We start from the raw sequence: 140,418 nt of genomic DNA on the forward strand, positions 1-140,418 counted from the left end.
AAGAAACCATTTAGGAGGAACTTTACTCCTATTGGCATGAGTTATGACACCACATTTGATCAATTAAATGCAAAAGGTCTTATAACTCCTATCGGACCATTTGGAGACCCACCAGACGAGAAGAGGTTGGCTAATTGGAACCCCAATGCACACTGCAAGTATCACCAAGGTAGGGGCCATCTCACCGAAAACTGTTGGAAGCTTAAGGAAGCTATCCAAGACTTAATTGACAACAACAAGTTGTCGTTGCCCCCTGCCAGTAAGAAGCCAAGCATTGATAATGCACCTCTTGCTCATGCCTTGGCTATCTCTGACGAAGAAAACGAGGTTGACCCCTCGTCTCTCATTAGACTTGTCGAAGAAATCTATGCCACAGAAAAAGAGGAGGAAACCTTCTTTGATGTCAAGGATAATCTTCCAGAACCGGCAAGTAAAGAAGATATACAATTGCTCACACTGTCTATGATGGAGGTATCGCATTTACTACGTGAAGCTCTCAAAGATATAAAAAAACCCCAAGAGAAACATGACGAGGTTCCACTTCTGAAAGATAAACCTAAAAGAGAGTTCACGCCAGTGAAAACGACTTATGAGGCGAAGCGTTTTCCTTTACAGGTCACTAAAAAACCCAAGAAGAGTAATAGAATCTACACTCCAATTGGGATTCCATATGCACAAATAATGTTCGAAATGCTCTCCGAGAGTGGCGAGGTCAAACCTCTCGAACCGAGACCATTCGAATCATTGAAAAGGACGGATAGATATTACTGTCAGTATCATCAATCAGGGGGTCACACTATCCAAAACTGTTTCAAATTCAAGGATTTGGTTCAGAAAATGATTGATGAAAAGAAACTAGTCCAAGTGCTACAAGAAGACGATGCAACCATCAATGGAGTTTGGGACAGTGATGAAGAAGATGTCTACTTAAAAGACATAATAGGATCTCCACCTTCTATATCATACACCACAGATGACGTTTGGGCTAAAGAAGACTCATCGATAGACGTCCTCACAAGATCCGGGAGAATGCAACCTCCCATTTCAACACAACCTATGCCCACCACACAACAAGTTCCCATACCTATCATTGAAGACAATGATATTGTTAAGCTGTTTAAGAAGACAAAAGTCAATATGAATGTATGGAAACTCTTGGCAACATCTCGAGAACATAGGTTGGCTGTAATGAATGCCTTGGACAAAATTGGGATAGATTCTGACACTACCCCTGAGGGATTAGCCAACTTCCTCACAAGTGATCTTCCTAGTCCAATTAATTTGATCACCTTTTCTGACAAGGATTTACCCTCATAAGGTGACAAACATTACAAGGCATTAAACCTCACAGTAGTTTGCAAGAGGATGAATGTTCCTATGACTCTTGTAGACAACGGGTCGGCCATCAACGTCTGTCCACTTAGAACTGCGAGGATGCTAGGCATAAGGGACTAAGATTTAACTCTGTCTACACAAGGAATAAGAGCCTATGAAAACACTCGTCGTCAAGCTCTTAGCAAAATTACCCTGAATGTAACGGCAGGAGCAATAGAACATGCTACTACTTTCCAAGTAGTAGACATTAAAGCTTCCACCCTTGGCTTCATGACCTAAAGGTTGTCCCCCTATCTCTCCACCAACAAGTAAAAGCTATAGTTGGGGGAGTTCCTATCACCATAGATGCTTCGCCTATGAGGATCAAGTCTATAGAGAATCCAATTATTAATGTGGAGCACGACGAGGATGATGAAGACTTATGGGGCTTTAACGAAGAAGTCTCCATAATCTAGGATGATGAAAGGACCCCTCTTTTCCACGACCCCCATTCCAACATGATTATAAATGCCATGCTGAAGAAACAAGGACATTTTCCTGGGATGACCCTAGGAAAGAAGAAAGGAATGGCAAAACCGCTGGAGTCACCTGGCCTCCCTAAGTTAGACACTTTCGGCTTGGTTTCGAACCAACTCGGAAAAATCTCAAGCGAGCCCAGGAAAAGTCAAAAGCACATAGGGACGCTCGCATTCAAAAGAAAGCAATCCCAATGGATAAGTACCCTCTTACACTTAATGGTCAGTTTATAAAAGGATGGGACTATCCATGCCATGAATTTCCCGAGCCATTTGTTGTAAATGGCATAAGACAACCGGGATTTGAGATTTTCTTAGATTGCTATTTCACTGATGAAATCCCAACTCCTGTCCACAAAGAGAAAGCATCCTTATGCTTTGACTTTAACGTCATGGGATTACTGTTTGGGCAAGAAAAGAATGAGCCAACTTACAGAGAAGACAATTCTTCGCTCATTCAAACAGTCCTACAAAGCGAAAGCTTCTATCCCTCGAAGCTAATCACTCCAGCCGAAGGATCACTACAAGGGTGGCGCAAGACTATCAAAGTGACTACTCCAAGCGGAAGGAAGATATCCATTACAACAGGGCAAGGACCGATGTTTGAAAAGTCGTCTGAGTCGGAGTCTTTCCCCCTAGAGTCTTCTAAGTCTTTAGTAGTAGCACCTCCCCCTCCTATTTCTTCTCCTAGAATAGTTAGTGATCAAGTCCCTGAGGACATATCACTCTTTGATGTAATGATCTCAGAGTATAATAATGTTTCTCCATCTCCTTATTTCTCGTGTTCTTCTCTAACGCAAGATGACGAGCATTGCTTAATTAACAATGAAAAAGACAAAGAAATTATTAAAGCAATGGAAACACTCGAAAAGAAAACACCGGTAATTGAAGAAACAGAAACGGTTGATATCTCAAACGATTCAACCCATAAAAGAGAAGTTAAAATCGGATTAACACTGAATAAACAAGAAAGAACCGATTTAATTAACTTACTTAAAGAATTTATCGATGTATTTGCTTGGTCATATGAAGATATGCCAGGCATTAATAGAGAAATAGCTCGACACACTTTACCACTAATTCCAGGAATGAAACCCGTAAAACAAAAGTTACGTCGAATGAAACCCAACGTAGCTCTTAAAATAAAAGAAGAAGTTCAAAAATAAATAACTGCAGGTTTCATCAAGGTATCCAAATACCCCGAATGGGTCGCCAACGTCATCCCAGTTCCGAAGAAAGACGGAAGGGTAAGAATGTGTGTCGACTATCGAGATCTAAATAAGGCAAGCCCAAAGGATGACTTCCCTTTGCCACACATCGATATTCTGGTGGACAACACGACAAATTCGCGCTCCTCTCATTCATGGATGGGTACGCAGGTTACAACCAGATTCTCATGGCAGAAGAAGACATGGAGAAAACAACTTTTATAACACCATGGGGCACTTACTGCTACACGGTAATGTCATTCGGGTTGAAAAACGCGGGTGCTACTTACCAACGTGCAGCAACTGCCTTACTCCATGACATGATGCATAAAGAAGTCGAAGTATATGTCGACGACATGATTGTAAAATCAAAAGACCGTCCAGGCCATCAAGTAGCCTTAAGGAAATTTTTCGAAAGGCTAAGAAAATATAATATGAGGTTGAATCCAGCTAAGTGTGCTTTTGGAGTCACCTCAGGCAAGCTTTTAGGATATGTCATAAGCTCTAGAGGAATAGAGGTAGACCCAACCAAGATCAAAGCAATCATGTCAATGCCACCGCCCAAGACTGAGAAACAGATTCGAGGATTTATTGGCCGGTTGCAATACATAAGTAGGTTCATATCAAAATTGACGACAATATGTGAACCAATCTTTAAAAAGCTCAAGAAGAATGTATCGGTGATATGGGATGACGAGTATCAAAAAGCCTTTGAAAAGATCAAAGCCTATCTCGCAAATCCTCCCGTATTAGCACCAGCACTTCCCGGAATACCTCTTAGGTTATATTTGACGGTTACCAAAGAGACAATGGGAGCTATGCTAGCACAAGAAGTAGAAGGCAAAGAAAATGCAATTTACTATCTAAGCAAGAAGATGCTCGAATACGAAGCACGCTATACACCTCTCGAGATGTTATGCCTCGCCTTGGTGTGGGCCACAACCAAATTAAGACATTACATGCTAGTGCATACCGTCTTCGTAGTCTCCCGATTAGATCCACTCAAGTATCTATTTGAGAAATCTACACTCAATGGACGCATATCGAGATGGATAGTCAATCTAGCCCATTTTGATGTAAGGTTCATGCCAGAAAAAGCTATCAAAGGATCCGTGGTGTCAGACTTTCTAGCAGACTTCCCAATAGAAGACTCGACGCCAATACAAGACAATGAATTTTCAGACGAAGACTTAATGGTCACTGATGATGATACTTGGACCTTATACTTTGACGGAGCCTCAAACCAAAAGGGATGTGGCGTTGGAGTATTACTAGTATCACCTAAAGAAGAGCATGTTCCAATCTCCATAAAGCTTGATTTCGACGTTACCAACAATGCTGTCGAAATGAAGCATGTGTGGTAGGCCTTGAAACGGCTTTGGCATTGGGAGTAAAAAAGTTAAGGATTTTCGGAGACTCTTCTTTGATTATCAATCAGATATCTAAAAGATGGAAAGTAAGGAGCGAAAGTCTAGCCCCTTACCAAACCTATCTGGAAACTCTTACCGATCAGTTAGAGAAGGTAGAATACACATATCTGCCTAGGGAAGAAAATCAATTTGCTGACGCCTTGGCAAGACTAGCTTCAATGGTTAGGATTCCCACGGAAATCGAGCAAATGCCTCTAACTATAGAAAAAAGGCACAAACCAGCATACATCCAGGCTATAGAAGACGACGAGGAAGTCCAAGACGAAGGAGAGGAAGAAGAAGAACCATGGTACACGGACATACTCAATTATGTTACCAAAGGAGAATACCCTCCCCATGCTGATAAAAGAGCAAAACGAGCATTAAGGCTTTTGGCTTCCCAATATGTACTCATAGGAAAAGAGCTACATAAAAGGGTACCTAAGGGGCGAGCTCTCTTATGTGTAGGAAAAAAGAATACACAAAGAGCAATGAGAATAGTCCACGAAGGAATTTCTGGCACTCATATAAATGGCAAAATGTTAGTCCAAAAAATAATGCGAGAAGGATATTATTGGACCACAATAAATAGGGATTGCCATCAATATGTAAAAATATGCCCTAAGTGCCAAATGTATGCCAATTTACAACATGTTCCCCCATCCTTGCTCTACACCTATACATCGGCATGGCCATTCTCTACTTGGGGAATCGACATCATCGGCAAAATCACTCCCCCAGGAACAGGAGGCCACGAATATATCTTAGTAGCGATTGATTACTTCACAAAGTGGGTCGAAGCGCAATCATACGCTAAACTCACTACAAAACATGTAGCACTCTTTATCGAGAGAAATATTATTTGTCGATATGGAGTCCCACATGAAATGATAAGTGAAAATGGAACTCACTTTCAAGTCGAATGTGAAGAATTAATACAAAAATACGGCATTCAACATCATCATTCTTCCCCTTACAGACCTCAAGCAAATGGAGCAGTCGAGGCAGCTAATAAAAACCTAAAGACTATCATCGAAAAAATGACGGAAAATTATAAGGATTGGCCTGACAAACTTCACTTCGCATTGTGGGGTTACCGCACGTCAATTCGTACATCAACAGGAAATACGCCATTTTCCTTAGTATATGGAATGGATGTCGTACAACCTGTCGAACTAGAAATACCGTCCCTACGCATTGCGTTAGAAAGTAAACTCAATGAAGTTGAATGGACTAGGGCAAGATATGAAGAAATAATTCTACTCGACGAGAAACGACTAGAAGCTCTACATTACACTCAGTGTTATCAAACTCGCATGGCTAGGCATTTTAATAAGAAGGTCAAGACAAGAAACATCAAAGTAGGAGACTTGGTGTTAAAAGCACTAAGAAAAAATGTTTTAGATCCAAGGGGAAAATTTAGACCTAATTGGTCTGGACCCTACATTGTCAAAACAATCCTGTCAGGAGGTGCAGCAAAACTAACTGATATGGATGGCAATGAGTTCTCAAACATGACAAATCTTGACCAACTTAAGAAATACTACCCATAATTACTTGAGTAGGATACTCAAGAGAGCTACGTTTGGCCTGATTCCTTAGAAAGGATACATAGGCAACCCTTTACGGATGCAGCCACTTTATTTTTTGACACTCTCGCGTCCCAGAGTTAATTAAAAATTCGACAGAAGAGCGGCGAAATATCGGTGTCGCAGTGAAAGCTCTAGCGCCAGCCAACGACCATCAGCGCCAGCCGATAGAATTGGCGCCTGGCGCCAGACTTCCATGACAGGCGCCAGTTTGCAAATAAACGGCGCCAATTCACAGATAAATTCCGGGCAAATTTCGGTGTTTTTCGGAAAATTTTCTACTTCCGTACTCGAAGAATTTCTGGAAAATTAATTTTTTCGGTTTTCATTGCTTTAATAAAATACATTTAAAGTAAATAATTTAATTAAAAGCTGAAATTTCATTGATAAAATAAAATTACATTATTGATGAAATTTTAATAAAGCTGAAATAAATTAACTTTAAATGAAAAATATAAACTAAGTCTAATAATTTGAAATTAAGCAATGCTCCTAATCTTTCTTTTCTTTCCTAGCCCTTATCCAATTTTTGTGTGCTTCCTCCTCGTCATCCATAACCTTAGCTAGTAGGCATCCTTTAGAAGACCTACATTCAATCTTAGAGTGGATGGTTTCCCCTTCAGCTAGGACTCCATGCTTCTTTACTACCCAAGCTTTTTTCTCTGTGGTGTCAGCTTTCCTTTTTCCCTTATCTTTGGTAGTACTTTTCTTCCTAGGCATTGCATGTGTTTTGAATTCAACTCTTGCACCTAAGCGCTCCTTGGCAGGAATCACCCTGTCACCTAGACGACTCTTCACATCAGTTTTACCCTGGTCTTTCTTCGAATCCTTCGAAGGTTTCTTCAGCAACCACTTCTTCACATCATTGGTTAAAAAAGGAGGAACCTTTTGGGTAATTACTTCCCATAAAGGTTTGGCACTCCAATAAGCATCAAATCTGTCTACTTCCTGAGAGACAGGGTACTCATAGGGAGGACGAAGATCCCAGGCAGGAATATTCTGAAGCAAGCCGTATTGTCTTTTTACCCTACATGGATAATAATAAGTCATACGAGACAAACTTGGAAGACGGCAGAAAGGTTGTTTGTTTACACCAACCATCCTTTCTATTTTCCACCATGGGACGACCCACTTGATAGCAAAATTGCGAGATTCAAAGACCTTTCTCCACCCATGGCGCCCAATTTTAGGGAAGCGTTTCTTCCTTCTCACGAAGCAATTGGGAGTGTACTTCTCAATATTGTCCGGAGGGATAATTAATTCTAGCCTTTCCATTAGCCATATCTGTAAAAAAAAATTGCAATGCAAATAAATTATTATTACAATACAAAAATATATTTTTTGATTTCTGTAATTAAAAGTATTATTTTTCTACCTATAATAAAATTGGAGAGCCGCGAAAAGGTGCTTTTGGGTTCCTTTTCAATTCATCAAGACTAATCATAGTCTCTCCAACTATCAATGGCATTGGATTTCTCCCTGACTCAATTTGTTCTAGTACGGTGGTTATAATCGATTGGCCTTCATTATTTTTACCACTACTAAGAAAAAGTTGATTAAGCATGCAAAATAAGAAAGCCCTTCTTCTATATATATGAAAAGATTCAGAAAGAGGTTTATCAAAATAATTGCGTGCAAATTCTTTCAAATTAACTATGTTGCCATCTACTATTTTTGATAAATCCCTTTCTTTTAAATTGAAGAAGCGCTCAAAATCCTTGTAATATTATGCATCTACTCTAAGGATTACTATGAGGTCTATTGCAGGGAAGCCTAAAATAGCACCAAATTCTTCTGGAAAAGGGCTAAACTCATCATACCCTATTCTAAAGCAATGAGTATCAACATTCCAAAATTCTAGAGCGGTATGAATGAAATCGAAGTCAAGTTCTACCCCTTTTATGCCATAAATTCCCCCCAAGTGAAACAAATCTAATTTTTTTCTGTCTCTAGCATTAAAAGATCGACACCATTCATGAGTGTATTGGGTGAAAGTTTTGGTGACTAGAGACATGATATTATTTTTTCTAAAGCCAAGAATTATTTTATTCGCTGGAATTATGAAAAGAATTGGCTGGGCAGGGGGCTATTTATGCACGATTTACGAGCAGTTTTAATCAGGATAAAATACGGAGACAACGCCAATTACCGTCAGACTCCGCAATTGGCGCCAGACGCCAAGGCTTGGCGCCACACGCCAAGTGTAGCGCCTTAAAAAACATCTTTTTATTCTTTTAATTAATATAGCTATTATATTATTATTATATTATTCTTTTTGGATTTTATTTAGATTAATTTCCAAAATTTGTTATAAACACAAGCATTTTATTTGATTTTTCCTTTTTTCATTTTTCTTTTTTGGGGGAGAGAGTCGGATACCCTCCATCAATAATAAAAATGACGGATTTTTTGCGCAAAATTGTTTGTCACACTTTTCTTGCACACACAAACATGCACATAATAATAGCAAACATAAATAAATTCATAATAATTATGTATATAAAAAATATGTCTAAAAATAGTGAGTCTAAGGCAAAGTTCTATAAAAAGTCAAAATAAAAAATCACAGGAACAAACTACGGCGCCGGAGGACGTATACCCATCATATCGTAAAATTGCGCCGTACGTGGAGTCACCTCTCCCCCAGCTCCAGCTCCAGTCTCCGCAGGAAGAGGAAAACTCAATGTAGGTCCACTCCACCCAAGATCAACCAGAGGCTGAGGCTACGGAGGCTGTTGCGATGACGAGCCTACCTCGTACATCCCACCACCTCTAAAAGCCATGGTAGCTTCTCCCTGACCTACCGGTGCAGCATGAGCGCCCTCAGAAGAAGATCTCGAGCCCTCCGCAACATCAGCACGAGCAGCCTCAGAGCGACCGCCTCTACCCCCTGATGTAGTACGGCTTGAGCTAGACCTCGTCGGATCCCTCCACACCTCAGGTCTCGTGCGGGTGTGAGAAGTAATAGGCTGGCCCTGCAAAGAGAATTAAATCAAAAACAAGGCAAAATCAAAGCGGTAATGCAAAAATATATAAAGAAAGACCACCTCTCGGACGACGTCGTCCTGACGTCAGGTAGCCGCATTCCTCATCCGGACGAGCTGGCTCCGGAAGGCATCTATACATCGTGCCATCGCCGAAACCACCTCACGCGAGAACTGTCAAAGAAATAAGTCAGTAAATATGAATAATATATGGACAAAATTGCAAATAACTAAGCTTACTCGAGTCTAGTGGCGAGGAATCGACCGCTCTACGAAGCGCTCGTCCTCGGGAGCCGGAGGAATCATCTCCTCGATCGGCCCATATGTCCCTTGGTAATGGATGGACATACGGGGTGGCACGAACTCAGCAGCACCATCCTGATAAAGCAAAAACCAAGTCAGTAAAAGCATTACTTGGGGGCTACTTAGTGGAAAGTAAAAGCTGAAAAATCTTACCCTCACATCCTCAGCCGGTACAGGGGCTGGAGCTAACGACGGCAGTAGCTCCTCAGCATAGCACCGCCCGGGGATCGCGTAAGACCGCCAAGGGGTATCAGCTCCCTCGGACATGCTCAACAACCGTGTGTCGTCGAACATGTGATGTGGTAGAGGAGCAGGAACGACGAAAACATCAGAGGAATGCTGTCTAGCAACCCTCTCTCCTAAGTACGTGATCGCTCCATAAGTCCCCAGGAAATAGTGACGCTCGGCAGAGTACTGTGCGGCTAACCCAGGGACTGTCCAGCCGCCCCACGGCCGATACACCACCTCAAGCCCCTGCAAAGAACATCAATCAGGCAAGAGTCTACCTAAAGCGTCGTAAAAAGGCAAATAAATAAGAAGAAATCATACCGCGATGATCCAGTCTCGGACATATGTAGTGAACATATCCACACGGCGGCCGCCCCAAGAAGCGCTCACTGGAAATCCACGCGGCGATGGTCTTGCCGGTGCAGTAGAGGGGAAGTGCTCGTAGAACCAGATCTACAAGGAGTTAAAATTGTAAGTAAATGCTAGCTAAAATGTAGAGCTAAACTTTATAGGGAATAATGTTTACCACTACGACTTCCAAAGGCGGACAAAGCAACATTCGTCCCAAAGGACCGGTGTCGACACGAGTCCCTCAGTGCACGAATGAAGTCAGCGTAGGCCAAGCTGGCCCAGTCATAAGTCCCGATTCGGTGTAGATCGCGGACAGAAGGAAGGTAGTAAAGCAATGCCCTACTACCCTTGTCAGGGGAGAACGTCCCTGACAACAACATCAGTGCAAAGATGCGCACCCGCTGCTCTCGGGTGGTCGCATCGTCATCAAAAGCTGCTGCCTGCGTCGAGCAGTGAATCCCCCTGGCACTAAACTGAGACGTCTCGACCTCAGCTCGGGCCCGAATAGTGATCGGCCCCAAAAGCTCCTCGACCTTGGCAGAAAAGACGTCGATTCCACTGTCGAACGACAGTGGCACAGAGTTGAACTCCAGTCTTGTAATGAGGCTGAAGTCCGTGGGGGTGACCATCATCTCGCCTCAGGGGAAGTGGAAAGTGTTGGTGGTGTCCCAGAAGAACTCCACCAAAGCACGCACTATATGGTGACCCCTACTGGAGGCAACCATCACCTCGGAGGTCTCAAACAAGGTAGCCAGTCCGCAAGACTCCCATAGGAGTCTCGTCTCAAGATCCCTGGCGATGTACATCTTGTACAAATCGCCCAAGCCATCACAGCCATCACAAATCCCTGGCGATGTACCCTCTCAGAAATGTGGTGGACGGGGGCAAAGAACAGGGTCCGCTCATCCCACTCGGGGAGTCGACCAAGCGAAGTAGATGGTGTAGGGTCGTCCTCTATGGGCTCATGCTCCCGTCGAGTGTTTCGGGACCGTGAACCCGAACCTCGCTGTCTAGCCATACTACATTGTGCAAAATCATCATAAATTAAGATCCTATAGTATCTAAGGTTCGCCTAGCTGCATGATACTATGTTCGCAAAAAAACAGAGTACGTAGTACTAAAACAGAGCACAAATTCAAGTTGAGCATAATGGCATTTTTCAAGCAATCACACAATTTCTTGCGATACTATAGTAATTATTGTGACAAATTGGACAAGAATTGCTAGCAAAAACATCAAGAACGGGGCACATCGTTCTTCACGACCTTAAGGGGTCCAACAATGGCAAATTGCTCATTTCTTCACCAAATTGAGTCAAACAAGTCTCAAATTACTCCCAAGGCAATATATAAACATAATCAAGCAATTTCATGGCAGAAAATTTGATAAACAAAGCGAATTAAGCATTTTAAATTTCAAATTTACATAAAATTCGTGAATAAACATGTCAAAAATTCATAAAAACTGATGTGAGTTTGAAAAAAACTTACATAGATCGGGAAAATAGATGAAAAGAGCTTTAATTTGCAATGAATTTGAGTGAATTCGGTTGAGAAACGAGCAAGAACCAAGCAATTGAAGTTCTGCGGTTTTTCGAGCAACTTACGCGACAAGCAAACAGCAAAATGAAGAGGAAAGGGGTATTTAAGGAAAACCCCGTGCTGGCGCCAAGCTCTAGGAATTGGCGTAAAAAATTAGGCTTGGTGCCTGGCGCCAATCCTAGCTCCTGGCGCTAAGGCTTCTAGTGTGGCACTGATGGCTTTTCAGCGGCGCCAGAACACTCAGCCACTCGTTGGGGTTGTTCCATCTTCTTGCAATATATTTTGGGTTCCTTGGTAGGCCAGTTATCCCCTCTAAGCAATTTGACATGATTTTTAGTAATCAGCTTGATTGCATAAAGTGATCGACCTAATGAAAGATCATCTCACTTAGCTTAAAGCGCCTAAGCATTGGCTCATTGACAAAAGGCACCGACATACTGGTTTATTCGCAAAAGGTCACCGACATACAGGTTCAAAAGTAGAAAAAGCACCGACGTATAGGTTTGAAGCAACGGCAGCGCCGACGTAGAGGCATAGCAGAAGCAAAGTTCAAGCAAGCTTTTAAAGATCAACAAGTGGAGGTCTTCGGTGATTTCCTTTGGAAAATTATCGCATCAAATGAGGATGGCTTCAAGCGAGGATATCTTCAACGGCATTCCCTAGCTTGCGGAGAGTTGTCACAAACAACTGAAGGTAATTTCAGGCGAAGTTGTCTTCGACCGTGTTCCCTTAGACGTGGAAAATGGTCATAATGCGGAAGGAGATTGTTTCAAGAGAAGAAATCTTCGATAGTATTCCCATATACATGGAATATTATCAATGTGGATGAGGATTGTTTCAAGAGAAGCAATCTTCGATGGTATTCCCTTAGACGCGGAATATTATCAAAGCGGAGGAGGATCGTTTCAGGCAAAGCAATCTTCCAAATTTGGAAGCAGTTATGGGCGTAGCGGTTTTCAAGCGGGATGGCATTCTTTAGCTTGTAGGAGGTCATCAAAACAACAGTGAAGCGGCAACAATCGGTTACTTTTAGAGACGTGTGCTCGACGGTGCAAGATACGCGTTTCTTAACTTTTTTATCTGTTTAACTAACGCTAGTTTGCAGGTATCGGCGTTACAAGAATGATTTAGGATCGCAGAACGTTCTCAATCATTCTCCGTCCCTATCGATACTTTGACTTTTGTTTTCGAAACTCGCGTTTCTCCAAACTCAGTCAAAGTGGGGGCTTCTGTAGACACCCATTTGTGTCTCCCCAAAACCAAACCCAGTGATGAGTACCTTTCGCGTCGAATCATAATCGAATGAAGCGAAAGTGTGGAAAGTTTAGTGTTGCGGATAATTTTAATTTCTTTTCTCTTCTCTCTCTTTTTGAAAACTTATTTTAAGAAAGCAGCCAATCCAGTTTGGTTGGTCTATGATATGGGTCCAATAGTAGTGTAGTTGGATGGGGCTTTCCAAGAGCTTTCCAACGATATATTATAAGCCCAATTCCGATGAATATTGAGGAAGTTATGGCCAATTTACCAAACTGGGCCCGGTTTGAGCCTTATATGCGACCCAATGATCTAGGGGAGGGCCTAGTATGATTTATCATTCCTAATGCAATTAGGAATGGTTTTAGTCTTCTAGATTCTTCTAGAAGGTTCTTTTCATTCCTAATTCAATTAGCATTGATAAATTGACTTTTGTTGACTTTTCAAAGTTTTAATTAAAATCAAAGAGCATTTTTGAGGAAAATATACGATTTTATCCACCTGTACGGTAGAATTTATCTAATTTGAGAAAGTGCGTCAAAAACAGTGTTGGCGCCAAACGCCAGGCATTGGCGCCTGGCGCTAAGCATTGGCGCCTGGCGCCAATAGCCTAATGTTGGCGCCAGCTCTGTTTCAGTTGCGCCAGACTCTGTTTTGTTAATTTTATCTTTTTGGCTGATTTTCTTTATAAATAACGTATTAAAAACTCCGTTTTCATTCACCTACAATCAGTTTTCAATTCTCATTCTCTTCTAATTCATTCATCCATCTCTCTCTTTCTCTTTTCTAAACTAGTCTTTTGCATGCAAAATTCCGCATTCACAAGATCTAGAAACACCTAGCCATATTCGAAGTTGCCTTCGCCCTAGACGTGAAAGGTTTAACTTCTGAGGGTTTGGTCCCAAATCTCTTTTTCAATTATTTAATTTAATTGTTTGTTTATTATTTTCCTTGAAGTTACTAACGTGTGTATTTTATTATTAGAAAGAGGTACGAGGCATCAAAGTAAGTACTTTATGGTTTTTGTTGATGTTATGATATAGAAATCATGTTTATATTGTTATTATGATATTCCTAGTATCATGTCTAGGGTAATTTTAATATTAAATATGATTGTTACGATGCTTCCTATTCTCTTCCTAATACTTATGATTGTTAGTATCATGTTAGGGTTAAAGATTTGATTTTTATTTCTTAGTGACATGCTAGGGTTTGTTATTAATCTTGTTAGTATCATGCCTAGGATCTTGCTATTATTATTATGCTTTAATATTAACCTGAACATGATTATAATTGTTATAATTTATGATGATTATGAATATTATGAATATTATTATTATTTTTATGATGATTATTTATGATTATTAATATTATTATTATTTTGATGATGATTATAATTTATTGTCATGATTATTATAATTATTATTTATTATGTTGCTTGATGTTTATTGTTATTGCTTGATCACGCCTTTTATGCATATTTAAAGAGAATTGGTACTTGTAATCACGCTTAATAAGATATTTAATAATCTTGTTTAGGGTTAATGTGATTATAATTCGAGTGATCGCAAATAATAGTTTATTTGTGCATTAATATTTAACCAACATAGATAAACAGGTTTAGGGTTAATCCTATTGATTGCATGTTAATTAAAAAGCGCACATGAATACGATCAGAATAAAGTAGAGGCCTATTATTAGAGCAGGTTCAATCTCTTTTAGGTTGGATTTGTACCTTCATCCCCGAACCCTTATTTGGTTCTAGACCTTATGGAGTTGACGATCTCTTGGATCGTGAAGGGGTGTAACCTTCACCCTGTGAACGGTTTACAAGTTCCTAAAACTTGTTGGCGACTCTTTTGCTCTATCTTCTTCCCTTTTGGACGCTACCGTACTTTAGTGTATGATCACAGTGGGGTTCAAGCTAGGGGGTTAACGCTTGAAATATTCCCTACACTAATATCATGTATGATGCTTCCTATTCTTTCTAATATGTCAGTATCATGTTAGGGATAAAGCTTTGGTCTTTAATGTTTAGTGACATGCTAGGGTTTGTTATTAATCTTGTTAGTATCATTCCTAGGATCTTGCTAATATTGTTATGCTTTGATATTATGATTATTATTATTATTTTGATGATTGTTATGTTGCTTGATATATATTATTATTGCTATTTCTTGATCACACCTTTTATGCATGCTTAAATGGAATTTGTACTTGTAATCACGCTTAATAAGATAAATAATAATCTTTTTTATGCTAATATGATTATAATTCAAGTGATCGCCAAAAATAGTTTTGTTTGTGCATTTATATTCAACCAACATAGATTAAACAGGTTTATGGTTAATCTATTGATTGCATATTAGTCAGAAAGCGCACATGAATACGAGAAGAATAAAGTAGATGCCTATTTTTAGGGCAAGTTCAATCTCTTTTAGGTTGTATATGTACCTTCATCCCCGAACTTCCAGTCATGGTTCTAGACCTATTAGAGTTAACGATCTCATGGATCGTTAAGGGGTGTAACCTTCACCCTGTGAACGGTTTACAAGTTCACAAAACTTGTTGGCGACTCTTTTATTCTAGCTTCCTTCCTTTTGAACGCCACCATGCTTAAGTGTATGATCACAGTGGGGCTCAAGTGTGGGATGCTTGAAATATTCCCTACAATACCATTAAAATTTATTATCCTATATGGCGCTTTAACCAAATTAAATCCTACGTGGCTCTCTAAATACTTGGGAAAAAACTCCCCTTTATTTATATACATTACTAACACCTCACTAATTAATAATAGATAAATCATTACTAACACCTCACTAATTAATGTATATATATATACATTACTAACACCTCACTAATTAATAATAGATAAATCATTTCAACTAATTTATTGGAATAAGCAATAGACAAGGTTGTCCTCCCATGCTCCATTTGGAACATCAATAAAAGAAAAACCTCATGCCTCCTTTCAGAAACATCAATAAACATCCAATAGTCATAGGCGTGACTCCGTGACCATATCTAGTATGAGATCTCATCTAAATCCTTATAGTTTTAAAAAGTATTTGTAAACAAAAGACTCATAGGTCAGACGACCTCTAAAAAGCACACGTCTAATACCCCGTGAACCCCAACCCCTGATTGTCAATACTCTAGATGTGCACAAATCCAGAGTTTTATTGCTCATCTATCTTGCACTTTACGTGATTTACAAGTTTAGAATTAGTGATGATTGTAGACACCCATTTGTGTCTCCCCAAAACCAAACCCAGTGATGAGTACCTTTCACGTCGAATCATGATCAAATGAAACGAAAGTGTGGAAAGTCTAGTGTCGCGGAAAGTTTTAATTTCTTTTCTCTTCTCTCTGTTTTTGAAAACTTTATTTTAAGAAAACAGCCAATCCAGTTTGGTTGGTCCATGATATGGGTCCAATAATAGTGTAGTTGTATGGGGCTTGCAAAGACCTTTCCAACGATATATTATAAGCCCAATTCCGATGAATATTGAGGAAGTTATGGCCTATTTACCAAACCGGGCCCGGTTTGAGCTTTGTGTACGGCCCAATGATCTAGGGGAGGGCCTAATATGATTTATCATTCCTAATGCAATTAGGAATGGTTTTAGTCTTCTAGAATCTTCTAGAAGGTTCTTTTCATTCCTAATTCAATTAGCATTGATAAGTTGACTTTGTTGACTTTTCAGAGTTTTAATCAAAATCAAATAGCATTTTTGAAGAAATTATATTATTTTATCCTCCAGTACGGTAAACTTATCAGATTTTCAAAAACGCGTTAAAATCAAGACTGGCGTCCAACCCCAGGCATTGGCGCCTGGAACCAGGCTTGGCGCCAGACGCTAGCCATTAGCGTCTGGCGCTAGCCATTGGTACCTGGCGCCAGCTAGCCAGGGTTGGCGCCAACCTCATTTTGCGTGCGTCAGACTCTGTTTTGTTAAATTATCTTTTTTGGCTGATTTTCTCTATAAATATCGTATCAAAAATTCCGTTTTGATTCACCTACAATCATTCATCATCTACATCTATCATTCACCAATTCTCCTCATTCACAAGTATTAGCATTCTTTCATACATTCAATTCTTTCTTACCTTGTTTTCATACAAAATTCCGCATTCACAAGATTTAGAAACACCTAGCCGTATTCGAAGTTGCCTTCGCCCTAGACGTGAAAGGTTTAATTTCTGAGGGTTTGGTCCCAAATCTCTATTTCAATTATTTAATTTAATTGTTGTTTATTATTTTCCTAGAAGTTACTAACGTGTGTATTTTGTTATTAGAAAGAGATACGAGGCATCAAAGTAAGTACTTTATTGATCAATTAATGTTATGATGTAGAAATCATGTTTATATTGTTATTATGATATTCCTAGTATCATGTCTAGGGTAATTTTAATATTAAATATGATTGTTACGATGCTTCCTATTCTCTTCCTAATGTTTATGATTGTTAGTATCATGTTAGGGCTAAAGCTTTGATTTTTATTGCTTAGTGACATGCTAGGGTTTGTTATTAATCTTGTTAGTATCATGCCTAGGATCTTGCTATTTCTATTATGCTTTAACATTAACATGAACATGATTATGATTATAATTGTTACCATTTATGATGATTATGAATATTAATATTATTATTATTATTTTGATAATGATTATTTTATTTATGAATATTATTGTTTTTATTATGATTATAATTTTATGATGGTTATAATTATTATTTATGATTAATTTGTTATGTTGCTTGATATTTATTCTTTGTTGCTTGATCACACCTTTTATGCATGTTTTAAAAGGAATTGGTACTAGTAATCACGCTTAATAATATAATTAATAATTTTGTTAGGGTTAATTTTGATTATAATTCAAGTGATCACCAATAATAGTTTATTTGTGCATTAATATTCAAACAACATAGATAAACAGGTTTAGGGTTAACCTATTGATTGCATGTTAATTAAAAAACGCACATGAATACGATCAGAATAAAGTAGAGGCCTATTATTAGGGCAGATTCAATCTCTTTTAGGTTGGATTTGTACCTTCATCCCCGAACCCTTATTTGGTTCATGACCTTATGGAGTTGACGATCTCTTGGATCGTTAAGGGGTGTAACCTTCACCTCGTGAACGGTTTACAAGTTCCTTAAAAAACTTGTTGGCGACTCTTTTGCTCTATCTTCTTCCCTTTTGGACGACACCGTACTTTAGTGTATGATCACAATGGGGTTCAAGCTAGTGGGATTAAAGCTTGAAATTATTCCCTACAGTTTTTGGCGATTCCACTGGGGAGGATTTCTATTTTAATTCCTGAATTTGTTTCGGCAATGATTTAGAATGAGTGGATGAGACTCGAAAAGTTCTAAGTATTTCATGTGCGTAATTTTGATTAACATTATTGTCATATGCATAAAAAAGATCTCATTGGAAAGACCATCCGTAATGAGTTAAAAACATAGGATTTTACACGTAGGAAATTTGAGAAATATCTTTCACAACTAGGACCGAAATAACACCGCGCGAAACTGGAAAATTTTATCGAGCACAGAAAGCTGCTGAGGCATGTGGGAAGTAGCGTCAGGGGCCAGAGCTTGGCGCCAGAATTTTAACCGTAGCGCCAGACGCCAGTATTGGCGCCAGGCGCTACAATTAAAAGCTGGCGCCAGTCTCTGTTTGCTGGCGCCAATTTCCCCCAATACCGAGCCAGAAATATGCGTTCTAATTTCGACCAGTTTTTCATATTGTTTGCTCGATTATACTTCCTGATTGAATTTTTTCTCACTTTTCTGAAACCCATATGTGTTCTACATATGGACATAACCCTCTGGGAATTCATGCTCCATCTACCCGATTGAACGCTCCGTGCAACAAAGAGTACATCCGAGAATGTTGAATTCACCAAACCATGGAAGCGAGTTTTTTTCTAAAACTCGCGGTGTCTCATCCACTCGCGCCAACCCTTCACGGTTAGGATTCCGCGCGGTGCACCCAGACAATTAACCATGGACCCTCTATTTACTAAACCATATCCCTAACTTTAGAGAACTAGAGCCATGGTTAGGTTGCAAACTCATTGCATCATATTGTGCCTACTTGACTAATTGTGCATTATTTGTTGTGCATACTCTATGTGATTTTTCCTAACCATTTGTTTGACTTGTGTTAAGACTAAATAAACTGATTAATGACTAAAAGACTTTGTTTAATTAATTAATTAATTAATTTGAGCTAATAAATAAACATAAAATTGAGTCATAGTTCCTTTAAGTCAACCCGGATTTTTATTCCCGTATACTGCACAAGCGTCAACTTGTTTTGGTCATTGACGGAGTTCTAGGAAGAGTTACGAGTCGTAAAACCTATGGATCTGTAGCCCCGAGTTTTCTCTTTAATTTGGCGTTGGTTTCATCCCAATCAAAGTCCCAGATCAAAAGTTATGACTAAAATACCACAATCTGTCCAGTTTAATGCATATACGTGGAGTCTTAACTTAGTCTTTGCTTGAGTCTAGTCACATAGTCTAGCCACATGGTCATGACACGAGTCTTAACGTACCATATACACTCACTAGTCTTAGCAAACACTTTAAGTATATGTCACCATGACCATGTCTTAGGTTCATGCATGAGTCGGTTTTTTCCGTCATTCGAGTTGGGGGGTACATTCTACTCCTAATTCTCCATATCCCTCCATCTAAATCTTCTTTCACATTCTCTTCCAATCCTTCTTCACTTCCTCCATCCATCGCATGTTGAATAAAGTTTGAGTCAAATAATTAACAATGAGTATCCCTAAATTCCTTTTCCACAGTACTTGGTCGAGGAGAGAAGGGCGATTAATCAAAGACAACCTCTTTATTCAAGTCTCACTTTTTGATAAACCAATTCGTCAAAAGAGGAAGGCTAAAAAGATAATGGCAACTCAAGAAGAAGTCAATGATCTTAAGAACCAATTGGCTACAGTGACTGAGATGTTGAAGCTTCTCACACTTAGCATCGATGATCCCGTGAAGCAACAACAGATGGACCTCATGCAAGAGAGCCTAAGCAAGTTGTCTAGCGATTACAAGTTTCAAGAGCTTACATCACAAGGGGTCTTGGTAGACAAAGATCTTCTTCCGCAGAAGTTCAATGCCAACGACATCCCAAAATTCAAGGCAACAGATAATCCTTACTTTCATCTAAGAGCTTTTGAAACTATAATGAACATTAAGGGTATCGATAAGAAGGTTTTCCCCTCTCTGTTCCCATTATCTCTTGAAACTGTTTGCCAACAATGGTACTTCTCCCTTGACAAGGAGAAAACTTCTATCTGGGAATCGATAGTAAACACTTTCATTGATAGGTACAAGTGCAATATTCAAGTTGAAACCGATCATAGGCAACTTGAGATGCTAAGACAAAAAGAGAATGAAGGTTTTACTTCTTTCTTTAATAAATGGAGGGAAACTTCCGCTAAGATGATTGAGGTCCCCATCGTAAAGGAGTCTGTGAGGATGTTTATCAAGAATCTCCAAGAAAAGTATTCAAAGCACTTAAAATATCAACACAATCTGAATACTTTCAAGGCCGTTTATGACATCGGAATTGAAATCGAAGATGACCTCGCAAAGCAAAAAGCTACTAACAATAGTAACCACGGTGGCTGGAAAGGAAAGAAGAGCGACAATCCTTCTTCTTCTTCCGAAAACGCCCACTCTAGTAATAATGTTAGTACCTTTGACCATAATGGTGTCTTAGCCATGGAAAATCAAGGATCTAAAAGGAAACCCAGGCGAGAGTTCACACCCACTGGAATGACCTACGATGCTGCTTTCGATCGTCTCTATGATCGAGGATTAATCAAACCTATTGGCCCTACCGAGGATCCAACACCAAAAAATCGATCTTCGAGATGGAATACAAACTCTTATTGCAAGTACCATTGAGGAAACGGTCATACTACTGAAGAATGCTGCAGGTTTCAAAACCTCATTCAAGATCTCATAGAGGCAAATAAGATCCCATTGCCTCTAACTAGCAAGAAGACTGGGTGATGATGAAGCGAACGACACAAGACAGAGGCGAGCTTCAACGACAGGATTTCATGACCTCTTTTTCTATTTCTTTTTCATTTTTTCCTTTCCCAATAAGTCTAGAATAGGCACCTTTCTTTCCCCTTAGATTAATTTTGTAGATTCTTTATTTTCTTTTAATAAAATGAGCATTTATTTCCTTGCATATGATCATCACATTGCAAAAAAAAAAATAAAAAAATAAAAAATAAAATAAAATAAAAAATCCATGTCAAATTAAGCACAAGGTATACCAATGATTTGAGGCACCCCTTATAGCCACATCATATCTCCTTTCACCTTTCGAATATGCAATCCTTTCTTCATAAACCACTTTGAGCCTCGTCTAACGATAGACCCTTCTTTTTTCAACCTACATCTACCTAACCTTGAGATGGGATGGTGTGCACCTTTTGCAATTCTAAAGAAAGCTTGAGTGATTCAAAAAGATTAAAATAGTAAAAATAAGCATAAGCAAAAAATAAATAAAAGTGTACAAAAGGGCAAGTGTTCCAATGTCTTTGATATGAAAATATCTTCGATAAGAACACGTCTCAGATTGCGTCTCTTATCGAGTGCTCGGTACCGTGCCTGAGAAACATGAATGTCAAGTGAGTGATAGACCGCATGATCGAGATTGCTCACACTTATTAAAATAAAATAAATGCTAAAGCAAAAAGAGCTAAAAAAGAGTAGGAACTCAAGCATAAAAATACAAATATTCAAAAGCAAGATTGCACACCTTGGGGGCTTATCTAGGGTCTTGAGCCTTTATCCCTTTTTTCTATAACCTTTAGCCTAACCACGTTACAACCCTTAAAAAGACCTTTTTGAGGTATACACACACTTGTGCGAGGTTCGGCTAGAGCTACGTTCGGCCTGATTCCTAACGGATACGTAGGCAACCTCACATCGAGGTGCGGCCGTAATAAAAATGCATTCATATTCACATTCACACACTTACACCATGATCATATCAAGGGATCCCCTATGCTCATCCCTATTCATTTAGAGCTAGACTTGGGGGCTTGATCCCTACATCATTAGCTTACCTAGCCTAAGAGTCACCACCATTTGACTCTTTTCAATAATATATTTTTCCACACACTTAGCTCTTGCGGCCTAACTTTAGTGTCACTATCACACACATCAGAGATACATGACCAAATATATTTCCCTTAGGAACTCTTTGTCATGAAATCTTAACATAACGATGAAGCATGCCTTGTCACATCACTCATCACTTATAATTGTCATTACATAGAAGTATGAAGTGCTTAGCCTCCGTGCCTAAGTTACCCAAATACTTTCATCATGGAGTCAACAGTTGAGATAGCCTAGGATGAATTAATCCTTTAACCTTGAGAGATAGTATCAAATGACATTTGACTAAGCTCATTCAACATGCATTCGAAAACTTCGATTCTTTTTTTGCGTCTTTCTTTTTCGGGAGAAAGTCTGTACCCTCCACAAAAATGACAAAATTTTTGCTTTTTTTGCATTTTTCAAGTCGCACGATCACATTACAATGCACACACGAGTCATGTACACATTGAGTCATGTCGTGCCATATCACTTTGATTTGAGTCTAACACATGTGTCATTTCACTTTGAGTCGAGTCAACCTCGAGTAAGTTAATCACAGCGAGTCAAGTTTATACCTTGAGTCGTGTCAAGTTATTGAGTCAAGCAACGCTAAACCTTAGGTCAACCCTAAGATAATTAAAGATTGGCAAAGTTCTATAGTCAAATTAAATACAGGTGTAATAGAATAGGGAGGATCCTACTCCAATTCTTGGCGCTAGAGATATTTCAGAAACGACAGAGCTCGAAGCCTCCCAGAAAGGTGATTTCGACCTCATGAAGCAATTTTAGGTTCCTTGGTACGGCAGTTAGCCTCTATAAGCAATTTGACATGATTAGTAGTCGGCTCGATTACAATCGGAGTAAGTGATTGACCTGACAAAAAATCGTCTCACTTAGCTTAAAGCGCCTAAAACACTGGCTCATTACAATCGGTTCAAAAGCAAGCACTTAAACGACAATATTTCCAAATATGGATTGTCGCGCATTCTTATTAAACGACAAAGTTTTCCAAAAATTGGATTGTCATCCCCAACTGACAATATTTCCAAAAATGGATTGTCGTGCATCTTCTTCAACGACAATTTTTCCAAGATTGGATTGTCATCTCTGGCAAAGTTTCCAAGCGTGGATTGTCGTGCTCCTTCTTTGTTTGGCAATTTTTTCCAAGTTCGGATTGTCATCGCTGGCAAGTTTTCCGAAATTGGATTGTCATACACCCAGTTCCCTATAGCAAAATTTCTCAAAGGATTGTTGTAGGTTTCTATTCATCATAAATATCGGCAAAAGTTCCTCAACGTGGTTTGTCATTCATTTCAGTAAGTGGCAAATTTTCCCGAAGTGGATTGTCGGTCGACTCTTTTTGCAAATGTTCCAAGACGCGGATCGTCAATAGTGGCAATATTTTCCCAAAAGGATTGTCGCATAGTGTTGGCAAGTTTCCAAGGTGGATTGCTTTCAAGAGTTATATTCTAAGATGTTGATTGTCGATCGTAGCAAAGTTCTTATGAAAGATTTTACGAAGCATTGGCAACTTTTCCAAAAAATGGATTTTGGCAAATTTTCCGAGGTACGGATTGTCGCTTCATCGTGATAACATTTCCAAGGATGGATTGTTACGTGGCATTGACAACTTTCCCTAAATCGGATTGTCATACATCATACAAGAGTTGTGTTGGCAACTATTCCCAAAGAAAAGAGGATTGTCATCACAGCAAAAGCACCGACATACTGGTTCACAAGCAGCAAAGTACCGACGTACTGGCATAGTAAACATTAAGAAGCAGTGATCTTTTCGAAGACTATCACAGCGGAAATTAGAGTCATATCAAAAAGAAGCTCTTTGTTCAGAGACGAGTGAACATCGAAACAGCAAGGTGACGTTCCCTGGATTATGGAGAGTTGTCACAAATAACTAAGGATTGTTTCAAGAGAAGCAGTCTTCGATAGTATTCCCTTGGACGTGGAATATTATCAATGCGGATGAGGATTTTTTCAAGAGAAATAATCTTCGATGGTATTCCCTTGGACGTGGAATATTATCAATGCGGATGAGGATTTTTTTTCAAGAGAAATAATCTTCGATAGTATTCCCTTGGACGTGGAATATTATCAATGCGGATGAGGATTGTTTCGAGAGAAATAATCTTCGATAGTATTCCCTTGGACGTGGAATATTATCAATGCGGAGGAGGATCGTTTTAGGCGAATCAATCTTCCATATTGGAAGCAGTTACGGGCGTAGCGGTTTTCAAGCGGGATGGCATCCTCTAGCTTGCAGAAGGTCATCAAAATAGCAAAAACAACAGTAAAGCGGCAGCAAATCGGTTACTTTTAGAGACGTGTGCTCGACGGTGCAAGATACGCGTTTCTTAACTCTTCTATCTATTTAACTAACGCTAGTTTTGCAGGTATCGGCGTTGCAAGAGTGATTTAGGATCGCAGAACGTTCTGAATCATTCTCCGTCCCTATCGCTACTTTGACTTTTGTTTTTGAAACTCGCGTTTCTCCAAACTCAGTCAAAGTGGGGGCTTCTGTAGACACCCATTTTTGTCTCCCCAAAACCAAACCCAGTGATGAGTACCTTTCACGTCGAATCATAATCGAATGAAACGAAAGTGTGGAAAGTCTAGTGTTGCGGAAAGTTTTAATTTCTTTTCTCTTCTCTCTGTTTTTGAAAACTTTATTTTAAGAAAACAGCCAATCCAGTTTGGTTGGTCCATGATATGGGTCCAATAATAGTGTAGTTGGATGGGGCTTTCAAAGACCTTTCCAACGATATATTATAAGCCCAATTCCGATGAATATTGAGGAAGTTATGGCCAATTTACCAAACCGGGCCCGGCTTGAGCTTTATGTATGGCCCAATGATCTAGGGGAGGGCCTAATATGATTTATCATTCCTAATGAAATTAGGAATCGTTTTAGTCTTCTAGAATCTTCTAGAAGGTTCTTTTCATTCCTAATTCAATTAGCATTGATAAGTTGACTTTGTTGACTTTTTAGAGTTTTAATCAAAATCAAATAGCATTTTCGAAGAAATTATATTATTTTATCCTCCAGTACGGTAAACTTATCAGATTTTCAAAAACGCGTTAAAATCAAGACTGGCGTCCAATCCCATGCCTTGGCGCCTAGAACCAGGCTTGGCGCCAGACGCTAGCCATTAGCGCCTGGCGCCAGCTAGCCAGGGTTGGCGCCAACCTCGCTTTGCGTGCGTCAGACTCTGTTTTGTTAAATTATCTTTTTTGGCTGATTTTCTCTATAAATATCGTATCAAAAATTCCGTTTTGATTCACCTATAATCATTCATCATCTACATCTATCATTCACCAATTCTCCTCATTCACAAGTATTAGCATTCTTTCATACATTCAATTCTTTCTTACCTTGTTTTCATACAAAATTCTGCATTCACAAGATCTAGAAACACCTAGCCATATTCAAAGTTGCCTTCGCCCCAGACGTGAAAGGTTTAATTTCTGAGGGTTTGGTCCCAAATCTCTATTTCAATTATTTAATTTAATTGTTGTTTATTATTTTTCTTGAAGTTACTAACGTGTGTATTTTGTTATTAGAAAGAGATACGAGGCATCAAAGTAAGTACTTTATTGATCAATTAATGTTATGATGTAGAAATCATGTTTATATTGTTATTATGATATTCCTAGTATCATGTCTAGGGTAATTTTAATATTAAATATGATTGTTACGATGCTTCCTATTCTCTTCCTAATGTTTATGATTGTTAGTATCATGTTAGGGCTAAAGCTTTGATTTTTATTGCTTAGTGACATGTTAGGGTTTGTTATTAATCTTGTTAGTATCATGCCTAGGATCTTGCTATTTCTATTATGCTTTAACATTAACATGAACATGATTATGATTATAATTGTTACTATTTATGATGATTATGAATATTAATAATATTATTATTATTTTGATAATGATTATTTTATTTATGAATATTATTGTTTTTATTATGATTATAATTTTATGATGGTTATAATTATTATTTATGATTAATTTGTTATGTTGCTTGATATTTATTCTTTGTTGCTTGATCACACCTTTTATGCATGTTTTAAAGGGAATTGGTACTTGTAATCACGCTTAATAATATAATTAATAATTTTGTTAGGGTTAATTTTGATTATAATTCAAGTGATCGCCAATAATAGTTTATCTGTGCATTAATATTCAACCAACATAGATAAATAGGTTTAGGGTTAACCTATTGATTGCATGTTAATTAAAAAACGCACATGAATACGATCAGAATAAAGTAGAGGCCTATTATTACGGCAGATTCAATCTCTTTTAGGTTGGATTTGTACCTTCATCCCCGAACCCTTATTTGGTTCATGACCTTATGGAGTTGACGATCTCTTGGATCGTTAAGGGGTGTAACCTTCACCTCGTGAACGGTTTACAAGTTCCTTAAAAAACTTGTTGGCGACTCTTTTGCTCTATCTTCTTCCCTTTTGGACGCCACCGTACTTTAGTGTATGATCACAATGGGGTTCAAGCTAGTGGGATTAAAGCTTGAAATTATTCCCTACAATGACTCATATGCAAAACAATATAACAATCAAATATCACATCCCAGCAATCCAAATTTCCAATTCAATTTAAGGATGGAATGTGCAGAGAAAAAAATCCAAATAATGATACGTAAGCAGATGTTATCAAGAGGTGTTATGAATTTAAAAATCCTAAAATCAAGGGAAATCAATGAAAAAAAAAACTAGACTGGTACAGAGTATTAATTATAGAGAAAATTTACGAGGAAAAAAATAACTAAGTGGTACGTTATTGATTTAGTATTAGATATAGATAAAAAATATTAGATGGTCGTAGAACAATAAAAAAAAAAAAAAAAAAAAAAAAAACTTAAATTATGAAGTTTTTAGCTAAAACTAACATTTCACATATTATTACTCCAAATGACCAAAGCTCAAAAAAAAATAGTTGAAGAAAAACACACTAGGGTATTATTGAATCATGTGAGTTCTAAACTAATAGTAGTTTAAGATATGAAGGGCTGCAAATCAATTAAATATTAATTAATAATAATTTTGAAATAATAGTGTCAAAAGTTTTGAGGGGTTCAAATAATAATTGTCATAAAAGATTTTAATGTCTTTTTTATACTTCTACAAAGTCACCACATAGGCACACAAACTAAATAGTACGTATTAAAACTAACAGGTCTACCATTCAAACCAAAGGTGTAAATACACGCCAATACAACTTCTCCACAAGAGCTAACTCCTTCGCGCACATCGCGCGCGTAGGCCACCCTAGTACAATGTACTTCCAAAAATTAAGCTAAGTAAAATATATATATATATAAAAAAAAACAAAAAAAAAAAACTTAAAGCTAACATCATATTATATTGATGGGAATTTTTTTAATGATAGCAACATATGTCCAAAATGATCGATGTAAGCATGATCTTTTTAGTAATATTTAATAGATTTTTGAAGGAAAAAAATTTTATAAGTTGGTAAAATTGTTACAAAAATATTTATATTACTGATTCAATTATTATTATTTCATAAGATTTCAAAAATCAACACCATGAATAGAATTTTTTTTTTCCCCATTGAAACCCACTATTGTACAACTATATAATGGTAATTTAAATGTTAATATTGTATTTTTGGCTCAGTTATTTTATACTCTCCATGATATATTAAGTTATTAACCTTCTTAATTATACTTTATTCTCCCTTAATTTAAAAGGTCTCAAAATCTTGTGTAACCATTTTAAATAAATAGAACACAAAAATACAATTATTATAAAGATACTATAAAGATTAGAAATACTATATTATAATAGTTGTAGACTTGTAGTATACAAATATTCCAAAAATAAAATACTTTTGCTAAAAGAGAATGGGGGTTTTGGAGGGAAAAAACAACACCATGAAGTGACACATATCATTCATGGTGTTTGTTTTAGTATTATGTTATTGATTGATTGATAGTGAAATAAAAAGAACTAGGGTTTTTCTAAACTATGCCCCCCGTAGTTGTTGGGTTTATAAGGTATGCCCATGCTTTTTCAAAATTACAAGATGTGTCCTCCAACTTAAGATATTTATTTAATCATACCCTTTGATGTTAACCCATTGTGAGTAATTGTGTTAACTGTTAAATCACCCCACTTTGGAGAGAAATTATTTCACGCCTAAATTGGGTTACATTTTATATAAGGGGATTAAAATTAAGCATTTTTTCCACATTTTCTAATCTATCTTTTCTTCTTTCTTCTAAAAGCAATCATTGATATTTCAAGCGCGCTCTCGATGTAATTTATCTTCTTCTTTCTCATCCGCTTTTTATTACATCCTATGTTTTTGAAATTGCTAACGCCGAGTTAACGTTATAAGGTAAGGTTGATTAGAAAAATTAAGTTGGAGGGAACAACTTGTAATTTTGAAATAAAATGGGCACACCTTAGAAACTCAAGAACCGTGAGGGCACAACTTAGAATAAACCCAAAGAAATATGTTTGAATATGTATGGAATCTTTGTTTCCTTAATTACAATATGATGCTATTAATAGATATTAGGACAAATTTAAAAATAAATATTACTACAATAATTAGCTATGGGAATTCTTCCCTTGAAAATCTAAGATAATTAGGGATTATTTAGGGGAATTCTTTCCGTTGAAAATCTAAGTAATTAAAATTGGCGAGAATTTAGGAATCTAATTGAGCAAGATGATTAATTCCATTAACCTTTATGTTGGTACTAAGACCTCATTATAGCTACATTATGTCCCGTGCCATGTACGGTAATTTTTTTTTTTTTTTTTTTTAAAAAAAGAAATGTCTAAGTTATTACTTTGTAAAATGAATTTATTATGAAAAAGTCTATTATTAGCAAAATAGATATTTTTAAATACTCATATATGTATATTTATATATTTCACTAATCTAATATATATGTATATATAAAGGGGAGTTTTTAGAGAGTCACGTAGGATTTTTCTTAACACACCACGTAGGATTATAAATTTTAGATATAGCCAATAAAATAAGAGATAAGAGATTATTAATTTCTTTGAAAATTAAATAATTTAAATGCCACGTAAGCAAAATTGGCGAATGAGATTTTAAAGTTTAAATTAATTAAATATAAAATATTATCTTTTGATATTATGAATTTTATTTAAATATATAACAAATTTTAGCACATACATACAAAAAAATAAAAATAAAAAAATCAAACAAACAGTGCATCGCACGGGTTTCATCTAGTATATTTATATCATTTTTTTCTTGTTAATCAAATGCATATCTTAAAAATACTGAATAACCTGTAAATAGTTTTCCTTTTTACACACTATTATTAATTCTCTCTTATGCATTTTTTTTTACAATAATTAATTGACTTAAATATTTTTTCATATATTTCCCGGTAAGTTTTTCGTATATACACAATAAAATACAAAAGTCTTTAATTGAAAAAAAAAAAAAAACATTCCTTGTTGTAATAATGGTACAGTAGTACATAATACTATGCATGTCACAAATTATATTAAGAATTTGTTTTTTTTTTTTAGTTTTTTTACTTAAGTTTATTATTTATGGTATCAATATATATTGTGGAAGAAGACATTAATTTTTTTTTGTATTATTCTTTTATTTGTGTACGTATAAGATCATATTTGTTATAAATAGAATAATTTGTTTTGTTTTGTTTTGTTTTGTTTATTTTTTATTTTTATAAAAAAAACTATAGACACACTAGAAAATGACACGTGTCATTGCTGCCGTATCTTTTAATATATTGTAGTTGATTTATTTTTTTCAGTTGATTTTTTCTATTAATAATTTCAAATTTAGCTTAGTGGTAGGAATGCTAGTTATTTATGAGTAGATTACTATATTAGGGATTTGAAAATTACTATAGATATATTTTTTTTTTTTTTCAATGTGAGGTAATGTATCTCTCCATATAAATTTCATGACGTAATATAAGATGTCGTATCAAATGTAATGATGAAGTTTTAGTCTAACATTTTATGACGTGACCTCGAGTTAGTCTCAAAGAGGTGACGCATGGCGAGATAACAATATTGCCCTTGACTATAATCTATTAACTATTACTAAAAGCCCGTTGCTGGCGATATCACTGTCCACATATCACTTTCATAATATTAAAAAGGGTTTTTCTACATAGTACCCTTAAGGTATTCACTTTTCTAAGTTGTGCCCACCCATTTTCAAAATTTCACGCTGTAACCCCAAGGTACGTTTAGTGTGTACGATGTAATCATGCCGTTAAGTTGCCGTTAGCTATTGCCGTTTTAATTTTATGTTGCCTCACTACCAAAACCCAACCCTCATGACCCAACCCTAACCACCCTAACTAACGCACCCAGCAACCGCCACACACCAACAACCACCACACCTAGCACAACCGCGCCACACACCAACCACCATGAAGAAAATTGAACCCAGCCCTAACTAGCCCCACCACCACCACTACCACTGCTGGCAATAGCTACCGACACTCCCATCCCCACCTACCCTAGCCGATGCACCACCTTAGCCCAACCCTAAACTCCGCAGCTGACGCACCACCTAACCCAACCCAACCTCAGGCCTGACCACTACTGCGCAAAACCACCCCCTTTTCCCTCACCCTTTAAATGGCCAAATCGACCATTCGGGGTTTCAATGGTCGATTCCGTTCAATTTGAGGGTGAAAGGGTAAAGGATTGGAGTTTTTCGTCCTTAAGGGTTCAAGAATCAGATTTTTGGTGGTCGAATTGGCGGCAAATTGTTGTTGTTGTTTCGGCGGTGCGTTGTGCTGGTTGCGATTTGCAGGGTGGGTGTGGTTCATAGGGTAGGTGCGGTGGCTTGGGTGAAGTCTGGTGGCTTGGGTGAAGTCCGGTGGGTGGTTCGTTAAGTGGGTGAGTTTGGAGGAAGGAAGGGTTGGTGGTGAGTGGGTGGTTTTGCAGGAGGGAGGGTTTTTTATTGTTCAATAAGCACAAGTCAAATATTATTAAATGCTAGGTTGAAAATAAATTAGATAAAACTAGTTATACTTGTGTGTAGCAAAAAAGGTCGAGTAAAACAAATTATAGGTTGAAACATGTTACGAGGTGATTTACCTATATTTTTCTTGGTCAAATTGATTATGGGTTAAAATGGTTGGGTCAACAACGAGTTGAGTCATCTTTAGGTTGGTTTGATTTTGGGTAATGGCGCCTTTGAGTCGGATCGGTTGGGTTCACTTCAAATCATATTACCTCTATTGAATCCAAGGCGAGTTATAATGTTAATGAATCAACTACTTATGTTTCAAAATAAATGCCCATTTTGACCATCATATTTGACCATGCGAAAATTTAACCATTACTATCTTTAATTATCAATAGTTATAAGCTATAAGAAGATGATATTTAGAAAATATATTAATAGAGACGATTAAAGCAAGTACTGATATGACTATATTTAGCATAAATATAAAGTACAAGGTCAAAATAGTGTAAAAGTTAGCATGAGACATTTAGTTCAGTTCAGTTCTGCTCAGTTCAGCTCAGCTCAGTTCAGTTCAGTTCAGCTCATCTCATCTCCTAATTTCCTTCTCTTATAAAATATTCATTTAAGTTCAGCTCAACTGAGTTAAGTTAATGAGAACAGACCCTAAGTCTTATATAAAAAGTGATTATGTTATTTTACTTGTAAGATCGGTAATTTAGGTGATTTTAATAATTTTAATAATAATTTTAAATATATTTTGAAATGGAAAATGTTAATTAGATAGGAGTAGAATGTTATAGTGCTCTCACATTATCACATAAAAATCTTGTGGTGGTGCTACAAAGTCAAGGATTAAGTAAAAGTTGGGTGGGTGAGAGAGAGTATCAAACTTGCTCAAACAGTGATACTTCCGACTTCTCAAGTATGCTCTCAATTATATAATCGATATTACGAAGTTTCATTCTACTTTCTCACATTTTAGGATGCTCAAAGCTTCAATTTTTCGTTGCAAATACACTTTCCTCTTTCTAAGTTACTGTACTATTATCATCCAACTTTGGAATGCTTATTGATTGAGATCGATCCTCAAAGGTTTGGTTCTGAAGAAATTCTCCAATCGATAAGGTTTGATTGAAAATTTTATGCTACTTTTGCTCTCAATTATTCAAATTTTGAACTAAATCTGGCATTTTTGCTGAATTTGGATGTGTTTTGGTTCAGGTATACTATTCATTTTTGCATTTTAGGGTTTGGGTTTATGCTGAACTAGCTTTAAGATATTGGGATTTTTGGTGGTTGTTGATGCAATTAGTAGTTGATTATACTTGAAAAGTTCTATAATTTGGTGATTTACTAGGGTTTGGAACCCGAATTTGCTATAAGGTAGTACTGTTGTTGCTAAGCTGAATTTGAATATGTCTAGAAGACATGAAGATACGAGGTTGAAGCCCTCTGTTGTTCCGACGAGAGATCGTCGGGATGAGTTGGAGCAGGAAGCTTATTTTGCACCACGCCGTGGTGGTCCTGTACGCTCGAGGCGGAGCTTGAGTCCTCAAGAGATGGTGGAGAGAAATCGGCAGAGTATGAATCAAGATCGAAGGAGCAGCTCACTTGAAAGGAGAGAGTACGAGCAGCACATTGATCGTGTTCGCGGTGGTAGTGGTAGTGGTGGTGGTGGTGGTCAAATGTTGTCTAGATCACCTCCGGTCCAACACCCACAAAAGAGGTTACATCTAGATGAAAGGGCTTTCGGAACAAGTCCGACAGCTATGAGAATCCATGGAAAATCGGAATATCCTGAATATGTGGAATATAGTAATTTGAATACAAGACCCAGAAATGTTTACAATTATGATGATCATATGGATGTTGTTAAGCAGAAGGAATATAGTGCAAGAAGATTGTGCTCAAGTGGGCATCATTCTATGGCTGAAACGCTTCCTTTCGAGGAAGAGGAAGCCATGGACAGAGATGTTGGGTTGCGTCCTAATTATGTTTTTGCATCAAGATATGCTGAACCTAGTGGGAACTACTCGACAACTGATATGCACAGAGTTAAGAATGAGAATGCTCAGTATCAAAACGCAATATCTCATGAAAAGATAGCTAAGGACATTTATTACAAGGATGGAGAACAATCTGCATATTATTCTAGAGAGAGTCCTTATATAGATTCTCCACTATCTCAAATCAAGGATTTTGGAAGTGAAGACTTACTAAAGAATATTCCAAGCACCTCCTCAAGTATTATGACTAGGGGAGAGTATCTATCCAAGGTTCATGATGTTCGCACTTTGCCACCTGATGGGTATCCAAAACGCTACGGAAAAGATTTAGAACCTCTTGTTATTGATGATTATGGTCAACGTATTATGTCAGACTCTAGAAGAGGTTACGAACCAGTATGTAGGGATCCAAAATGTTATGCATGTGATGCATACAAATCATCCAGGCCTGAGCGTAAAGACTATGAATATCCTGAAATCAGGGTTAGAGGGGATGATGAAATTGGCTATGCTTCCCAAGAAAATTTGTTTACTAAGGCACAATACACTCGTGAAGTACATGATCGTAGAGATGTACTAAGACCTGATAGGATGGACTCACTTGTAGAAAGTATACCAAAAGGTGAAGGTTCTCACTCTTCTCGAAGAATCATTAAGAATGTTGGAGGTCGAGACTTTGATGTTATTCAAAAAGAGACGGTACTAGATTATGTGGGCACAAGAAGATCATCAAATGGACTAATACAAGCTGGGGAGTATTTGGATAGTGGCAATTCTCACGTTGAACCAACTAGAAAAGCTTCAAACCATCGTCATATATCAGATCATGGTGGCTTACACGAGCATGAATTTGAGGATCCTCATTTGGATTATGGCTATGAAAGGTATGCACAGATTGGTTCTGATAGAACCATGTTAAAGAATTCTTCTGAATATATAAATGTGGAATTGCAAAGAGGTACAGGAGGATATGAAAGAATAAAGGCTGATGAACTTGTAGATAATGACAGAGTGCTGAAGCGTAAATATAGTAATGATAATGTTAGCAGGATGGATTCCAGAAATGAGAATGATTATCATGATCACCAGGTCGAGTGGACCAGTAGGAAAGGTGATATCATTCATCTGAAAAGACCTTCTGGATATGAGCGCAGCCACTACTATGCAGAAGTAGAGCAAATGCCTGATGGTACCTACTTTCATAAAGACTCTATTAATGATGATTGGACTTCATATCAAGATAAATCAGAAAGTATTCAAGAGCATTCTGGAAAACCATATAAAATGGGAAATAGACATTTCAAAGGATATACAAAATCTGAATCCTCTAAAGGTTACAACCATATCTCCCATTCACATCCAAGAAATACTCACTACAAGCAGCAAAATCTCAGGCAAAGAAATGATAAGGGCAATAATGTAGCAATGCATGCACAGACTGCTGACATAATAGAATATTCCGGAACTCCTTGGAAGTCTGATCCTTCAGAGGATTCTGATAATTTTAAGCAGAGGATACAAGCAGCTTTCTTAGACTTCTCCAAGAGATTTAATGAGAATCCAACTGCTCGAAAGCTTTACAAGGAGGAAGGAAAAGCTGGTAGTTTGTTCTGCGTTGTATGCCGCCGAAGGTCTGTCCTTTCTTTCACGAACTAGATAAATATTTACAATCTTGTTATTCTTATTCTTCCATCAATGCCATGTGGGTATTTACTTTACTAAATGATGTATAGCTATGGTACTAACTACTCCTGTGATCCTGTCCCATGTTTGACCAAATGATTATGGTTGGGTAATTTTCGTTTTTTTTGAGGTGTATACTTTAGCTAGAGACCTGCCACCAGTCTTCTTTGTGTTACTTGGATGATGGGATGATTTTGTTGGAGAGACTTTTCGGTTTGATTCTTAAGTCTTTCTATGATTTGATAGGGTGTGATTTTTGGAGATGACACATGTATTGGGTACATCTGTATGGGTAGTGTGGTGGTAATAACTGCTGCTTGCATTTGTTTTTTGGTAGGGACAGAAGGATTCTTTGTGGGAACTTGCTTTTGTCTCACTAAATATTCCCCCCTTTGCATATGGTAAAATGTCGTGTAGAATTTTTTAAAAGGGTAAGAAGGACCCTAATGAACCGGCACCTCTTGTAGCCCAATTTAGTCTAGCTTTGTAGATCAGACTCATTGGGAGTGAGGGAGGAGGATAAGGGAACCCTAACTCCCAAAGAGCCCCTAGTGGGATTTGATTACATAACCTTCAAGTCATGAGGTCAAATTATCAAATCCTTACTAGGAGGCCATTTTGTAGGTAAATTCATTTGGTAAATTTTTTTCGGTGACATATGCTGTAGAATGCTTTAGTATTGTAGATGGTATATCATTTGTAGGTAAATTCGTTCGGAGAAATTTTGTCCCCTACCATTTCCTCACGCAATGATCGGGAGAACCCTTGTAAATTATTTATCGATGCATGATGTGGCAATCAAACTTTTTTTCTTGCAGTGCATCAAAAGAATTCCTAAATACAAAGGCTTTGGCGACTCATGCTTATATGTCTTACAAGGTTGGGTTGAGGCCGCAACACTTGGGTCTTCACAGAGCTATTTGTTTTCTCATGGGATGGAACACCATGCCAGACCCTAATTCAGGCACCTGGGTTCCAGAGTTACTTCCCAAACCTGATGCTTTGGCTCAGAAGGAGGACCTTATACTGTGGCCCCCCATTGTTATTGTTCACAACATTTCATTGTCAAATAATGATCACAACAAATGGAAGCTCATTAACATTGATGCACTTGGAGAGTTTCTAAGAGGTTTGTGATTTAATCACTGGAAAACTACTACTAATTTAATTCATTGCCATATGCAGTTGGAAATGTGAAATGTCCACATTCACCTTATTAACAGTCTTCTTATTTTTCCTTATCTTTCTTTCTTTCTTTCTTTTTCATTTTTTCAAAGAGTAATACACAGAAAGGTAGTTAGGTCTTTTCTCAAGGCAATAGATTTTCATACTTTTAGAAGATCTAATATTTTAATAGTGATATTTGGATGTAAATAATAATTTATGTAGGTGCACTTCAGAATTCTTAAGGGGTTTTTATTTTTTTTATTATTGGTGTTTTTTTTGTTAATTTTTTTTTGCTAATCTCTCACTTTGGTCATGCACTCATGCAGTCAAGGGTTTCCATCTAGGCAAGATGAAAATCTGTCTAGGAAATCCTGGTGATCACAGTGTAATCTTGGTGAAATTCTTGGGCACTTTTTCTGGACTTCAAGAGGCAGAGAGGCTTCATAAAATATTTCTTGGGAGGAAGCATGGAAGAGTTGATTTTGAACAAGCAATTTCTGGAATTGAGCCAGTTGATGAGTTGGCACAAGGAGATAATCCTGTTGAGAAGGTAGAGGATGGGCTGCTCTATGGCTACATGGGGATTTCTGAAGACTTGGATAGTGTTGATTTTGATACAAAGAAAAGGTGCTCGGTCAAGAGCAAAAAAGAAATTCATGAACTTGCAGATGCACCAGTGAAGACTGAATAAGTGGAAGTATCTTGTACAGCTATAGTGGTGGGATTATTTCTCTCAGGACATCGGCTTTTGATGCATTAACTCTCTAGCATTAGGAAGAATGATGAGTTCCTGCAAGAAGGGTTATTAGGTGAAGTTGGTTTCAATACTTAATAATGTCAGAGGAATAAGATTCATCAACTCTCAGATGTAACATAGAATCCTGTATAACCTCGCTTTAGCGTGTTGAGCTCATATCGAGAATTTACTCCTTTCAGGACATTGTAATTTGCCTCTATTTGATTATGCTGTCTCTTTCCTTTACTCAGTATTATTAATTATAACAGCTATGAATGACCATGTGTTAAGGTCCATGGCTTTAGATTATCTCGTATGTAAACGTTCAGGATTTTCGTTTTTAATGCAAAGAGGGAATGTGTGGATTTAAGAGGCCTTTTCATCATTGACAGCTATATAACAGGGGCAATTGCATTTTATTTTCTGCCTAGTGAGGTGGAGTCAGCTTATTTGGTTCTATATTTTCAAATGGAGAAGTTTACTCTCTGCCTGTTATGTTCCTTTTATTTTATACCTACACAGCTCTGAGCTTAGTTGGGAAAAAAAAGGTAAAAGGTTGTTGACATACTAACCTCACCAGGAGAAGTGAAACCGCGGCTAGGGATGGCAACGGGTCGGACTCGGAGCGGATTATGCTAAATCTGACTCCGACCCGACATGAAGTCGGATGTTAGATCCGACATCCGACTCCGACTCCGACATCCGACTCCAACTCCGACTTCAATATCCGACCTCCAACTCCGACTCCGACTCCGATCCGATCCGATCCGACCCGACTCCGATTTTTTTTTTCATTATTCAATATACTTTGAGATGTTGGGCTATTTGGACCTTTACAACCCACACCCAATGCCACCATGACCCACACAAAAATCCACTATTTATTGGAGTCGGATTCGGATAATCTGTCAGAGTCGGACATTTGTCGGAGTCAGATTTTTTTCTCGGATTTTTTGTAGGATCCGACTCCGACCCTCCTCCGACTCGGAGTCGGATTATTTTAACGGAGTCGAACTCAGATTACTTTTTTCTCGGACTCGGAGCGGATATTTTACCTCGGATCGGGGCGGAGTAGGGTCGGATCCGGACTAGATTGCCATCCCTAATCGCGGCTCAAGGTATGTGTATAGTTTGAGTTTTCATAATTTCATAACTGTTTTGGTCTTGAGGTTATGCTGTAGTTGACTCAAATTGAACTTGGTTTATACGACTTTGGTGGTTTTAGTTACAAACGGAATCTTGATAGTTTCTTCATAGTAGTTGTATACAATTGCATATGTTGAGAGTTGTCTGGTTATTTATCAGGCATTCAAGTTAGACTTCCCCTAAACTTGATAGTTAGACTGTAAAGACCAATTTTTATGCTACGACGTTTTGCCTATAAAATCTAGATGCTTAATAAAGATATACTAGTATAAGAAAAAAATCTATACTCGAGGATAGTAGCATTAACATGAACTTATACAACAATTATACTAGCATGAAAACATGAATAAATTCATCAGTTATCAACTTAACCATTTTTGGCCACCTACCAAGCAGTCAGCTAAATGTTGATATTTGTAATATGATGAGTAAACCCTAAACTGCGCCTTTCTGATGTACTGCTATCAACAGATCGGAAAACTATTACCAATTAATTGAACAAGAACAATCTCAATATATGAGTTAGTTAATTATCACAAAAAAGGTATGGTATGACAATCAGACTGATTGGATAACTCAGATGTGCATTACCTCTTTCCAGTCTCTACAACGGTGATATGTGATACCCAATCTACTGAACGTAAATTGATCTTTGTAAAGATACATTCTCAAAGAGCTCAATTTCACTGTCAACATCATGTTGTTTTTCTTCAATAACTAACCTTAAACTAAGCTTTCTAAGTCATCAATTACTGTAAGGGGCTCACAAACAGAACCTGCTCCTCTTTAGCCGCCTCTGTCCCCTTCTCTGACTCTGAAGCTGGTCTCAGGTTCTACAGTAAACACTCATCCTTATGCGTGTACCATATTAGTCACTTCAGACTTTGTTTACGAGTCTACTACGGAGTTGTAAACTGTAATATATGCTCAGCGACATGCAATAATAGGTAATTACATGTATCACCAACATAGAAGAACATGGAACTACAAGTTTTTGAGTGAGAAGAAATAAATCAACCAAACAAACTTAAGAGTTTTTTTATTAATTGTCATCAAAACAACTTACAAGCAAAGGATTACACTTAAAATGTGTCCAGAAATATCTATACTACTGGCTACTGGCTACATCTGAAAAAGAAATTGTATGCGAAAAGAAAGATCTACGACTATGACACTATTTGCTATTCAAAGACATGCTAGACTTTTACTCTCAACTCAATCAGTTTGCATACCCCTAACTACAGACAGCTGCTCAGTGGTCACTTGAAAAACTGGGCTGACCTCGCGCTCCTCACTTGTTATCTGCAGTAGTTTTTTCGGGGGACCATCTGAAGAACTCGAAGAACTCAGTTCTGTTTTCAGTTTTTCCAGAAGCTCAGAAACCAGTGACAATTCTGCATCAGACATACTTGCTGACAAGCCTTCTTTCTTCATGACTTCCTGAGTTGTATCATTGACCGGGAACTCAAATTTAATCGGCTTTTCACCAGCAATATTCAACGCCATCTCAAAAGGACCAGTGCCCAAAGATTTCCCTCTTAACGTAAAAGGCCTAGGTTGTACTTGTAATGTATCAGGCCTAGGTTGTACTTGTAATGTATCAGGCCTCGGTTGAAGAAACTCATCATTCAAGAGTTCAGTTGCAGTGGGTCTGTCAGAAACAGGATTCAGACACTTCTCAATGAATGTCTTAATCTGAGAGTCTGTCATTTTCATTAGTGCGTCAGGCTTTTCACCAGACCTAACCTTTGCACGAATATGATACTTGTTACTTAATTCGCGGTATGGTGTTTCCCGAGTAACCATCTGAAGCACACACATCCCAAACGCGTAAATGTCAATCAGCTCATTATAATGATACCCTTCAAGAATTTCTGGTGCCATGAACTCAGGTCTGCAAGAAAAACTCTGTACTGTATTCCCCTGCTCAACAATCAACGCGAGACCCAATTCTCCAATCTTCACTATACTCGAGCTTCCATCAACAAATATGTTTTCACAGTTAAGATCGCGATGAATGATCTTGGGATCATGCCTGTGAAGATGATCCAACCCTTCAAGAATCTGTGTACACCAATTCTTGATCGCCCTTATATCAATTTTCTCATGTTTCCTGACATAGTCTGCCATATTACCTGAAGGAAAATCCTCAGTAATCATGTTAATGTATTCCTTTTTATCATCAATCCAAGAATGAAAGCAACTCACTATATTCTGATGCCTCAATGACTTCAACAGCTGAGGTTCTGCACACAAGCGCTCGAGCAAGTCCTTGTTCCTTAACATTTTCGGTGTTATTTCTACCTTACTCTAAGCAATTACCTTACCAGTAACACCATCAATACCCATGTAAACTTTCTTCGTAGCACTTTCTCTTATGATCGTTTCGTACCTTTTGTATCGACCACTCGGATCACTTTCGAGGGCTGCATCTTTACTTGAAGAAGCCATTACTAACAATAACAATGCAGAACAAGAAAATTGAATTGGGTTTGAAAAGGGATGACTCAAACTGAGTTTTGATGATTTTTTTTAATGGAGTTTTGGATTCAGAAATGTACGCTATTTTATGTATGTAGTGAGAGTTTTTGGGATGGGACAGTCATAAAATGATGGAATAAGAATGCTTATATAGAGGAAATAGTATGGCAGTTAGGATAAGTTAGTTATCAAGAAACAGAAAATAGCATTTCTTGATTTTTTTTATTTTAAAAAAAAAAACTAAAAAAAAAAAAGCCATTTCTTGATTTTTACTTAAACAAATAGTATAAAAATTCTTTGCCCACTTTTGTGTAAGAAAATCTGTTACGGAGTATTCTGTTAGTAACAGAATAGACTAGAAGTCACGATAAAAAATACTTAATCTTGATTTATTTATTTATTTATTTATTTTAACATTAATCTTGATTCTTGACTAAGGTAAAAAAAAAAAAAAGTAATATAAGCCCATTATGTAATAATTAGTGTAACAAAGAAAAGTAAGCCAATTTTGCAATATACCTTATAAGAGGAACACTAATTCGCTAATTGTTATACATAATTAAGTTATATAACAATTCAGCTTTGTTCAATAAAATAATTTTTAAAAAAAAAACCCCAATTATGTTACACAAATAAACAATACTAAACAAAATTTAAGTTAGGACTTTAGGTTAGTCGAGTTATGAATGTTGTTAATTTAAACTAACTTGAGTAATAATGGGAAGTAGAGAATATCGACTAAAATCGAAGTCTGAAATCTTCCAACCTAATTTGGAAAATATTACTCCATATGACTAAAAAAAAAACTATATACATTCCACTAATCACATTTTAAAAAAAAACATAGCAACACCACACCTACAACTTATGACCTAATGTTTGCATGAAAAAACAACTTACGACCAATAGGTAATGGAAAAACAACTTGTTGGTTGGCTAACCAATCAATTGCACGGTTTGTTTCTCTATGAATGTGTTGAACTTCAATTTGACTTATTGGATCCTCTATCACGTCCCTATACAATGTGCTACAATCTGTGTCATCCATTTCAACATATAATTCTGATACCCCCATCCTTAGTGCAAGCTCTAAGCCATACTCTACAGCTTTAACTTCGGCTTTGAAAGAAAAACAAGACGGTCAAGACCCCGACTTAAGGAAGAAGCCATAGCACATTCTTCCATCCTGTATAATTCCGGCTGGTCCAGGAGAGCCCTTTAGCAGCTCAATCAGAGTAAAGGGCAAACCAGCCATCAGAGCGCGAGAGCAATCCATTTGATATATGCTTCTCTACATGGGGGCTGTGAAGTAGCATTGCAAACAACATCATGGCAGCAACACCCCACACCTCCTCAAATCTTGCTAGCACGAATTGCCTCGCGTCAACAGGAATACCCATTACCCTGAAGAAATAGTATATAAAGAACGCATTGACAGCATCATGATGTGCTAATTGCTAATCCAAAAAATAAACTACAATCAGAGTCATATGAGGAGAGATTTTGACTGAAAAATCACATCAAACTAACTAGTTTCAAAGCACATATATCAGTCACTATTTAAACAAACACACTTAAAAGTTCTTTTATTAAATGTTCTCAAAACAACTTACAAGCAAAGAATTAGACTTAAAAAATGTCCAGAAAAATCTATACTACTGGCTACATCTAACAGAGAAGTATGTGTAAAGAATTATACTATCTACGACTACGACACTGATTTGCTCTTCAAAGACATGCTAGATTTTTACTGTCAACTCAATCAATTTGCATATCCGAAACTTCAGGCTACTGCTCATCAGTCTCTTGAAAACTTATCCTGACCTCGCGCTCCTCACTTGTTATCTGAAGTAATTTCATCTCGGAACCATCTGAAGAACTCAGTTCTGTTTTCAGTTTTCCCAGAAGCTCAGAAACCAGTGACAATTCTGCATCAGACATTCTTGCTGACAACCCTTCTTTCTCCATGACTTCCTGAGTTGTATCATTGACCGGGAAATCAAATTTAATCGGCTCTTCACCAGCAATAAACAAAGTCATCTTAAAAGGACCAGTCTCCAAAGATTTCCCTTTGATTCTAAAAGGCCTAGGTTCATTCATACTCAGACTACTACTTGCTGCTACAGAGATAGAAACACTCGGTTGAAGAAACGAGTCATTCAAGAGTTCATTTGCTGTGGGTCTGTCAGATGCAGGCCTCAGACACTTCTCAATGAATCTCTTAACCTCAGAGTCTGTCACTTTGCTTAGTGCGTCAGGCATTCTACGTCTCCCAACCCTTCCAAGAATGTGTTGATTGGATCTGCATTCGCTGTATGGTGTTTCCCGAGTAACCATCTGAAGCACACACATCCCAAAAGAGTGAATATCAACCAGCTCATTATGATGATTTTCTTTAAGAACTTCTGGTGCCATGAACTGAGGTTTGCTACAAAAAGTCGGCGTTTCATTCCCCTCCTCAAAAATCCACCCGAAACCCAATTCTCCAATCTTCACCCTGTCGAAGCTTCCATCAAAGAATATTTTATCACAGTCAATATCGCGATGAATGATCTTGGGATCATGTCTGTGAAGATGGTCCAACCCTTTAAGAATCTGAGTACACCAATTCTTGATCGCGTTTATATCAGTAACATCATGTTTCCTGACATACTCTCCAATATTCCCCAAAGGAAAAGACTCAGCAATCATGTTAATCTTTTCATCGCCAATCCAAACATTGAAGCAACTCACTACATTATCATGCCTCAATGAGTTCAACAGTTGAGGTTCGGCACACAAACGCTGGAGCAAGTTCTTGTCATCTCTCATTTCGCCTGTTACTTCTACCTTACTCCAAGCAATTTCCTTAAGATTAGCACCATCTAAGCCCTTGTAAACTGTCCTCTTATTACCCATTCTTATGATCGTGTCGTACCTTTTGTATTGCCCACTCGGATCTGTCTCAACAACCACATCATTACTTGAAGAAGCCATTACTAACAACAATACAGAACTAGAAGATTGATTTGGGTTTGAAAAGGGTTGATTCAAACTGTGTTTTGATGATTTTTTATGGAGCTTTGGTTTCAGTAATGTACGCTAGTTTATGTAGATTGACGAGAATTTTGTAGGATGTGAGTAATAAAATGAAGGAATAAGAACGTATATATATATAGAGAGGAAATAGTATGACAGTTAGGATAAGTCAGTTATCAAGAAACAGAAAATAGCATTTCTTGATTTCTTTTTTTTTTTTTTTTTTTTTTTTTTAAAAAAAAGCCATTTCTTGATTTTTTTTTTTAAAATTTTTTTTTTAAAAAAAAATTTATTTTGAAACAAATCTCCATTTCTTGATTTTTTTACTTTTAAAAAAAGTTTTCCTTGCAACTTTTGTTTAAGAAAATCGGTTATTCTGTTAGTAACAGAATCAAATAGTAATATTTAATCTTGACCCGTATAACAAAGTAAAATAAACCCATTTTGTAAAATAAACCCATTTTGTAAGTCTAACTGCTAATCCAGAAAATAAACTACTTTCAGAGTGAGAATAGGAGAAAGAGATTGACTGTAAAAATCACATCAAATTAGCTTGTTTCAAAGCACATATATCTAGTATTCAGAAAGGCAAATTTGAGCCATTACATGTGATGCATCAGTCAATATGGTAAAGTAAAAACCACGGATTCAATTAAAAAAACCCGTAAGCTACGGACAACTCCCACCCATAACCCCAGTAAAGATGTACAATCATCAGTTGAACATAAATTTAATAACCCCTGGATCATGGCTTGCTTAGGGAGGCGGAACTATAAGCTGCCTTCTACAGCTTCGACATGGAATAGTCCAAAGCATCAACAAGAAAATCTGCATCATCTTTGCTGAAGCACATTGGAGGTTTTATTCGGAAAACATTTCCATGTAGACCACCTTTGCCGACAAGAACACCGAGCTCTTCACAGAAAAAGGGTAAACATTGGCAAACATCAGTATAGAAACATATGCGAGCAGGAAGCTGATAAATAATAATAAGCTAGCTACTGGAAGGAGTCCAATTACCTCTCATTTTCTCAAACAGAACTCCAGTTTCTGCCTTAGCAGGAGTTTTCTCTTTCCTGTCGGTGACCAATTCGACTCCCACCATCAAACCTCTTCCCCTCACATCTCCGATGACTGAAAAGCAGAATTTCAATTAGTGTCAAGTTAGTGAAGCTCGGGTGTACAACAAGCTCCATTCAGCTTATCAAGCAAAGAGAAATGAAAATATTGTGTATTGCTGTAAAAGGAAAAAAAATTACAGCCATGTGAATCATAGACTATCAATCAATCATTCAAAGCCTTAATCCCATAAGTGGGGTCAGCTAACATGAACCAAACTTGATTATTCCATGTAGTCATCAACATGAATCAAAGACTATATAAACAGATAATCCTAGCGTCAGATAAAAATAAACAAAAACACTAGTCTATCACCAGTTCAACTATTGGAATAGCATGACATGATACCGAGCAATTGTACAAAATAGGGATGAAGATTTGACTAGGTTCGTAAAACAAATAAAGTATCACTAGACTACTTGACCAAAAAGTAAACTTTTAAGTTAACCATTACCTATATTACTACATCCCTTGTTTGATTTGAGGTTCTGAATAGATACTCAATACTAACAATGAAAATTTGTTCAGAAGATTACCAGGAGGTTACAGGCTGTTATGCCACGACTACAGAAGTTTTAAACGACTAATGATATTCTCACAAACCTCAGCACATTCAAAATAAAAAACAACAGAAGAACTAGCTAGTCATATAGACAAAAACCAACCATATATCTTCATATAATTAATAATAGGAACACATACTATCATGCTTCTGCTGCAGAAGTTTCAATCGATCAATCAAATGGGTCCCTACATCAGCACAGTGTTGTTGACGCTTTTCTTTATCAATTACCCTCAGGACTGCAAGACCACCTGCAGAGCACACCGGGTTTCCTCCGTAAGTGTTAAATTGAATTTTCTGAGCCAATACGCTAGCAATCTCAGGTGTGGTCACCACTGCTCCAAGGGGTAGGCCATTGCCAATTCCCTGCAACATTATATTAAGTATACTGGTCAGATAAATTGACAATTTCAGCGCAGTACAAAGACTGGCTACACTTGTTGTAAATCAACATAAGTACTACAGCTAGAGTATACTTAAAGACCTTGGCCATTGTCACTATATCAGGAATAACGCCTTGTGTTTCAAAGCCCCAATACTTGCTCCCTGTTCTACCAAATCCAGTTTGAACTTCATCAGCAATGCAGACTCCTCCAGCCTTACGTACCATATCATACACCAGCTTCAAATATCCAGGAGCTAATTCAACTGCTCCTCCAACACCCTAAACATAAATAACATGTACCGTTAAGTTACAGTAGCTAAAAGCAAGAAGCTTTTGAAGCACGAAACAAAGAGAAAGGTAAACCTGAATTGTTTCAGCAATGAAGCCTGCTATTTTCCCAGATGTGCCATAATCAATGTAATCTTGAACATCCCTTGCATAAGCTTTCGCATCTGAACCAAAAACACCACGGTAGGGATCTGGATTGATCACATGATGAATATCACCCTGCATATGCACAGACATCCAATTGATTCAATCTTCTTGACTGTCACATATCTTACCAAGCAAGCCTTATCAACTACCATATGATGTCCATGGACATAAAAGTTACTAATAAAGCAATACCTACTTCCATGCTATAAAGGGAAACAATCTATAAAAATGATGGAAGAACAAAGTTGTACAGCATGAGGAGAGAGGCTAAAGAAAGGTGACACGGTTAAACCTTACACCTTGATTGTGAGGAAATATTTAGAGATGGAAAGAAAAGCAACAATTCACGAAAGAGAGAGCTGTCTTGCTACTAAGTTCAAACCATTAGAAACAGAACATGAAGCAGCAAGCTTTGGAATTGAAGTAGACCTTGGCGAGTAAATGCTATAGCTGTCCTTACTTATGGGCAGAATGTTAATGGGTTGAAAATGTAGGGACAAAGGAGTGATGCATAAGTTTTAGTTGGTGCAATTTTTATCTTAGTTTTTTTGCTAATAGGCCTACCTTGACACTAATTTTTTATTTTCTTTCACCTTCTCTCTTAATTTCTTTCAGATATTAAGAAAAAGGTAACCGAGGCTTTTCTTCACACAGGAGTCTCTTGTATGGCCATGCACTATAAATAATTAAATAGTGACCTTTTGTTGTGAGTAGCTTTTAATTATATTCCTTTAGGAGTTCTCTAAAGGTCATCATGGTCTCTTACAGTCTATTCTTGCAAATAATGATACGATGCCTGCTGAATTTCTATCTTCTTGCACTGTGAACTCACTAATATTAATATCCAGAGAGTAAACCTTTTCTCACTTTAAGCTAGAGAATTCCATATGCTTATGAATATCACAAGAAACCAGGCCCTTTATGTCATTAGAAAAATCAGACTAGTGTACATGATTAGAAGCTAGATAATAGGGTTAGAACCTTTATAGCTTAGAAGACATAAGCTTTAGGTCCAAGATAAACAGGAAGCAAATCAGAAAATTAAGCAATAAGGTGTTATGTACTAAATTGAACTACTTGTATTTTACGACAATGAATTATAATGAAGGCTGAATGCTTGAGTATTTTGATTAGTTAACGGTCGGTTTACAGGGGATATGCATAACTTGAGGTTATGAATCTCACAGTAGCTTTAGGCTACAACTCTCTCTAGTGTTTTCTCACAAATTTCTGAATGAATCTTGCTAATGCTACTACTACCATACATATACTCAAGACTTAGATCAAACATGTGATATTAATTAACTAAAATAGAAACCCATAGAGAGCATGATTAAAGAGGGCTGCTTCCCTTCCCAAACTACTCTTTAATTAGCCTTGTCATGTTGCTTCTTGTTGCTGTCAACTCTTGACCCCTGCTGCCCCAATTTAGCGCGCCTCGTATACACCAAAAGTGGTGGTTGACTTGCGGTGTTGACTCCGTGTAGCCAGTCCATAACATCACTCCCCCCTTTGAGTTTCACCTTGTCCTCAAGGTGGAAGTCAGGGAAACGTAAACTGACCGCCTCAAAGTCTTCCCATGTGGCCTCAAAGTGCGGCAACCCCTTCCAGGTTAGGAGCACCTCCAACCCGGACACAGAACCCTGCTTCTTTAGACGCACATCAAGTAATTCCTCTGGTTCCACCATCAATTCTAAGTCAGCCGTGAGTTGTCGAGGGATGGTGGGGCTGCAGGACAATTCCCCAAGCGCCCTTTTGAGTTGTGAGATGTGAAAAATCGGGTGAAGCTTGCAATCAGTGGGCAATTGGAGTTTATATGCTACCCTCCCGATTTTTTCCAGAATTTCGAAAGGTCCATAGAACCTTGCTGCCAGTTTTTCGTATGGCCTCTTGGCTAATGATTTCTGTCGATATGGTTGCAATTTCAAGAACACCTTCTCCCCGACCTCGAAATTCTCATCACGCCTCTGTTTATCCGCATTGGCCTTCATGATTTGTTGAGCCCGATTGAGGTTGACTCGCAATTCCTCCAAAATGTTATCCCTCTCCTTTAATTGCTCCTCTAATGTACTCACCATCGTCTGCCTTGCTCCTAAGCGCCACAAGGTTGGAGGATCACGACCATACACAATCTTAAACGGGGTCATCTTGGTCGATGTGTGAGGAGAGGTATTGTAGGAGTATTCCGCCCATGGCAGCCACCTCGCCCACTGTTTGGGTTGCTCGGAGATGAAACAACGAAGGTAGGTTTCGAGGCACTTGTTTACTATCTCCATTTGACCATCCGATTGAGGGTGGTAAGCGGTACTCCGATTGAGGCTTGTTCCTTGTAATCGGAAAAGTTCCCTCCAAAAAGTGCTCATGAACACACGATCCCCGTCAGAGACAATCGTTGTCGGGAAGCCGTGAAGACGAACGACCTCCTTGACAAAAACATACTTTGAGAGCATTGAAGGGGTGTTTCAACCTGATAAAGTGGCTGTACTTCGACAGGCGGTCAACTACAACCAGCACTGAATCAATGCCTCGAGATAGAGGAAGCCCTTCTACAAAATCTATCGATATGTCTTCCCAAATAGCTTCCGGAATCGGAAGCGATTGGAGTAACCCCAAGGGACTCTTACTTACTGTTTTGCTTCGTTGACAAATCGCACATTCCCTGACCACCTTGCCGACATCCTTCCTCATTCCCGGCCAAAACCAATCGGCCGCGAGACGGAGGTAAGTTTTGATTTCTCCGTCATGACCGCCAATTGGGGAACTATGATATTCCTGTAGAAGCAGGGGAACGAATTTGGAGGATTTAGGAAGCACAAGCCGATTTTTGTAAAATACTCTATCTCCTTCCAAATGAAATCCGTTGGGCCCCTCTTTTCCTTCTTGGAGCCCAGTTACAATTTGGCCCAACCAAGTGTCTTCTTCTAACTCCTTTTTTAAGTTAGTCCAATCCACAAATTGAGAGTGGATCAAGGCCCCACACTCCATCTTCTTCAATTCACGACTGACTCCATTGATACGACCGAGCTTCTGCTCGTCCCTCCTTGACAAGGCGTCGGCCACCTTATTCGCGGAGCCCGGCTTGTACTGAATCACAAAATCAAAACCTACCAATTTCCTCAACCAACGTTGGTACTCTTTGCTGACTTCTCGCTGCTCGGTTAAGTATTTTAAACTCTGTTGCGGATTACAAACGGCCTCCCTAGTAGATAGTGGCGCCACTTTGCCACTGACAATGAAATCGCCATCAATTCTTTCTCGTATATGGACTTCCCCCAAGCTCGCACCCCTAGTAATTTGCTGAAAAAAGCAATTGGTCTCCCGTTTTGCATCAATACGGCTCCCAATCCAAAGCCTGAGGCGTCGGTTTCCAACACGAAACCTTCGCGGAAATTTGGAACAGCCAACACCGGGGCGGTGGTGATGACGGTTTTCAGCTTCTGGAATGCCGCGGTCGCCGCCTCCGACCACCCGAAACTTTCTTTCTTCAGTTGGGCTGTGAGAGGACCTGCAATATGAGCATAGTGAGCAATAAACTTCCGGTAGTAACCGGTTAACCCCAAAAATCCCCTTAGTTCCCTGAGAATTTCCCATTCAAGAATCGATTTAATTTTGTCACCGTCCATGGACACTCCTGCTGCCGAAATAACATGTCCCAAGTAGGCAACTTCTGATTTACCGAATTCGCATTTTTTGAAATTTGCGTACAGTTGGTGTGTCTCCAACTTTTGTAACACCAACCTTAAGTGATCCTTGTGCTCCTCGATCCCTTTACTATACACCAAAATGTCGTCAAAAAAGACTAGCACAAACTTCCTCAAGTAAGGCTGGAAAACGTCGTTCATGAGGGATTGGAAAGTGGCGGGAGCGTTAGTAAGACCAAACGGCATTACTAAAAACTCGTAATGCCCCTCATGAGTACGGAAAGCCGTCTTGTGTGTATCTTCCGGCTTGACTCGAATTTGGTTATAACCCGATTTCAAATCGAGTTTAGAAAACATCGTTGCCCCGTGGAGCTCATCAAGCAACTCATCAATCACGGGAATAGGATATTTATCGGGGATTGTTTCCTTATTCAAGGCCCGGTAGTCCACACAAAACCTCCACGATCCATCTTTTTTCTTCACAAGCAAAACCGGGCTTGAAAAAGGACTTGATGATGGCTTAATGATGCCGGCTTCGAGCATCTCATGAATAAGCCTCTCGATTTCATCTTTTTGCGCTTGCGGGTATTGATAGGGTCGGACACTAATTGGGTCGGAACCATTTTTGAGGGTGATTGAATGCTCGTGGTCCCTATTCGGTGGCAACCCAATTGGCATATTAAACACCTTGTCAAACTGGCCCAATATGTCCACTAGAATTGGAGGTGGGCTTGCTGATTTTGGGCCCAATTCAGTGGGCTCCAACTGGTTCAATTCTACCAATAGGCCTTGCTTCTCTTTTTTAATCACTCTTAGCATTGCTTTCAACGTGACTTGAGTCTTCTCGAGAGTGTGGTCACCGGTCAACGTGACCGGAACTCCGGCGATCGAGAACTTCATTACATGGGTGCGCCAATTTGTGACCACCGAGCCCAACTTCGCAAGCCATTGGATACCAAGAATGACCTCGGCACTCCCTAAAGAGAGTGGTAGAAAATCTTCCGTGATAGTCACCCCACCTTTTAACTCCACCTTAACACCCTTGCACACCCCGCTTCCACGAACCAAGTCCCCGTTTCCCAAGGAAACCGAGAATTCCCCTCCTTGTACCACCTCAAGCGCCGCTTGTTCCACCACCGAAAGGGCTAGAAAGTTATGAGTAGCCCCGGGATCTATCATCACAACTACTTCTTGGCCTCGAATCACCCCACGTAGCTTCATTGTTTTTGGGTTGTGAATTCCAATCACGGCACAAAGTGATACTAGCTCCTCGGAAGGAGTAGCCTCTAATTCCTCCGGGCCCTCAATCTCAATCTCTTCTTCCCCTTCCGCCACCAAGAGTACACTAAGTTCCCTCCGTTTACACCTATGGCCTACTCCCCACCTCTCATCACACCGGAAACACAAGCCTTTTGCCCTCCGCTCTTGTATTTCACTCTCGGTCAGCCTCACCCATATTCACTGATCCTTGAGACTCAGGTATTTTGGGCCATGACTTGGGCGGCCCACTACCGCTGCTACTGGGTAGTCCATACGTTGAGATTAGCCCACCTTTGTTCATGGACTGATTGCTAGCAAGCTGATTAGATGGGCCACTTAGTGCTGGGCTCGAGTTGGAAGGCCCAACATTCGGTCCCCCTTTCCAGCCACCCAAGACCCATTTCCCTTGTTGGACCCGGTTCTTTTCCTCAATCCGACCCGCCATCTCCATGGCCTTCTCTAAGGTGGACGGATTTAAAAGCCTCAGTTCTGACTTCACCTCTTTCTTCAATCCTATGATAAATTGCCCCAACATCAAACTCTCCGGCACATCCTCCAATGGCGCCGCCATTTCTATGAAACGCCGGCGATACTCCGCCGCCGTCCCCACCTGTTCGACGGCCAGCCATTGTTCATGTAGAGTTCCGACATGAGAAGGTCGGAATTCGTTGAGAACCCGTTGTTTAAGGTCCGGCCACCCGTAGAACGGCTGCCTCTTTTGTTCCCATTGGAACCATTTGAGAGCTGCCCCATCCATGGCCACCACCGTGGCTTCCATTTTCTCTCTCTCCGACAAACGATAAAACTCGAAGAACATCTCTACACGGGCGGTCCAATTATCCGGGTCGGAACCTTCGAAGACGGGCATGTCTAATTTGCGGTGTTTCCACTGTGCTCCACCGCCGCCTCCTCTGCCGCCGTCGCGCCACCCATTATCCGGCGGGTGCCATTCCGGGTCGGAATTTCCCCCTAATGGTGTCGCTATCCGCTCCCTCTCCGGCTATGGGCTGCTACTTCCGTCGAAGTGGTGCACCGGTTGAATGACCGGTTGTTGTGATTGTGGTTGGCTCTGTCTCGGGACCTTCAATTCGTCGCATATTTTCGCGAGCTTAGCCCGATCTATTGCCACTTGGGTGTTCAGGTCGTCGCGGAATTGTACGAGACGGAGTTCCAGTTTGGAGTGCGTGGCTTCCATGGCCGCTGCCATTTTCTTCCGTTCCTCCTCTATGAGTTTCTGTTCCTCCTCCATGGCGGCTTTAATGGCCGCTGCCACCGTGCGTGTGAGGTTGTCGTCCTGCGGCTGTAAGCGCTCCTGGATGAGGGTTAAGGTTTCTTCTATGGCGGTGAGTCGTTGTGGTTAAGGCTGAGCAAAACTACCCGAAAAACCGAAAATCCGAAAATCCGTTCCGTTACCGTTCCGAAAATTAGGGTACCCGATCCGATAACCATAACGGTTCGGGTACTCGTTCCGATAATTTGTTATCGGGTATGGTTTTTTGGTATCATTTTAAAATTAACGGTTTCCCGTTCCATTCCGATAAGCAATTATTTTGTTTTTTTCCTACTTAAATCTATCTTTTCAATATTTAAACTCTTACATTACTTTGTAATCACTATATAATATCAATAATTAGTAATGTTATTAATAATTTGGTCAAGATCATGTGGTATTGTTGTTAATTAGTGTTAAAAAATATTATAATAACCAATTTTTTAAGTTTTATTATCACTATTGGATACTTTATTGGTTACCCGATAACCGTTCCGAAAATTCGGGTACCCGAATTCCGGGTACCCGAACTTATCGGTTCGGGTTATGGATATCACTTTTAGTGATATTGGTTATCGGGTACCCGAACCGTTAGTACTAATGGTACGGGTACCCGTCCCATGCTCACCCCTAGTTGTGGTATGTCTTTTTCCATTTTTTTTTTTTTTTTTTTTTTTTTTTTTTTTTGTTTTTGATACTTCTGACTGACGGTTTCCGGTGTCGGCGGTCGCAGGACCACCGCTCTGATACCAACTTGTTATGTACTAAATTGAACTACTTGTATTTTACGACAATGAATTATAATGAAGGCTGAATGCTTGAGTATTTTGATTAGTTAACGGTCGGTTTACAGGGGATATGCATAACTTGAGGTTATGAATCTCACAGTAGCTTTAGGCTACAACTCTCTCTAGTGTTTTCTCACAAATTTCTGAATGAATCTTGCTAATGCTACTACTACCATACATATACTCAAGACTTAGATCAAACATGTGATATTAATTAACTAAAATAGAAACCCATAGAGAGCATGATTAAAGAGGGCTGCTTCCCTTCCCAAACTACTCTTTAATTAGCCTTGTCATGTTGCTTCTTGTTGCTGTCAACTCTTGACCCCTGCTGCCCCAATTTAGCGCGCCTCGTATACACCAAAAGTGGTGGTTGACTTGCGGTGTTGACTCCGTGTAGCCAGTCCATAACATAAGGACTTTGGCTTAAGTCAATACATGGCCAAAGAAGGCAAGGAGTGGCAGAAAATTTTGAAATGTGTACCAATCACTAAAGCGGGATTTTAAAATCCTTAGTAGATTTGTCAATGCATCACATGCAATCTAAAGTTACTCTATAGCAGGAAACAGAGGATCATAGCCAACTATTAAAGTATTTAACCAAGTAACTATGAACCAACAATCTTGATGAGACCTCACATGATATAATATTACGATAATAAGAATGAGTACTTATAGGGTTATCATAGAAAAGAACCTGTGGTATTGAATATTTCCATGTATTTAAAGCCGTCAATCCAATGGTATTACTACTTCCACCATGGTATGCATTTCTCAATGAAATCATGCCATGATTACCAGTATAAAGCTTTGCCATCAATGTAGCCAATTCATTTGCTTCTGTCCCAGAGTTGACGAAATAGACAACCTGCATAAAAATTTTACATTGATGAGCCAGAAATGCCATACCCTCATTTTCAAGTTCTTGTTCACTTGAGAGTTTAAGAGTGGAAAACAGTAAAGGGGAAGATGGTATGTAGACTTGTGAAGGAGATCATGATATATCTTGGAACATTACAAAACAATAATTAACCAAAGAAATGGAGAGCATAACTCTATTTTCTAAATCAAATGAGAAATTAAAGTAAATAAAAAAATTGATGATGTATGAAATGTCAAATCAAGTTGATGTTAAAGGCAATGTTGTGAAAAGTCATGCACAACTATGGAGGAACATTTCATAAAATTTAAGATATGTTTCCTGAGCCAAGAACAAATTTTTTTTTTTTCTTCGGATAAAAAGGTTTTCTAAGCCATGAATAAATTGTTCAGCTGATTTTTTCTTGTTAATAATGAATGCAGAAGGTTTTGTTAACATAAATTGTAAGAATTGAAAGCATAATTGTAAATTAACAATCCTGTCATATACTAAAACATAGGATTCGGTTCATCAATTTGAGGAAAGCCTTGAAATCACCTAGTAAAATTATGAGTTAAATACTCCACAGTACTCGTAAAAAACATCTATGACTAGATTAACAACAAACAACAAATTCCCTAGAGTGCAAGTAATGAGAGATGATGATCAGATTAGTGAGACATGTCAAATTAAAACAATAAGCAACATAACTTTGCAATGGTTAAAGTGGGCAATGTAGGTTAAGAGAAGCAACCTTTAGATTTCCGGGCATTTTCGAAGCCAAAGCCTCTGCAAAGTCAGCTATGGCATGGTGCAAATATATAGTTGTCGCATGCTGAAGAAGTTTACTTTGCTCTATTACAGCATTCAATATATCAGGGTGGCAGTGGCCACAAGACACAGTCACAATCCCGGCAAATGCATCAAGATAGCGTCTACCCGTCTCATCAAACAAATACTGCATCTTTCCCTCCACAATATTCAGCTGAACAACCATGAGCATAGAGTTAAGTACTAACATAGAGGCATAAAACATCAGTGGCAAAACTATATACAGTAATGTAATTCAAAATTAAGGCTTCAATTATTTAACTTGCAATTTTTATGTAACAATGTCATGTAATTTAATATTAAGCCGTTCATAACAATCTAACAATGACATATAACAACATTTTACATGAACATAATATGAAGTACTTCATCCGTTACATATTACTCGCAACAAAGGAATATTTTATGTCTCACAAATAATACCCCTTTGTTGCGAGTAATTCGTAACAGAGTTAAGCAGGGTCATTGCTTTGAACAATGAACATAGCTCGGCCCGACATTGATAGCAACTGAAAGCAATAACATACACAGTTTCTTCCACTAAATAATCATATGGCTAATTCAAATTACACTATCAACACGACTATTATACCCGACACATAGGAGAATTTGATTAACACTTGATCAACAACAAATTCAATCCAAAATCTACTGCATACCCACATCAATAAAATACTCAAAATATGTAATCAAATCTTAAAACCCATAAAACCAAAACAAAAATGAAGGAAAGATTAAAGGGTATTTAAATTCTTACTGGCTTTTGATAATAGTGAAAAAGAGAAGGACCCAGATATTTTTTGCGCTTCTGAAAAACTTCATCAGCTAATTGCCCTGTATAAGGCTTAGGTTGGTAATCAAATTCAGGGATTTTTGGAGGTTCCAATGATGAAGAAGAAGAAGTAGAAAGAGTGGCGAATCCCGAGGAGAGAGAGTACTGATTTCTGCATTTTTGCAAGCATTTCTCCCTCAAAATTCTTTGTAAAGCCATCTTCTATAGAAAGATGGCAGCTTTGAGAATCACGCTTTTAATTGAATTGGAGTGGAGTTTGTGCGAAAGTTGTAATGATTTTATAGAGAGACGTTTAAATTAAATTAAATATCCATACAAATTGTAGAATGAAAATTAAGAAAGCAACAATTCATGGGGTGTTTACAAAAAGAATAATAGATTTTGAAGAGATTGCTTTAATTGTTTCTTTATTCATTTGATTTGGGTGGTGGGACTGCTGACTGTAAAGTGATGTGGAGAATATACTCTCATTTATGGAAATGGATTAGAGACATGTACATTGGATTATTTGGGTTGTAAGTAATATAGGCGGTATTTGATTCCTTAGTCCATTTGAGGGAGGTATCATATACTCAATACTCCGTATTCATATATTACATAGTCCATAATCAAATGATCATATGAGATTAAAGTTTGTTTATTTTTTATTTTTTTTGAGGGAATAAAGTTTGTTTACTTCATATGACATTTACTCTTTTTTTTTTTTTTTGAGGGAATAAAGTTTGTTTACTTCATATGACATATACATGTCAAAAAATATATAAATGTCGATGATCAATTAGTTTAGTTGGTTAAATTCTTGAACGTAGAAGTTCAAATTTGAGATCAAATTGCGTGTACATCACTTGTTATCTCGATTCTCTTACACCAAAAAAAAAGTGTGTTTATATAAGTGGGATAGTTAGAGTATTAAAATATTGTAAGAGAAATATATTGTAGTGAGGTTAATGTTTTATTAAAAAGAAATGAATGTGAGACTGTGAGATGATAGAAATAATGAAAGGAGAAACTATATTATTAGAATGTACTAAGAGGGAAGGAATAATAATAATAATAATAATAATAATAATAATAATAATAATAATAATAATAATAATAATAATAATAATAATAATAAAAAAAATAAAAAAAAAAATAAAAAAAAAAATAAAAAAAAAAATAATAATAATAATAATAATAATAATAATAATAATAATAATAATAATAATAATAATAATCCTAGTGACATTTTGAGTAATCCTAGTGAGGTCGCTGCCCCTAAACTCATGAAAAAATGGGCAGATATGTATTTCACAAAGATTACCGCTTCTGCAGAATCTGCTTATTCTTTAACTCCTCGACAATCAGCATTATGGAAATCACTGCAGGGTGATCACACCTCAGCTTGGCTTCGGGCGGTTCCTATTTCGGGGTTGGGTCCGAAGATGAACGCTAAGACTTATCGTTGTGTGTTGTCCTATCGGTTGGGTGTTCCATTGTTCTCTGTCTCGACGTCGTGCTCTGCTTGTTCGAGGGTTTTTGCTGGAGATATTTTCGGTGATCACGCGGTGTCTTGTGCTGGTATTGTGGGTATTAAACATCGGCATAATGTTGTTCGGGATACCCTTGTTGATGTTTGCTATCGTTCTGGGATTTCAGCGAGAAAGGAGGTTGACATTGGGTTGGCTGGAGGGAACGACGAGGCCCTCAGACCTGCGGATGTGTTACTTTATTCATGGGATCGTGGTCGCGATGTCTGTGTTGATTTGACAGGGTCTTCTCCTTTGACACACTCAGGGCTATCTGACTTTATTCCTGGGCGGGTTGTGGCTGATGCTGCTCATCGGAAGCGGGTTAAGTATGAAGCTCGATGTCAGGCGATTGGATATGGTTTCATTATCTTCTCCTTTTCTTCGCTTGGGGAATTAGAGAAGGAGGCTGTTGCGTTTCTGAAGCGGATTCAGAGGTTCTCGACGACGCAAGACATTGGGGCTCGTGCTGCAGCTCATATCTTCACTAGGGTAGGATTTGCTATAGCTAGAGGAGTAGGGGCCCAGATTGTATCTCGGCTTCCCACTAATTTATTGTAGGTTGTATGACTTTTGTTTTTGAGATATAATAATAATAATAATAATAATAATAATAATAATAATAATAATAATAATAATAATAATAATAATAATAATAATAATAATAATAATAATAATAATAATAATAATAATAATAAATAATCTAGCCTTTCTTTCCTCTCTTCTCTCTTTAAAACCCTAGCCTCCATTGTTGAATTTTTGGAGGGGTTACCATCGATTTTTATAGGTGAAAAGCCCCAATTGTTTGTTTTTGTGTGCTTTTTCTATTGTTTTAGCTTTATAATAATTCTTCCTCTTCTAGGAGGAATATTTCTCCCTCGAAAGACAGGGTTTTTCTTCTTCTTTAAGAGGATTTGGCTCTTTCGAAAGACCGAGTTTCTCTTCTCTCTTTTGAGGGAGGAATTGATTTTTTTATTTTATGGATTGCTATAGAGTTGTTTCATGGGTAAAATTTTGTGTGGGATCGAAAAAGAGGTTAATATTTCAATTACAATCTAGCGAATCAGACGAAAATTTTCTGCACGGCTACAACAGATCGATAGACCCCCTCGCCGATGAAGGTTGTAACTCACAGCGATATGAAAGAGGGTATGAAGAATGCACGATTTGCAACAACGATCGTAGCTTTGCTTACGAAATGTTTTTATTTGATTCAATTATTATGTATTCATTAGATCTAAATCTCTTCGTAAATGTCGTATGACTTTATTTATGAATCAATTTTATGTAAAAAAAAAATTATTAGAATGTAACTTTTTGCCAAAATAAAAAGTGTTGTGTTTAGTAAAACACAGAGAGAGTTGTCTTAAAAAAAACATGGATGAAGCGATAATTCAACCTTTGATATGCATATTCTTCCAAGAGGTCCAACCGATCAACGAGTCAACAACCTATTATAACAGGTAAGTATGACACTTGTCAACACACGATTGGTCCAAAATAAAAAAATTTAGGGTTTTTCTAAGCTATACCCCCCAAGTAATTGAATTTCTAAGATGTACCCATGCTTTTTCAAAGTTATAAGTTGTGCCCTCCACTTCACGATATTTTATCAACAATACCCTTTGACAGTCAAATCTGTTAATGAAAGTTAAGTTATTTTATCGACAATGGTGTCATGACGTTATTTATTTGACACATATCCCATTCTAATTGGTATAACACTTAAAAAAAAAAATTAAAATATCATAAAATAAAATAATAAAAAAGGTTATTGTTAATCTCAAAGGTTATTGTTAATAAAAATTAGTGAGGTTGAGGGCACAGCTTAGACGTTTGAAAAAGTATAGGCACAGCTTAAAAAACGAAGAAGTTTGGGGGCATAACTTAGAAAAACCCAAAAATTTAAAAAAAAAACCTTATCAGCCACTACCCTCTCCTCTTCCCCCACCGTACACCCTATCCTAACCCCCAGCCCCATCGAAAACCAGTCAGCCTCCCTTCCTCGATCAAAGGATGACCGACCCAGCCCCACCCCAAAAACAACCACCCTTCCTTCCCCCTCGCCGGAAACGACCCCCTTCTTTCCCGGCCCGCCATCGGGGAAAAAAAAAAAAAAAGAGAAGAGAGCACCAAATGCCAATGTAAAAAATCGTGTCCAGTTCAACTTTGTTGATAACAACTTACTTTAGAAATAACTAGATGAAGCCCGTGCGATGCACGGTTTGTTTGAAATTTTTTAATTTTTTTTTCTTGTATTTATGTGCTAATTTGTTACATATTTGGATAAAATTTCTAATATCAAAAGATAATATTTATATTTAATTAATTTAAACTTAAAAATATCATTCGTCAATTTTGCTTACATGACATTTGAATTAATTAATTCTAAAAGAAATTAATAATCTCTTATTTAATTGGCTACCACTAAAATTTATATTCCTACGTGGCGCAATGAAAAAACTAAATCCTACGTGGCTCTCTAAAAACTCATGAAAAAAACTCCCCTTTATATATATATATATTAGATTTGTTACATATTTGGATAAAATTTCTAATATCAAAAGATAATATTTATATTTAATTAATTTAAACTTAAAAATATCATTCGTCAATTTTGCTTACGTGGAATTTGAATTAATTAATTCTAAAAGAAATTAATAATCTCTTATTTAATTGGCTACCACTAAAATTTATATTCCTACATGGCGCAATGAAAAAATTAAATCCTACGTAGCTCTCTAAAAACTCAGGAAAAAAACTCCCCTTTATAAATATATATATATATATTAGATTAGATTATTTGAATATACAACCATCAAGTACCAACATTCATACGTAGTGTATTATTATTAATATTTATATCTATATTTTATTTTATTCATACGTAGTGGGTTTTGGGGATTGAATTGTGAGTTTTTATTTCATTTATTTATTTATATTTTTGGTGTACATGTAATTTATCTATTGTAGACACCCATTTGTGTCTCCCCAAAACCAAACCCAGTGATGAGTGCCTTTCACGTCGAATCATAATCGAATGAAACGAAAGTGTGGAAAGGTCTAGTGTTGCGGAAAGTTTTATTTTCTCTTCTCTCTGTTTTTGAAAACTTTTTTTTAAGAAAACAGCCAACCCAGTTTGGTTGGTCCATGATATGGGTCCAATAATGGTGTAGTTGGATAGGGCTTGCAAAGACCTTTCCAACGATATATTATAAGCCCAATTCCGATGAATATTGAGGAATTTATGGCCAATTTACTAAACTGGGCCCGGTTTGAGTTTTAAGTACGGCCCTATGATCTAGGGGAGGGCCTAATCTAATTTATCATTCCTAATGTAATTAGGAATGGTTTTAGTCTTCTAGAACATTCTAGAAGGTTTTATCATTCTTAATTCAATTAGGACTCTTCAGAGTTTTAATCAGATCAAATAGCATTTTTGATTGAAATTATATTATTTTATCTTCCAGTACGGTAAAATTATCAGATTTTCGAAAACGCGTTAAAATCCGGTTTGGCGTCCAACCCCAGGCCTTGGCGTCTGGAATCAGGATTAGCGCCAGACGCCAGCATTGGCGCCTGGCGCTAGCCACTGGTCTTGGCGCCAATGAGCCAAGGCTGGCGCCAAGGTGTTTTTGTGGTCTTCAGACTCTGTTTTGATAAATTATCTTTTTTGGATGATTTTCTCTATAAATATCGTATCTAAAACTCCGTTTTGATTCACCAAGAATCATCAATTTTCTCTTCTTCATTCATCAACAATCACGATCATCAACAATCATCAACTTTCATGAACAAGCATTAACCATTCATCTCTCTTAAATTCTCTTTCGAATACAAAATTCCGCATTCATTAGATCTTGATACACCTAGCCATATTCGAAGTTGCCTTCGCCTTAGACGTGAAAGGTTTTAATTTCTGAGGGTTTGGTCCCAAATCTCTATTTCAATTATTTAATTTAATTGTTTGTTTATTTTTCCTTAAAGTTACTAACGTGTGTATTTTGTAATTAGAAAGAGGTACGAGGCATCAAAGTAAGTACTTTAATTGGTTTTTATTGATATTATGATGTAGAAATCATGCTTAGGTTGTTATTATGATTCCTAATGTTATGTTAGGGCGTTTTGATCTTCCTAGTATCATGTCTAGGGAAATTTTAATATTAAATATGATTTCTATGATGCCTTTTATTTTCTTCCTAATATTTACTCATGTTAGTATCATGTTAGGATTAGAGGTTTAATTTTTAATGCTTAGTGACATGCTAGGGTTTGTTATTAATCTTGTTAGTATCATGCCTAGGATCTTGCTTTGCTTTAACATGGTTTTGATTATGATTTATGATTGATATTATTGTTATTAATGATGATGATTATTTATTATGTTGCTTGATATGCATATCATTATTATTTTATTGTTATTTGCTTGATCACCTTTATTGCATGTTTAAAGGGAATTTGTACTTGCAACCACGCTTAATAAGATAATTAATAATCTTGTTTAGGGTTAATTGTGATTATAATTCAAGTGATCGCCAATAATAGTTTATTTGTGCATTAAATTCAACCAACATAGATTAAACAGGTTTAGGGTTAATCCTATTGATTGTATGTTAGTCAGAAAGCGCACATGAATACGAGCAGAATAAAGTAGAGGCCTATTATTAGGGCAGATTCAATCTCTTTTAGGTTGGATTTGTACCATCATCCCCGAACCCTTATTTGGTTCATGACCTTATGGAGTTGACGATCTCTTGGATCGTTAAGGGGTGTAACCTTCACCTCGTGAACGGTTTACAAGTTCCTTAAAGACTTGTTGGCGACTCTTTTGCTCTATCTTCTCCCCTTTTGGACGCCACCGTACTTTAGTGTATGATCACAGTGGGGTTCAAGCTAGTGGGATTTTAAAGGCTTGAAGTTATTCCCTACATCTATATAATTGAATTTTTATTTTTTTTCCATGATAATAATTTGATTTGTTGATTTTAATCTACGTGGCATTAAAATCGGAGATATGTCAAATCTAATTCGTCACTTTTATCTAGCTAGCGAGTGAATTTTTTAATTCTAAAATAAAATAGAAATCTAATTTCTTATTGGTTAAAATAATACCTTTATTTACATGGCGCTCCAAATACTCTCCAAAAGTGCCTACTTTATTTATATATATTAGATTAAATCATATCTTATCTTTTGATTTGCCTTTAATTATCTTTGAATTTTTTCAGTTTCATAACTTACAAACTATGTAAACTTTATATTTGAAAATTTTATATTAAAAAGTATCTAATTACATCTCATTTAAAATTTTGTGAAATTGAAAATTTTATATTTTAACTTTAAGTTTGGTCAAATTAAAAAATCAAAGTACTATAGAGCACGAAATATTACACAAATAAACTCATAAACTAAACCTAGATAGTATGTATTGGTTCATACCGCACGCCCGCAAGGTTATGTAATATTCCTTACGAAGTATGTACCAATACTAAGCGAGGAATTCTTGGACTCTAATTGTTAGAGTTATAACAACACACGTTGGTATTTCACATGATACGAACAAGTCAACAAATCATAACATCACACGTTGATATTTCACATGATACCAACAAGTCAACAAATCATATCAATACCAACATAACATTTTTACGTTTGTCGGTATCACTAAATAAGGTGGTTGGTATGATAGTGATACTATTGAAAGTACAATGAAATACAGAAATACCATGTGTTATGACATCATTTTTTCAAGTACAGTAAAAGTAAATGCACATTATGCCCTTATTAGAATCATCGGCTATTTCACCAAATGCCACTGAATACTTTAAAAATTCACCAAATGACATCGGGTTTTTCAAAATTCACCAAATGCCACTGACAAACATTATATTGTCATGGCGTGCCATTATTGAGGTATGACCGTTAACTATCCGTTACTATAATTCTTAATTCACCAAATGCCACTGACTATTTTTGATTTTTCATGAAATGTCATTTTTTATATAAATTATTACACAATATACCTATGACCTAATGAGTTATAACGGCTAGTTAATTTCACCCTTTTTGAATTTTTTTTGGGGTAAAATAGTCGTTACACCCAATTTGTTGTATAAATTTGAATGCACAACTAAATTGTTATGTCATTATAGTTTTTGAACATTAGAAGTCCACAGTGTTGAATAATTTAGAGTGATCGAGTGACGGAGCAGATTTTCTCAACCTCGCATACGCGCCCGGTCAAGTGGTGATAACCTGATCGGGTGGTAATTCAATGAGTTTTACCCTCATCTCGCGTTCAATCGAATTGCGTTAATGGAGTTTACTAATCCTTTGTTTGCTCTTATTACTAGTTTAATTAATTGTAGCACCATTTTATAAGCAAATAATTAAATACCATGCAATTTGTCTCAAATACTCTAAATTATTCAACACTGTTGACTTCTAATATTTAAAAACTAGAATGGCATAACAATTTAGCTGTGCATTCAAATTTATACAACAAATTGGGTGTAACGGCTATTTTACCCCAAAAAAATTCAAAAAAGGTGAAACTAATTAACTAGGCGTTATAACTCATTAAGTCATAGGTATATTGTGTAATAATTTATATAAATAATGTCATTTTATGAAAAATCAAAAGTATTCAGTGACATTTGGTGAATTAAGAATTATTGTAACGGATAGTTAACGGCCATACCTCATTAATGGCACGTCTTGATAATATAATGTTTGTCAGTGACATTTGGTGAATTTTGAAAAACCCGATGACATTTGGTGAAATTTTAAAGTACTCAGTGACATTTGGTGAAATAGCCGTAGAATGACTTTATATCGGTTAAGAGTCCAAGAATTCCTCATACCTAAGCGGTAGCCTTACGATATTACCCCAAGCTTTACGGCTAGACGTCACTTTCCTAGATGCTTCATCGGTTCTTCCCTTTCCCATCTTTTAGTAGTAGTACTAGTTCTGCAACCGCATCTAGCAAATACGGAGTAACTCCAATTGGCAGCCAAAACCATACATCAATCGTCTCTGCTTGTATTATTATAATCCAAACTCCCCAATTTAGTCAAAGTCTTCTCCTTCCCATTGACTTCATCCTCTTGAACTAGTATTACATACTCCTTCATCCATCTTCTTTTTCTGTACCTCCAACTTTGACAATTCAACTAATCAACCAAATCCAACTCCACTTTTACATTTAAATTCATCTCCATTTACAAATCAAACTCCACAAAAAACCCTAAACCAAAAAATAATCCATAAAAAAAAATGAACAATCTTATTACAAGCTCATTCTCCCGGTTCAGAGAAAACCCGGGTGACTTAGAGATGGGTTCACCCACCCCTAACCCAGGCGTAAACCTCGACAAGTTCTTCGACGACGTCGAGACTATCAAAGATGACTTAAAGGAGATTGAAGAAGTCCATAAAAAACTAAGATCATCCCATGAAGAAACCAAAACGGCCCACACTGCCGGTTCAGTTAAAGACCTCCGGTCTAGAATGGACCGCGATGTTGGGGTTGCATTGAAGAAGGCTAAAATGATCAAAGTAAGGTTGGAAGCGTTGGACCGGTCTAATGCTGCGAACCGGAGTATAGCCGGGTGTGGTCCGGGGAGTTCAGCGGACCGGACGAGAACTTCGGTTGTTAATGGGTTAAGAAAGAAATTGAAGGAGAAAATGGATGAATTTCAGGAGTTAAGGGAGAAAATTAGTGGGGAATATAGGGAGACTGTTGAAAGAAGGTTTTTTACTGTTACTGGTGAAAATCCTGATGAAAAGACTGTTGATTTGTTGATTAGTACTGGTGAAAGTGAGAATTTTCTGCAAAAGGCTATTCAACAACAGGTTTGTTTTTTCTGATTTTTAATTTTGTTTTTTTTTTGTTTATGTATTGTTTTTTAAATTAGTTTTGTGGTGAAAGGTTGTGATTTTGATGAATAATATGAATAGGGAGATTTGATAATTGGGATGAATGATTGATCATGTGGTAGATATGAATATTTAATGTAGAATAATGTATTTCTGGATCAATGTGGACATGTGAATTTCTTTGACTCGTAGTTGTTAATCACTTTCTCTAATTATTCATTCAAGGTATCTCTATGTGATTCATTATCTTTGAAATTAGTGTACAATTACTGATATTTGAACTTATATGAGCTATTTTTCTTGTGAGTGTCATCAAAGTAGGATTAAAAATGAATGAATTAATATTGAGAATGTAGTATTCTTTTTTTTTTTACGGCGTGAATGTAGTATTCTTTCGTTACATATAAAATGTCTTTTAAGATTATGCACAAGCTTTTAATAGAATCTTACTTAGAGAAAGTAAGAGTCGGTGTTTAGTTGAATTACTAGATATCTATTTTTTTGGTGTTTAGAGAGCTATAAAGGCGAGTGATGAAAATCGATCATATGACACCTAACCTATAGGCATTCTTAGAAACGTCCCAGCATCTTCTAAGAAACATGACTATTTAACCATTTAAGCCAATTATCCACCATATTATAAACTAGTTGTGTGCCCCGTGTGATGCCCGAATTATTTATACTTTATAGAATTTTAAACTAATTTTTTTTATTTTTTATTTTAACTAAAATACATTTGCTATTTGAATATTCTACTCATGGATTAATAATCACTTGTCCGTTTATGGCTATCAATAATGTACAACCAAAAAAGAACGGTCATCTAAAGACTAAAGTTGTGATCTCTTTTCATTTTCTCCGAATATCTAAGAAAAGTTCGGTTGCATGTTAAGAATTAATTGAATGATTATATGTATAATATTGGTATTTTATTGAAAATAAAATTCTAAACCAAAAGTTTTATTGATACAAAACTCTAAAATAACTTTTGTATGTACTAATTTATCCAAATTTTATTAAAAATAAAACTCTAAAATTACTTTTTTAACTTATGGAATCTATCCAACTTTTTTTTTTTTTTTTTTTTTTTTTTTTTATCGTATTCCATAAAAAATATATTCTAATAAATCCTACATGTAATTTTAGTTATTAATTATCGCGTGGTGTGACACTTGGCGAAAAATTGGGACGTCAAGTGTTAATGTCTCGTATTGGCTAAAAGTTCAGCTTTATATATTAGTGATGATATGATATGCTAGTACATATAATCAAAGGAATAATTAAGGTAACAATCTAATGCAACGTCCGGGCTACACACTAGTCGTAAGACGGAGAGAATGATAATAGTATATAGATTGAGCCAAATATTAATTGCCGCCTACTATGTATTATTTTGTCCATGAATGTAGTTTACAAGGGAAATGGATTTTTTTGTTATTAGATAATACGGAGTAATATCTAGACTTCCATCCACCCATCGTCTTAATTGTAGGTGTTTAATAATCCATCCATCCTCCATCAAACTATTGAGCTCTTAGGTTTTGGCACACTACACACATTTTAAGTGAAAATTAGTTATTGACCCGGGCGATGCCCCATATTATCATATATTATAGGTTTGATTAAATTAATTTAGAAGAGTTAATATTGAACAATATTAATAACTAAATGAAAATGTAATAAGAGGTCAATATGAAAAGTTTTTCAATCAAATTAAACACTATTATATTATATAGCATCCCGTCAAAAAAAATATTATATAGCATTAAAGTTAGACTAATGAAAAGTTTTTGTTAAAAAAAATTAAACATTAATACAATTCAATATGGCGAGAGAAAAGGGATGACACATAGGAATATAGGATGACATATAGTGCATATGTGGCATATGAGTGACACATGTCGTTAGCATGTTGTCCCCATGAATTTTAATAATATTATAGATAATTGATAAATATATCTTCTATGTAAATTTTTGGAAAATAAAGAATACATGGAGTAAAATTTAATTAAGGGGAAAGAGTTAGTAAAGGGCTTTACATTACATGAAATGTATACCTCGTAAAGTTTCTAAGGTGTGCTCATGCTTTTTCAAAATTACAAGATGTGTCCTCCAACTTAATGTGTTTATTTAATGGTACCCTCTAACATTAACACAAACGTGAGTAATTGTGTTAAGTGTTAATTATCCCGTTTTAGAGAGAAATTTTACGCCTAAATTGGGTTAAATTTTAAGTAAGGGGATTAGCATTAAGCATTTTTTCCACATTTTCACATCTTTTCTTCTTTCTTCTAAAAGCAATTTTTGATATTTCAAGCTCTCAGTGTAATTTTTTTTTTCTTTTTTCTCATCCGTTTTTTATTACTTCCAATGTTTTTGAAATTACTAACATCGAGTTAACGTCTGAGGATACGATTGAATAAACAATATAAGTTGAAGGGCACAACTTGTAATTTTGAAATATCATGGACACACTTTAGAAACTCAAAAACCTACGCATAACTTAAAAAAAAAAACCCAAAAAAGAATGATGACTCAAGAGAGTGGGATAGTTAGTAGTGGGGCCGTCATCTTATGGATGGATTGGTTGGATAAGTGAAATATTATGTTTAAAGTGACTGGGCAATTATTTAAAAACTGACTAAAATAGTTTACATGACAATTATTTGAGGACAAAGGAGTATGTTTATTAAGAATTTGGTAAGGTAAAACTTGTGGTTGAATGATGTACATTACTCATTTTATTTATTCCGTAGTAGTCCGTACACAGTTTAGTTCAAGCTCTGTATGCACAATGAAGCATCCCTTCGATTCACTCTAATGAAGTCATGGGGCCATTTTACTTTTTGATGTTTAGTTTTAATCATTTTCTCTTTAATTTTCCGTATTGAACATACTGACCTTTAACTGAATTTATCTTATCTGTGACATGAACTTGGTAGCACTTATCTTGAAAGTCTGAAACCGTAGAGATTTATTATTATAGGGTCTTTTTGGCAATACTCTGTATCTTTTAAAGTTTTTAGGTAGCTGAGGTTAGACATAGTTACATCATTCGTGGTAAGTTGGAAGCACTTCGTAGTAGTTTTGGTATGGTAGTGGTTCTTGTAGTGGTTAGAAGTCCGTAAAAGACAACCTTAGAATTTTGAATGTTTCCAATTTGTCTACTGGTTTGGAAGGATTCTCAGAGCCAGAAGTAAAAAAGCAGAATACATTCTCCCTTGATGTAGGCAATGGAAACTCAGGAAGAAACTTTCTAACATTATTAATATGGAGTGGAAGAACTGTAGTAAAATTGAGACATTTTAATGATCCTTGGTACTCATCATTATAGTTGTAATTGGTCGAGAGTTATCGTACTGTAACTGAAATTAATAGGGCGAAGCAGTAATCAATACGATTGAGTCGTGTTGTAGCAGATGCTACGGACAACACTCAGACTCCCAGAAAAAGTTTAAGAGCTAATACAAATACAGTATACAATAACTCAAAGTTTGTGTAATATCTACTAGTTTACACTAATCTAAGTTAAATGCTCTTGTTTACATATTTGAATCTTCCAAGAAAATGTAAATTTCTATAAAATATTCAAATGAAAGTTTTTTAGATCTTTGATAACTTTGTTTGGATTTCTAACTAGAGAACTGAATGGAAGTCATTTAGATTTTCCTGTATTGATTTGCACAAATGTTGAAGGTCAACTCTTTTCCTGAGGATAGCTAGGACCGTAGAATTTACCATTCAAGACGTGGTTTATAATTCTGTTAAGTTTCAATTCTTCTTATTCATTCAGGTTTATACTTGAAGAATGCAATTTAGGTGAAACAAGATACTCCATTCATCTACTATTTCGAATTGTTCCCAAACCAATTTCACATGTTCTTATAATTGCAAGATAGAAATCATATTATTGCCTTTTCCTATGCTCAATCACTACAACTAATCTCAGTGCCTGACCAAAAATGCAGAGTTCACTATGAAACGGAAGGAGTAATTGCATTGATTTGGTTCGATTTCTATGCTAATTGGGTGAACCTGTACAATAGATATAACATCAAGTAAATTTTGAAAAAAAGTTTCTCCTCAATTAGGTCCTTTTCTCACTAACCTTTACATCAGAAGTGTTAATATATATCTCCTGTTAAGTGCTTAAACATTTGGTTACATAGTTTTTTTAAAGATATCGATTAAGTGGCATAATGCATACAGCAATGCACCAATGCTCCCATACAAATCTTGTTATATATACCCTGAATGCTATAATTTATATAGTGTGGACTGTCATGTGAATTTGCTTTAGTGCAACTGTATCTTTTATTAAGGAGAAATTTGAGCTGATGCATGAAGTCTTTCTTGTGCAACTGCAGGGCCGAGGACAAATTCTAGATACGATTGCTGAGATCCAAGAGAGGCACGATGCTGTCAAAGATATCGAAAGAAACTTAATGGAACTACACCAGACATTTCTTGATATGGCAGTGTTGGTTCAGTATCAAGGTGAGCAGTTAGATGACATCCAGGCTAATGTTGGTAGAGCTTCTTCCTTTGTTAGGGGAGGAACTGAGCAACTGCATACTGCTAGGAAACACCAGAAGAATACTCGAAAATGGACTTGCTTTGCCATCATTATACTTCTCATCATCATATTAATTATTGTTCTCTCTTTAAAGCCATGGAAAAAATAACTCACTAGTCATTCCGCGACATTGGTTTTGGATGGAGGATCACAGGATCTTGAAATGCCATCTCGTACACTTTGTAGCTATGCATATCTTCGCTTGATTTTTTTTTTTTTTTTTTTTTACCGTCTTTTGTCATTGTAATTAAGAATTTTGGGAGCTCAATTTTGATCAGGCATGAAGTCAATCTTGTTTCCAAGATGAAGAGAAACAAAGCTTGCGTTAATCTAGATTTTGGAGTAGTTCCCTCTGTTTGGCTCAATTGGGACGTTTTAGTATTTGATCCTCATCTGTAAATACCCTTATTGTTTGCTTGCAACATTCTGTTGGCCTAGTGATAAGGAAATTTTCTTCTAACTTTGATGTTAGGGGTTTAATATCCTTGAGCATGAAGGATCCCCTTACCCTTCCCCAAAAAATAACTCCGTAATTGATTTGTTCTTAGTATATTCCATAAAATTAGCATGAAGGATCCTCTGTCTGTTCTCCATGCATTAAACCTTTTGCAAATTGCAGTAAGGATTGGACATCCTTCTTAATTGTGAACGGTGAATCGATTAATTGCGGGGAGTTTAAATACTGAATTGAAGATTAAAAAGGTAGTTTTTTTTCTACTTTTGACCAAATGGGAGATAGTGCAAAAAACAAGGTACGTTTTTTTGAAGACCAAAGAAGTGAGCATCTCCTACAACAACCACCACCATAGCAGCAACAACAAGTGTAGCAACAACAACACCAGTTCCAGCTTCAAGCTCCTTGCAACCAACTTCAACAGCAACAGCTCAAGCCATAACTCAAACAGCAGCAGCAGCATGAACTGGTATAAAGAAGAGGCCAACTGCAGTCTTCTAAGGGTGCAAAAACAAGTGAGCAGCAACCTGGTTGTTTAGGACCAGCACCTGTTCCTAAAAGAAAGTGATCAAAAAAAACAGAAGACTTCTGCACAACCTTCAACCTCAATTAAAAGCTCTCAAGAAAGCTGCACATTTCAACCATCACAAGCCTCTAACTCATGATGTACTAAGTATTTTAAGATAGGACAACCTTTTGAACATGTTTCAGTTTCATGTGTGTTATGTATGACAACATTTGCATTCAAGTTATTATATTTAGTGCAATGAAGAAAGTGCAAATTATTATGACAAACCATAAACCATTTCATTACTTTATTAATTCATCTAACAAATACAAAGTAGTACAAGAGAACGAGTTTAGGCCACTATATTTAAGTGGTAAAACAACCTTAATACAAACTATTGCCTACCCAATTAAACTAGATTAGACCACTAATTTTACCATGATAACACTAAGCAGCATAGACATCACAACACAAACTAACAGTCATTCCTATGTTGTCACCAGATTCGTTCCTTTTTTTCTTCAACTTCAGCTTCAATTTGTCAAGTTCTTCCTTCAACCTCTTCTTCTCATTCTCTACACAACACAATCTTTGTTTGCAGAACACTAACTTCTCCTTTTAGAAGCTGTTTGTCAAATAGAATTAGGTTTAGTGCATCTCGTTGCCAATTTGTCATATCCTCATCAACCAATGAAAGAATTTGCAACTATTCTGGTTTGTATCTGGGTTGTAAAATTTGCAAGCATCAAATCTTCTCCCGGGGGGTTCTCATGAGTCTAGGACCTCAACCTAGAAATTGGGACGCCACAACCGTACTTAGTGTTTGTTGGAGATTGAGACATTTCACCTGAAAATCGCACAATTTCAATCAACCAACAAACTCTAATTTGCTCAATTACATAAAATAACAACTTCAAAAACCACCTGATTGATCGAAATTAAAAAATTTGGTTTATGGAAGGATGTTGCCATTCAACAATGGGAGATAATAATTTATAGAACTCAAGGGCTAACAATGGAGGTTTAAGAGAACAAAGGAGAAGAGAGAACAGAGAGAGGAAAGCCAAAAGATTCGAAGGGGAAATAAAAAGAAAAGGGGAGGGGGGTCATTAAAAGTCACGTGCTTGATCACGTGACCTGGGTCAACGCCAAAGTTTGAAGTTAAGGCTGAAAAGTTGAGCCATGTGGTCTTATATAACTAAATTTTGTTTTTGGGTGGTTCTAGGCAACATATTTTTAAGTGGGTGATTTTTGACAAAATAATAATATTTGACGGGTGATTTTAGACAAAATTTCCTTTTAAAAAATACATTTACCTAGTAGACCTAATATAAAAAAATACAAATATATACTTTTTTTTTTTAAAGAACATAAATAAGGTAAAAGCTCTCTAAATTACAAATCTCTTCAAAATCCCAAATCTCAACCAACATATTTTTATATTACAATATATTTGCTCTGCTTTTTTTTTTTAGTTGTTTCATATTTACTTGCATGCTTATCAACATTATAATTTTAACCCTTAATACTAATATAATTAATTATGTACTCCATAGTTGAAATATTTTTTGAAATATTTTTTTAAAAAAACTTTATCCCTAATTAACAATGGTATTTTGAAATATCTATCAAGACAATTCTAACAACCAGGGCCGTCTCCGGCAATTTGATGGCCCTGTTCTAATTATAAAAATTGGGCCCTTAAATTTTTAAAGGACTATTTATAAAAGGATAAAAATATTATTATTATAAAAAGAAAATTTTTTTTAGTACAGTACTACAAATTATAAAGCCAAAATATCATCATCAATACCAACAGTATTATCATTCAAAGTACCATCATTCAAAATTGAATCATTCATATCATCATTGCTATTTATATTATTTTCCACTGAAACCTGGGGTTCTTTTACAATAAACTTATCAAGAGCACCCCTTAGAGATTGAGTCAATTCTTCATTTCTTTCATTTTTTTTTACGTTTTTCACAATCAGAATCATATTTCCTAATTTTAGGAGCCATAATTAAAAAAACAACAATCAATTTATATTGCAGAAATAAAAAAAATTATGCATAAATTAAAATAACAAAAAAAATAAAAATAAAAAATTAGATAGATACAACCTGATCTTTAATCAAGTAATCAACATCTGCACTCCACTACTCCAGATCCACCGAACAAGAACAATTCGCCAGACTTTTGAGTGCTTCCAATTACGTTTTTTCCCCCTTTTGAATTGAGTAAAAATTGAAAGAAAACTGAAGATTGTAATATTTTTTTGTGGGTATTGCTTGATCTTGAAATTGGTATAAATAAATAAAAATTTGTCCGTTAATATAAATTGAATTGTCATTGATTCCGATATGAGTATAAATTGCTCTTCAATTTTGCCTAAAAAATAGAGAAAAAATTAAGTAAATTGGAGATAATTAGGGAAATTAGCCGTTTAGGAGAGATAATTATTGAGCGAATTTAATTTTGTTTGGGAAATTAAAAGGCAGTAGTCAAAGATGAAAGATTGAATTGAAGATTTTTTGGGTTTTGGTTTCCAAATAGAGGTTTTTACGGGAAGAAGATGAATGGATGGGTAAAGTAGATTTTTTTTTTTTTTTTTTAAATATATGTCAGCGATTTTTTTAAGCAATTATGGACCCCTAATTTTTGGGGGCCCTGTTACGTGTATGAGGATAAACCGGTTAAGAGTCGGGCCTGCTAACAACAACCCTACTTAACTATAATTGGTATACACTAGACCCTAGTGTAGGTACCACACCCTACACCCCCCTCTAAACGATGCGTTTAACAATCTCCCTCATAATACCCACTTTCTGCAATTGTACAGTAAAAATCAAACCACCATTTATCTTTTTTCACTTTCTCTCTCCTCACCCATTTTCAGCATTTTCTCTCTCTACACCCATTTTCAGCATTTTCTAATCCAAAATTTTCAACAAACTTTGCGACAAATTATCCAAAAAAGCTGTTCAACTGCTACATAATTCAACAAATCAAGGTCGAAATTCAAAGGAGTAAGTGATTTTGTTCATATTTAATTCGAAAAAGAGTATAAACCCTAATTTTTATAATTTATTGTTGCAATTATGCTACAGGAACATTTACTATTTTTAGTTTTAAAACTAGTAATTTGAACAAGTACATTTTGAATTTTGAGTATGAAATATTTCATTTTTTTAATTGCAGTACGAAGGAAATAGCTTCGGAGAAGAACATCAAAAAAAATCTGGAGAAAAGTAAGCATTAATTAAATTAGTTCGTAGTGGTTTTTTTTTTTTTTTTTAAAAAAAAAAAATTATAAATGTTCATTTTCATTTTGATAAATGTTCATTTATATATTAGTATACAATCATTCACATGTTCACATGTTAATAAATGATTAATACAAATATTTATTTATATATTACTACATAGTCATTGTAAAAATCTCCTATTGTAGATCAAGAACTTTTAAAAGATATTAAAACTTATGGTATAGATGTTAACATTTCTACAATTCCGAGGTAATAGATGAACATATACTGAATTATAAATGTTCATTTGTATATTTGAATCTATTTGAGTTTATATTTGACTTTATATGCCAAAATAAAAAATGTTCATTTTTATGATACGTTATGCACATTTATGAAATGCATAAATATTCATTCATGTGAGTTGAGAAACTGACTTATGCATACTATGAAATCTTTTGATCATATATGAAATTCATAATGTTCATTTACATATATAGTAATGTACATCAATGTAAGTATTATACTATAATCTTAGCAATTTTTATTGAAGAACTAATAAATTATATCTGTACATTCTTCAATTTTGTTTTCAGAGCCAAGGAAACCGTTTCAGAGAAGAGAAACAAAGATTATAGTTCGCAGTTATTTTTATTATTATTATTATTATTTCTTTAATTTTTTTTTTATTTTTATGAATGTTCATTTTCATTTTGTTAAATGTTCATTTATATGTTAGTATAACGTCATTCACATTTTAATAGATGATAAATGTTAATTTACGTATTGATAAATGTTCATTTTCAATATATATAAATGTTAATTTACGTATTGATAAATGTTCATTTTCAATATATATAAATGTTAATTTACGTATTGATAAATGTTCATTTTCGTTCTTATTCATGATCAACAAGTAAATGCATTAATTTTAAAATGAATATGTGCATATACTTAAAAGTTCATTTTTATACTACTAATTAAAGCACCCAATTATATCATGAATTAGTTATTTTAACAATTTTAATAAGGAATTTCAATAAGAGTGTGTGCTATGTTGTAGTTTTCATGGAAATGATTCTTACAATTACAATAAGGAGTGTGTGCTACCTTCAAAAAATTTCAATAACAAGTACAAAATTATAAATTTTATACATTTTTCATCTATAATAATGATCCTTAATTAAATGTTCAATTATAAATAATTGTATGTTCATTTACAACTATTAATAAAATATGTTCAGTTTTGAAATATTATATGTGCAAAATGACGTCACTTGGGGAGGGGGGGTGTAGGTAGCAGAAGCTACACCGGGGTGTAGTGTAAAATTTTCAACTTAACTATGAGTATCAGACCTGACAAACGGGTCATTCGGGTCGAGTCAATTTTGGATCAATCGATATTCGGGTCGGGCCAATTCTGGTTTCGGATCGGGTTCTGGTCAATGGTAATTCGAGTCGGGTCAGGTATCGAGTCAACAATTCGGATCGAGTTTGGGTCAGGTTGAGTTTGGGCCAGGTCCATTCGGGTCAGGTCATTCTTTGGGTCCAATTATCAGGTCGAGTCAAATTAGGGTTGGGTTGTAATCGGTTCAGGTCTATTTAGGTCAGGTCAATTTTCGTCTATGTCGATGTAGAAATTTGACCAATAATATATTATTTTTTTTTGAAAGAACCAATAATATATTATAATCAACAATAAGTATAAATATAACAATTGAATATTAATGATATATTCATTAACAATTCCAACAGTACTATATACACAAGACTGTATTGTTTCATATGTATGATCACTATTATTGATTAATTGATCAATAATTCAAATTAGATAAAGTGAATAGTGGGAAAAAAATTCAATGTAAGTATGTAACTCATAAAAGAAGCTAAGAGTAATAGTAAATAATAACAATAACAAAAACCAGTGTTCCTAGTCAAATGGAAGTCATTATGAATCACGAGTAATAAACTACACCAACATTTCAATAATATTATACACACAACACTATATTGTTTAATTTAGGTTATTTTCGATAAGTGTTTATTCGGGTAAAGTAATTAAACCCTAAATCAGTTAGGTCATTTTGAGTATTTGTTAATTTTGGGTTGGGTCATTTCGGGTATAGTTCGGGTCACTTCGGGTTTCGAGTCTGTTCGGTCAATTAATTCGGGTCAAAATCAGGTCGGGTCATTTCGTGATGTGGGTCGCTTCGGGTATCGGGTAAATTTTGGGTCAGGTCAATTTGGGTATCGGGTCAATTTTGGGTTTACGTTTTCGGATCAATTTCAGATCACAAATCGGGTCATTTGGGTCGGGTCAAGATTGCAAGTTTTAAGTACCATCATGTATCATCATGTATTTATCAAATGATGATTAAAGTGAACTAATAGAGGAAGTAACATGGGTTATAACCTAATTTTAATTAATAAAGTATTCCGAAGTAACCCATTCACATTCTGAAAATGAAACTGGCAGACATATATAGCTTACTTCAACACGTTGTTGTAATTTTTCTTTATTTTATTTACATTCAAATTATGAAACAGGGGAATCCTACCAAATTGGTCATACAATTAAATGATGTCTAAAAAGACTTATTCCAAACAACTATTTATACACTTTGAGAGAAAAAAAAATACCAAGTATTGTTATATATTAAGGTCAAAGACGTGTAAAAGCCAAAATAAGAATAAGAAAATTACATACAAAGTAGTAAATTCTTCATTGCAAAGCAAAATCAAGAAAATCCTGCGTTACTTCCTCCCACTTTCTTATACTCGTTTGATTACATGTCTAAGATATTCAGCATTAATAATAATCCGAAATAGTATAAATTTCCTAACAAATTTTCATATATTGACTTTACATATCTTTCTGGAAGTTTTAGTAGTTGAATATTCTATCTGTAAACCCAAGTTTGACGACAATATATCTTCTAAATGCATCAAACTCCTCCCTTTTTTTAAATCAAACAGGTGAGGAGAGAAAAAAATTGTGGTTTCTCCCAAAACGACCCTGTAATCATAGACTAAATTAAAGTTTTTTTGTTAAGAGCGACAATGAACGACTTACTATCGAGTTTCTCCCAGCACCGGAAGAATGGTTCCGGTGACATAGAGATGGGGGATGTTGGTGCAAACCTGGAGAAGTTCTTTGAAGATGTGGCGAAGATTGAGGAGGATTTGAAGGAAATAGAGGAGCTCCACAACAAACTGAGGGCAGCGCATGAGGAGAGCAAGACAGCACACAAATCTGGTGTAGTGAAGGCAATCCGGTCAAGGATGGACCAGGATGTGAACCAGACAATGAAGAAGGCGAAACACATCAAGGAGTGCCTTCAGGCCCTAGACAAGTCGAATGTTGCAAGTCGTAGCCTGCCAGATTGCGGTCCAGGAAGCACAACAGACCGGACTAGGACATCGGTTGTTGGGGGTCTAGGGAAGAAACTTAAAGACAAGATGGATGAGTTTCAGGAGCTGAGAGCGAAGATTAACGAAGAGTATAAAGAGACAGTTGGGAGGAGGTATTATACTGTGACAGGGGAGAATCCAGATGAGAAGACAGTTGATTTGCTGATTAGCAGCGGAGAGAGCGAAACCTTCCTGCAGAAGGCCATTCAACAGCAGGTTCGTTCTGTCATAACCACTTTTTTTCTATACTATGTTCTGCATATAAATATATGAATGTCCACAAATCAAATGCATGGAATCAGGAAAAAAAAAAAAAAAAAAAAAAAAAAAAAAAAAAAAAAAAATCCCTTAACATTAAAACGGAGCGCAGAGGACAAAAAAATTGTGACATGCAAATTGCTGAGCATAAAATTAAAAAAATTCATATGCTTCAGATCTAAGAACCTCTATACACAATAACCATTAGGATAAATACATCTCATTTAAGACGTATGGGGAAATAAGAAATCTAATTTGAATATTTATCATTTAAGAAATGTATTGTGAAAGAGTGAATGTTTAGAAAAATAGAAAGTAGATACTTGTATAGGAATTTTTAAATTGAACTTAGAGCGCCTTAGTTCAAAGTCACGAACCATTAAAAGAACTGAGCAAGTCTTCAGGGTGCAAAAATAATAGAGTGAAAAACTAAAAACCGGTTCAATTCCAAACTCATCATCATCATTGCCAAAATAAATTACTATAACTAGTATTGTTTTAGAAGCTATGTATGGCTTAATGTGTGAACAAAATCATTGTGATGTGAATGCAGGGCAGAGGACAGATACTAGATACAATTGCTGAGATTCAAGAGAGACACGATGCTGTTAAAGACATAGAAAGAAGCTTGATGGAACTACATCAGATATTTCTCGACATAGCAGTTTTGGTTCAGCATCAAGGGGAGCAAATAGACGACATTGAGACCAATGTTGGCAGGGCTAATTCCTTTGTGCGGAGGGGAACAACCCAACTGCAGCAAGCTAGAAAATCCCAGAAGAATACCCGAAAATGGACTTGCTTTGCCATAATTTTGCTGCTCATCATCATACTGGTTATTGTCCTCTCATTACGTCCGTGGTCCAAGTAGTTCCTATGCAGGTCATGAGCTTCTAGACATAGAGATTGAAGCCTAATTTTCTACAGTACCCTTCATCTGTTACAAATCCCCTTATTTTTTCACCATTACATGTTTGATTTGCTAATATTATTGTAGATAAGTAATGTATTTCAAAGAGAGCACCAGGATTGAATTTTGATCAGATATATGTATAATATACTACTACAGATTCATTTAAATAAGAGTAAAAAGGTAATGAATTTGAAACCGGAATGTAAGCAAGTTCTGTGGTGCCATGTACTAGCCACCCATCCCGCTAAAATCAACACGATCATGTTCAATTAAACATTACAAACATGGGAGCAGAGATAACAAGATTAAAATTAGATGTGGCCATCTTGAAGTATAGAAAAGAAAACAATGCACAAGCTTCACAGTAGAAAATAGACCAAAAACTTGCATTAAGATTTCCAGTAAAATCTACAACTTCATTGTGACAATTCATCCCAATAAATAAAAACAGAACAAGCTCAGCAGAACTAGTCCCGAGCTTATCATTCTCTTCTACAAACCATTCGAGTACCAGCAAACGACTAACAAACAAGTCAATAAAATCCTAAATTATCAGACTTCATCCTCATGAAGAAGCATGTTAGGGATACCTTTACTAACAGGGAACTTACGGCCAGTTTCAGGGCAAACAAGAGCGCCTTCTTCAAGGTGAATCTCAAGGAGCGCATGGTGGAACTTGGTGAGAAAATCTTGAGAGTCAAGTAGAGAAGGATCAACATCTTCAGGCAATTCAGAATATCCCAGGGTCTTGGCAGCTTCAACAAAGGGCTTCCACTCGATCTTGGTGAAGATGTTCTTAAGGAAATCTGTATTCATATCGACCTCTTTCTCCACCACCTTCTCCGCCTCTATCTTTAAAGGGAACCCGTCTGTTACCCCTTTAATGTTTGAAGATAGCATGTTGTGTGTCAATAGCCTCATCTCAAATTCTGTATGCCAGCAACAAAGTCTAATTCTTCTAACACAAAAATGCAAACATCCAAACTTATTTTAGATAGTCATAACCACAGAAAAAAAACATAATCAGCCAAGTAATCGAATTCATCGAGTAATCAAGTTATTCGAGTAATCGAATTCATCGAGTAATCAAGTTATTCGAGTAATCATCTCTGAGCTAGGCAAACAGGAGAAGCCGCCTAGGGCCTGAGGAGGAAAGGTTCATTTTCATACTTCTGTCCTACAATCAGGCCCGTCCCTGAGGCAGGGCAGGAGGGAAAAGAGCTCTGATTTCATAGTTAAATCCTAACATTAAAGTGTTGTGCAATACATTAACAGCCAAATTTGATTCATAATTATAGGGATATTTGATTCAATTATCGATCTCATAATTTCAGAGATATTTGATATGATGATAACAAATACAAACAACTTACCTCAGAAGTTGCTACAATGGGGATACAAGAACTAGATTCAACGGAGAACGCCAACTGCGCTTCAATGGAGAACGTTGAGTGCGCTTCAATGGATATCTCACTAATCTGAGAGAAAACAATTCTATGGATCCCTTATGACCCGTTAAGGCCGTCATAGTTATTAAACGGATAGATCCGTCTAATAATAATAAATAAATGGATTGAGTCTTTATATGATCGTCCAATTATTGGATAGCGCAGACCTTTTTAAGGGTTTAGAGTAAGGGGGGTGTTAAATACCGCCAACAATTTTTATCAAAATCGCCAACATTTAAGGTGAATGGACACCAATACCCTTACTATACCCCCACCCCATCTTCCTCTTTCTCTTTTATTTTTTTTCTCTCTCATCACAATACCACATCCAAACCACCATCAACCTCAAATTGAGGTTGTACATCAGAGGTGAAGAGAAGTGGTGGCCGGACGTGGAAGGACAACAACGGTGAGGATTGGAGGTGATGAACCGGCATCACGGTGGTCAAAATTGAAAAACCAGTTCGTCACTTTGCTCAGTTCTTGTTTTTAATAATCTCCGGCGCTCACCATGGTCAATCGGCGTGCAAAATCGGTCACCCGAGACGGTAAATGGTTTTGGATGTCGGTTTACCGTGGTCAATCGGCACCCAAAACCGGTCACCCGGGACGGTAACCGGTTTCCAGCGTAGGTTACCATGGTCAACCGACGCTGGAAACCGGTTACCGTTCTGGGTGACCGGTTTTGGGCGTCGGTTGTGCTGGTTGCCGGATTTAAATGAAAATCACCACCCTCCCGCCGACGTGGGAAGGTGGTGGATTGTTTATCCGATGGCTGATGATTGTTGTTGGTCCGATGGTTGATGATTGTTGTTGGTTCTTTTGGGATTTCGGCCTCAAAAACAATTTGGTGCCTTGGTGCAGTGGTTGTAGTGGTATGGGCGGTGGTCGTGGTGGCGTGAGTGGTGGGTGGCAATGGTGGTTGCTTTTGTGGTGGTTGAGTTTGAGTTTGAGGCTTGATTGATGCCTTAGGAGAGAGAAAGCAAAGTGAGGATGAGTAAGGGTAATTTTGTCCATTCTTCACTTTTGTTGGCGGTTTGATAAAAAAAGCTGGCGGTATTTAGCAATCTTGTTAGAGTAAACCTGTTTTAAAAAGTACGGAACATAGAGTGTTAGTTTAAAATTTACACTTCCTTTTCCCAAATTCTAGGGTAGCTAACACGCGCGATGCGCGTGCCATTGCTAGTCATATTTGGAATCTATTTCGGTTTAACCTTACATCACAAATTTAATGATTGACAACATAATGAAATAAAATATATAAATAAATATATTTAGGGGTATCAATGTTCACACATTAATCTTAAGAATTAAAAATGAAGAGGTAATAATCATAGTGCGGGTAAATAAGTAAATAAACATTTTAAATGGTACAATTGTCCAAACACTATTCATCAAAAAAACTTGTACATAATAATGAGGGTATGTATGTAAATACACATTTTGAATGGTATAATAGGCATAACATTATTCATAAGAATAATCTTATACTTTTTATAAGGAAGGGATTATCATCACTAGAGTTGTACACAATTTGGTCTAAACCGTAACCAAAGCGATTTGGTTTGGTTTGCGGTTTGGAAAAATACGGTTTGGTTTCGATATTTGGGGAAATACGGTTTGCGGTTTGGTTTGGTTTTTCAAAAATTATAAACCAAACCAAACCGTAAACCTGTAAACCGCATTTTAATATTTAAATAATTTTTAAATAAATTAAAATAGTTATTATATATTATAAAAAAATAAAAAAAAAACAAAAACAAAAAAACATGAAAAATCATTAGAAGACTATACGGTCAGTATACTACTATACTCTATACTCAATCTCAAATATCAATACTTAGGTCATATAATTATAATGTAGTATGAATTATTGTTCTGGACAAATGTATTATGTTTTTTTCAACTGTTAATTTGTTATGTAATATTTTTATTATGTGTTATTGTGTTAGCACTTAGCACTTGATTAGTTGGTTGTTATTTTTATTAAAAATTTGTAGTAGAATTTAATCCGTTTGGCTAATTATTTGAACTTTATTATAAATTTATTAATATTTGACAATTTTTAGGAAAAAATGCTGTCTCATCATAAACCGCAAACCAAACCGCACCAAACCGCATTATTACAGTTTGATTTGGTTTGGTTTCAATACTAATATGGTTTGGTTTGGTTTGGAAAATTGACCAAACCGTATTTTACGGTTTGGTTTGGTTTGGTTTAGACTCAAACCACACCAAACCAGACCATGTTCACCCCCTAATCATCACTCACCAATGCTTCTATAATTTGTCTTAAATTTCAAAATTTAAAAAAAAAATTGTATAAATTGTTTGTAAGTTTTTTTGTTTTTTTTTTTCTTAAAAAAAATTTGAAAACGACTAAAATTACATTAATTAAATTGAGTTTACAACAAACGAAAGGAAAGTATGGTAACACAAGTCAATTACAATTTATCATGTGTTTAGGATGAGTTTTCCTCAAAGAAATGTGGTTAGGATGACTGTTTTGTCATGGTCATTATGGCAAACTAATATTGTCGTGTGAAGTGTGAACTATGCAATTGTATAGGTAGTGTTAACTTTGCGGTAACATTGTATGAGTTGGTTAGTGTTCTGTGTAAAACGGAAATTGTTAGTGAATAACTTTGGAAGTGACAGCTTTAATACCTATATAATCAGATGATATTACCCCCTCGCTTTACAACAGACCATGAAACACTAGTAAAGTTAGAAGAAAAAATCTAGAATATCCTGTATACTAATGTAATCCCACGTATTTTTAAATATTTTATAGATGAAAATTTATTTTATTTATAATATTTATTTGTTATTTTTCATAATTTAATTTCAAAAGTTTCAAATTATTAATCTGGGTCGAAAATTATTTGAACAAATTATTTTATGCACCTTTATTCTACAATTTATGTCCAATCACACAAGCCTAACCCATTTGTTTACTTAGGGCCTGTTCATATTTACTTATTTTCAGTTTAGTTCAGTTCAGTTCAGTTCAGCTCCAATCAATTCAGTTTAGTTCAGCTCCAATCAGTTCAGTTCAGTTCAGCTCTTAATTTCCCTCTCTCTTAAAATATTCATTTCAGCTTAGTTCAGTTCATTTCAGTTCAGTTCAGCTCCAATCAGTTCAGTTCAGTTCAGTTCAGTTCAGTTCAGCTCCAATCAGTTCAGTTCAGTTCAGCTCCAATCAGTTCAGTTCAGCTCAGTTCAGTAAATATGAACAGGCCCTTAATCGACTCATTATTTTTATGAGGCCCAATCTTCCTATTTACCCTACAATTCTCTCCTATAAATACCCCATGAATCCCCAAAAAATTCTCACACAAAAAGGTTAGGGCCTGTTCATATTTACTTATTTTCAGTTCAGCTCCAATCAGTTCAGTTCAGTTCAGTTTAGTTCAGTTCAGTTCAGTTTCATGCATTTTAATTTTTCAGTACAGTTCAGTTCAGCTCCAATCAGCTCAGTTCAGTTCAACTCCAATCACTTCAGTTCAGTTCAGTTCAACTCCAATCAGTTCAGTTCAGTTCAGTTCAGTTCAGCTCAGTTCAGTAAATATGAACAGACCCTTAGTCTTATTTTCTTTCTCCTTAGTTTTATTAATTTGTGTAATTATAATTATTGATTTATGGGTTTTGATTTTATTGTTTGAAATTAATTTAATTAGTATCAAACTTTATTTTGATGATTAAACTTTATAATTTCATATTTTATAAGTGTCATAATTTTCAGATTTTGTAAATTTTATAACCTAGGGTTTTTAATTATTGAAAATCATGATTTTAGGGGTTTTATGAACAATTGATATAGGGCTTTTATAATAATGATGTTTTGAAATTTTGGTGATTATAACTAGTGATTATTTTAACTTAATTCCAGTTTATTTTGAACACTTAAATTCGGGTTTTAATTTTTAGATTTCCGTTCATTAATATTAATCCCATTTTAATCCCAATCAGGTTCTGAACTCATCCGATTTTGATGAAAAAGTAGTGTTTTCATGTGGAAACAACGTTTTAAGAAAGACTTGTTACCTTTGGTAGTGAGCATCACCCTCTCGTGACCAAATTCAGCCTCTAAATATGATTTTCGGGCAGTTTTTGATTTTAAAAAGTTATTTTAATACTTAAAATATTATCCTTGAGTTTGATTAATAAAATTAATTATGTTTAAAGTTAATTAAGCATAAATATATGTTTTTATTGAAGTTTTAAGTGTTGGAAATAGTTTCTAAGTATTACTTTTGATGTTTTATAAAGAGGGTTTAATCACCCATTAAAAAGGGAGATTATTAGGGGTTTTTAAATAATTTTCAGATTTTTATTAGACTTTGAACTTGCTGTAATTTCATGTATAAGAGTGTATTTTAAGATTTTATGAAGAAAATTTAAAGAACTATGTATAAGCCTTTAATTTTAACTAAAGGGAAGGTTTTAAAGTGATGTTTGATTTGGATTTTGAAGGTTTTAAAGTAAGTTAGTATTGCTGTAAATTTGATTGATTGGGTATTGATTGAGATGTTATTGTTTGGTTTAGGAGAGGAGTTTATTGAAGGTGATTTCTAGATAGTAAAGCGGTATACCAATTCGTTTATTCAAGGTACATACGAGTTACGAAACCTTGTTTTTAGGTGCATGTTTAAGGACGGATCGAGAACTTAGTATCATGTATAGGATTGACTGGGTTAAATTGTTTGGTTATACATTGTGAATTTCAAATGATGTGCACTAGTTTATAATGCAAGTATTATTTGTGCTCTAATTATTCAAGGTGCGCTTAAAGGCAAAGGTATGTGATTGGTGTAAAGATTAAATTATTACTCATTCATGATTATGCAAACAGGATGAGTAAAGGAAGGATTTAAGTCTTATAAAGACGAGGTTAAGGTTTTGGGGTGCCTTATGCACTCAAGGTGTTTATACACCGAGGTAGTTAAAGGAATAAATAATAAATGTTGCTTGTCACTAATAAATCAAGAATTGAAATTGAAAAGTTGTTTTACTTGATTGAATTGATATTGGATTGATTGTATTGTTTGCATATGAGTCATCACCAAGTCTAAACCTGTAAATCATGTAAAGTGCAAGATGGATGAGCAATAAAACTCTGGATTGGTGCACTTCTGGAGTAATGACAATCAGGGGTTGGGGTACACGGGGTATTAGCCGTGTACTTTTATCGAGGTCGTCTGATCTACGAGTCTCCTATTTCAATTTTTTTTTTTAAAACTAGGAGTTAGGTGAGATCTCATACTAACTACGGTCACGGAGTCGTGCCCGTGGTCGTTGGATGTTTATTGATGTTTTCGAAAGGAGGCATGGGGTTTTTCTTTTATTGATGTTCCAAATGGAGCATGATTTGGACAACCTTGTCTATTGCGTAATCCAATGAATAAAAATAATGATTTACCTATTATTGAGTCTTAGTTATATAAATAGTTGAGTCATGTGTCGAGTCTATAAACTAATGATGCGTGATGATGGATTATTAGTAGCATGTTAAGGATTTCTTTTATGTTTTGCAGCTTGTATGTACTCAGCTTTGCTGATTGCGTGCTTTGTGTGTCTTTCTTTGGTCATGGCCTTCGCCTTTCAATGACGCTGTGACGATCCAATTTTTACACTTGTAATATTGGGGAACAGATTAACCACAGGTTCTTACACATGCAACATTCGCATCAGGGTTGTGGGATCTTGAGTGGAGTGTTGGTTACTTTTCTTATTTTATTTGCTATTTACATTTAAAGTTATTTAAACTCAACTTTACTTTCATACTATTTCTATTGGTTTAAGTTTTGAATAAGGGCCTTAAGGGTTCCAAGTTGTAAGATTTAATTTGGTTTTGGTTATTGGTTTTGAAACCTATATATATTTGTTTTAGTTTTTCCGCTGCTATTTTCTGATAAAGCCTTAACGTTTGAACACGTGGTGGTAGGATGCCAGTAATTCTCTTGGAATTGTTCAGGTTATTCACATGTTTAAAGAGAGAATTATTGGGGTGTTACAACTAAGATGATATGAACTAGGGTCATACAAACGCTTCTTCATTGCCTCAATCACCACCATATTATCACTCTCAATCTCGATGCAACTCACACCCTTGTGTCTAGCAATCTTCATGCCCTAAAATACCGCTTTCACCTCTGCAAACTTAGTCTCTCATTTTTCACTCCACTACACCCTTGTGTCTAGCAATCTTCATGCCCTAAAATACCTCGAACTTTGGGGGGTCTTCTTTTTCTTCAATCCTTAACCGGTCAACAAAAGTCAATGACCTATTATATCAGGTCACTTGTTACGTGTCAAGTCCTGATTGGTCTAAAATTTAAAAAAAAAAAAACCAAAAACAAAAACAAAAAAAACAAAAAAAATCAGAAACCCAACCAACCTCCCCTCCACACCGTCCCACCCTAACCCCCACCAGACCACCACCACTGCCGAGTCTACCGCCGATCGCCGACAGCCAATCTTCCCACCACTACCACAAAAATAGGAATAAGTAACACACTATACACAACTGTCAAGTTACATAGGCGTTCTCTAGAATTATACAGAGCGCCTATGTAAGATGAACGCTTAGTATATTAAATCTATAGAGCGCCTATCAAAGTTAACCGCTCTATTTGATACATGCAAAATTTTAACTAGACAATATAGAGCGCCTCTCTTAGTTAACCGTTCTATAAGTATTAACAAAAAAAAAAAAAAAAAAAAAAAAAAAAAAAAAAAAAAAAAAAAAAAAAAAAAAAAACTAACTGTGTATACCACTAAGTCACTAACCCTAACTTCTTTCCTCTCAATCAAGCCGTCACTTCTCTAATTTCTTATTTCATTCCACAACTCCCTCCTCTAACCCTTACTCCTTCTTTGAGTTCTCTCTCCTCTAAGTTCTAACTTCATCCCTCAATTACACCATGTTCTATTGCCATCATCACCTCCAAGGCTCCAACCTGCAGTAGATTAAAGCAAATCAAAACCCTCGTTTATCACCATCATGGCAACCCCTTCAACCTTGGTTTGTCCGCGGTGGGTTGATCTAATTCTTTCCACGAACTAACACCGTCAATCGAGTCGGAGAACCCTAATTTTGTGTTCGAATTTCGATGTACAAATGTTGCAATAAAACTCATTGAGAAGTGTATAGATGCAATAAGGTATATCAAGATTAGTCTCATTTGTGTTCTAATTTCAATGTTCAAATTCGTTTTTTGGCTGTTTTAAAGTGATTGATATGATTTTTTTTGGCTTATTTTCCGATCTAAAGTTCATGATTTCATTCTTTTTCAGATATCTGATCTGATTTTCATTTTAATATTTCGTTTTACTTCTCAATTGTTTTAGATCTGTGGGTTTTTGGTGCGGTTTCTCATGGGTTTGGTTTTCAAGTTATAACCTCTGATTTTATCAATTTTCTATTGATATTTTACTTTAGATTTTATTCTAATTTGAATTTCTGTTTTTCACTTTATCATTTCGTTTTAAGTATCCATTGTTAATTTTAAATCTCAAACTTCTAATTTACACCTTTAGATTTGGTTTAATTTTTATTTTTTATTAAGTAAATTGGAGTACTCACAATAGAAATAATTATGTATCGTTTTTTTTAATTGCGGTGTTGGTTCTTGGTTGTTGTTTTGATTTTTGGGTGGTTGATTCGTGAGCAGGGGTGTGGGTTGCGGCTGCTCTGATTAAAGTGGTGGTTGTCTGAATTGTTGCTGGATAAATAGACGCGGGTGCAAAGGAGGTGGTTGTATCGCTGATTGGGGCGGTGCTCGGAGGTGTTGCTGGCTTTTGGTGTTAAATTAACTGATAATAGCAGTGGTGGTCGTCTAAAATTGTACTAGCATTAAAATTGTTTTATAATTCATTATGGTGTTTTTATTAATTTTCCATGTGTACTATAGCTTAATTGTATCAATATTCCTTTTTTTTTTTTTTAATGTAATTAATATTTCGTATGATTTTTTTTATTAAACTAACAATGTAATCAAATGCGATTTGAGTATCATACTTCGTATATACAAGTACTAGTCTTTTATTTATCACTAAATGCAGTTATTATTGTTATTACTAATTATTAATTAATTAATAAATATTATTATTATTATTATTATTATTATTATTATTATTATTATTATTATTTTTTAATAAAAAAAGGAAAACAAAACTGTCATCTATTATAGGCGTTCTGAAACCATACAAATAGAGAACGCTTTTCTTAAGATGACAGTTCTATTTTCCATGTTGTTTATATATTTTGTACATAGTATAAGAATCGTCTATTCAAGATAGGCGTTTTGTATTGTAATGTATACAGAACGCCTCAAATAGGCGTCTAGTATACTTTATAAGGCACCCTAGTTGAAGAACGCCTCTAAAGTGTTCTATATTGCCTATTTCAGGCGTTCTCTTTTGCGTATTTTGTGGTAGTGCACGCCGACCGCCCATTTTTCCCCTTCCCCGAAATACCCTCCAACCCCTCCACGCAAGCACCAGTCCACCACAAAAAAAACCCCTTTCCCACTCTCAAAAAATCCCAAAAACTCCTGCTCCACCTCGAAACCCTTGCGACTAGGGTTTTCAATGGTGGGGGAGGAGTTTTGGGGGGTTTTCGGGACTAAGGGAGGAGGTTTTAAGGGTTTTCGAGTGGTTTAAGGGTTTTTGCGAGGTGGTTTTGTGGAGGTTTCGAGTGGTGGTGGTGGCTGGAGCAAGTTGACGGTAAAGGAGATTCGTGGGTTTGCGGGGAAGTTTGAGGGTGGTGGTTCAAGGGGGAAGGACGACGGGGGTTTACCGAGATTAGTGCGGCTTGACGACGGGAGGAGGGTTGTGGGTTGTGGACGGCGGGAGGAGGGTTGTGGGATTGTGGTGGCTGGAGATTCGGTGAGCAACGGGGCTGGGAATCTGGTTTTTTTTTTTGTTTTTTGTTTTTTTTTATTTTTTGGCTAATTAGCTCATGACACGTGGCATTAATATATATAAATAAAAAAAAAAACCTTTTCAATAGGTAACCGTTAATTGGGATTGAAGAAAAAGAAGACCCCCCAAAGTTCGGATTATTCCAGTATTAACGAAAGTTGGGATTATTCTGCATAAATTAGACAAAGTTGGGATTATTATTTCTAATTTTTCGAATAATAAATGTAATTAAAAACGATATATATATTTATATTAGTACAACTTAATTTTATATAAATAATGTGATTAATTTATGTTTATGTTAATGTTAATATATTTTGTTTTGAACAACTTTATTTTAATTTAGGTTATATAAATTATTTATCTAATTATGTATAAGTTTATATAAACAAATAATTTTTTTTTTATTAATTTAGATAAAAACAACAATGCATATAATAATTAAAAAAATACGAGTGCGATAATCCGAAAACACAGAAAATGAAGAATAACTTATTTTACTATATGCCGGTAGCCGGTACGATAAATCGATAATACAAATAATAATGATAATTAAATATCGTACAATAGTGTATGAATAACTTCATTTATTATACGGAATACGAAGTTCGATAATACAAAAATTATACAATAGTGTATAATGTAAAAATGTAAAAATGTAATTATTATTGTCCGTCTTCGTCTTCTTCTTCGTCTTCGTCTCCTTGTGGTTCAAGTTCATCGGCCAATTGAGTTGATTGAGAAGTATGAGAACTAAAAGAAGTCGATGTTCCTTCATTGTCGTCGTCGTTTTGTGCATAAGTACGATATTGAGAACGAGTTTTGGCATCCAACCAATCCTTGAGGCAAACACACATTTCAAGTGTTTCGGGTTTTAGTCTTGTTCTTCTATCGTCTAAAACATGTCCCGACGCACTAAAAGCTCTTTCGGAGGCAACGGAGGAGACTTGGATAGCAAAAATATCACGAGCCATTGCCGACAAAATTGGATGTGTTCATGGTTTGTGATTTCCACCAATCAAGGATGTCGAGGCCAAACTTCTCTTCATCGTCTAAGCCTTTCATGAATTTGTAACTTAGGTACATTTGCAACCCCGAAACATCGCTTTATGTTCTCTTAGTTGATGATGATTCCGTACCTGAAAACTTGGACATCATGTTAGCAGCTTGTGCAAATAAACCTTTGGCCCGTTTACTTACGTTTTTGGATGTTTGAGAAGGGGAAAATCGAGACATGGTTCCATATTTACTTTCATAAACTCTATATAAAGAGAAAAACTCATTAGTGACCTTATTTTTAAATTTTTCAACATCATCTTCAAAATTGATGTTACTATAATAAATATCAATTAATAAATAGTGTCATCATATTTTTGCCTAGGATCTAAACTAGAAGCAAAAATATAAATCATAGGAAAATCAGTGTAATATTTACGCCATTTTTCCTCCATAGATGGAAGATATCCATGATAATCATGTTGCGATCGGTGTTCGGCAAAAAGTTGTGCAAGTAAACATGCATTGCTAAGAAAAGAATGGGAACAAGGATTATACACAGAAGAAAAACAATGTGTCATATATACTATATAGTAATTGTAAAAACTGCATATATTTTCACAATTAACCCAATCTTCTTTTAGTAAAGCACATTGTGGAAATTTCATGTTATAAAAAAGTGTTAAATGAACCTTGTACTCGATTGCCCGACTCAACATTTCATAGGTGGAGTTCCACCTAGTTGGACAATCCGGTGTTATTTTTTTATCCTTTGTTGCCTGCAAAAACCTTTTCATTCTTGATATCTCAAATTAAAGCTAGTAATAGACATAATAACATTCCTTATTTTGTGATAAAATGGACCAATTTATTGTGTTCCATCCTTCACACACAAGTTAAGAACATGAAAAATGCATCTAACATGAAGTGCATCTCCATCTAATATTACATCGGTTAATTGGGATTTAACCAAATTCGCTCTACATGTCATAGAAGTTGCATTATCGAAAATCATAGACATGATTTTATCCCTACGACTATATGCATCAATGACTTCCATTAAATTATGAGAAATGTTAAGATCAGTATAAGGGTATTCAAGCATTTTAAAATGAATGATGCGTTTTTGTAACAACCAATCATTATCCAACCAATGACAAGTAACACATAAATAGTGAAGTCCATATCCACTATCCCATGCATCGACAGTTAAAGAAACTCTACTAGGAAGATTAGCCAATTCATTTAATAATTTCAATTTATACTCTAGATAATTATTCATGGCAACAGATCGAACGGTTTTTCGGGAGTTTTTTTTTGTGTTTGGGTTGTAGTGCTCGGTTAATGTCGTTGTTAAAGACATCATTTTTGGCGAAAAGAAAAGGTTGTTTGGCATGTACAATCATTCTCCCAAGTTCATCCCTATCTCTCTCATAATTGTAAATGAAGCCTTGTGGATGGAAATGAGAAATTTTGGGTTGGGTTGGATCATTAGATGGTCCACCACATTTTTTTGAATGTCTACTAAGGTGTCCCGTTCCTCCCTTGGTATCGGCCGAGAAAATTTTACCACAAGTTCGACACCGGGCTTTGGTTCCATTTTTACTCAATTGATAGTGTGTCCAAACTTCACTCTTTTGGTTGGTTTGAGCGAATTCCTCTTCGGTACACCACTCTAATATGTTAGGATTTTGGGTGTTAGGCATTTGGGTGGATTGTTCACTCGACCCGGAGGCTTGTGTTTGGCTAGGGTATTAGGAATAGAAAATTCATGTTGTGATCCGTATAAATGAGGTGAGAATTGAGTTTGTTGAAATCCCGAACTAGGCATAGTCCAAGGAGTTGTAGGGAATATTTCAAGCATCACCCCAAACTTGAACCCCACTGTGATCATACACTAAAGCATGGTGGCGTCCAAAGGGAAGGAAGCTAGAGCAAAAGAGTCGCCAACAAGTTTTAGGAACTTGTAAACCATTCACAGGTGTAGGGAATAATTTCAAGCCTTTAAAATCCCACTAGCTCGAACCCCACTGTGATCATACACTAAAGTACGGTGGCGTCCAAAAGGGAAGAAGATAGAGCAAAAGAGTCGCCAACAAGTTTTTAAGGAACTTGTAAACCGTTCAAGAGGTGAAGGTTACACCCCTTAACGATCCAAGAGATCGTCAACTCCATAAGGTCATGAACCAAATAAGGGTTCGGGGATGAAGGTACAAATCCAACCTAAAAGAGATTGAATCTGCCCTAATAATAGGCCTCTACTTTATTCTGATCGTATTCATATGCGCTTTCTGACTAACATACAATCAATAGGATTAACCCTAAACCTGTTTAATCTATGTTGGTTGAATTTAATGCACAAACAAATCTATTAATGGCGATCACTTGAATTATAATCACAATTACCCTAACAAGATTATTAATTATCTTATTAAGCATGATTACAAGTACAAATTCCCTTTAAACATGCATCAAAGGTGTGATCAAGCAATAAAGAATAAATATAATCAAGCAACATAATAATCAATAAAAAATAATAATTATAATCATGACAATAAAATTATAATAATAATAATCATAAAAATAATAATCATAATCACAATAATCATGACAATCATAAATCATAATTAAAATAATAATCATCATAATAACAATAATAATATTCATAATCATGTTAAAGCATAATAAAAATAGCAAGATCCTAGGCATGATACTAACAAGATAAATAACAAACCCTAGCATGTCACTAAGCAATAAAAATCAAATCTTTAGCCCTAACATAATACTAACATGAATAAATATTAGGAAGAAAATAAAAGGCATAATAGCAATCATATTTAATATTAAAAAATACCCTAGACATGATTCTAGGAATCATAATAACAATATAAACATGATATCTACATCATAAATCAATTAAAGTACTTACTTTGATGCCTCGTACCTTTTTCTAATAACAAAATACACACGTTAGTAACTTCAAGGAAAATAATAATCAAAACAATTAAATTAAATAATTGAAAGAGAGATTTGGGACCAAACCCTCAGAAATTAAAACCTTTCACGTCTAGGGCGAAGGCAACTTCGAATATGGCTAGGTGTTTCTAGATCTTGCGAATGCGGAATTTTGTATGAAAAAGTAAGAAAGAATTGAATGCTAAAGAATACTTGAGAATGAGAGAATTGGTGAATGAAAACGGAGTTTTTGATACGATATTTATAGAGAAAATCAGCCAAAAAAGATAATTTAACAAAACAGAGTCTGACGATCGCAAAACAGGATTGGCGCCAACCCTGGCTAGCTGGCGTCAGACACCAGTGGCTAGCTCCAGGCGCCAATGGCTAGCGCCTGGCGCCAAGGCCTGGGGTTGGACGCCAAACTGGATTTCAACGCGTTTTCGAAAATCTGATAAATTTTCCGTACTGGAAGATAAAATAATATAATTTCTTCGAAAATGCTATTTGATCTTGATTAAAACTCTGAAAAGTCAACAAAGTCAACTTATCAATGCTAATTGAATTAGGAATGGAAAGAACCTTCTAGAAGATTCTAGAAGACCAAAACCATTCCTAATTGCATTAGGAATGATAAATCATATTAGGCCCTCCTCTAGATCATTAAGCCGTACATAAAGCTCAAATCGGGCCCAGTTTAGTAAATTGGCCATAACTTCCTCAATATTCATCGGAATTGGGCTTATAATATATCGTTGAAAAGGTCTTTGCAAGCCCCATCCAACTACACCACTATTGGACCCATATCATGGACCAACCAAACTGGATTGGCTGTTTTCTTAAAATAAAGTTTTCCAAAACAGGGAGAAAAGAAAAGAAATAAAACTTTCCGCTACACTAGACCTTTCCACACTTTCGTTTCATTCGAATATGATTCGACGTGAAAGGTACTTATCTTCGGGTTTGGTTTTGGGGAGACACAAATGGGTGTCTACAGAAGCCCCCACTTTGACTGTGTTTGGAGAAACGCAAGTTTCGAAAACAAAAGTCAAAGTATCGATAGGGACGGAGAATGATTCAGAACGTTCTGCAATCCTAAATCAATCTTATAACGCCAATACCTGCAAACTAGCGTTAGTTAAACAGATAAAAGAGTTAAGAAACGCGTATCTTGCACCGTCGAGCACACGTCTCTGAAAGTAACCGATTGTTGCTGCTTTACTATTTTGATGACCTCCTGCAAGCTAGAGAATGCCATCCTGCTTGAAAACTGCTACGCCTGTAACTGCTTCCAAATTAGAAGATTGCTTCGCCTGAAACGATCCTCCTCTGCAATGATAATATTCCACGTCTAAGGGAACATCATCGAAGATTATTTCTCTTGAAACAATCTCCATCCGCATTGATAATATTCGTCCAAGGGAATACTACCGAAAATTATTTCTCTTGAAATAATCCTCATCCGCATTATGATCATCTTCCACGCCTAAGGGAATATTATCAAAAACAACTTCGCCCGAAATTACCTTAAGTTGTTTGTGACAACTTTCCGCAAGCTAGGGAACGACGTCGAAGATATCTTCTCTTGAAGTCATCCTCATTTGATGCGATAATTTTCCAAAGGAAATTACCGAAGATCCACGCCTGTCGATCTTTAAAAGTTCGCCTGAACTTTGCCTTTGCTATGCCTGTACGTCGGCGCTCTTTTGCTTTGAACCTGTATGTCAGCGCTCTTTTGCTTTGAACCTGTATGTCGGTGCCCTTTGCTCTTGAACCTATATGTCGGTGCCTTTAAGCTAAGTGAGACGATCTTTTATCAGGTCGATCACTTTACGTAATCAAGCCGATTACTTAATCCTGTCAAATTGCTCGGAGGGGCTAACTGGCGTACCAAGGAACCCAAAAATATATTGCAGAAGGTCAGCACAACCCCAACAAGTGGCTGGCTGCTTTGGCGTCGCTGAAAAGCCATCAGCGCCAACCTAGTATCATTAGCGCCAGGCGCTGGCGTTGGCGCCAGACGCCAAGCCCAGATGGTGACGCCAATGCCTAGGGACTGGCGCCAGCACAGGATTCTCTTTAAATTCCCGTTTTCGGTTCATTTCTTTGCTCTGTTCGTCGCGAAAGCTGCTCGAAGAAACCGAAAACTTCAATTGCTCATTGCTCACTCGTTTCTCAACCGAATTCGCTCAAATTTGTTGCAAATCAAAGCTCTTTTCATCTATTTTCCCGATCTATGTAAGTTTTTCTCAAACTCCCACCGGTTTTTATGAATTCTTGGCATGTTTATTCACGAATTTTATGGAAATTCGAATTCTATGATGCTCAATTTGCTTTGTTTATCAAGTTTTATGCCATGAAATTGCTTATTTATGCTTGTATATTGCCTTGGGAGTAATTTGAGACTTGTTTGACTCAATTTGGTGAAGAAATGAGTAATCTGCCATTGTTGGACCTCTTAAGGTCGCGAAGAACAATGTGGTTTGTTCTTGACGTTTTTGCTAGCAATTCTTTTTCAATTTGTCACAATAATCACTATAGTGTTGCAAGAAATTGCTTGATTGCTTGAAAAAATACTGTCATGCTCAATTTGAATTTGTGCTCTGTTTTAGTACTACGTACTCTGTATTTTACGAACATAGTATCATGCGGCTAGGCGAACCTTAGATACTATAGAACCTTACTTTATGATGATTCTGCACAATGTAGCACAACTAGACAACGAGGCTCAGGTTCACGGTCCCGAAACACTAGACGGGAGCATGAGCCCGTGGAGGACGACGCCATGCCGTCCACTTCGCTTGGTCGGCTCCCGGAGTGGGACGAGCAGACTTTGTTCTTTGCCCCTATCCACCACGTTTCTGAGAGGGTGAGACGGGGAACCGAGCCTGGGAGGACACGGCATCACGGCTCTGGCTGTGATGGTCTAGGCGATTTGTACAGGATGCACATCGCCAGAGATCGTGAGACGAGACTCCTATGGGAGTCCTGCGAGCTAGTTACTCTGTTCGAGACCTCCGAGGCTATGGTCGCCTCCAGCGGGGGTCACCACGTAGTGCGCGCTTTGGTGGAGTTCTTCTGGGACACCACCAACACCTTCCATTTTCCCTGGGGTGAGATGATGGTCACCCCTACAGACTTCAGTCTCATCACAGGACTGGAGTTCACTTCTGTGCCGCTGTCGTTCGATGGTGGGATCGACGTCTTTTCTTTAGAGGTCGAGGAGTTGATGGGGCCGATTGCTATTCGGGCCCGAGCTAAGGTCGAAGCGACTCAGTTCAGTGCTAGAGGGATTCGCCGCTCGACGCTGGCAGCGGCTCTTGATGATGATGCGACCACCCGAGAGCAGCGGGTGTGCATCTTTGTGCTGATGTTATTGTCAGGGACATTCTCCCCTGACAAGGGTAGTAGGGCATTGCTTTACTACCTCCCTACTGTCCGTGATCTCCAGCGGATCGGGACTTATGACTGGGCCAGCTTAGCCTACGCTGATTTCGTTCGTGCGATGAGGGACTCGTGTCGTCACCGGTCCTTTAGGACGAACGTCGCTTTGTCTGCTTTCTGGAAGGTCGTAGAGGTAAACATTATTCCCTATAAAGTTTAGCCCTATATATTAGTTAGCATTTACTCACGCTTTTAACTTTTTGTAGATCTGGTTCTACGAGTACTTTCCTTCCGTTGTGCCGGCGAGACCATCGTCGAGGGGATATCCGGTGAGCGCCTCTTGGGGCGGCCACCATGTGGACATGTCTATTGCACGTGTCCGGAGCTGGATCATCTCGGTACGACTTTTAGTGATTATCTTGCTCTTTTGTGGTGTTTCAGACATATTCTTGCCTGATTGGTGCTTTTTTTAGGGACCTGAGGTAGTATACCGACCGTGGGGCAGTTGGACAGTCCCTGGATTAGCCGCACAGTACTCTGCTGAGCGTCGCTATTTTCTGAGGACCTATGGAGCGGTTGTGTATTTAGGAGAGAGAGTTGCTAGACATCACTCTTCTGATGTTTTCGTCGTTCCTGTTCCTCCACCACATCACATGTTCGACGAGGGAGCTGGTTCTAATTGAATTAGGAATGAAAAGAACCTTCTAGAAGATTCTAGAAGACTAAAACCATTCCTAATTGCATTAGGAATGATAAATCATATTAGGCCCTCCCCTAGATCATTGGGCCGTACATAAAGCTCAAACCGGGCCCAGTTTAGTAAATTGGCCATAACTTCCTCAATATTCATCGGAATTGGGCTTATAATATATCGTTGGAAAGGTCTTTGCAAGCCCCATCCAACTACACCACTATTGGACCCATATCATGGACCAACCAAACTGGATTGGCTATTTTCTTAAAATAAAGTTTTCAAAATCAGGGAGAAAAGAAAAGAAATAAAACTTTCCGCAACACTAGACCTTCCACACTTTCGTTTCATTCGATTATGATTCGACGTGAAAGGCACTCATCACTGGGTTTGGTTTTGGGGAGACACAAATGGGTGTCTACAAAAGCCCCCACTTTGACTGAGTTTGGAGAAACGCAAGTTTCGAAAACGAAAGTCAAAGTAACGATAGGCACGGAGAATGATTCAGAACGTTCTGCGATCCTAAATCAATCTTATAACGCCGATACCTGCAAACTAGCGTTAGTTAAACAGATAAAAGAGTTAAAAAACGCGTATCTTGCACCGTCGAGCACACGTCTGTGAAAGTAATCGATTTGCTGCACTGTTGCTTTGATGACCTCCTGCAAACTAGAGAATGCCATCCCGCTTGAAAACCGCTACGCCCGTAACTGCTTCCAAATTAGAAGATCGCTTCTCCTGAAACTATCCTCGCCGTTATGATAACAGTCCACGTCCAAGGGAACATCATCGAAGATTATTTCTCTCGAAACAATTCCCATCTGCATTGATAATATTCCACATCAAAGGGAACACTATCGAAAATTATTTCTCTCGAAATAATTCTCATCCGCATTATGATCATCTTCCATGCCTAAGGGACTATGATCGAAGACAACTTCGCCCGAAATTACCTTCAGTTGTTTATGACAACTTTCCGCAAGCTAGGGAATGATGTCGAAGACATCTTCTCTTGAAGTCATCCTCATTTGATGCGATAATCTTCCAAAGGAAATTACCGAAGATCCACGCCTGTCGATCTTTAAAAGTTCGCCTGAACTTTGCCTTTGCTATGCCTATACGTCGGCGCTCTTTTGCTTTGAACCTGTATGTCGCTGCCCTTTGCTCTTGAACCTATATGTCGGTGCCTTTTGCTCTTGAACCTATATATCGGTGCCTTTTGCTAATGAGTCAATGCTTAGGCGCTTTAAGCTAAGTGAGACGATCTTTTTATCAGGTCGATCACTTTACGTAATCAAGCTGATTACTTAATCACGTAAAATTGCTTGAAGGGGCTAACTAGCGTACCAAGGAACACAAAAATATGTTGCAGAAGGCTAGCACAACCCCAACAGGTGGCTGGCTGCTTTGGCGTCGCTGAAAATCCATCAGTGCCAGCATAATGGCATTAGCGCCAGGCGCTGGCGTTGGCGTCAGGCGCCAAGCCTAGAAAGTGACGCCAATGCCTAGGGGCTGGCGCCAGCACGGGAATCTCTTTAAATTCCCGTTTTCAGTTCATTTCTTGGCTCTGTTTATCGCGAACACTGCTCGAAGAAACCGAAACTTCAATTGATCATTGCTCACTCGTTTCTCAACCGAATTCGCTCAAATTTGTTGCAAATCAAAGCTCTTTTCATCTATATTCCCGATCTATGTAAGTTTTCCTCAAACTCACACTGGTTTTTCATGAATTCTTGGCATGTTTATTCACAAATTTAATGAAAATTCGAATTCTATGATGCTCAATTTGCTTTGTTCATCAAGTTTTATGCCATGAAATTGCTTGTTTATGCTTGTATATTGCCTTGGGAGTAATTTCAGACTTGTTTGGCTCAATTGGGTGAAGAAATAAGCAATCTGCCATTGTTGGACCTCTTAAGGTCGTGAAGAACAATGTGGTTTGTTCTTGACATTTTTGCTAGCAATTCTTATTCAATTTGTCACAATAGTTACTATAGTGTTGCAAGAAATTGTTTGATTGCTTGAAAAAATGCCGTCATGCTCAATTTGATTTCGTGCTCTGTTTTAGTACTACGTACTCTGTATTTTGCGAACATAGTATCATGCGGCTAGGTGAACCTTAGATACTATAGAACCTTAATTTATGATGATTCTACACAATGTAGCATGGCTAGACAACGAGGCTCAGGTTCACGGTCCCGAAACACTAGACGGGAGCATGAGCCCGTGGAGGACGACGCCACACTGTCCACTTTGCTTGGTCGGTTCCCGGAGTGGGACGAGCAGACTTTGTTCTTTGCCCCTGTCCACCACATTTCTGAGAGGGTGAGACGGGGAACCGAGCCTAGGAGGACACGCCATCACGGCTCTGGCTGTGATGGTCTAGGCGATTTGTACAGGATGCACATCGCCAGAGATCGCGAGACGAGACTCCTATGGGAGTCCTGCGGGCTAGTTGCTCTGTTCGAGACCTCCGAGGCTATGGTCGCCTCCAGCGGGGGTCACCACGTAGTGCGCGCTTTGGTGGAGTTCTTCTGGGACACCACCAACACCTTTCATTTTCCATGGGGCGAGATGATGGTCACCCCTACAGATTTCAGTCTCATCACAGGACTGGAGTTTACTTCTGTGCCGCTGCCGTTTGACGGTGGGATCGACGTCTTTTCTTCAGAGGTCGAGGATTTGTTGGGGCCGATTGCTGTTCGGGCCCGAGCTGAGGTTGAGACGACTCAGTTTAGTGCTAGAGGGATTCACCGCTTGATGCTGGCAGCGGCTCTTGATGATGATGCGACCACCTGAGAGCAGCGGGTGCGCATCTTTGTGCTGATGTTGTTGTCAGGGACATTCTCCCCTGACAGGGGTAGTAGGGCATTGCTTTACTACCTCCTTGTTGTCCGTGATCTCCAGTGGATCGGGACTTATGACTCGGCCAGTTTGGCCTACATTGATTTCGTTCGTGCTCTGAGGGACTCGTGTCGTCACCGGTCCTTTAGGATGAACATCGCTTTGACTGCTTTCTGGAAGGTCGTAGAGGTAAACATTACTCCCTGTAAAGTTTAGCCCTACATGTTAGTTAGCATTTACTCACACTTTTAACTTTTTGTAGATCTGGTTCTACGAGTAATTTCCTTCCGTTGCGCCGGCGAGACCATCGCCGAGGGGATATCCGGTGAGCGCCTCTTGGGGCGGCCACCATGTGGACATGTCTACTGCACGTGTCCGGAGCCGGATCATCTCGGTATGACTTTTAGTGTTTATCTTGCTCTTCTGTGAAGTTTTAGACATATTCTTGCTTGATTGGTGCTTTTTATAGGGACCTGATGTAGTATACCGACCGTGGGGCGGTTGGACAGTCCCTGGATTAGCTGCGCAGTACTCTGCTGAGCGTCGCTATTTTCTAGGGACTTACGGAGCGGTTGTATATTTAGGAGAGAGGGTTGACAACACTCTTCTGATGTTTTCGTCGTTCCCGCTCCTCCACCACGTCATATGTTCGACGAGAGACAGTTGTCGAGCATGGCTGAGGGATCTGGTTCCTTCTGGCGGTCCCATGTGATCCTTGGGCGGTGTTACGCTGAGGAGCTACTTCCTCTATTAGCTCCAGCCCCTGTACCGGCTGAGGATGCGAGGGTAAGATTCTTAGCTTTTTATTTTTTGCTAAGTAGCCCCCAAGTAATACCTTACTGATTTCTTTCTGTTTTATCAGGATGGTCCCACTGAGTTTGTGCCGCCCCGTATGTCCATCCACTACCAGGGGATATACGGGCCGATCGAGGAGATGATTTCTCCGGCTCCCGAGGGCGAGCGCTTCGTGGAGCGGTCGATTCCTCGCCACCAGACCAGTGTAAGCCTAGTTTTAATTTAGAATTTTGTATTCAGTTATCATGTATTTTCACTGACTTATTTTTCTGACAGTTCTCACGCGAGGTGGTTTCGGCTATGGCACGATGTATAGATGCCTTCCGGAGCCAGCTCGTCCGGATGAGGAACGCGGCTACCTGTCGTCGGGACGACGTTGTCCTAGATGTAACCTTTCTTCACTTATTTTTGCATTATGGCTTCAGTTTTACCTTGTTTTCGATTTAATTCTTTTTGCAGAGTCAGCCGATCGCTTCTCACACCCGTACGAGGCCTGAGGGGCGGAGAGATCCGGCGAGGTCTAGCTCGAGACGTCGTCGTACTTTGTCAGGAGGTAGAGGTGGTCGTTTCGAGGCTGCTCGAGCCGACGTTGCTGAGGGCTCAGGATCTTCTTCTGAGGGTGCTTCTGCTGTACCGGTAGGAGAGGCTACCTCGGCTTTCAGAGGTGGTGGGATGTACGAGGTTGGCTCGTCATCGCAGCAGCTTCCGCGGTCTCAGCCTCAGGTTGATCTTGGCTGGAGCGGTCCTGTCTTGAGTTTTCCTCCTCCTACGGAGACTGGAGCTGGTGCTGAGGCTGGAGCTGGGGGAGAGGTGACTCCTCGTACGGCGCAGTTTTATGGCATGATGGGCCTACGTCCTCTGGCGCCGTAGTTTGTTTCTGTATATGTATTTTATTTTGACTTTTTTATAGAACTTTTGCCTTTGACTCATTATTTAGACACTTTGTATTTTCATGTTTTTGTAACTCCATTTGTTTGTTTATTATTATGTCAGTGTATGTTAGTGTGTGCAAAAGAAGTGTGATAACAATTTTGCGCAAAAATTCCGTCATTTTTATTATTGATGGAGGATATTATCCGACTCTCTCCCCCAAAAAGAAAAAATAAAAAAAAGGAAAAGAAAACGGAAAAAATGCTGGTTTTTTTGAAAATTAATATAAAATCCAAAAAAGAAATTAATTAAAAATAATTGCTGTATTTAATTAATTAAGAAAAAAGATAGAAAAGATATTTAGAAAAAATTAAATCGGGGCCATAAAGTCATTAACCGACTCAAGTTTAATATCAAAACGCAAACTGAGCACGCGCGGCTTCCCTGCTGACTTTGCGCCAGCTGGCGCCACACTATGGCGCGTGGCGTCAGGCGCTACACTTAGCGTGTGGCGCCAAGCACTGATGGGTGGCGCCAATGTCGGGGCTGTGACGCCAATTGACGCTGACTCCGTATTTCATTCAGATTGAAATTCTTCGCAATTTGTACATAAATAGCCCCCTGCTCAGCCGATTCTTCTTATAATTCCAACGAAAAAATTATTCTCCTCTTTAGAAAAAATAATAATCATGTCTTTAGCCACTAAAACCTTCACCCAATACTCTCATGAATGGTGTCGATCTCTTAATGCTAGAGAAAGAAAAGAATTGGATTTATTTCACTTGGAGGGAATTTATGGCATCAAAGGGGTAGATTTAGACATAGACTTCATACATACCGCTTTAGAATTTTGGAACATCGATACGCATTGTTTCAGAATAGGGTATGATGAAATTAGCCCTTTGCCAAAGGAATTTGGTGCTATCTTAAGCTTCCCTGCAATAGACCTGGTAGTAATCCATAGAGTAGATGCATATTACTATAAGGATTTTGAGCGCTTCTTTAATTTGAAGGATAGGGATTTATCAAAAATAGTAGATGGCAATGTAGTTAACTTGAAAGAATTCGCACGCTATTATATTGATAAACCTCTTTCTGAATCTTTTCATATATATAGAAGAAGGGCGTTCTTATTTTGCATGCTCAATCAATATTGTCTTAGTAGTGGTAAAAATAACGAGGGTCAATCAATTATAACCACTGTACTAGAACAAATTGAATCAGGGAGAAATCCAATGCCATTGATAGTTGGAGAGACTATGATTAGTCTAGATGAATTGAAAAGGGACCCAAAAGCGCCTCTTCGCGGCTCTCCAATTTTATTACAGGTAGAAAAATAATATTTTTAATTACAGAAATCAAAAAATATATTTTTGTATTGTAATAATAATTTATTTGCATTGCAATTTTTTTACAGATGTGGCTAATGGAGAGGCTAGGATTAATTAGCCCTCCGGACGACATTGACAAATATACTCCCACTTGCTTCGTGAGAAGGAAGAAGCGCATCCCAAAAATTGGGCGCCATGGGTGGAGAAAAGTCTTTGAATCACGTGATTTTGCTATCAAGTGGGTCATCCCATGGTGGAAAATAAAAAGGATGGTTGGTGTTAACAAGCAACCTTTCTGCCGTCTCCCAAGCTTGTCTCATGTAACATATTATTATCCCTGCAGGGTAAAAAGACAATACGGCTTGCTTCAAAATATTCCTTCCGGGGATCTTTGTCCTCCCTATGAGTACCCCGTATCTCAAGAAGTAGATAGATTCGACTCTTACTGGAGCGCTAGACCTTTATGGGAAGTGATTACCCAAAAGGTTCCCCCTTCTTTACCTAATGATGTAAAGAAGTGGTTGCTGAAGAAATCTTCAATTGATCAGGGTAGAACCGATGTGAAGAATCGTCTAGGTGACAGGGTGACACCGGCTAAAGAACGCTTAGGTGCAAGAATTGAATTCAAAACACCTACGATGCCTAGGAAGAAGAATACTACTAAAGACAAAGGGAAAAGGAAAGCTAACACCACGGACAAAAAGTCTTGGGTGGAAAAGAAGCATGGGGTGCTAACTGAAGGGGAAACGATCTATTCCAAAATTGAATGTAGGTCCTCTAAAGGATGCCTACTAGCTAAAGTAATGGATGAAGAGGAGGAAACAGAAAAGAATTGGAAAAGAGCTAACAAGGAGAAGAAAGATTAAAACATTGCTTAGCTTTAGCTTCATTAGATTGTTAATTTTTATTTAAAGTTAATTTATTTCAGCCTTATTTAAATTCCATTAACAATGTAATTTTATTTTATTAATGAAATTTCAGCTTTCAATTAAATTGTTACTTTAAATTTATTTTATTAAAGCAATGAAAATCGAAAAATATTAATTTTCCAGAAATTCTTCGAGTACGGAAGTCGAAAATTTTCTAAAAAACACCAAAATTCGCCCAGATTTTATTACTGAATTGGCGCCAGTGATTTCAGGTTGGCGCCAGCTATTGAGGTTTGGCTCCAGGCGCCAATACCATCGGCTGGCGCTAATGGCCTATTGCTGGCGCCAGACTCTGTTCTGCGACGCCAATAGTTTTCCGACTTTTTGTTGACTTTTAGTTGATTCCGGAACGCGGAGATGTCGAATAATTAAGTGGCCACACCCGTGAAGGGTTGCCTACGTATCCTTTTCTAAGGAATCAGGCCGAACGTAACTCTCTTGAGTGTCCTACTCAAGTAATTATGGGTAGTATTTTTTAAGTTGGTCAAGATTGGTCATGTTTGAGAATTCATTGCCATCCATGTCAGTTAATTTTGCTGCACCACCTGATAGGATTGTTTTGACAACGTAGGGGCCTGACCAATTAGGTCTAAACTTGCCCCTTGGATCTAAAACATTTTTCCTTAGTGCTTTTGATACCAAATCTCCTACTTTGATATTTCTTGTCTTGACCTTCTTATTAAAATGTCTAGCCATACGAGTTTGATAGCACTGAGTGTGATGTAGAGCTTCTAATCGTTTTTCGTCGAGTAGGATCAATTCTTCATATCTTGTCCTAGTCCATTCAACTTCATCAAGTTTACTCTCTAGTGCAATGCGTAGAGATGGTATTTCTAGTTCGACAGGTTGTACAGCATCCATTCCGTATACCAAAGAAAATGGTGTATTTCCCGTTGATGTACGGATTGACGTGCGGTAACCCCACAGTGCGAAGTGGAGCTTGTCAGGCCAATCCTTATAATTTTCTGTCATTTTCTCGATGATAGTCTTTAAATTCTTATTAGCTGCCTCAACTGCTCCGTTTGCTTGAGGTCTATAAGGGGACGAATGATGATGTTGGATACCATACTTATGTAGCAATTCTTCACATTCGGCTTGAAAGTGAGTTCCATTGTCACTTATCAATTCATGTGGGACTCCATATCGACAAATGATATTTCTCTCGATAAAGAGTGCTACATGTTTTGCAGTGAGTTTAGCGTATGATTGCGCTTCGACCCACTTTGTAAAGTAATCAATTGCTACTAGAATAAATTCGTGGCCTCCTGTCCCTGGGGGAGTGATTTTGCCAATTATGTCAATTGCCCATGTAGAGAATGGCCATGGTGATGTGTAGGTGTAGAGCAAAGATGGAGGAACATGTTGTAAATTGGCATAAATTTGACATTTAGGGCATCTTTTCACGTATTGATGGCAGCCCCTATTCATTGTAGTCCAATAATACCATTCTCGCATTATTTTCTGGACTAACATTTTGCCATTTACATGAGTTCCACAGATTCCTTCGTGAACTATTCTCATTATTTTTTGTGCATCCACCTTTCCTACACATAAGAGAGCTCGACCTTTAGGTACCCTTTTATGTAGCTCGTTGTCTATGAGTACATATTGAGAAGCCAAAAGTCTCATTGCTCGCTTTGCTCTTTTGTCAGCATGAAGAGGGTATTCTCCATTGGTGACATAGTTGAGTATGTCTGTGTACCATGGTTCTTCTTCTTGTTCTTCTTCTTCGTCTTGGACTGGGTCGTCGTCTTCTATAGCCTGTATATACGCTGGTTTATGCCTTTTTTCGATAGTTAGAGGCATTTGCTCGGTTTCCGTGGGAATCCTAACCATTGAGGCCAATCTTGCCAAGGAATTAGCAAATTGGTTTTCTTCTCTAGGTAGATATGTATATTCTACCTTCTCTAACTGATCGGTAAGAGTTTCCAGATAAGTTTGGTAAGGGGCTAAGCTTTCGCTCCTTACTTTCCACCTTTTAGATATCTGATTGATAATCAAAGAAGAGTCTCCGAATATCCTTAACCTCTTTACTCCCACTGCCAGGGCTATTTCAAGGCCTACCACGCATGCTTCATATTCAGCAGCGTTGTTGGTAACGTCGAAATCAAGCTTTATTGAGATTGGGACATGTTCTTCTTTAGGTGATACTAGTAGCACTCCGACGCCATATCCCTTTTGGTTTGAGGCTCCGTCGAAATACAAGGTCCAAGTATCATCTTCGGTGACCATCAAATCTTCATCTGGAAATTCATTGTCTTGTATTGGTGTCGAGTCTTCTATTGGAAAGTCTGACACCACAGATCCTTTAATAGCTTTTTGTGGCATAAACCGCACATCAAACTGGGATAAGTTGACTATCCATCTTGAAATACGTCCATTGAGTGTTGATTTCTCGAACAAATATTTGAGTGGATCCAATCGGGATACTACGAAAACGGTATGTACCAACATGTAATGTCTCAACTTAGTTGTGGCCCACACCAAAGCGATGCACAATTTCTCAAGCGGTGTATAGCGTGTTTCGTATTCGAGCATCTTCTTACTTAGGTAATAGATTGCATTCTCTTTGCTTTCCACCTCTTGTGCTAGTATGGCTCCCATTGTCTCTTTGGTAACCGTCAAATATAACCTAAGAGGTATTCCGGGAAGTGCTGGCGCTAATACGGGAGGATTTGTGAGATAGGCTTTGATCCTGTCAAAGGATTTTTGACACTCATCATCCCATATTACTGGTACATTCTTCTTGAGCTTTTTGAAGATTGGTTCACATATCGTTGTCAGTTTTGATATGAACCTACTTATGTATTGCAACCGGCCAATAAATCCTCGAATCTGTTTCTCGGTCTTGGGCGGTGGCATCGACATGATTGCTTTAATCTTGGTTGGATCAATCTCTATTCCTCTAGAACTTATGACGTATCCCAAGAGCTTGCCCGAGGTGACTCTAAAAGCACATTTTGATGGATTCAACCTCATATTATATTTTCTTAGCCTTTCGAAAAATTTCCTTAAGGCTACTTGATGTCCTGGACGGTCCTTTGATTTCACAATCATGTCGTCGACATATACTTTAACTTCTTTGTGCATCATGTCATGGAGTAAGGCAATTGTTGCACGTTGGTAAGTAGCACCTGCGTTTTTCAACAAAAATGGCATTACCGTGTAACAGTAAGTGCCCCACGGTGTGATAAAGGTCGTTTTCTCCATATCTTCTTCTGCCATGAGGATCTGATTGTACCCTGTATATCCGTCCATGAATGAGATAACCACGTGATTTGTCGTGTTGTCTACCAGAATATCGATGTGTGGCAAAGGGAAGTCGTCCTTTGGACTTGCCTTATTTAGATCTCGATAGTCGACACACATCCTTACCCTTCCGTCTTTCTTTGGAACTGGGACGACGTTGGCGACCCATTCGGGGTATTTGGATACCTTGATGAAACCTGCAGTTATTTGTTTTTGAACTTCTTCTTTTATTTTAAGTGCTACGTCGGGTTTCATTCGACGCAACTTTTGTTTTACAGGTTTCATTCCTGGGATTAATGGTATAGTGTGTTGAGCTATTTCTCTGTTAATGCCTGGCATATCTTCATATGACCAAGCAAATACATCGATAAATTCTTTAAGTAAGTTAATTAAATCGGTTCTTTCTTGTTTATTCAACGTTAGTCCGATTTTAACTTCTCTTTTATGAGTTGAATCATTCGAGATGTCGGCTGTTTCAGTCTCTTCAATTACTGGTGTTTTCTTTTCAAGTGTTTCCATTGCTTTAATAATTTCTTTATCTTTTTCATCGTTAGCTAAGCAGTGCTCGTCATCTTGGGTTAGGGAAGAACACGAGGAGTAAGGAAAATGAGAAGTATTATTATACTCTGAGATCATTACATCAAAGAGTGATATGTCCTCAGGGACTGGATCACTAACTATCCTAGGAGAAGAAATAGGAAGGGGAGGCATTACTGCTAAAGACTTAGAAGATTCTAAAGGGAAAGACTCTGACTCGGACTCTGACTCCGACGACTCTTCAAACATCGGCCCTTGCCCTGTCGTGATTGATATCTTCCTTCCACTCGGAGTAGTCACCTTGATAGTCTTGCGCCACCCTTGCAATGATCCTTCGACTGGAGTAATTAGCTTCGAGGGGTCGAAGTTTTTGCTTTGTAGGACCGTTTGAATGAGTGAGGAGTTATCTTCCTCATAAGCTGGCTCATTCTTTTCTCACCCAAACAGTAATCTTATGACGTTAAAATCAAAGCATGGGGGTGTTTTCTCCTTACGGACGGGAGTTGGGATTTCGTCAGTGAAGTAGCAATCCAAGAAAATCTCGAATCCTGGTTGTCGTATGCCATTTACAACAAATGGCTCGGGAAATTCATGGCATGGATAGTCCTCTCCTTCTTTTATAAACTGACCATTAAGCGTAAGAGGGTACTGATCCATTGGAATTGCTTTCTTTTGAATGCGAGCGTCCCTACGTGCTTTCAACTTGTCCTGGGCTCGCTTGAGATCTTTCCGAGTCGGTTCGAAACCAAGTCCGAAAGTATCTAGTTTAGGGAGGCCAGGTGACTCTACCGATTTTGTTATCCCCTTCTTCTTTCCTAAGGTCATCCCAGGGAAGTGTCCTTGTTTCTTCAGCATGGTGTTGATAATCATTTTGGAATGGGGGTCGTGGCAAAGATATGTCCTTTCATCCTCTTGGATTAAGGATACTTCTTCGTTAAAGCCCCATAGGTCTTCGTCATCTTCGTCGTGCTCCACATTGATGATTGTATTTTCTATGGATTTGATTCTCATCGGCAAAGCGTCAATAGTGATTGGAATTCCTCCAACTATGGCTTTCACTTGTTGGTGGAGAGATGAAGGGACGACTTTTAGATCATGGAGCCAAGGGCGTCCTAACAACAGATTGAATGAGGCTTTGATGTCTACCACTTGAAAAGTAGTAGCATGTTCTATTGCTCCTGCCGTCACATTTAGGGTTATTTTGCCAAGATCTTGACGACGAGTATTATCGTAAGCTCTTATTCTTTGTGTGGACGGAGTTAAATCCTCATCCCTTATGCCGAGCATTCTCGCAGTCCTAAGTGGACAGACATTGATAGCTGATCCATTGTCTACAAGAGTCATGGGAACATTCATCCTTTTGCAGACTACCGTGAGGTTTAACGCCTTGTAGTGTTTGTCACCTTCTGGGGGTAAATCTTTATCAGAGAAGGTGATTAGATTAATCGGACTAGGGAGGTCACTTGTGAGGAAGTTAGCTAGTCCCTCAGGAGTGGTGTCAGAATCTATCCCGATTTTATCCAAGGCATTCATTACAACCAACCTATGTTCTCGAGATGTTGCCAGGAGCTTCCATACATTCATCTCAACTTTTGTCTTCTTAAACTGTTTAACGATCACTACAAGAAAATAACCTTTTCGTAGCGATTATTTTAACCTTTAGTATCGATTGTAATTGCAACAAAAAGCTTTCCCAACGAATGGTCATTCGATACAATATCCCCCGTTGCCTTAGCCTTTAGTAGTGGTTTTCAATATCGCTGGGGTTGGCATCAATAATCGATATGAAAAACTACATCTAATCGTGGTGATTATTGTAGCAATTACAATCGCTATAAATGTTCAACTCATTTTCTTCAAAAAAATTAAAACATGCGTATGATCTTTACAAGATTCGAACATGCAACCTCAAACTCTTATATTAAATGAAATGTTTCACCAATAAGCTATGACATATTTTATGTGTTCTTTGTCAAACAATATTTAAATATCTAGTGTTGAAATGGCTTTTCGTATCGATTTTCAGGATTTAGTGGCGATTGTAAATGATACGATTTCTCAAAATTATATAAATGTGTAAAAATAGTGTGGATATGTATTATTATGCTTTCCGTATCGATTTTATATGGGAAAGCCATGGCGATTGTAAAAATGATACGACATCCTTAATTATTTCACAAACATACTTGCATATTGTAACGAATGAACAATCGCTACGAAAAGTGATTTTTCTTGTAGTGGATGTCGTTGTCTTTGATGATAGGTATGGGAACTTGTTGTACAGTAGGCATAGGTTGTGTTGAAACGGGAGGTTGCATTCTCCCGGATCTTGTGAGGACGTCTATTGATGAATCTTCTTCAGCCCAAATGTCGTCTGTGGTGTATGATACAGAAGGTGAAGGTCCTACTATGTCCTTTAGGTAGACATCTTCTTCATCACTGTCCCATACTCCATTAACAGTTATGTCCTCTTCTTGTTGAACTTGGATTAATTCCTTTTCATCAATCATTTTCTGCACCAAATCCTTATGGTTTGCCCCCCTGACTGATGGTACTGACAGTAATATCTATCTGTCCTTTTTAATGATTCAAATGGTCTCGGTTCGAGAGGTTTGACCTTGCCACTCTCGGAGAGCATTTCGAACATTTGTGTATATGGGATCCCAATTGGAGTGTAAACTCTATTGCTCTTCTTAGGCTTTTCGGTGACTTGTAAGGGAAAATACTTCGCCTCATAAGTCGTTTTCACTAGTGTGAATTCTCTTTTAGGTTCTTCCTTTGGACATGGAAGTTCACCATATTTCTTGTGAAGTTCGTTCATAATTTTGAGAGCTTCACGTAATAGTTGCGATGCCTCCCTCATAGACAGTGTGAGCAATTGTATGTCTTCCTTGTTTGCTGGTTCTGGAAGGTTATCTTTGACATCGAAAAATATCTCTTCTCCTCCTTCTTCGACATTGGTTGCTTTGACAGGCTTAATGAGAGATGAGGGGTCAACTTCGCTTTCTTCATCGGAGATAGCCAAAGTATGAGCTAGAGGTGCATTATCAATACTTGGCTTCTTACTGGCAGGGGGCAAAGACAGTTTGTTACTGTCAATTAGGTCTTGGATAGCTTCCTTAAGCTTCCAACAGCTTTCAGTAGAATGGCCCCTACCTTGGTGATATTTGCAATGTGCGTTGGGGTTCCAGTTAGCCGACCTCTTCTCAACTGGTGGATCCCCAAATGGTCCAATGGGAGTTATAAGACCTTTTGCATTTAATCGATCAAATGCGGTGTCATAACTCATGCCAATAGGAGTGAAGTTCCTCCTAAATGGTTTCTTTTGTCCTTGATTGTTCATGGCGAGGACTTCTCCTAGATTAAAGGTGCTAACATTATTTGAGTGGGCGGTTTTGGAAGAAGAAGGATTGTCGTTCTTCTTTCCTTTCCAGCCACTGTTGGAGTTATTGTTGGCAGCTTTAGATTTAACCAAGTCATCTTCAATATTGATCCCAATATCATAAACAGCCTTAAAGGTATGAAGGTTATTTTGATATTTAAGATGTTTGGAACATTTTTCTTGGAGATTTTTAATGAACAGACTCACGGACTCTTTTTCACTTGGTACCTCGATCATTTTAGCTGAGGTTTCTCTCCATTTGTTAAAGAAAGAAGTGAAGCCTTCATTCTCTTTCTGTTTGAGGATTTCAAGTTCTCTATGGTCAGTTTCGACTTGAATGTTGCATTTGTACCTATCAACGAAAGCGTTTGCTATGGATTCCCAGGTAGAGGTCTTTTCTTTTTCGAGAGAAAAGAACCATTGTTGGCAAACGGTCTCGAGAGATAGTGAGAACAGAGAAGGGAATACTTTCTTATCGATACCCTTGATACTCATTATTGTTTTAAATGCTCTTAAATGGAAGTAAGGGTTGTCAATTGCTCTAAATTTTGGGATGTCGTTGGCGCTGAACTTATGCAGAAGAAGATCTTTATCCACCGAGACCCCTTGGGATGTGAGTTCTTGAAACTTGTAGTCGCTGGACAACTTGCTTAGGCTCTCTTGCATGAGGTCCATTTGTTGTTGTTTCACGGGATCATCGATCTTAAGTGCGAGAAGCTTCAGTGTCTCAGTTACAGTAGCCAGTTGGTTCTTGAGATCATTGACTTCTTCTTGAGTTGCCATTATAACTCTTGCTTTCCTCTTGCGGGCTATAGGTTTGTCGAAAAGTTGGACTTGTACGAAGAGGTTATCTTTGATTAATCGTCCTTCCTTTCTTGACCACGCGCTGTGAATTAAGCCAATTTGCGTTTTGATTACTTGACTCGAATCAACTTGACTTTATGGTTTTTTTTTTTTAAAAAAAAAGTATGCATATTTTTTAATAATGTACATATTTTTAGGGAACTAAGTATTATTATTTATTGGAGGATTAATATCCGACTTACCCCCTTAAAAAAAATGACGAAAAAAAAAACGCGCACACAAGACTCTCTTAATCATGGTCAAAACATGTGTATTGGTGTGTGCATTGAGTGTAAGTGACATGCTTGGACTCTTGTGTAAGACCTTGGGACTTAGTGCCTAAACTCGAACATTGATTCAATTAAGCATTATTGTCAACAAAATTAACCGAATTAAACAGAAAACTGATTAATTAGACATTAGGTGATGACTCGACAAATAATCCAAACTGTCGGCCAAGCGACAGGACTGGCGTCACACTACGGTGGTTGGCGCCAGACAGTTTAGTTAATGCCTGGCGCTACACACTATAATGTGGCGCTACAGCTCAGACTTTGGCGCCAATATTGGAGCTTCGGTCTGGGACTGTTTTCGGTATTATTAGTCAAATGGGGTATGCCTAAAGTCGTACTAGGTCAATTCCGATTAAAAAAAAAACTTTATTGACTCAAATTAATTAATTAATTAATTAATTAGGCAAAGTTCTGTAAGTCATTAATTTTAGTCTCAACACAAATCAACAAACGGTTAAGAGAAACATATAATATATATGCACAACAAATAATGCACAATTAGTCAAGTAGGCACAATATGATGCAATGAGTTTGCAACCTAACCATGGCTCTAGTTCTCTAAAGTTCGGGATATGGTTTAGTCAAATAGGGTCCATGGTTAATTGTCCGGATGCACCGCGTGGAAGCCTAACCGTGAAACAGAGACTGGTCGAAATTATAACGCATATTTCTGGCTCGGTATTGGGGGAAATTGGCGCCAGCAAACAGAGACTGGCGCCAACTTTTAACTGTAGCGCCTGGCGCCAATACTGGCGTCTGGCGCAACGGCTAAAAGTTTGGCGCCAAGCTCTGGCCCCTGACGCTACTTCCCACATGCCTCAGCAGCTTTCTGTGCTCGATAAAATCTTCCAGTTTTGCGCGGTGATATTTCATTCCTAGGTGTGAAAGACATTTCTTAAATTTCCTACGTGTAAAATCCTATATTTTTGACTCATTACGGATGGTCTTTCCAATGAGAACCTTTTTATGCATATGACAATAATGTTAATCAAAATTACGCACATGAAATACTTAGAACTTTTCAAGTCTCATCCACTCATTCTAAATCATTGCCGAAACAAATTCAGGAATTAAAATAGAAATCCTCCCCAGTGGAGTCGCCAAAAACTGTAGGGAATAATTTCAAGCCTTTAAAATCCCACTAGCTCGAACCTCACTGTGATCATACACTAAAGTACGGTGGCGTCCAAAAGGGAAGAAGATAGAACAAAAGAGTCGCCAACAAGTTTTTAAGGAACTTGTAAACCGTTCACGAGGTGAAGGTTACACCCCTTAACGATCCAAGAGATCGTCAACTCCATAAGGTCATGAACCAAATAAGGGTTCGGGGATGAAGGTACAAATCCAACCTAAAAGAGATTGAATCTGCCCTAATAATAGGCCTCTACTTTATTCTGATCGTATTCATGTGCGCTTTCTGACTAACATACAATCAATAGGATTAACCCTAAACCTGTTTAATCTATGTTGGTTGAATTTAATGCACAAAAAAATCTATTATTGGCGATCACTTGAATTATAATCACAATTACCCTAACAAGATTATTAATTATCTTATTACGCATGATTACAAGTACAAATTCCCTTTAAACATGCATCAAAGGTGTGATCAAGCAATAAAGAATAAATATAATCAAGCAACATAATAATCAATAAAAAATAATAATTATAATCATGACGATAAAATTATAATAATAATAATCATAAAAATAATAATCATAATCACAATAATCATGACAATCATAAATCATAATTAAAATAATAATCATCATAATAACAATAATAATATTCATAATCATGTTAAAGCATAATAAAAATAGCAAGATCCTGGCATGATACTAACAAGATTAATAACAAACCCTAGCATGTCACTAAGCGATAAAAATCAAATCTTTAGCCCTAACATGATACTAACCTGAATAAATATTAGGAAGAAAATAAAAGGCATCATAGCAATCATATTTAATATTAAAAAATACCCTAGACATGATACTAGGAATCATAATAACAATATAAACATGATATCTACATCATAAATCAATTAATCAATTAAAGTACTTACTTTGATGCCTCGTACCTCTTTCTAATAACAAAATACACACGTTAGTAAATTCAAGGAAAATAATAATCAAAACAATAAAATTAAATAATTGAAAGAGAGATTTGGGACCAAACCCTCAGAAATTAAAACCTTTCACGTCTAAGGCGAAGGCAACTTCGAATATGGCTAGGTGTTTCTAGATCTTGCGAATGCGGAATTTTGTATGAAAAAGTAAGAAAGAATTGAATGCTAAAGAATACTTGAGAATGAGAGAATTGGTGAATTGGTGAATTGGTGAATGAAAACGGAGTTTTTAATACGATATTTATAGAGAAAATCAGCCAAAAAAGATAATTTAACAAAACAGAGTCTGACGATCGCAAAACAGGATTGGCGCCAACCCTGGCTAGCTGGCATCAGGCACCAGTGGCTAGCGCCTGGCGCCAAGCCTGGTTCCAGGCGCCAAGGCCTGGGGTTGGACGCCAAACTGGATTTCAACGCGTTTTCGAAAATTTGATAAATTTCCCGTACTGGAAGATAAAATAATATAATTTCTTCGAAAATGCTATTTGATCTTGATTAAAACTCTGAAAAGTCAACAAAGTCAACTTATCAATGCTAATTGAATTAGGAATGAAAAGAACCTTCTAGAAGATTCTAGAAGACCAAAACTATTCCTAATTGCATTAGGAATGATAAATCATATTAGGCCCTCCCCTAGATCATTGGGCCGTACATAAAGCTCAAACCGGGCCCAGTTTAGTAAATTGGCCTTAACTTCCTCAATATTCATCGGAATTGGGCTTATATTATATCGTTGGAAAGGTCTTTGCAAGCCCCATCCAACTACACCACTATTGGACCCATATCATGGACCAACCAAACTTGATTGGCTGTTTTCTTAAAATAAAGTTTTCCAAAACAGGGAGAAAAGAAAAGAAATAAAACTTTCCGCTACACTAGACCTTTCCACACTTTCGTTTCATTCGAATATGATTCGACGTGAAAGGTACTCATCACCGGGTTTGGTTTTGGGGAGACACAAATGGGTGTCTACAACAGGGTGAAGGTTACACCCCTTAACGATCCAGGAGATCGTTAACTCCAATAGGTCTGAAACCAAGACTGGAAGTTCGGGGATGAAGGTACAAATCCAATCTAAAAGAGAAAGAACCTTCCCTAATAATAGGCATCTACTTTATTATTCTCGTATTCATGTGCGCTTTCTGACTAACATGCAATCAATAGGTTAACCCTAAACCTGTTTAATCTATGTTGGTTGAATATTAATGCACAAATAAAACTATTATTGACAATTACTTGATTTATAATCAAATTAACCCTAAACAAGATTATTAATTATCTTATTAAGCGTGATTACAAGTACAAATTTCCTTTAAACATGCATAAAAGGTGTGATAAAGCAATAACAATAAATATAATCAAGCAACAATAATCATCATAGTAAAACAATTATAATCATAATTAAAATAATTATATCAACGCTAAAGCATAATAATAGCAAGATCCTAGGCATGATACTAACAAGATTAATAACAAACCCTAGCATGTCACTAATAAACAATAAAAATCAAAGCTTTATCCCTAACATGATACTAACATGCTATTAAGAAAGAAAATAGGAAGCATTCTTTTAATCATACTTAATATTAGGAATTTTTAGTTATTACCCAAAACATGATACTAAGAAAAGCATCCTAACATGATACTAGGAATCAAAATAACAATCTAAGCATGATTCCTATATCATAATATCAATAAATCAATTAAAGCACTTACTTGGATGCCTCGTACCTCTTTCTAATAACAAAATATACGTGTTAGTAACTTCAAGGAAAATATTTTAAAAAAAAATTAAATTAAATAATTGAAAGAAAGTTTAGACTAGATTTGGGATCAAACCCTAAGATTTATCAAACCTTTCACGTCTAGGGCGAAGGCAACTTCGAATTGGGCTAGGTGTGTCTAGTGCTAATGTATGAGGAATTGTGTTTGTAAAAAAGTTGGTTTAGAATAAGAGAGAGAGAGTATCAAGAATTTCTTGATGAGAGTTGGTGATTTGAAAAAGGGGAGATATGACCTCTATTTATAGAGAAAAAGAATCCGAATTCGAATCGAAATAAAACTCGATGGACAGCAGTTTTTGCGAATTTTGTTTTTATCATATCTTTTGATCTAGAAGTCCAAATATGGCATATAACATGTTGTTGAAAATCTCTTGAAGTCTACTTTCCAAACCAATTAGAATCATATTAAAATATTTTGTAGATAAAAAGATATGGCTGAAATAGTGGAAGGGTGTCAGTTTTGGATAGAGTTTCATATTTCATTCATATCTTTTTCGTTATAGCTCGAAATTAATATTATAATATATCATTAGAAAGATAATTTCAATATCTATCCAGCCATATAAAATTTGGTTAAATATTATGAGGCACGAAAATAATATCTGAACATATTTCATCTCGTACAAAACAAGGATTCTTAAAAGGAGTAGTTTTATTCAATTTCAAACTCTTTGAAACATAATTATCAATCCTAACTCCATTAGTATTTAAGAGAACCTTCTAGAGTATTACAGAAGACTATAATCAATTCTAATAGCTTTAGGAATGATAATTAATAATAGGCTCTCCTCTAGATCATTGGGTCGTATGTAAGAACCAAACCGGGCCCAGTTTAGTATTTTGGCCATAACTTCCTCATTATTCATCGAGACAACTGAAGAAACATGAGGTCAAATACCCTACCTATGACTTGGAGCTTGCAGCTGTTGTGTTCGCTTTGAAGATTTGGAGGCACTAATTTTATGGTGTTTCTTGTAAGATCTTCACGGACCATAAGAGTCTAAAGTACATCTTCACCCAAGATCACTTAAATATGCAGCAACATCGATGGCTAGAGTTACTCAGAGATTACCATGTCCACATCCAGTATCATGAGGGAAAGGCGAATGTTGTTGCAGATGCTCTTAGCAAAAAGTCAAGCCATAATGTCATTGCTTTAATTATGGCCAATGAGTTGTGTGAGGATATGAGAATATTAAACCTTGAGGTTGTTAATCAAGGAGAGTTAGAGGGATTGTTGAGTGCCCTGACAATCCAACCATACATATTTGAGGAGATTATAGTGAAGCAGTTGGAAGATGATTCATTGCAGAAAATCAGAGATCGAGTGACTAGTGGTGCAGAGACTGAATTCAAGATTCATGAAGACGGGAGTCTGAGATACAAGGAGAGATGGTGCCTACCACAAAAATGTAAGGAGATAAAAAGAAAAATCATGGAGTGCCATAATGCACCATATTCAGTTCACCCTGGGGGAGATAAGTTGTATAAGGATTTGAAAGAGTTCTATTGGTGGCCGAATATGAAGAGAGAGGCTGCTAAGTTTGCATCAAAGTGTCTGACGTGCCAGAAGGTGAAGATAGACCACAAAAGACCCATGGGAAAGGTAAAACCATTAGAAATACCAGGTTGGAAGTGGGATTCCATATCCATGGACTTTGTGACAGGCTTACCAAAGACTCGTACTAGGAATGACACGATTTGGCTGATTGTGGACAGACTTACTAAGTCAGCGGTGTTCATTCCTATCAAAGAGACCTGGAAAAAGAAGCAGCTAACAAGTGTCTATCACTAATAGAAAAATAGCAATAGGCAGCCCCCATATGGCACCAGTTTAGGCCAAACCGGTGGCCAAAACCGGTCTAGAAATGGGCGGGATTTTAGAACATGAGAAAAGGCACCGGTTTGGCCTAAACCGGTGCCAAAAATAAAAAAGACACCGGTTTGAACCGGTGCCAATTGAACCGGTGCCCTTGTTAGATTAAAAAAAAAAACGGTCAAGCTTTATCCTTAGTTGTCCAAAATATTCCTAACCCTAAATGAGAACTCAGCTTCATTCTCTCTTATTATTAGCTGCCTCTCTCTTCTCTCTCCTCCTTCTCTCTCCTCTCTTCTCTGTCATCCTTCCTTCTCCATCTCTCCGACCACAACGAAAACTCAGATCTCTTCTCTATTGTCCTCATTCTCTGTCCGATCTCGCTCTCCTCTTCTTTCCCCCCTCTTCTCTGACCTTTCTTCTCCCTTCTGTCTTCTGCCCACCACCGCTACTAACCACCGCCGCCACCTACATGTTTCTGGGTTTATTATTCAAGGTAAGGGTTTACTAACCACCGCCGCCACCTGCATGTTTCTGGGTTTAATATTCGAGGTAAGGGTTTCTGGGTTTGATTATTTTTGGTAAATGCCTTGATTTTTTTTGGTTTGATTGTTGTAATATTGTTCGAAATTGATGGGTTTAATTGATTTTTGAATTTTCTGGGATGATTTTGAATTTTTTTTGCGTTTAATTGATTTTTGAAATTGATTTTTCTGGGTTCTGAGTTTAATTGATTTCGAAAATTTTGGGAATAATTTTAATTGATTTTTCTGGGTTCTGAGTTTAATTGATTTCGAAAATTTTGGGAATAATTTTAATTGATTTTTCTGGGTTCTGAGTTTAATTGATTTTGAATTTTTTTTGCGTTTAATTGATTTTCGAAATTGATTTTTCTGGGTTCTGAGTTTAATTGATTTTTCTGGGTTCTGAGTTTAATTGATTTCAAAAATTTTGGGAATAATTGATTTCGAAATTTTTCGAAATTTTTGGGGTTAATTGATCTTCGAAAATCTTGGGGTTTAATTGCTTTTCGAAATTATGGGGTTAATTGATCTTCGAAAATTTTGGGATTTAAAACACATTCAAAAATTTTGTGGTTAATTGTGTTTCGGTTTTTTTGGGTTTTTTTTGGTTATTTATTTATTAAATTATTTTGATTTTTGAGTTCGTACATGATGCATGAGTTTTCTGGGTTTTATTTTGCATTTTTTTTGTGAGTTTTATTGAATTATGGGTTTTAATTGATGCAGGTGTTAATTGATGCACAAGGATTCAAGACTTTGATTTTGGAATATTTTTTTTGATGTTGTAATTTGTTATTTGTATTTTTCAATATCAATTTAACATTGAATTTTATTGTATGGTTATAATTCATTGTATTTTTTTTTTTTTTTTTTTGTATTGTACAATAACAGTTTAATATATTGTTATATTTCATTGTCTGTTGCGCTTGTTCTAATTTATATTTTGATGTTCTAATTTATTTTAGTTGATTTAATTTTTAAGTGAAAAAAGGCAAAAAAAAAAAAAAAAAAAAAAAAAAAAAAAATTGGGTAGTTTTGGCACCGGTTAACCGGTGCCAAAACCAATTAAATAAATATTTTGGTTCATTTTTGGCACCGGTTAACCGGTGCCTAATTGGGTATATGGCACCGGTTTTGAACCGGTGCTAAAAAGGGGGTATTTGGCACCCCCCACATAGGCAGCGGTTCAAACCGGTGCCTTAGACCGGGTTTGAACCGCTGCCAAAGCACTTTTTTCACCTAGTGTATGTGAAGAATGTAGTTCGGTTGCATGGAGGTCCCAAGGACATAGTATCAGATAGAGATTCGAGGTTTCTATCAAAGTTTTGGCAAAAAGTGCAAGAGAACCTTGGAACAGCATTGAAGATGAGTACTGCCTTTCATCCTGCAACAAAATGGTCAGACTGAGAGAACAAACCAAACCATGGAGGATATGCTACGAGCTTGTGCTTTAGATTTCTAAGGGAATTGGGAGGATCACCTACCTTTGATCGAATTCTCGTACAATAACAGTGACCATGCGAGCATCAAGATGGCACCATTTGAAGCATTGTATGGAAGGAAGGGCAGAAACCCAGTTTGTTGGATTGACTATGGTGAACGGATAACTTTGGGAACAGAGTTCATTGAGGATATGGTGAGCAAGGTGAGACTGATCCAGTTGCGTATAAAGGCAGCACAAGATAGACAGAAGAGTTATGCCGACTTGAAGAGAAGGGATGATGAGTTTAGTGTTGGGAACAAGGTCTTTCTAAAGGTTTCTCCAACAAAAGGTGTGATGCGATTCGGCAAGAAAGGGAAGCTTATTGCAAAATATGTGGGTCCGTATGAAATTCTCCAACGTGTGGGGAAATTGGCTTACAAATTGGCTTTGCCAATGGAGTTCGAGAAAATGCATGATGTGTTCCACATTTCCCAATTGAAGAAGTATGTGCCTAGTGAAACCCATGTTTTGTAACCGGAGACTATTCAACTAGATGAGTCTCTAACTTATGAAGAAAGACCAATCAAGATACTAGATCATAAGGTGCGTAGTACTAGAACCAAAGATGTGAAGATAGTGAAAGTCCTTTGGTCGAACCAAGAGTACGAAGAGGCTACTTGGGAGGCCAAGGAAGAGATGAGGAACAAGTATCCCGAGTTATTTGACGTGGTGAGTTACGAGGGCGTAACTCTTTTCTTTTGGGGGTAGAATGCATGTAATTTCGCGCTTTTACCTCAACTATACCATTTATTGTTTGATTTTGCATGCTTTTGATTATTATTATTATGCATTATTATTGCGTTTACATACAATAAAAATATGTAAACTCTGGACAAGTATGAGTTCATTGAGATTAAAGTTCAGTTTGTTGAGTATGCATGTTGAGGATCAAACAATTTACAGCAATACAAAACACAAAAGTTTGAATGAATTTTGAGAAATTATGGGTTTGGGTTAAGTTTCGGGGACGAAACTTCTTTTAAGAAGGGTAGATTGTAATCCCCCGTAATTATGTGAAATATAAAAATTTATTTTAAAATATTTATGTGAATATTTATTTACATAACTTATTTTACTATGGTATAAACAAATAAAATTTAATATTTATAAAGTTAATAAAACTATTTCATTAAAATTATTTCACCACCTATATTTTAATTATTATACAAGTCCAACCCATTATTCATTAAGCATAATTTTTTTCTATAACCCACTCACTTTAAGCCCAAGTAACAATCCTAGTTTTATTAGAACTAGGAAACTAAGCCCACTATACTAATTAAAAACCCTCATACTCCCTTCTCCTCCCTCAATTCTCACGACAAAAACAACAAAAAAAAAAAAAAAAAAAGAAAAAAGAAGATTGATGCTGCCCATGTTGGGGTTTGGTGAGTCCGACTCACCGCGGAAACAACCCTGGCCCAAGGAACCACTCATAATTAATAAAACCATAAAGCATAAATAAACACAAAAAAATGAAGGACGAATCATACCCTTGAAGCGAGCTTCGCCCTCTCAAAACGGGCTCTTACTTGAAAGCCTTGAGCACCGCAAATGTCGTGCCTCCAACGGTATCCACCCACAAAGGACGAACACGACTTTTTAGGTCCACTGCCTTGGAGTTAGCAAAGTCCGACCAAAACCCTAGTGTTAATGGAGTTTAAGAGTTTTTCCAAAATATGGAATGCTCTTTCTAAATCCCACTCAAGCACTTTACTCCAAATCCCAAGGTTAGTATTTATAGAGGAAAGTGTGAGAGGGAATTTCTATCCCATCAATGTGGGATTCATGAAATTCCACAAAGTAATTTAAAGCTAAATTAAATTAAATATATAAGCAAGTAATAAATCAACAAGTGTCCTGTTCATATGTAAAGAGGAGTATGGACCACTTGGAGAGGAGGGGACCATACTTGCTCCCCACTCCTTCCTCTCCTTGTGACACTTGTCCACACCAAAAAGCAAGCATACTTACTAGCTTTCCCTTTCTACCCGACCTAGGCCCACGGCCCAGCTAGCCTCGCACCATGTGGGCTGCTAGCTGCTGCCAGCTCGGCCCAGCACGCCCACGCACATCGGTGCGGGCTGCTGATGCCGAGGGCGCTGCTAGCTAGCCACGCACATGTGCGGGCTGCTAGCAGCAGCGCACGCCAGCACGCCACGCACTGCTTGTGGCCTGCTGGTCGTGCTGTGCTAGCATGCCTCGCACATGGTGCGGGCTGCTAGCCACGCCTTGCTAGCATGTCTCGCACATGGTGCGGGCTGCTAGCTCAGCTAATCCCCTAGCACTCGGGATTCCGATGCTAGGGGTATTTTGGTCATTGTTGATTTATTACTAATTTGTCGTCTCGTCTTTTTATTATTTTTTACTTGACTTCCGACGCTCGGTTTCGACGCTTTAAGCTCGAATTTCCGACGTCTATATATTTAACACTCGGGTGACGAATTAATTTGTCGAGTCGGTTCGTATATTTTGCTTGGGTGTGACCCGAATGGTTCAGTCAAGATTAAGCTGTAATATTAATTATATTAATATTACTGATCGGAAGCGGCCTCCACCCAGGCATTCCGATCACTTGACCTTACTGAATATATTAGCTTTCTAATAATTCTGAACTCGCTATCAGAATAATACACTTGCTCGAAGGACACCATTCCTTTCAGCCCAACGACCCGACGCCCAGCTGTAGCAACCCCGTCTCCCTGTTGCCGCCTGCAACCACCGTCGGCCACCCCTTTGCTGCTGCCCGTTCGCCCCTCTTCTCCCTCTCTTCCTTTATTTCTTTTTATTGCATTATTATCTTCGATGATTCTAGCGTAGTTGTCGACTACGGACGACTACAGACAACTACGGATGACTATGTTAAGATATTAAATCTAAACCGTTTATTATGTTTGTTGATTAATGTTAGCCTTTGAATATTACATTTTTAAAAAATTTATAAAATCTAATTTACACGTCATATAAGTCATGACCCGTCAGCTAAATGTTGTTTGTTTTGTTACTTTCAGAGGATAATTTTTTTTTTTCTTTCAAATTATGATATTATAAAAAACAAAAAACCATCAAATTTGATAAAAGTTGTTCAAAAAAAAAAAAAAAAAAAAAACATATGTACAGCTTTATTCTCATGCTTCATCTCCATCATGATAGCTTCTACCTTATTCATTGGTGCACTTTATTTTCAACCTTAAACCTTTAACCTTCATTCAAAACTCATCCTTAAATTACTTAAGTATATATGAAATCATAAATTAATATATAATCATCATAATTATTCTTCAATTTTAAGTTAAATAAACTCGAAAATTTTAATTAATTTCAGGGATTCTCTTTTTTTTTTTTTTTGAACGAAAATTAACTTCAGCGATTAATATAATCCATTTGATTATCTTTACAAACATTTTTTTCTTAAAAATTAATGCATTATATTTTAGGATTTCATGTGTCATATTGATTAATTGACTATTTTTTTTTATTTCAAAAAAAAAAAATGACTATTTTTATATACTTTTCATTGTTGAATGTTAAAGTTCTCAAATATAGTATTCCATTGTTGAAGATGGAGCTCTCAATTATTATAATCGTAAAATAAGGTAAGAACATAATTTTAGGTAACATATTAGAATATATATTCAATTTTATTATAAAATAAAAAATAAATTAATTTTTTTTTGGAAGGGGCCTTATTTAGGGGAAGCAATGTATGAAAAAATAAATTAACTTAATTTTCTCCTAAATTAACTATTTCCTGTCAAAAAAAAAAATTAACTCTTGTTTATTTTGGGGCATCCGTAAGACTTGTATAACAAATTCTGGAATTCATCATTTTTTTTTATTTTTTTTTTTGCAAGAAAATTCGAGAATTCATAATAGTTAAGTTAAGATGCTTCTTTTTTTTTTTATTTCAAACAAAAGAAGTTGTAATTTTGAAAGAAACTAAAAAAACTAATTAATGTAATTTTTCAAAATTTGCTTTATTCCTTTTCTAGTTTAGTCTCGTTGCACGGATTAATTAGATATTATTTGTTTAAAATAGCTATCAATATTCTTTATCTGAAAGAATATAACCATAATCTCTTTTTAATATTTTGAAAGAAGTACTGTATTTAGAAATTAGGAGGAAAAAAAATATACAATAGAAAATAAAAATGATGATGTCAAATATAGTTTTAGCGGGAAAAAATTTCATAAGAAGTTGATATGTGTCTCTTAATGATGTCAGCATGTTTTGTTTTAGTAATACTTAATAGATTTTTAAAAAATGATTTATTTCTCAAGTCATAAAAAATAATGTACCATTGGAGATTTGGAGATGCTTGATAAATTTTCGTTAAAAAAATTAAGGATTGCCAGGTTAGCATATATTCTATAATTATATATCTAATTTATTTAGTATAAACCGTTAAAAAAAAAAAAAAGAAATTAGTTTTTTTTTTTTTTTGAGGGGAAGAAAGAAATTAGTTAGTACAGTATATATTTTCTTTCCTTGGCTTTAGCAATCAGCCAATCAGTTGAGCACTTGAGCTAATCTAGTTTGTTCTTTTTTTTTTTTTTTTTCTTTTTTTTTTTTATGAACAAGCTCAGCGAATCTAGTTAGTCAACATTAGTAGCTAGGGTATTTTTACCCTACATAACTAGGCGGTCCCAAATGACTACTAGTTAGTCCCAAAGTAAAACGCTAAAAAAGATTCGTTTGTTTTTAATCGAAAGACAGTTATCTAAATTTATACACGCAATAATCTTATAGCAATTTTTTCTATTAGTCCTATTGTTTGCAACATAATAATATAACCTTGCATTGAAATAAACTCACAACTACTATATCATACATAAATTTCGCTTTTAGGTATCATCAAACTAATTTTGGGTGTACACAACATGCGAATCTTATTTGTCAATTAGAACAATTGACAAAGATAAGACTTGATTAAAAAATAGATCACGGTGTATAAAATATTTTTTTTATTTTGGGTATAACTTAGTTATAATTGGATGTACCTAAAACGAAGTGGTTCAATTCGCTTTTATTTGTTTATTTAATTATTATTTATTTTTACAAAATATAGAAATATAAGATTATTTTGGATATCACATCTGTTTTTAGTATTCTTGACTTAATTAATTACCATTGTATCTAACAAAGGTCTTATTAGCTTAATTGTAGTTTGGATTTAAGTAAAAATCCCGAATTTATATGTTGAAAATAGTTACTCGGCCAAAACATTATTACCTATTACACAAATATTCTTATTTAGAATGAGTAATCCCCTTATCTATGATTAATTTAAGAATACATGAACGTAAACTTGAATGTATGCAGTACGTAACAATACTTAACATAATTAGGCCGTCACAAACGTCTACTAGTTAGTCCCAAAATAAAGCGCTAAAGATTAGTTTGCCTTTAATCGAATGATTATTATCGAAATTCATACACGCAAGAATCCTAGCAATTTTGATTGTTTGTCCTATTATTATTCACAACGAAGGATTACTCTTGCGTAGAAAAAAAAAACTCTAAACCCCTATAAAGCATACATACATATATTTCGCTTTTAAATATCCCAAATTTAATTTTCGACATACCCAAAATATTTAATTTTGGGCATATCCAATTTTTTTTTAAATTAATTATATTAGAATAAATGGCAAAGATATATAAGACTTGACCAAGACATAGATTACAGTGTATAAAATATTTTTTTAATTTGGGTATACCTAAGTTGTATTTGGGCGTACCTAAAATGAAGTGGTTTAATTATTTTTATTTAAAAAAAAAAATTAAGGTTATTTAAGATAATCACATCCATTTGTAATACTCTTCACTAGATTTATTGCTACTCGATAACTTAGGTCTTATTAGTTTATCACAGCTCTTATTAAAATTGAAAAACCAATTTAGATACTAAAAATAGCTGCTCAGCCAAAACATTACGTATTGCATACGATCCTTGTTTAGATTAGCAAACCACCTTATCATAAATTTATTTAGGGATCAAGAAAACATATATACTTGAGTGTACATAGTACGTAACAATGCAAATAACACAACTAGCCAACTAGGGGTCACATGACTAGTATTAAGCCCAAAATACAACGCTATAGATATGTTTTTTTTTTTTTTTTTTTTTTTTTTTTTTTTGTGAAATAGCTATGTTTGCTTTTAATCGAAGGACAATTCTCAAAATTTATAGACGCAAGAATCTTAGCAATTTCGTCTGTTAATTAATCCTATTGTTTGCAACAGATTAACCTAAAACTCACAACCCTTAGAGCATACATAAATTTTGTTGGCTTTTAGGAATCTCCAATTTAATTTTTGGTGTACCCAAAATTCGAATCTTACTATTAAATAAGGATGATTGACAAAGATAAGACATGGTTAAAACATATAGTTCAATGTACATAGTACGTAATTATAAGACATGACTAAAACATATACTTTAATGTGCGTAGTACATAACAATAATTTTAGGCTTACTCAAAACTCAAAAGTTGAATTTTATTTGTTAATCAGAAAATTGACTAAGATAAGACTTGATTAAACATAGATCATGGTATATAAAATGTTTCCAATTTGGGTATACCTAAGTTATATTTGGGCATACTTAATTAAAACAAAGTGGTTTAATACATCTTTTTAAAAAATCGAAAAGTATAAAGTTATTTCGGATAATCACATCTGTTTTTAGCACTCTTGACTAGATTTATTGTAAATCTATCTAATCAAGATCTCATTACCTTAGGGCCTGTTCACTTTAGCTTAATTTCAGTTCAGTTCAGCTCCAATCAGTTCAGTTCAGTTCAGTTTAGCTCTAATCAGTTCAGTTCAGTTTAGTTCCAATCAGTTCAATTATTCAGTCTAGTTCCAATCAGTTCAGCTCCTAATTTTCTTCTCACTTAAAATATTCATTTCAGCTGAGTTCAGTTCAGTTCAGCTCCAATCAGTTCAGTTCAGTGTAGTTCAGTTCAGTTTAGTTCAGTTCAGTTCAGCTCAGTTTAGTAAATGTGAACATGCCCTTAATTATGGTTCTTAGTAAATTATTAGAATAAGAAAGACCGATTTTTAATGCTGAAAATAGTTACTTACCCGAAACATTATTACCTATTAAATAACGATCCTTGTTTAGATTGAGAACCCCTTATCTTGAAAGGAATATGCGAAAATATATATACTTGAATGTACGTAGTACGTAAAAAGAAATAAAATAAGGCGGTCTCAAACGACTACTAATTAGTCCCAAAATAAATCACTAAAGATTAGTTTTCTTTTAATTAAAGGGTAGTTATCAAAATTCATACGCATACAATTGAGACGAGTTAATATACATAGTACAATTTTTTTTTACTAATATGCAAATATTTTCAAGTAAATATGCATAGTCATCATATTCATCCGTCAATTTAAATTAGTTCGTGATATTGAAATCAATTTAATCATATGTATACAAATTTGGGTTAAAAAAACACATATTATCTTATGATTTCGTGTTTGAGTTTTACCATTCATATGGTTTTGTGTTTCCTCCAAAAAAAAAAAAAAAAAAAAAAAAAATATGGTTTTGTGTTTAATTTTGATTAGTCATAAATCTTTGAGTACTCCGCCATGGTTGAAGTTGGGTGTTAGTTTTTGTTTATTAAGATGAATTTACGGGAAAAAAAATTATTGTGATTGATTATAGCCTTTTCGTGTTAGAGAGCGTTAGCTAATTTGGGGAAGGGAATTATTAAGGATATATTATGTATTTTAGGGAATATCTTTTTGATATCTTTGATGATAATATTGTATAACCATATGGGTAGATTGCTTAAATTGTGGAATTGTTTTCTATCTTTTAGTTAGAATAAAATAGTATTGTAGTATGTACTAATGTACTAAAGTACTAATGTACTAATGTACTGTACTCTATATATTCACTTTATGAGTTTGACTGAGACATAGAGTTTTGAGATGAATTTATCAAGAATATTAGAATATATCAATATATATGTCTTAATTTTTTTCCTTATAGATTTTTTTTTTCTATAAAATCAAATATTGACCATCAGAGAAAAAAAGAACACAAATAACGCTTATTTTTTAAAAAAATATAGCTTAAAAAAAAAGGCTAAAATCACGAAAACAACTATTTCTGTTTTAGCTAAATATCTTTTTTATTTCCCTTTCAAAAAAAAAAAAAAAATCTTGTTTTATTTTTATTTGTCTTCAACCTAAAATCATGTCCATAGCTTCAACATTTTAACAATGGTGGATAATACTCATTAACTTATACTACTAATTAAAGTTAAACACAAAATAATACGACAAAGCTAGAAATTAATCCCAAAATCATTAAATAAATATAAAATCAGAAAATTAATTCTTAACATTCAACAATGGCGTATTAATCTTGAAATCATATGATCAAATGTTAACACGAAATCATAATGTATATTAAGTGATTTTTTACACAATAATACTAATAAATAAATTGATTATAATTCATAAAATCAAAATAAATATAAGAATTTAATTTATTTAAAATTAAACCAGAATTATGATGAATAGACATTGGTTTTATTGATTTCATGGTTTTAAGTTGAACATGAAGGTTTTAGATGACATAGCACATAGGTTGAAGATGATTTTGAAAATCATATGAAGGTTATTTAAGTTTGATTATGAAATAGGTTGAGGATGAAATATTTATTATTTCAAAGATATTTTTATTCAATTTATAAAAGAAAAAAACAAAAGCATTTGAACAAAAAAATTTATCCAAACAAGACTTAATGACTGTATTTTTGAGATGTCAATTTGGGCGACTAGGATTACATAAATAATACATTAACGGTTCAGATTTAATATCTTATCATAGTCGACCGTAGTCGTCCGTAGCTGACGACTACGCTAGAATTTTTATATTATCTTAATTAAATTGTTTAAAGTTTCAACCTTTAATTAAAATTTTGTTCTAAATTATATTATTATGGTTTGATAGTATGTTTAGATTATAAAAGATTATAAATTTATGAGTTTTAGGGCCTGTTCCGATTGACTGAACTCAGCTGAACTGAACTAAACTGAACTGAACTGAACTTATTAATTAGTGATTTTTATCTACGAATTAGTGATCTTTGATTGTTTATTGATTATTTATTACTATACATATGTGTATATACAAATGTACATATTAAAATATTTACGAAAAATATACTATATAATTATAAAGTTTATGGAAAATATATTAAAAATATACTATATAACCATTTGAACAATGAATTGTATCAATATTATTATTATTATTATTATTATTATTATTATTATTATTATTATTATTTATTGATTATTATTATTAGTATTATTATTTCAATTATTATTGTTATTATTATTATTATTATTATTATTATAAAAATTAAAAAAACCTACAAATTCAATCAATTTACAAGAAATTGGTAGGGAGCCGAGATACAATCTGGGCTCCCACCCCTCTAGCTATATCGAACCCGATCCTACTGAAGATGTGAGCAGCTGCACGAGCACCAATATCCTGAGTCTTAGCGAACGCCTGAACCCGCTTCAGCAACGCAATAGCATCCTTGTCTAATTCCCCTAATGAAGAAAAGGAGAAAGGAAGAAAACCATAGCCATTAGCCCTGCAACGTGCCCCATACTTGTTCCGCTTCCGCTGAGCCGCCGCCGACACAACACGACCAGGAACGAAGTCAAACAACCCCGAATGTGTCAAAGGTGAAGACCCCGTCAAGTCGACACATACATCACGTCCTCTATCCCACGAATAAAGCAACACATCTGCTGGTCGTAGCGCCCCCTCGTTCCCACCAGTCAACCCAACGTTGACCTCCTTTCGAGTAGAAATCCCAGACCAAAAACAAATATCAACAAGGGTGTCACGAACAACGTTGTGCCGATGTTTAATACCTACTATCCCAGCACAAGATACATTCATAGTCTGACCCAAACCCGATATCGGGACCGTTCGCAACCAGGCCGAAGAGTGATTCCCCTGTTGGGACTTCCATAAGGCAACCTGACGCGGAGATAAGGAGAAAGTGGAATCCACAGATGAAGTGACCTTCGTGAAATATATATCTGCCAATTTTTTCATGAGTCTGGGGGCAGCGATCTCACTAGGGTTACTCAAAAGGTCAGTCTCCACAGTCCTGTTAAAAAGACTAAGAGCACCATCAAAGGCCGGTCCCGGACCAACAATACCAGAATCGCGAAGAAGCGTAGCCTGAAGACCAGAAGACTGGAGACGCGACGCAAGGAAAGCGTAATGCCGAACATCACCCGCCGAATATACACCCAAACCACCATAAGAAAAAGGTAAGGTGGCAAGTCGCCATTGCCAATCACCAAAACCAGGCCCCGAAGCAGTTACAATACGCTCTAAAGAATCTCGAAGGGCCACGTCAAATGAAACCTGCGCCGTTTCAAAAAGACGAGGAGGACAAGTGCGCATAGCAAAGTAGAGTTTTGAAACCCCAGTACACGCATGAAGAAGTAACAACTCGCATTGGGGATCATCGAGCTTAGCAACAGCATCCATTAGCACAATGGTCTTCGACACTCTCTGCGAAACAAGCTCACCACAGAAAGAGGAATCAGCACTGACAGGACCACCCAGCAACTTAACACCATGCAAAGGACGACCAATATTTAGAGGAAAGACACCGACGAGACGACTACGAGGGTCCTCCAAGGGCCAGAATACTTTCGTTTTCTCAACGTTGACATGGAGTCCGAGACGAGGTCCCTCCGCCAAAATCAACTCCAAAACTTTCCCTACCACTAAGGTATCACCAATAATAATACCGTCATCTAAATACCAAGCTTGCAAACATAAGTCAAAAGAATCCCTGATTTGGCACACTAACGGGTGAAGAACCAAAGCAAAAAGCAAAGGACCTAGAGGATCACCTTGTTGCACCCCCTGACATGACCATAAGATATGCTCCCCGTAAAACAACCTGGCTGGAGTAGAGTAACAGAATTCAACCCAACGAGAGAGAGAAGGACAACGGAGACGAACCTCACGCAACAAAGCCGACCGGTCTACCAAATTAAAGGCATTCTGGAAATCCACTAACAACATGGAGAGGCCAACATCACCACCACGCGCCTCAACCAAACGATTAACTGCATGAAGAATAGCCTCACCACCCGCCGGCACCCCAACACCAAACTGAAGACCTCCTAGATAACTTCCCAGACGCGGACCAATCAAAGCAGCACCAACCTTTGAAACCAGACGCCTCCAAACAGTACCCACAGCAATAGGCCGAATACCACCACCAGGCTTGACAAGTGGCGTAAGAGGAGCACTAGCAATGTATTCTCCCAACACAGCAGGACATTTCCCAGCGAGAAAAAGATTAACCACTTGCGTAATAGAGTCCACCAACTCATCCGAAATAGCAACTGCAGCACCACTCAAACAATCCATAAGGTGTTGAGCACGCAAGCCGTCTCTACCGCATGACGTACCTCGCGGAAAACCCCTAATCTGATCCAAAACAACAGCAGGAGTAGCAATAAGGTGCTGATCAACGTGAATATCCGGGAAGATAGGAGCCGGAAAGGAAGGGTGCTTAGCTTGTAAATCTGCAAGAGTAGCGTCATTGTAAGGGGCAAGACCAGAAGACGAAAGAACCCTAACCGCAGCAGTGTAATGTCCGTCAGAAATCTTTCTCTTACACTGCTTAATATTACGCTCAGACAAATCATGGTCCTCATCAGCATCCAACAAAGGTGGAGACACATCAGCCAACGTGTCACGCACAAGCTGCACAAAACCACCAGGCTCACACCAAGAACGAATAGCAGAGGTGATACCCTATTCCTGTCGCTGACACCTGACACCCGAAGAACACTCGCGACTACTCCTTGGGGAAAAGGTTTTAAGGACACAGAGAGGCAACACAAGCAATTGAACCCAACAAGAGATGTCATCAGGCTTGCCAATCACCTTATCAAGGGCCCCTTTGAGAACCCGAGAAAAACCCAAGCGACACTTAGGAGGGATAGATTTCACTGAACGAAACCGCTTAGATAGCAAACTATCAAGAAAAGCAACATCAAAAGCAAAATGAGGCTCAAGAGGCCCTCCAGGAGATACCACCGAAGGAACCTGCGGTTTAGGAAAACCGAAAAGAACAAACCGAACAACACTATCTCCCAAGTCAGGAGGGGCCACAAAATCATCTGAACCATGACCATGCCGACACTTCATACGAAGAGAATGCGTCTTGAAACACTCCCCACAAAGCCAAATGCCCATATGACGGAAGGTCGTCTCGGCCTCCAAGAAAATAGCCAAATCCGAAGTAAGAGAGTGTCGGGTCAAATCCCGCGCATCTTTTCAACAATGACGGTCATTATTATTATTTATTGATGATTATTATTATTATTATTATAATAATAATAATAATTATTATTATTATTATTATTATTATTATTATTATTATTATTATTATTATTATTATTATTATTATTGTTATTATTATTATTATTATTATTATTATTATTATTATTATTGAACTGAACTGAACTGAGCTAAACTGAACTGAACTGAATTTCAACGGAAGAGAACAATCCCTTAGTATGTTTAATTTATGATACAAAATTTCAGATTTTATGTTATGTATAACTTAGGGTTTAAATGTTAATTTTTCATGGTTTAGGGTTTAAAACCGTGTTAATCAAGTAAATTATCAATTTCATAATGACAAAACCCACAATTTTATACTTAAAATTAATTTTCAGATTATATATTTGGTGAAATTGGAGTTTTATGTTGTTTATTTGAAGAGTTTTAAGGTTTAATGTGTAATATACTATTCTAATTATTGAACTATGAATGTAGATCTTCAAAAGTTTGAAATTTATAATTTAAATTAATTTTCAGATTTTATATAATCTGTTTTTTATTAGTTTTGAGCCAAAAATAAAGTTTTAGAATGCTTATATATGTTTTAAACAAGTACTTATGCAATATGATAAGTATAGATTATTTGAATTGCAAAAGTTATTAATAAAACAAATTTTCAACACATGTTAATAAGTTAAACTTGCTATAATTTTATATTATATGCGATATTTTCATGATTTTAATATATAAACTTATAGTTGGGATGTTATAAAATTATTATTATTATTAACTAAGGGGTACAATTTAAAAGGTTTATTTTGATGATTTAAGAGGTTTTAAAGTAGTTAATGTATTGTAAGTTTAACGTAATTTGTTAATGTATTGTAAATTTTAATATAATTTGTTAATGTATTTTAAGTAATATATATATATATATATATATATATATATATATATATATATATATATATATATATATATATATATATATATATATATATATATATATATATATATATATATATATATATATATATATATGAATTATTGATTTTGGTATTAATATAGAACTCAAGCACCGTATTGATTTGTGTGAGAAGAGTGATAAAAATGATGTTAAACTAAACAAATGACAATTATTATGGAATAGCGATCATTATTTAATCCATATTTTTCACTCTTCAATTGAGTATGTTTTGGGTCATAACAAGGTAAAATCAAAATCAAATTGTTGAAATTCTAATATTACAAGAGTATTAGAGTTCATCTCTGTGTAAAACTAATATTTTATAAAACCGAGATTAAGAGTATCCAGAAATAATTTTTCATCAACTTTGCTAAATTCCCACCATATTTTGTTAATATCTCTAAAACAAGGAAATACACATCTATGTGCTTATATTGTTGTGTATCTATTATGTGACATTAATACGAGAAAAAATAGTTGTAATTGTATTCTTGGTATAGATGCCCCCCACCCCTTTCCAATTTTTATTTATTTCTTGTTCTCTTACTTTTTTTTTTCTTTCTTTTCGCTCTATATCTCCTATATCTTAAGAATTGAAGTTTTTTTTATATTGATCGGAATCTGATTCATTTTCAACATCTGTAGCATTTGACAAAACAAATATAGAAACTTCTTCCATTGAAGAAAGTGTTGAATTCCTAATGTTTTCCTACTAGAATGCTTAGATGTATTATGGTATTGTGTTATGAAATCATGATTATTAGATACAAATGATTCATCATGGGTAAAGTATCACTGATAGCCGTTATAACTTGTCTCAACTTGACACAACCAAAAATAATATTCTGAAAAAATTTAATATTCAATCAATATAAATAAATAAACATACCACTAATGTTGTTTCTAGTTTTTATTTTTTGACATATTAGGAGACAGTTGATAGGATATGCTGATATTATGAGCTATTTCGTATAAATTACAATAATTTCATTTTTTTTTAAAAAGTACAAAAAAAAGTTGGCCAAATTAATTCATAAATTAAAAATGTCATATCATATTAAAATGCATGCATGAGAAGTACAAAACTACAAACACATATCAGATATTTAAAAAAATTACTTTTTCTACTCATTCATGAGTTTAGTTGTTGTCAAAAAAAAAAAAAAAAAAAAAAAAAAAAGTTTAGCTTCTTCAGAAAGTAAGAATCTGACAATTATTACCGTACTAGGTTAGAACTCATGTGTAGACACCCAATTGTGTCTCCCCAAAAACCAAACCCAGTGATGAATACTTTTCACGTCACTTGATTATCGAATAAGGTGAAGGTGTGAAAAGTCTTATGATGTGTTAGTTTTAATAAAAATCTTTCATTCTGTTTTTCAAAATCTTCTCTATTTATGGAAATAGCCAGTCCAATTTAGCTTGATCCATGATATGGGTCCATTAATAGTGTAGTTGGGTCAGTCTCATAAAGAGTTTTCCAATGATATATTATAAGCCCAATTCCAATGAATAATGAGGTTACAAATTCTTGTGTGAACTCTAGTCCATCTAAAATAGATGGACCACTTCCTAAAAGACACCTCTATACAAATAAAATACAACTCTAGTCTATTCAACTCATTCTTCTTCTTGCATCTTTACATCTTCTTCTTCCTTTTTTTTGTTAATTTTGTGTTCCTTCTATACAAAATCTCTCTCTCTCTTTTTTAAAAAAACAAAATCTGATCTCTTTTTAATTCTTTCTCGATTTTAATTCATTCCTTTTTTTTCAAATTCTTATTTTCTCTCTCCTCTATTCTTTGATGTTTTTTTCCATTAATTTTCTGCATTTAACGTGATGGAAATTGTCTATATTCCTAAAAAGATCAATCTAGGTTAGTTATTATGAATTCATTGTGATCAATATTAATTAATATTTTGATTTTACAATGAATTTGTGGATAAAATTATTGTTTAATATAAATTGAATTTGTTGCAACTAATCTGATCGATTTCAATCGTAATCCATTATGAATTTATGATCGATTAATGGATACTTTTTTAATGTTATCATAAATTTGATCGATTAATTTAGTAAAAAAAAATGGACATCACAAATTTTGAACATTTAGTAAAAAAAAAAAAATCCGAACTGAACATGGAAAATTTTGAACATTTAGTAAAAATATCTGAACAATCGCAATGTACCACGTCTATACTTTTGAACATATAGTAAAAAAAACTGAACGATTGCAAATTTTGAACATTTAGTAAAAAAATAATAAAAAAAATAAAAAAAAATCTGAACTGAACATCGAAAATTTTGAACATTTAGTAAAAATATCTGAACAATCGCAATGTACTACGCCTATACTTTTGAACATTTAGTAAAAAAAATACGAACTGAACATTAAATTTTTTTGAACATTTAGTAAAAGTATCTGAATAATCACAATGTACCACGCCTATACTTTTGAATATTTAGTAAAAAAAAATCTGAATGATTGCAAATTTTGAACGTTTAGTAAAAAAATCTGAACTGAGCATCAAAATATTTGAACATTTAGTAAAAGTATCTGAACAATCGCATTGTACCACACCTATACTTTTGAACATTTAGTAAAAAAATATGAACGATTGCAAACTTTGAACATTTGGCAAAAAAAAAAACCAAACTGAACATCGAAAGTTTTGAACATTTAATATAATTATCTACAAAATTGCATTGTATTACGTCTATACTTTTGTACATTTGGTAAAAAAATCTGAACAGTTACAAATTTTGAAAATTTAGTAAAAAAAATCCGAACTGAACATCGAAAATTTTGAACATTTATTAAAAATATAGGAAAATTTGACATAAATATTATGACCTTTGCTCAGTCCACCGCAAATAAAACCACCTTTTGATAATCCCCCAATATAACGACCTTTGACATTGATCTTCCACTAGTCCGAATCTAAACATCGCAAATTTTAAACATTTAGTAAAAATATCCGAACAATCGCAATGTACCACTGCACGCCTTAAAATCGATTGGATTAGCTTCAACAATTCATATTCATCACTACTTGTAGAATAATTTGTCAAAAAATGTGAAAAATGTTTAGAAATTATACACAAATTACCAAAATTAACAAATTACAATAAGTTCTAAGGAAATCAATTAACGAATTTAAAGAAATCTAAAGAAATTTTAAGTTGTTCAAATATTTAATTACCTTTCTGGACCTTTTTCTTGTTTTCTTCCTTGGCGATTCGTCAATTGCAGAGGAGAGAGATAAGTATTGAGAAATTGAAAAATGAAATGAAAGTAATGAGTGAAAGTAATTGCAGAGGAGAGATATATCTTTATTGGAGCAAAATAACAAAAAGAAATAAACTGAAGAAATTTTGAGAATGTTTGGGCCGCAAGATTTGAGGTTTATAGTGTATATGGGTCAGTGGTCCATCTATTCTAGATGGACCAGGGTCTACAATAGACTTACAATGAGGTAGTTATGATCCAATTAGTCTAAGGTGCACCCTTGTGCACCTTAGATAGGTGTAACAGCACAACCAAGAAGTCCAATTACACACAACCTAATTAAAAAGGCCCAAAAACAAAAAAATACGGAAACTGCAGTACACTCGCCCACATCCAATACACTCACCCACACTCAATAAATGTAATGTCACTTCCAAGCTCAAAACTCTTCTTCTTCTATATGATTTTCTCTCTCCTCTTTTTCACTTTCTCTCTCCTCTATTTCATTTTCTCTCACTAAAAAACTGCAAAAATATCAATGGACATTAGAGAAGAGATGCAAAATCAAAAGGATCCTCCCTAAAAAAAAGGCAATTTTATGTAAATTTCACTTAATTTTGTTTGAATTTATATGATTATCACTTAATTTTGTTTGAATATTATTCAATACTCTATTGTTCGAGATTTTTTATTGGAATTGTCAAAAAAATTAGAGAAATCAAACGGATACCTTATGTTCACATTGAAATGCATATGTTCATATTTTGAATTCTTATGTTCATATTTTGAATCCTTTTGTAAACTTTCTAAAATGCATATATTCACTTTTTAAATCCATATGTTCATATTTTTTATGTATATGTTCACCTTCTGAAATAAGTAATTATGTTCATACGCATTCAAAAATGAACCAATGCATATGTGCATTTTTTGGATGCATATGTTCATATTTTGAATTCTTATGTTCATATTTTTTATACTTATGATGACATGTTTCATCATCATATATTTCTTCAATTTTTTATGGTTCATAATTAAATGCCTTATATTCATAATAATATTTTATATGTTCATAATGTAAATATTCATATTAAATATTTGTTGTTCATAAATATTCTCATTAAATCTGTTTATGCATATGTTCTCTTTCTTAAATGCATATGTTCATATTTTTTTACGCATATGTTCACCTTTTAAATGGTTATATTCATTTTAAGGAAACCAATGCTTTACGTTCATATTTTGAATTGTTATATTTACTTTCTGTTCATAATTTTTATGCCTATGTTCACTTTCTGAAAAGCTAATGTTCACATTTAAGGGAACCTATGCATATGTTTATATTTTGCATGATTATGTTCATTGATAAAAAAAAAATGCAGAAAATCAGATGAAAATGATCGAAGCTAAAAAAAATCATTTCATATGAATTCAAAAAATCAGATAAACAATCAATTCCATATTATAAGGAACATATTCAATCGTTAAATCGAAAAAAACGAGAAAAATGAAAAAAAAAACAGAGGAAAAAGGAATTAAATAAGGAAGGAGAAAAAACAAAGTATAATTTGTGAATTCAAATATTCATATAAAGCACAAAATTGAAATTCACACAAAAATTCATACTTAATAACTACTTTCATGTTGTAAGAAACAAATTCAATCAAAAAAGTGTAATAAAAAAAAGGGGAAATTAAAAAAACAGAGGAGAGAAAATAAAAAAATAACGAAGGACAAAAACAGCGGAAAAGAAAGCTAATGTTCACTTTCTAAAAAGCTAATGTTTATATTGTGTTGTTGTTACACCTATTTCTAGGTGCATGAGTGTGCACCTAAGAATATGTTGTTATGGTCCAAATATTAAATTGGGTTTGGTATAGTTTTATGGCCCAATGATCTAGAGGAGGGCTCATTAGTTATTATTCCTAAAACCATTAGGATTGATTATAGTCTTCTAGAATAGTCTAGAAGGTTATTTTGAGTTCTAATAGCATTAGGATTGATAATTAATCTTTTAGAAAAATAATGAATTTGGTTTGAAATAAAACAAGTGTTTTTATTTTGATAAAATCTGATTTGATATTAATTAAAACGGAGTTTTAACTACTTAATTATATTAAGAAGAGGATTCCGTACAAAAACGCATTTTATCTTAAACCAGCGCCAAACGACAAGCCTGTCGCAGTGTCGCCAAACGACAGAGCCTGTCGCCATGCGTGATTCTTGTCGTTTCGCGCTGGGCTCTGTCGCTGGCGAATGGCGACAGGGGTCAGTTTTATTCCGATTCAAATTCTAATCAATTTCGGACTATTTTCTTATAAATAGGGGTCTTATTTTCCCGTTTTTATTCATTCACAATCACCATTTCTCTCTAAAAGCTAGAAGCTTGTTCTTTCTCCCTCTTTCTAAACCTTCCCTTTTACAAAATTCCACATTCACAAGTCCTAGACACACCTACCCAAGTTCGAAGTTGCTTTCGCCCTAGACGTGAAAGAAAGAGATACGAGACATCGAAGTAAGTAATTTAATTACTTTGTTATTCTTTTGATATAGAAATCATGCTTTAATTATATTAATTCCTAGTATCGTGTTAGGATGTCTTTGTGATTCCTAGTATCATGTTTAGGGTATTAACTAAGATTTCTAATATTATGTATGCTTCTTGTATCGTGTTTAGGTTGCTTTCTACTCTTTCTTAATATCATGTTAATATCATGCCTAGGATCTTGCTAATATTATTATGCTTTATTGAGATTATTATTATGATGATGATTGTTATTATTGTTGCTTGATATCATTTTTATTGCTTGATCACGCCTTTTATGCATGTTTAAAGGGAATTTGTACTTGTAATCGCGCTTAATAAGATAATTAATAATATTGTTTAGGCTAATATGATTATAATTCAAGTGATCGCCAATAATAGTTTTGTTTGTGCATTAATATTCAACTAACATAGATTAAACAGGTTTAGGATTAACCTATCGATTGTATGTTAGTCAGAATGTGCACATGAATATGAGAAGAATAAAGCCGAGGCCTATTTTTAGGGCAAGTTCAATCTCTTTTAGGTTGGATTTGTACCTTCATCCCTGATTATCCAGTCATGGTTCCAGACCACAATAGAGTTAGCGATCTCATGGATCGTGAAGGGGTGTAACCTTCACCCTGTGAACGGTTTACAAGTTCCTAAAACTTGTTGGCGACTCTTTTACTCTACATTCCTTCCCTTTGGACGCCACCATACTTAAGTGTGTGATCACAGTGGGGCTCAAGTGTGGGATGCTTGAAATATTCCCTATGCCATGCGATGCACGTTTATATAAAACCTACTTTTAATTTGTACATTTTAATAATAAATCGGTATTATACATGAATATAAATAAAAATTACGCACATTTTGTAATTTAAAATCTTTTATTTTCATCAAAATTATAATATAGTATCACGTCATCTAATTCATAGTTCAATGTAGGAGGTCATTATTAGTGTGCTATTTAAAATTATTTCAATTTCCTACAATAAATTAATAGGTTTTAGTTGTATGGTAGAACTTTTAATATTTAAATTTCAAAACTGTTAGATAAGGTAGCTCTACAAAACACACACACACACACACACACAAAAAAAAAAAAAAACAAGATGACATCATCATTGTATTTAGGCGGGAATTTTTTTATTAAGAGAGCGACACGTGGGTAGTGATGACGTCAGCATTTTATGTTTTAGTAATAGTTAATAGAATAGATATTATAGTGTAGTTTTTTTAGTGAATATATATCGATGTTTTTATTGACTTGAAATTATTTTATTGAACTTAAATTATTTTCACTAAACTGAATTTAATTTTACTGAATAAACGTTATTTTTACTGATTCTCTAAATTTGTTAAAAATGAATTAAATAACAATGCATTTTGTATACGGCTAACCACACCATATGATTGGATAACATAACCCTTATAAAACTGATCAAGTAACCCCTGTAATACTAATTGATTAACCTGAAACGTTGACTAAGTAACCCTGATTGAGTAACCACTATAACACTAACCAGGTAACCCCTGTAGCACTAATGAATTAACTATTGTAATAGTTGGTGACAGTGTGACATGGCTTGGCCAACTACATATAAAAGTTTGTGATTAAATATATATTATAAATGGATCTTATTTTAAAAAACTTTTAAAGATGAATTTGATGATGGAAATATAATTGAGTTATAGGATATTTATTTATAATTATGCTTAATTTTGTATATATATGAAATATTAGAATTCTATCGATAATAAAACTCAATACAACAATTTTATCTTAAAAATCTATCCAAAAATCTTGTATTTAGCTTTATATGTGTCACAATAATACCTACTTTCTATTACGTGTCACGACACATGCATAAAAACTGGAATGTTAAGTGTTGCAGTCTCGTGATCTGGCTGCGAGACCGGCTTTATATATTAGTTATATGATATGATATGGTATTAGATTAATGGAAAATTTGCCAGCCATTTAAGTTTGTATTGTGCAAATTGCAGCCATTTAAAAAAATTGCAAATTGTAGCCCAAAAGTTCTAATAATAAATTGTAAATTGCAGCCCAATTTAACTTTTTCATCGGTTTCCGTGTCGAAAAATATTTGGCTAAGGTTTTAGGGGTCGTTTTAGACCTTAAGGTTCTGAATTGAGCTCGAAATTAGCAAATAAATAACGTAAGTGCCTCGTTTTGCGTAACTAAAATGTATCAATGTGTGGACAACTATTTTTTGCTGTAAAAATGAGCCTTTTACGGTATTTTTTTTTGCTAATTTCGAGCTCAATT

The 140,418-nt window shown here is 36.2% G+C and overlaps 5 protein-coding genes, 1 long non-coding RNA gene and 2 pseudogenes across 7 annotated transcripts; 5 read left to right on the top strand and 3 right to left on the bottom strand.

The window, feature by feature from the left end:
- The first annotated feature begins 31,743 nt into the window (after positions 1-31,743).
- Positions 31,744-36,843, top strand: LOC145596943 (uncharacterized). 2 transcript variants are annotated; one of them, XM_081653141.1, is made up of 4 exons: positions 31,744-32,006; positions 32,103-34,518; positions 35,389-35,699; positions 36,064-36,843. In XM_081653141.1, exons 2-4 carry the CDS (start codon positions 32,297-32,299, stop codon positions 36,426-36,428), a joined length of 2,898 nt encoding a protein of 965 aa, XP_081509267.1. In that variant the 5' UTR covers positions 31,744-32,006; positions 32,103-32,296; the 3' UTR covers positions 36,429-36,843. The 2 variants fall into 2 exon arrangements, with proteins under 2 accessions (XP_081509267.1, XP_081509263.1); XM_081653137.1 differs by having other exon boundaries at positions 31,744-34,518.
- Positions 36,844-38,834: 1,991 nt separating this feature from the next.
- On the bottom strand, positions 38,835-39,905 carry LOC145569742 (putative serine/threonine-protein kinase WNK11 pseudogene; annotated as a pseudogene).
- Positions 39,906-41,326: 1,421 nt separating this feature from the next.
- On the bottom strand, positions 41,327-43,076 carry LOC145569758 (putative serine/threonine-protein kinase WNK11 pseudogene; annotated as a pseudogene).
- Positions 43,077-43,643: 567 nt separating this feature from the next.
- Positions 43,644-55,370, bottom strand: LOC145596955 (alanine--glyoxylate aminotransferase 2 homolog 1, mitochondrial-like). The gene is made up of 8 exons (XM_081653146.1): positions 55,026-55,370; positions 54,192-54,422; positions 53,276-53,446; positions 45,548-45,691; positions 45,284-45,463; positions 44,940-45,165; positions 44,139-44,252; positions 43,644-44,033 (listed from the first exon to the last, which is right to left on the bottom strand). Exons 1-8 carry the CDS (start codon positions 55,257-55,259, stop codon positions 43,903-43,905), a joined length of 1,431 nt encoding a protein of 476 aa, XP_081509272.1. The 5' UTR covers positions 55,260-55,370; the 3' UTR covers positions 43,644-43,902.
- Positions 55,371-63,442: 8,072 nt separating this feature from the next.
- LOC145596962 (syntaxin-121-like) lies at positions 63,443-69,357 on the top strand. The gene is made up of 2 exons (XM_081653153.1): positions 63,443-64,424; positions 68,816-69,357. Exons 1-2 carry the CDS (start codon positions 63,846-63,848, stop codon positions 69,131-69,133), a joined length of 897 nt encoding a protein of 298 aa, XP_081509279.1. The 5' UTR covers positions 63,443-63,845; the 3' UTR covers positions 69,134-69,357.
- Positions 69,358-76,072: 6,715 nt separating this feature from the next.
- Positions 76,073-77,999, top strand: LOC145596968 (syntaxin-125-like). Its single transcript, XM_081653159.1, has 2 exons — positions 76,073-76,862; positions 77,458-77,999. The coding sequence occupies exons 1-2, from the start codon at positions 76,296-76,298 to the stop codon at positions 77,773-77,775; spliced, it is 885 nt and encodes a 294-aa protein (XP_081509285.1). The 5' UTR covers positions 76,073-76,295; the 3' UTR covers positions 77,776-77,999.
- A 7,798-nt stretch (positions 78,000-85,797) lies between these two features.
- LOC145583901 (uncharacterized) lies at positions 85,798-87,215 on the top strand. Its single transcript, XR_014100321.1, has 2 exons — positions 85,798-86,431; positions 86,942-87,215. It is a non-coding gene; the product is annotated as an uncharacterized LOC145583901 (long non-coding RNA).
- A 29,019-nt stretch (positions 87,216-116,234) lies between these two features.
- Positions 116,235-116,996, top strand: LOC145569774 (uncharacterized). Its single transcript, XM_081628874.1, has 2 exons — positions 116,235-116,613; positions 116,869-116,996. Exons 1-2 carry the CDS (start codon positions 116,235-116,237, stop codon positions 116,994-116,996), a joined length of 507 nt encoding a protein of 168 aa, XP_081485000.1.
- Positions 116,997-140,418: the final 23,422 nt, after the last annotated feature.

Source organism: Chenopodium album, chromosome 2 (assembly GCF_948465745.1).
Source record: "Chenopodium album chromosome 2, dcCheAlbu1.1, whole genome shotgun sequence".
In the NCBI taxonomy this organism is placed as follows: Eukaryota; Viridiplantae; Streptophyta; class Magnoliopsida; order Caryophyllales; family Amaranthaceae; genus Chenopodium; species Chenopodium album.

What these genes read in the sequence shown, in the direction of transcription:
- LOC145596943 (XM_081653137.1), top strand. Translation starts at nt 32,297, where the DNA reads ATGTCTAGAAGACATGAAGATACGAGGTTGAAGCCCTCTGTTGTTCCG. An exon ending in TGCGTTGTATGCCGCCGAAG is followed by an intron (nt 34,519 to 35,388) that starts GTCTGTCCTTTC and finishes TTTTTCTTGCAG; the next exon opens with TGCATCAAAAGAATTCCTAA. An exon ending in ACTTGGAGAGTTTCTAAGAG is followed by an intron (nt 35,700 to 36,063) that starts GTTTGTGATTTA and finishes GCACTCATGCAG; the next exon opens with TCAAGGGTTTCCATCTAGGC.
- LOC145596955 (XM_081653146.1), bottom strand. Translation starts at nt 55,259, where the DNA reads ATGGCTTTACAAAGAATTTTGAGGGAGAAATGCTTGCAAAAATGCAGA. An exon ending in GGAAATATTCAATACCACAG is followed by an intron (nt 45,692 to 53,275) that starts GTTCTTTTCTAT and finishes GTGCATATGCAG; the next exon opens with GGTGATATTCATCATGTGAT. An exon ending in TCTGCAGCAGAAGCATGATA is followed by an intron (nt 44,253 to 44,939) that starts GTATGTGTTCCT and finishes TCTGCTTTTCAG; the next exon opens with TCATCGGAGATGTGAGGGGA.
- LOC145596962 (XM_081653153.1), top strand. Translation starts at nt 63,846, where the DNA reads ATGAACAATCTTATTACAAGCTCATTCTCCCGGTTCAGAGAAAACCCG. An exon ending in AAAAGGCTATTCAACAACAG is followed by an intron (nt 64,425 to 68,815) that starts GTTTGTTTTTTC and finishes GTGCAACTGCAG; the next exon opens with GGCCGAGGACAAATTCTAGA.
- LOC145596968 (XM_081653159.1), top strand. Translation starts at nt 76,296, where the DNA reads ATGAACGACTTACTATCGAGTTTCTCCCAGCACCGGAAGAATGGTTCC. An exon ending in AGAAGGCCATTCAACAGCAG is followed by an intron (nt 76,863 to 77,457) that starts GTTCGTTCTGTC and finishes ATGTGAATGCAG; the next exon opens with GGCAGAGGACAGATACTAGA.
- LOC145569774 (XM_081628874.1), top strand. Translation starts at nt 116,235, where the DNA reads ATGCAGCAACATCGATGGCTAGAGTTACTCAGAGATTACCATGTCCAC. An exon ending in ATGGTGCCTACCACAAAAAT is followed by an intron (nt 116,614 to 116,868) that starts GTAAGGAGATAA and finishes ACTTTGTGACAG; the next exon opens with GCTTACCAAAGACTCGTACT.